We start from the raw sequence: 115,604 nt of genomic DNA, 5'->3' as shown, positions 1-115,604 counted from the left end.
CCCTTCAAATGCTACATTGAAATATAGTTACAGCTCTTTCCTCATGCCCAGTGAGAATTTAATCATTACAAAGTCCCGGGTTTTTTTTTGGAAGAAGCCAGACACAATCAAACCCTCAACAGACCACATGCCCCCAGGTCCCTCTCAGGCTCAGCTTCAGGGAACTCAGCTGTGGAGACTGTTTTCCCAGGCTGGCCCCATGGTGTTTCCTGTGCCACATGCTTCTCTACAGTGTGCCCTGGACACTCCTATCAAGAGGCGGAGTCTGTGCCCCCTCCCCTTGAATCTGGGCAGGTTGGCCACTTGCTTGTAACCAGTGGAGAATGGCAACAGTGACACTATGTGTCTTCCAATGGAAGGTTACCAAAGGTGAAACAGCTCCTGCCTTATTGACTGGAAGCCTGCTCTTGAAGCCTTCAGCCTGACTGACTGGCCCGAGGCTGCCATGTTTGGAGGAAGCCCAGACTGACCTGTGTGGGGAGACGCCCGCCAGGCGCCTGTTCGGACTTCAGCATGTCTGCACCTGAAGGACAGAGCCTGCCTGCTAAACCTTGCCCGAATTCCTGACCCACAGAAAACTGCAGAGGGAATAAAATGACTTGTTGTCTAAGCCAGCTACTAAATTTTGGTCTAATTTGTTGTGTGGTAATAGAAATTGTACACTGACCTTAGACAATGTCTGTCTCCTTGTTGTCATGAGGAACCCAAACAAGGAGGAACCCAAACAACTGCTGGCCCTCCATTCTCACTCGTGCACAGGTCAACCGTGTCTGTGCGCGTGCGCGTGCGTCTGTCTGTGCGTGTGTGCACCCTTCTAGTCTCATTTCTCTTCCCACCCCTAGAGCCTCTCAAAGCGCCTGGCTCACAGCAGTGTCAGTGAATGTTAGCGAAAGTCCCTCCACTTCGGGACCCTCATGTCTGTAGCCACACAGATCTTCCCTGTTCTCCAGCAAGCCACTCTGCCCCTCTAACCTCCCTTCCACTAGAGTATCCTGGAGAGAAACTTCCAGAACAGTAGGTACCTCTGTACTTGCCTGGTGGACAGGATGGTGGGGTAGGTTACAGGTCTTTCTTCTCTGTTGGAAACTGGAAGCGTGCCCATTCCCAAAGGAACTGAAATTTGTGTGGGCTTCCTCTGAGACTGCTGACTGCTGTCGCCATCCCCAGCCTGTTGGAGCAGGTCCCTGATTCTGGGAGTGTGACTCTGCAAGAGGAGCTAGAGTTTTTGAGGACAGGGAGAGTGGGGAGGGCCAGGAAAGAGGTGGTTCCTGGGGTCAAAGCTCGGGGGTGACGATGCAATTTAGAGGTGTTGGCACCCATTCCCAGCCCACAAAGGCTGTGTACTCTTCAGCCTCTGCTTAGCAGCTGGGGCTGGGGGATGAGCAGTAGTGGGAAAGTGACCCACTCTGTTATCCACGGGGCTGAGAATGGAGGGAAGGATGGCAGAAGAATAATGAGTGGCAGGGAATGACTGGCATGTGGGGGACAGTGGAGGTTTGTAGTGAGGACAGGAGGATGGTAGGGGAATGGTGAGGGCAGGGTTGTCAGGGGGCAGATGGGGAGCTGGTCTGCAGGACGGTGAGGGGGCATGGCGGGTGGTGGTAAGGGGTGATGGGGGGCGGGTAGTGGGTAGCAACGACTGGCTTGGGAAAAATTCCAGCATTTTTTAAAGGACCTTAACTTTGATGCGTATAGCTAAATGATGCTATGGATTTTGTCTTATTCCAAAGGTATTAGGGGTGTATGTTTAGGCTGTCTTGTTTTTCTGGGCAAATGTCAGAGATTCTATTGCATTACAGTGGTACCTCGGTTTTTGAACGTAATCTGTTCCGGAAGTCCGTTCCAGTTCTGAAACGTTCGAAAACCGAGGCACGGGTTCCCCATAGAAAGTAACGCAAAATGAATTAATCCGTTCCAGACCTTTAAAATCAAGCCCTAAAACTGCAAATTTAGCATGAATTTTGCTATCTAATGATACCATAGATCCATAAAATTTACGGCATTTGTAAACCGAAATGTTCGTCAACGGAGACAGAAAACCGAGGTACTACTGTATTAGGGTTTAAGATCTTTCGACAACCCAGTGGCAGCTGAACCCTTGTCCAGGGGCAAAACCCCCACAACACACAATTCTGAAAACAACTTCAGTGAGTGTGTGGCTGCCGGCTTCACAGGGGCTCATGGAGCTCAAGCAGAGTGAAGTTAAAGGGGGGGGGGGGGGGGGGCAGCTGCAGGCCTGAGCCTGAGCAGCTTTTTGGGATTTACAAGTGGAACTGGCATGGAGTAGATCCAATTCCTCAGTTGCCCAGTGGACAGTGTGAGTGTATGAATGAGTGAATGAGTGAACAAACAACTCTTTCAAAGATCCATAAATGGATGTTATTTTTGACTGATCCTGGGGCAAAATCAATCTTATTTGTCCTTAATAATGGAGGAAAGAATGGAATCGAGGCTCTGGACAAACGGGGGAATTTTACCTTAATCCTTTTCTACCTTTTGTTTTCTGTTGGGAATCAAGACATGTCACATCTGAGTCAAAGCAGAGGAGGGACAGCCAAGTCCTATTTCCTAGTTCCCCGGGGGAACTTCAGACAGGCCCACGCCTATTCAAATTGTCTCCCCAGAGGGAGGCCCAGGGGCCCGATGTCCTTTCTGGGGAGTGACCTGGAAGTGGCTGCTCAGCAGAGCCTTTGTTCCGGGGCCTGGTGGCAGTTTCTGCATTTGGAGTTGCAGAATGAAGTACCCACCAGAGGAGCAAAACCCCCAAACCAAAGTTAGAGTGTCCGATTTGGGTTCCTTAACCATCTGTGGGGAAATTTTTTAGTTTGCCTCATACTCAAAAAGAAACAGCAGGGGAGGAAAGGCCATTTCCTGTGACAGAGCCATTGGGGGCAGTCACCCCATGTTTCATGAGCCCAGGTGCCTGAGTGGCCACCCAGGCAGGGCCTCACCTCCATGGAGGCCTCAAGGCAACTTCACAGGGAGGTCTCACGTGAACCCTGCCTGCCAGACTCATAAACAGGCTGGTGCCTATTATTACCTCCCAGAATAGGGGAACCACATTACCTAAGAGGCACAGGAACGTGCCCAAGACACCGGAGTCCTGGGCCACAGGGTCAGCAGAGAGCCCCCCTGGGCATCCACTCCAGTCCTCAGTCCCTTTGAGCATGTCCTCAAGGGGTCTTCGTGGGCTTTAGGAAGTACAGTACAGCTGGTGTTTAGCAAACTCTTGCTAGACTATTTAGGTAGCCTGCTAATTACAAAGAAAATAATTACTTAACTCATAGAAACCGGAAGACTGTCATATGAGGTATCAGCACACAGCAGGCTTAGCTCCTCCTGTGAAATGAGCTTTACCACTTGGCTCCACGTTGAGAAATAGTAGAAGGAAAATCAAGCTTGGTAGTTGTGAAAAATCACCTACATTGCAAATCACTCACAGAGATGAGCATCTTAGAACAACTGATCAGCTAAAGGTGTAAGGAGAACCTGAATTTGTGAATCTGATGATTTTTTATCTTCACTACTCAGGCCAGAGAACACAGGAGGTCTGGCAATTACAGGCCTAGTCAGATCCCTTTCAGCCTCCAGATGGGAACCCCTGTCCCACTGCCTTCCCCGGAACTGCTTCATAGACCTTGCTCCTCTAAGAACGGGCTGGACGGGGTTCCTTCACACGGCTACTCACCATTGGCCTCAGCTTTCTCTCAAGGCCTTATGTATACAATGCTCCAGAGTTTGGGAATTCTAGTTGTAGTTGACTTTCTTAATCATAGTTCACATGCTTCAAATAAATAACAAGATACAAATACAACTGGGCTGCCCCAAACACCAGCTGAGCAGAAAGAACGGAGGCAGAGCTGGTTATCATGGCAACTCCCTGGGATGCAAAGTTTGGAATCTACCTGTCTGAACAATTAGTATAACTGTTTTTGATTTTGCCATGTGTCAAGGTCCTTCCTGATGCAATATTTAATATACTTTAGTGGGAGAAGTTGCCAGAACATTTTGGCCCAAGTTAGACCCACGGGGCCCATGGTCTTTGTGCAGGGAGGTGTCACCCTGATCATCATACTCAGAGAGAGGCCTAATGAAAACCCTTCCCTGGCCTGAAGTCCCCTAACAGTATACAGCAAATGCTTGTTCCTCTTCCCTGGGAAACGAACAGGGTTGCACTTGTGGGAGTCCCTCTACTATCTGTGCGCACTTCTCCCAGAAATGCAGCAAACCACAGGTAATTCTACATAGATTCCTGGGAGAAATTTCTTTGTCCAGAAATGGTGTCAGCTTGTTTTTCTATGTTGCCATAGGGAACAGAGAGCTCAGCCTTTGAAATGCAGCGAGGAGAGAGCTGTGATTGGTTCTCCTTGCTGCCCATCACTGCTGCCCTGAAGCTGTAACTGCGGAGGACAGAACGCCCGCCCCCAAAGCGGTTGCCCGGCTTGGGGCAAACTTCCTTGTGCAGCCCACCTCCGATACCCCATAACAGAGGGTCCAGACTGCTCAGGCTGTTGGGAAAGAAAAAGGGGGCGGCGGAGGAAGAGGAGGGAGGAGGAGAAAGGAGAAGGAGCAGGTCTCACCAGCAGAGGGCTCAACCATGGGTTGTCTCTGAATCTATCTATTCATTCTGAACGTTGCTTGATAATTGCTTTGGTAGAGCATAGGAGTCGTAGAAAATCCCTCTGACAGGTCTTTGAAACGTCTACCTAGTTGTTTATTTTAAAAAGCACCCCAAATAGTCTAGCTTAGGGAATTTTTGGCAAAGTCGGATATTGGCAATCTTAAAAAGATCCCTTGCAATACAGTGTGAGAGACCTGGCCGATGGTGTCCCAGGACTGGCTGGAGCAGGCCTGGGGATGGAGGAGGAGGCAGACAAACACGCAGAGGCCTAGGAGCCTGGGGATGGAAGCAGTTGGGCCGCGATCCTTTGAGGTCAGTGTCATTACAACTTTTGGCAGACAGGCAGGCAGGGACACTAAGGCTCGGAGGGGAACCCACCCATAAGGGAAGGGGGAGCTGGTGTGGGGACTCTGGTGTGGAGACTCACGTACAACTCAGAGCCCAGGGGCCCGTGTGCAAGGGCTGGCCTGTCAGCCTGACAGGTTGCTTTGCGAACAGCAGCCACCTCTGGTTCCATTCTGAACTCAACGAGCTGTGCCTTTTTAGTGGCCCAAGCAGGGGTGCCACTGGGGCCTGGCAGAGTCTGGGTAGCAAGGCTCCACTGCTGTGGCTAGAGAACAAGCACCTGTGGGGCTGATGAAACTCCATCAGCCTGGTCAGACTGTCCAGGGTTCTGGAACGTTCTATGGGGAAGCCACCAGAGAAGATGCTGGACTTCCTGCCTTTGGTCACATGAGTCATTGGAGAAATACAAGGAGGACTGGCTTAAGCTGGTCACACTCGTCTCAGCTCTGGTCCAGGAATCTTTATAAATCTTGAGAAGAAAAAAATGAGAAGTCCATTTTGTTTCCTCAGTGTTCCTTGTAAACTCTGGTGGAGATGGCCTCACTCCTCCGTTGGCCTGGAACCTCCGAGACAGCCCTTCCATTGCTCCACGTCTTGCTGGGCCCAGCCAGGTTGGCTGAAATCTTAGACGACATTGATGAACCATTGGTGCCTTGGAGGACAAAGGGCTGAGGCCTCTGGAGAAATGGGTGCCCCTCACCCTGGAGGCTACACATGCCCTAGAAATGGAGGAGAGCTGTGAACTCTGGGAGCTTATGGCAAACTGGCCACCCAGTTCACACTTGACCAAGACCCAACTTTCTGGGTGTAGGGGGAGCCCATGGAGGAAGGAAAGTAAACTCCAACCAAACAAATGTTTGGATGTCCCCCTCTCAATAAAAGAGCAGCGGCCCAGGTGGTTTGAGTCACTTTCAGCCCCGCCTTCCTGCTTGTGTGTTTGAGGGAATGTGTGTAGGAACAAGTGTGTATATGTATGAGTGTGTGTGCATGTTTGGGATGGAGTGTGTTGGTGTGTGAATGTGTGTATAAGTGTGAGAGCATGTGAGTGTGTCTGTAACCAAGGGAGTGTGAATGTGTGAGCACAGTGTCTGGGTGTGAGTGTGTAAGAATGTTGGCTATGTGTGCGTAAGCGTTTGAGTGTGTGAGCGTGAGTGGGAGAGACTGAGAATGCATATTGAATGTGCATATCTGTGTGAGTGTAGGTGGCCTTGTGTAGGTACCTGTTCTTGAGTGTGGGTGACAGTGAGTGTGTCTACGAGTGTGGTGTCTGTGTGTGTGACGGTGGGTGGCTGCCCGGGTGAACCGGGTGACGCCATCGCTCCCGACCGCGAAGAAAACTACACCTTTTGGGCCCCACGCGGCCCGCGTGGCTTTTTGACCCGGAAAGGGGGACGCCGGGGGAGCGCGGCGGCCGGGGGCGGGGACCGCAGCGGGGGCCATATGGAGCGAGTGGGGCGGGGCAAGCGGCAGCCGGGGAGGAACGCGGGGGGCGACCGAAGACACCCCCGCCTGCGCCGCCGCGCCGTTGCTAAGGCCGGCCGGCGGGCGCGGCGCGGGAGGGCCTTAGCAACGGGCCGCGCGGGGAGCGGCGAGGGCGCGCGGGGGCGCGGGCGCACGGGGCTGGCGGCGCCGGCAGCTCCTGCGGCTCCCACGCGCGCGGGCGGGGGCGGGGGCGGGGCGGGCGCGCGCCGGGCGCGCTCCCCGGCCGGCGGGGATTTCCAGCGCGCGAGAGGAAGTGCTGCGAGAGGGAGCGTGAGGGCGCGAGGGAGCGCGGCGCGGCGCGGCCGCCGCGTGCGCGAGCCGGGTTGCAGCCCAGCAGGGACTTTCCAGCCGGCGGCGGCGGCGGCGGCCGCCGGCCCTTCCCCGCCCCCCGATATGGGGCTGCCCGGGGAGCAGGACGCTGCGGACCGCGGCGGAGGACGCGCCCGGCGCCCCTGAGCCGGCGAGCGGCGGCAGACCGCGGGGTAAGGGGCGACGGCGGGCGGGCGGCAGCGGGCGGGCCCGGCGGCTCCATCCCGGCGGCTCCATCCCGTGCCCTCGGCGGCGGGCGGGCCCAGAGCGGGCGGCGCGGGGCCGGAGCGGCGCAGGCCCGGCGGCCGGCGGCCAGTGCCCGGTCTCCGCTGGCCCGTCCGCCCCCCGGACGCCTCAACTTCGGGAAACTTTGTGCTTCAGGCCGGGCCCGGGGCCGCGGGCCGGGGTTCCAGCAGCTTTTCAGGAAACGGGGCGCCAAGGCCTCCTTCGAACGTGACCCCCCCGCCCCCCCCACGGGGCGGCGAGAAACCAGCATCTCCGGCGCGGCGGGGTATTTTTACCGCGTGAGAAGCGGACTGATTCGGTTGTCTTCGTGGACGAGCCTGCTGGCCCTGGGCTGGTTTCGTGTGTTTTGTGTGTGTGTGTGTGTGTGTTTTTAAGCCATTATTTAAAAGTTTATACTGAGTCATTCCTCTGCAGATGAACCTCTGACTAATTCATACAGCTGCAGTGGCCTCGAAGGCAGGCGGACTGGGACCCAGTTTGGGGCAGAACGCACACGTTCCACCTCTGATTAATACGGAAGGTCAGAGTGGGCTCCCCGGGGCAAAAAGCTGGAAGGGCTCGCTGCCACGGTGTTTAAATTTTCATCTCGAGGCGCCAGGCTATTGCTCACGTACGCTGTGCCACGTTTTCACAGTGTCACCCCGTTTGGGGCCATCTATCTAATATTAAGACCTTTACGGAGAATTCTGTGTGGAAAATTCTTTACCTTTAATTTGAAAACATAGCTGCAGAATGGAAATGGATGAAGTGTTGTGGACGTGCTTTGAAATTTAAGAAGCCTTCAGAGAATGATCCCCTGGAGGAAACAATTTTATTTCACGTTTTTCGTACTAAGCTCTGCATCAATTTTCAGAATGGGTTGGGGTGTGTGTGTGTGTGTGTGTGTGATTTACTCATTTATTTTTGTGGAGTCATGAAGGCTGTATTGAGTAGCGTTGTTGCCGCTTCTTAATTTACATTCACAACGTATAACTGAGGAGGAGCCATAATTTTTTTCTAGCATTTGCTGTGAATACACACTGGTGAAGCTTTTGGAAATGTTTACTGTCATCTCGTGTGTCTATAAAATCCTTAAAGAAATGACCAGGTGGACCATCGGCTGGTGCCAAAATCTTCTCATGTCTTTCACATTTTTGAAAATGGCCTGTGAAAAAGACTGCATCATGTGTAGGATGTCGGGCAAAATAGTGTACAGCCACTTGTTTTTCAAATGCAAGGAGATATGTGCCTTTGCACCGTGGTGTGACAAGATCATACGGTAAGAATTAGTCTAAAGATGAAAAATTCTTTGGCCAAAACACAATAAGGCTGATCAGTGTGAAAATGGAAAATATCATACAAGACTGGGAATGACAGGAACCCCAACAGACCTGGGGTTCCAGCATCACTCGTTAAAATCAGACCTAGTGAGGGATAAGGTTTAAGATGTAAGGTGTCTTCCCCAGACGCCATCTGTTCCAGCTGTCACAATGCAGAAGTCAGGAAAGCAGAGAGAGCTGGCAGGGAGAATTCCAGCTTTTTTTTTCTTTTTAAGACATTCATGTGAATTTTTCTGTGAGGGGAAAGAAGAGCAATTATTTTCCTTGGATGCTCTCCATTCATTTTGGAATTAATAAGATGGCCTCACTCCGTGAGAAGGGTGTAAAGACATTCCACAGGAACCAGGCAATAGCAGTGGCCAGTTGTTTCTGTTAAATAATATTCCTTCTCTTGTTCGTGCCTTGAAGAAGCTCCGTTTAACTGAAATATCTTGCTGCTTGCTGTTTTCCCGAGTTGGGGATTTGATTTTGTAAACACCATTGCTAGAATCCCTTTAATTTTTCGCTTTGCAAATAGAGAATGACCTTTCTGAGGTATTGTCAGGGTAGATATGCTAATGAGCTGAAGGATGAGAATGTCCTTTTTTACGTTAAAGCTGTACTTCAAGAAAGATAAAATTGTCATTGTGGTGTTGCAAGTCTGGGCTAGCTCAAGCAAACAAAGGAAATTGCGTTAAATTTGCCCATCTCTGTGTTGTCATCTTCTAGCAAGACGCTCCAAACAGCAAGTGATCTAACCTATCAATATTACGCAATAGCTGAGCTTCCTTGCAATGGTCAGTTTAAGAACTGTTGACTTAGCAGAGGAGACATCTGATGACCAACGCCTTCTGCTCGATTCCATGCAATCGGGACTCCTGGCATGCTTCTTTACAAGTGTTCATAGAGGAAGAAAAATTATTTGGCTTTTGGGGGGGTAGGAGAGTCATAATATTGTCTTAAGGTACAGACAGAAACTGGGAAGAGCTACTGAGTGAGAAGGGAGGAGGTGAGGCTGGTGGATTTGAAGGCGACCGGAGAGAGGCAGCCGAGGCCTGACCGTGGAGATGATGCTTCCACTTGCTCTGAGCAGGAGGGGTGAAGCCGGACGTGCTGCGGGTGGGTGGGAGGGCAGTAGGGAGGCGAGCAGGATAGGTGCCGCTTGTATCGGAACACCAGGCTTTGGGGCCAAAGAAAATGCAGTTTTAAACAAAAGGAAAAAATGTAAGAACACATTTTGTATGCTTGTGTCATGTCTATTATTCCTAATTAACTAAAAAGTACAAAATGGCTTTCTCATTTTCGAGAGCCTTTATTGGCTGGCTGTGTTCTGCACAACACTATCCTAGACATAATGGGTGGTGGGGAACTGAGCAACCTAGGAAGGAGGTGAGGTTGTTGTGTTATCAGTAGAACCCTTTCTGGTGAGGCTGGCAGGTGGTGAGGTGTCATAAATGCAGGTGACTTGCTTTCTGTCAACTCCAGAAATCAGGTTGGAATCTCTTCCTGAATTCTGTATTCCTCGAGATAAGTGGATCATTAACTGGGACTTGGGAGTCTTTTTCTTATTTAATTTAATGTGTTCAGTTAATGTGCCTCGAGTTCCCACAGTGTTCTAGTTACAGTGCCAGGATGAGTGAGAGACCGCACCAGCCTTTAAGCGCGTGGTCTGCAGAAGTCTGGGGCATGTTGGCCCCCTGGCACGGTGAGAGGAGATGCTAGAAACCAATGGGGACTGAAGCTGGTGGCAGGAGGGTGAGGAAAAAGGAAACGTCACTACCCTGCCCTCAGGGAGCTGGCTGCTCAGCTAGGGAGCTGAAGACCCACCAGGAAGAAAGTTGGAAGTCTTTGAAAGGTAAGCTGGAGTGGATTGGTGGATTGTGTAGGAGACTGGAAGTCTGGTGGAAGATCAGAAAAGGGAAAGCTCTTAGATTGTGGGGAAAGGCTTCCAGGAAGCCGGTGATGAGCCCTGGTGTCAGGAAGGCAGGTATCCTGGGACCCTGGGAATGGCAGGAAGAGGCTTTCTCCCCTCCCTGACAGTTTGCTTGCTGCTTTGCTGCTTCTTGCCAGTAGTTACTGGGCCGGTGACGCCGCAGGTCAGTGGGTTTCGATTTGTGACGTTCCTTGTGCCGTCCTCTAGCTTTTCACCAGGAGCTCTGGTGGCTCAGGCAGTCTGCTGCTGTGAAGGGCACAGAGCCATGGGCCCCCACCTGGATGGAGCACGTTGCCATCAATACTTTGTCCTTGTGGGTAGGAAGTCTCAGAAGGTGGTGGTGAGGGAGGGGTGTGAAGGTTAAAACGCTCCTTCCCCAGGGACTCCCCCAAACCTACCGCTCTATCATTCATGCTGAAATGGCCCATATCTCTTTAATTCTCAAGAAATACAAAAGTGACCCTACAATTTCAGTTTATGTTTGACTTTTTTTTAAGGATTTGCTCCATACTATTTTGACTCCATATATTGTTTTAAAATGTTGCTTATTTTGTAACTTCTCATGAGGCCATTCTACCAAGAAAGATATCAGGCCTGTTGTACTGATAATCTGATTTCCTTTCTAATTTAAACACTGGATTCTATGGCAAAACCCAAAAGTATATTTATTGGAAACATGGTTTCTTTAAGTGGAGAGAAAAGCTAAATTGATTAACCGAGTGGCATAATAAAGTCTTTAGGACAACAATAGCATCGAAATGGTAAACCGAGTCTCCAGGTGTTACGGTGATTATGTTGAAGGTTTTCGGACACTGACTTGTACCCTGGAAGGCTAATTAATGCCCTGACGAGGTAGCTTAGACCTGCCCCCTCCTTCTTCCCCTAGGGTCAGGCAGGGGGCACCCCTCCTTTCATGTTTGTGTCCAGAATCTGCAAGTTTGGGGGAGAGGAGGGATGTGACAGATGCCACACACTGGTTCCATGTCGCTTGGCATATGCGGCTGGGGAGGCTTGTCGCTGCCGCCCTTGACTGGGGGCGTCTGGTAGCGCTTAGCTCCCGGGTTTGTTGCCTTGGGGGCTTGTGTGAAGGGAGACTCCTTTTGACATTGTAACTTTCTTGGGTGCTTTTAATGACTTCAAAGGGAAGAACAGAGAAACTAGTTCTCTTGAGTCCTTCCTTGCCGACAATGCCCAGAAGTCACAACTTTATTCTGGAAATTAAATTCCATCCTGTTTGGATTAATAGTAGCCTGATGTTTGAAACGTTATTATAGGGTAAATTAAGTGTTCTGGTTTCAGAAGGCTTTCTTGTGTGAGAAAGGGCATGGCATGACTTACTGCAGAATCTCTCAAACCCTTTAAATTTTATCTTAAAATTTTATTTTACATTGTACTCAGTAATATGTCTGATTTTTTAAAACAAACACACTTTGCCCCCCAGATTTTTGAGTACAGTTGATTCGCCACAAAATGCGTTGTGTTTATCCTTGCCTTCCCAGGACCCCTGAGGGGTCCCCTGGCATCCCACCCCGTGTCCTGGGGACTGTGTAGCCCCCAGCTTGAGCCGTGTGGGCCTGGTGAAAGGTGCCAGCTGTAGACATCCGCGTGGCAGGCCTGCCCTGTCCCAGCAGGAGGAGGGTCTCGGCAGCCGCCGGGCCTCGCCGTGCTGTTCTCCTGCCTGTAAGGGGCTGATGGCACCGCACGGCCGCATGGCCCTCGCAGTGAAGCAGACAGCTGGGCCTTCTGATGGGCCTTTCCATTGTGCAGAGGGCTGAGATGTCATCTTAGACAGTGGACATGCCATATCAGGTCTCAGTAGCAACCGCCGGGATTTTCTAGTGAGTTCCCTCATTTTCTGTGGGAGGCAGCTGAGGCTCGGAGTTTGGGCAAGGAAGTCTGCCAAGTCAGGTACTGGCACGATGGGACTCTTCATTGGCGTGAGTAGACTTTTCCCTGAAGTCTTCATTTCCCAGGATTTGCCCAAGGGCAGCTGCGTGGCCTCTAATTCCAACTTGGGATGATCAGGAATTATTTCATCAACACACGTTTTTCGAGAACTTCGGAGCAGTGCTAGTTGCCAAAGCTTAAAAAGTCAAACAAGATGCTCCATGATCACTGTCTTCCAGGAGCTTCTGTAAGGTGGGTGAGCCAGAAGAATCATGGTTATGGCACAAGCTGGTAGGTGCCATGGCAGTAGCACAGAGGTGCCGTGGGAACGGACGGACTAGCGGGTGTTTTCCAGGGAGGATGAGAGCGAGAGCAAGCGAGTGGGAGCAGGGCTGTCGCCTCGTGTCAGGGGGCCCGTGAGTGCAGCCGTGTGGCTGTTCAGGGGACAGGGACTGGCCGCCTTTGGGTGCCACCTTCGTGTCAGCCTGACTTTTGAGGTCAGAATCTTCCCGTTTTACAGATGAGGGAGTTGAGCGCTGGCAGGGCTCCAGGATTCATGTTTTCGTCCCTGTGCTCAGCGGTCAGTTTAAGCTGAGTTACAGCCCGGTTTGGGGTTTCATACTCTAGACTTTAATTTTGCTTTCAGAGTCTTGGCATTTTCGCTTTGCTGCTGTATAGTGCTTTTTAAAGAAATGGTGTATTTTTCCAGCATGTGTTTTTCATGCAGCCTTTGCTTTCCTCCAACATCTGTTTGCCTACGCGTATACTGACTTTTTTCTCAGCCAGTACTCCATTCCTTCTGTCTGTTTTGGGTTATTTTCCTACGGCAGCAACATTTCACTCAGTATCCTGTAACAAATTCAGTTAATACGTTCCTCAGATGTTGCTTACATCTTGCTGAGTCCCAAACCTGTAATGTGCTTTCTTTCCCCCTTCTCTCTCTTAATTTACATTTAAACTGGTAATGTGGTAATAATGATAGTAGTTAGCCGTTTGTCCTTACAGGCTTTTAAAAGCATTAGCTCGTTAGTGGTGAACAAACCCCTGCGGCCTGGTCCCTGTAGAGAGCCTACTGGTTACAGCCCAGCACAGTCAGATTCCCACCCACTCATCAGGAATTTCATTCGGGCCACTGATTGCTTATGGGAATATAAGTTGAAGGCGAAGAAGCCTTGTCCACAGTTAGCAAGGATGTGATGTTGTTGGCTATTGAGGAGAAGGCTTTTGTGGCTCCTCTGCCAGAACCACCGAAGTCCTGCACGGGAACCAGGAGGGACCAGTGGTGGCTGGACTGAGGCCAGGGGTTTGTTCCGTAGCCACCTGTATGTGCTCCAGGAACGGCTGTGAGTTCTGGGACACAGTGGGACACTGAGGCTGTAAGGTCAGGTTCCTGGAGTGGTAGAGGGTGGATTTCTTTGTTCTTACACAAGTTGGCAGAAGAGGAGAGGGGTGGAGGCAGTGGCATGGGACAGCAAGGGGCTCATCGTGTTTCTGGAGCCTGCCCTGCCCTCTGCAGGCTGAGGGGTGGGTGTCCCAGTGCATCTTGCATGGTCTCTAGAGTTCAGATGACAAGCTTCTTAAGGACAGTGTCCCCCTATCGTATTTTCAGTTTGGCCTCAGGCATGCTCAATAAAAATGAGGTGAATTTCTCTGTGGAAGGAGTGTAGGTTTGAAGTCAGACCTGACTTGAATTCTGGTCCTTCCTTTAGTTAACTGTGACAGTTAAGTTACTTATCCTTTCTGAACCTCAATTTTCTCATCTATGAAAAGGTAATTGTGGGGATTAAAAGTGAGAATGTGAGTGAATGTGAGAACCTAGCATATATCCTAAGTGGTAATTCATCTTGCCTTTCCTGAGAGAGTTCCTGGAGGGAAAAACATGCCCTGTTAGCAAGGCCTGACGGGCTGTCTTGGGAGGATGGCCTGGGCTTGGAAGACTGTAGGGGAAGACAGTAGGTAGGGGTAGAAGCACAGTAATGGGCTGTAAAGAAAGGGTTTGTAACAAAGTTACATGTCTAGAAACGAAAAACCACTAGATAGACCCCTGCTTCTTTTTTTTGTTTTTAATTTATTGGGGTGACAATTGTTAGCAAAATTACATAGATTTCAGGTGTACAGTTCTGTATTACATCATCTATAAATCCCATTGTGTGTTTCCCCTGCTTTTTTAGAAAAGCAGTTTTTGCTTATGATTTGTGATAAATTTAAATTTATATTTTAGTACATCATTTTCTTTCATTATTTAGCAGAATAGTATTCTTCGATTCATTCTTGTGTCTGTTCAAACGTCACTTCGAGTAGGTCTTCCCTGAGTGCCCTAATTAAAATAGCCCATGCTGTCACTGTCCAGTCTCTTACCTTGCTGTTTAAATTCGTAGCAGAAAATTTATGTCCATCACCTTAACCTGTGTACGAGGAGAGTGTCTGGCATATGGTAGGAACTCAAGAATTTTTATGAATGAAGCAATAAATTATAGTCTAACCACATTTTTTTTATTGAGGCAAAATTCACGTAACATACAGTTAATTATTTTAAAATGTATAGTTCAGTGATATTTGGTGTAGTCACTATGTTGTGAAACTACTAGTTCTCTCTAGTTTCAAAACTTTTTCATCACCCCATAAAAAACCCTGTGCTCATTAACTAGTCATTCCCCACTCCCCCTTCTTCCCAACCCCTGGTAACCTCTAATCTGCTTGCTGTCTCTGTAGATTTGCCTGTTCTGGACATTTCATATAAAAAGAATCATACAGTATGTGATCACTTGGCATAATGTTTTTTGAGGTCCATCCAAGTTGTGGCCTCTATCAGTATTTTTTTTTTTTATGGCACAATGATATTCCGTTGAGTGTATATACCACAAGTTGTTTATCCATTCATCCACTGATGGGCATTTGTATTATTTTCACCTGTGGGCTATTAAGAATAATGTGTATGGGTTTCTGTGTAGACATGTGTTTTCATTTTTCTTGGGTAACATACCTAACAGTGGGGCTGCTGGGTCATGTGGTGACTCTGCGTTTCATTATGCCCTCCAGCAATGCACTAGGATTTCAATTTCTGCACGTGTCTGCCAGCATTTATTTTGTCTTTTAGACTAAAGCTATTCTAGTGGGTGTAGAGTGGTATCTCACTGTGGTTTTGTATTTCCTTAATTACCAATGATACTGAACATCTTTTATCTTTTCATTGTATATCTTTTTTGGAACAATGTCCATTCAGATCCTTTGTTTGTCTTTTTGTTGTTGAGTTGTAAGAGTTCTTTATATATTTTGGATATTAAACCCTTATTAGATATATGATTGACAAATATTTTCTCCTATTGTCTTTGTTTTGTTTTGTTTTATAGACTTGACAATGTCCTTTGATGTACAAAAGTTTTTAATTTTGATGACATCAGTTTATCTGGTTTTTTCTTTTGTTGCTGTTGCTTTGGTATCAAATCTGAGAATCCATTGCCAAATCCAAGGTAATGAAAATCTTATGTTTTATAGTTTTAGCTCTTACATTTAGGTCTTTGATCCATTTTGCATTAAGTTTTATCTATGGAGTGAAGTAGGAGTCCCACTTCATTCTATTGCATGTGCTTATCCAGTTGTCCCAACACCATTTGTTGAAGAGACCATTCTTTCCCCACTGGATGGTCTTGATGCTCTTTTTGGAAATCAGTGAGCCAGAGATGTTTGAATTTATTTCTGGACTCTCAGTTTTATTCCATTGGTCCATATGTCCGTCCTCATGCCAGTAGCACACTATTTTGATTACTGTAGCTTTGTAGAAAACTTCAAAGTACATTTGAGAAGTGTGAGTCTTCCAACTTTTTTGTTTTTAGTATTGCTTTGGCAACTTGTGACCCCTTGCAGCTCCATATTAATTTGAGGATCGTTTTTTTCTTTCTGCAAAAACAGTGATTGGAATTTTGACAGCAATCGCATTGAATCTGCTTTGGGGCGTTGCCATCTTAACAATTCTGAGTCTTACAATTCACGACCATGGGATGTCTTTCTATTTATTTACATCTTTAATTTCTTTCAGCAAGATTTTGTTGTTTCAGTGAACAAATCTTTCACCTTCTTGGTTAAATTTATTCCTAGATATTATATTCTTTTGGATGCTATTATAAATGGAATTGTTTCCTTAATTGTTTTTTTCATATTGTTCGTTGCTGGTGTAGAAGACAACTGATTTTTGTGTGTTGATCATATACCCTGTAACTTTGCCAAATTTGGCAATTACTGTAGTAGTTTTACCGTGAGTTCTGTGGGATTTTCTATATATGTAGAATCATGTCAAATTCAAATAGAGATCATTTATCTCTCTTTCCAATTTGGACACCTTGTGTTTCTTTTTCTTGTCTAATTGCTGTGGCTAGGACTTCTACTACACTACTGAATAGCATTAGTGAAAGCAGACATCTTTGTCTTGTTCCTGATCTCAGGGGAAAGCTTTTAGACTTTTACCATTGATTATGAAGTTAGGTGTGGGTTTTTTGTTTTTTTCCCCCAAATAAATGCCCTTTATCATGTTAAGGAAGTTCCCTTCAATTCCTGCTTTGCTAAGTGTTTTACCCCGGAAGGTTGTTGAATTTTGTCATATGCTTTCTGTGTGTATGTTCATAAGATCGTGTGTTTTTTCCCTTCATTTTATTAATGTGGTATATCACATTAATTGATTTTCCTAGGGTGAACCACTGTTGCTTTCCTGGGATAAATCCCATTTTGTTGTGGTGTTTAATCCTTTTAATGTGTTGTTGGGTTTGGCTTGCTACAGATTTGTTGAGCATTTTTGCATCTATGTTCATAAGGAATATTGGTTGGTCTTTAGTTTTCTTGTGGTATGTTTGTCTGGCTTTGGTATCAGGGTGCGAACCACATTTTGACTGTATATCGTGTTTCTTGAGAATTTTGAACCCTGTCCTCCCTTAAGTCAGTAATGTATAGAAAATTCTAGGAGGATTTTGAAGCAGACCGGAGAACTCTTTGGTGATCGTCATACCACTAACTTCCCCACTTCCTAACACGGGCTGTCCCTAAAATGGCCTACAGCTGGGAAAATCCTGGCTGACATTACCACCATAACTCAGTGTCCACCAGTGGAGAATGGAGGAAGGGACTCTATCCCTGATGCCAGAGCAGGAGATTGATGTGCTTCTGTCATGTCCTGAAAGAGCCACAGATTGTTCCATGTAATGACTGTTGAGTAACAACACACCACCCTAAACTCCAGTGACCGGAAACAGTAACTTGTTATTAGATCGCATGTGCTGTGGATTGAGCAGTCAGGGCTCAGCTGGCGAGTCTTCTGCTCCTTGAGGCATTAACTGACGTCACTCACTGCTGTTTATCTGGCCTCTGGTCTGGTCTGGATGGTCCAAGATAGCTGTACGCACATGCTTGGGTGGCCGAAAGGCCAGGCTTAATGGTTACCCCCTGTCTTTGTGGTGTCGAGGCCTCTGCAGACGGCCCTGTGCCAGGACTTGTTCCGCAGCAGCTCAGGACTCCTGGCATGATTGTTCTGGGCGGGAAGGAGAGGCTGACAAACCTGTGTGAGGTGCCTCCTGCTGCTGCTGGGACACCCCTGCTAGTGCTCCTAGATTTAGGGGCGGGAACGTAGAGTCTGCCTCTTAATGAGAGGAGTGTCAAGGGGTTTGTGCCCATTTTAGTCCTTTCATGTACGGTGGGAGATTCCGTAGTGCTGTCAGCAGTATGTGTTGTGTATACTTTTTAAGAGAGGCTGTTGTGGGCTAAGGTGGAAACCCCACCTGTTGTGTGTATCTACTTCCAGTGAAAAAATGCATTCTATGTTCTGCACCAAGATTTCTTGAGTAAACTTTGGAATACAGCCATTTATAAGATGGTAATTGTCTGCAGAAAAGGTACGTTTATTTACTTAGTCAGCAGGCATTGTTGATCATCTGTCAGGAGTCTTCCAAGTATAATTTTGAGTCCATAAATGTCCCCTTCCTGTAAGTTTGTTTTAAAAATTATTTGAAAACGTCACTTTCATTTTGAAGAGGGTTACGGAGTTTGAGCTTACATTTTTCTGTTCTTAAAAAAAAAGCTTCATTGAGAAAATATTAGTATGCCTCCATATCCTAAATTTCCTTTTCTTCACCCAGATCATTCTAGTAAATCTCCTAAAGGCTTATTAAAGTTACGGCTGTTAATATAAAAAAAAAAGTGGGATAATTGGACAGCGCATGCAGAAGTGTGTACGCATTTGCTCGAACAGAAACCTCATTTTCTGTAAACCCTGCCTTCTCAGCCTGGCTCAGCGGATTTTTGAAATACTTTTGGGTGGGAGCAAATGTGATGGGGGGGGGCGTGGATTTAAATAAGGAAACAAAAAATCTGTCGCTTTGGCCCTGGGAGAGCCCCAATCAGTGGCATCGATGAGGGTTGAGAGTGGGGAGCTGTGGCTGTCTGAGCCCTGCCTCACGCAGGGCTGTGGTTCCAGTGACAGCTGCCCCGTGCTATTTCCCACGCACACCTTGCCTTTTTCCGCAAACACCCAGCACTCCTGGGCATCTGACCTTCTGTCCAAGGAGGTGTGAATGAGTGGGTTGGCCACTTTAAGTGTTTTATATGTGGGGCTGACTGACGAATGCATGGAATTTCAGGGTGTCCTGGGAACTTCTGAATTCCCTCCCGTCAGGCCTGAGGTCAGGAAACTCTGGTCTCGATGGCCTGAGGTCTCTTTCAGCTGTAAAGTTATCATTTGCTTTTTTGTCTGGGGATGCCTGTTCCTCACTCTGTCTGTGTTACGAATTCCAGAAGTTTGCTGGCCTTCGGAGTCTCATCAGGGAGAAGATCATCGCGCTCTCCAAGTCCTTGGGGGCTTCTTAATACTACTTGCCTTTCTCATCATCGTTACTTCAGGATTCTCTGTTCCCGAATCCGGTGGCTACGGCCTGGGGGTCAACAGCATGGGGGCTGAAGAAGGGCATTGAGACTTGAGGGCTGGGAGAGGGTGACTGAGGCAGAGGGGTCAGGGTCACCAGGGGGGCAGCGGCACGCCCTTTGCCTGTCTCCTGTCTGTGTTCCGTTTTGTATAAAAAAGGTATTTCCTTGTGTTAAGATGAACTAAGACAGTTTCTCTTGCTTTTCAATTTTGTCTTGGGTTCTTAGGAACTGCGTCAGATTTCAGTCACTTACATTTGGAGTGAAGTGAGTAAGGTATGGTTTACCTGGAAAAACTGTCTGTGAGGCATCTTCATAGCGGTTTCAGTTCTGCATAGAGTAGATAAGGGCCCTTAAAGCTTTGACATTCTGTCCTTCTAAGCAGAACACTCCAAATGTCAACGAAGACTAAATTATAGAGCGCTGGAAAGCGTGGAGTGCCTGCTGGCTGGCCAGGCGCCTGAGAGGTTGGGAGAGGGGCTGGTAGCTTCCGGCCAGTGGGCGCCCTGCGATGGCAGGACAGGACTCAAGTAAGAGTTGGGGACTCTCGGGTAGGCCCCACCAGTCTTTGTGACCTTGGGCAAGTTATTTAACCTCTGAAACTCCTGTCTCCTTTCATGGTAGATGGGGATAATAGTGTCATGATTGTTGTGAAAATAAAATAATGAGCTTTAAAAAGGTGAATTCACCAGAAAAATGAAAAGTGGTATTTAAAGTTAAAGGAATTTGCATTTTTCAGCCCAGAACAGAAGGTGGAGGGTATGTCCACCAAAGTCACCATTTCAGTACGTATTTATCTGCTGTGTGCCTGGTCAACTTTAGGGGCTCACTCTGTGTGTGTGTGTGTGTGTGTGTGTGTGTGTGTGTGTGTTTGTATAAAGGAAAAACACATTTAACTGGCGCCTGACCACACCTGGTTTCGTCCAGTAAACTGCGGTGAAGCACTTCGTGGGTGCTGGTCGTGCTGCTTGCTGGATGTGTGTGTGCCTGATACTAAGGGACACTGTTCTCGGGTTCAGACCGCTCGTTTCCATCTGGATGTCAGGCTTTCTGAGAGGCACATGTTAGCCAGCTCAGGCTGTCATAACAAAACGTCACAGATTGTGTGACTTCAACAGCAGGAATTTGTCCCAGTTCTGGAGGCTGAAAGTCCAAGGTTAAGGTGCCAGCCAGTTCAGTTTCCCTGTGAGGGCTCTTCCTGGCTGCAGGCATCCACCTTTTCACTGCACCCGCACCTGGTCGGGAGAGAGAGAGACAGGAAGCAAGCTCTGGTGTCTCTTGTAAGGGCCCCCACTTACCCCCCAAAGGCCCATCTCCAAATGCCATCACATTGGGAGTTAGAGTTCCAACATGTGAATTTTGAGGGGCACAGTTCATTCATAGCATTCTGCCCTCGACCCCCAACATTCATGTCCTTCTCATGGGCAGAATACATTCATTCCATCCCAGCAGCCCGTCTTAACTTCTGTATCGCCTGTAAAGTCTCAAGTCCAAAGTCTCACCTAAATGTCATCCAAATCAGATGAGATGCGAGGTACGATTCATCTTGAGGCAGAATTCCTCTCCCGCTGAGAACCTGTGAAACCAGGGAGAGTCTGTGGTTCCAGAATGCACCGGTGGGGCAGGCACAGGACAGACACTCCCACTGCATAGGGAGGACGAGGAGAGAGGGACGAAGGGGTGACACGCTGAGTTGTGCTCCACTCAGAAGGCAGACCCCAGGGCCCTCATGGCTGTAGACGCGTCCTCGAGCTCCTCCGGTGTCGTGCTGCCTGCTGGACCTGCTGGCATGGAGAGCCCGCCTCTGTTGGCCGGGGCGTCGTGCCCCCAAGGCTCTGGGCAGTGCTGTCTGGCCTGTTGAAATCAAGGTGATGGCCACCCCTTTTTGAAAGTGAGGGGGCAGCCTGGTGTCTGTATGTCCTGAAAAGCAATGAGACAAAAACAAAAGGGGGTGAATTACAGGACGAGTGAGTTGGCAAGCCAGTGCTCGCTCAGAACAGGACTCATGTGCAGGTTCAACGAGGAAGTTCACGCAGTGAGCCTCTCCAGAGAGCTGCCATGAAGGTGGTGGCTGGGCTGGAACATACATGGGCATGTCTGAGCAGAAGTGGCCCGGGACGTGCTATGGAAGGCCGTGGCTCATTTGGAATTTGGGAAGTAGAGTTCGAGCTTAGGTGGCTTTAGGGGACAGACTGACGTTGTGGAAGGCCTGTTCAGGGGCCTTCTGGTGGTGGGTGTGCTCAGTAGAAGCTGGCAGACATCTGAGGGGGCGCAGAGCTTACCCAGTGGGTGGGGGAGCCGGCTGCGTGACCACTCAAGGCCCTTTCAGGCTCAGGGTCAGCAGCGTGGCTGAAACACGGTTTGGCTGGTGTGTGCAGCTCCCACTCAGCTCGCCCACTCGTCCCCACAGGTAGCCACAGCCTGAGTGTCTGGCCTCTTTCCTCGGAGTCTCCTGCCCAGGGTTGGTTCTGGCCGCAGGCGGGCAGTGGCAGTGGCACCTGATGACGTGTCTGTGTGTGGTTGTCCGTAGAACTTGGCCTTCAGTGTGGGACGTCCAGGGCTGCGCTGGTTTCGAGGGGGGAAATGCTTCTGAGCCACAGAGCCGGGATGGCTGGGGTACTGCCTCCCTGAGGAACTTCACAGCGTTTCCTGGTCATGATGGGGAGCCTCCCATGCCTCTGGTGGTGTGCAGGGACTCGGTGTGGGTCCCGACGGCCTTGTGGCTGCCTTCTCAGAGCACGGCTTTATTAGTGATTTATTGCTTTTCTCGTAACGCCTTCATGTAAGCGTTCTGAATCCTGGCTGCATGTTGGAATTATTAGAAAGAACCATAAAAGCTGGGGACCCCCACTGGAGACCATTCGGATCCGTTAGACCCCAGAAATCAGATGTGATGGATACCTTTAACAAAGTGTTCCCAGGGGATGCTGTGGCTTAGTGGCAGGAGCGCGCGTCTTTCTTCCTCAAAGGATGACTCCTGGTCCAGCAGCAGCACCTGCCCAGGTGCCTCCAGGGCAGGATCAACGGCCGCCCTCACACCTGCTCGCTGCCCAGCTGCATCTCAGCAGGGTTTTCAGATGATGGACAGGCTCACACGGGAGAGGCCCCACGCAGGCCTTGGGCCAGAGAAACGGGGCTCAAGCCCTGCCTCTCTTCCTTCTCAGCTTCGTGAACTTGAACAAGTTCCTTGACCTTCCCGAGCCTCAGGCCCCTGCACAGAAAATGAGGATGAAGATGCAGGCACCCAGCTCCTCGGCCACAATTCTGAAGCCCCAGAGCTTCTGAAAATGGAATGGTTTTGTCACAGGTTTGGTGCCAAAACCTGACCGAACTGATGCGATGCTATTTCTAACCCCTGTTCCATTTAGTGTGAACGTTCCTGGATCTCACTGCAGAGTGAATACATGTATTTCCTTACAGGTGCCGACCCAGACTGTGCTGGGGGCTGTGTCGTGTATGGTCTACACACAATGTTTCCTTTCTGAAACCTCCAGGTTCTGACCTCTGAAACACATGTGGCTTGGGTTTTGGCTAAGGGCTTGTGGAGCTGTGGAGTTAGCTTCTAGGTGGTTCTGGGGAGGGAGTCACTATGTATGTGGGGGTCCTGCGGTCAGCACCCCACACAGGAAGCTGTTAATGCCTTGTAGCGCCTCCATTGGTCCGTCTGGTGCACTGTCTCCGTTGGGTTCCTTTGTTTTCCCAGCACTTCTGGATTTGGTATGGTAGACTTTGTTCTTCAGATAATTCGATGCTTTCTATAAATCAGAAGTCAATTGAGTCTGCGACGGGGCCCCCATCACCCACTCTGTGCATGTATCAGGGCTGGCTGTCGCGGGGAAGTACCACTCTGCGTGTGACATGGTCCCTGCTGGCAGAGAGCTTAGAAATTAGTCCTAGAAAGACAAAATGTGGCAGGTTTTTTCAGAACCTATTTAATAACATTTCAAGCCAAGAGGAGAAGGTGTGTCAGAAGGCAGCTTTTGCTCCTGGCCTGGCCTCCTGCAAGCTTTACAGAGGAGGTGGGGGTTCTTGTTGTCTGTGGAGGACCTGTGGGAGCCATAGTGCTTAGCCTCTTGTTTTTCTTTCCACCCACAGGATGCAGACCTGGGGGGGTCCCCGGGGGGGCAGCTCTGGGTGGTCTCCCAGCCTCTGTCCTGTCACGTGTTAATGTCTGAGACCACTGTGTGTACCCTAGAAACATGCACAGATACTATTTTTTACTTGAAGGAGGTGACCCTATGAAGTTGGCTAAAAAAATTTGGCTAAAAATTCAGAGAAATAGTATGTTTACTTACGTATTTTACTTATGTGCCTTTACAAACACCTCCCCCTTCCCCATTTTACTGGTTTTTCTCTGTGGAGACTTACAGTCTTGGGTCCTTCAGGATTCCTTCGATCCATGACTGACCTTGGCTAGGAAAATAATGGGGCTGTTTTTGGTATGTGGTAGTGGATGACAGTTATCAGTGTCCCCCACACTTTGCATCGTGAGCCCCCCACCCAGTGACAGAAGAGTGGACGCTTGGCTTGGACCCTTTCAGGGTCGACGGCATAGCATTCTGAAGCGGCCCGTCCTTCCCACAGGGGTTTTGTGGTCTGTTTTGTCAGACATTCATAGGAAGTTTGCAGTTTGCTATGTAGTATGTGTGCTAATATTACAATCCTCTAAAAGTCTCTCTGTGCATCCAGAGCGCTCCTCCAGGACGAGAACAGGGCCGAGGATCCCCGCTGCACTCCGAGAAGCCGCGGCAGACTGGATCGGCTGCCCGGCCTGAATCCCGTAACCACTGACTTGTCCTCAGTTTTCTCTCCTTTTGGCGCTTACGGGAGTGTTTGCTCTCCGTGTCTCTTTGGTGTAGATAATTAGGTAATTGGGAACGAAGTTTGATCTTATTATCAAAACATTTGATGTGGACCCGTCCTCACCAGTCCCGTCAGGGGCCCGGGGGAGGCTGAGACTCCGCGCTCGCGGGTGTGAACGCCCTTCTGAGACGGGAGGAGTTAGATCTCAGAGGCTCGGCAGTCTGGTGCGATAGACGAGCAACTCTAGAGAGCAGTGTGCGTAAAAACAATCCTTGCAGGTTGAAGAGCGTGCCTGGATGAGACTGTCACTGCTCTCGGCGTGTGGGCCCTGGTGTGCCGGAAGCCCATGTGAGTGCAGACCCCTAGACTGCAGACAAGCCCTCCTCGGGGCCGCCGACTTCTGTTGGCTCTGGCTGATGAGCAAGGAGGGCTGAGGCGGGCTCTCAGCCACCTTGGCGATTCCCCGAGGTGTGCACGTGTAAGAACAGCCCCACAAGGCCACGCTTCGTGTGTTCTGTGAAGGGCCTTGGTCACCACGGCCTTTGCCTTGGGGACCTTCATCCCGCAGAAATGGAGCGGCTTGGTGCGGAGCTCCCTCGCCTCGAGTGAGGCAGGCCTTCCCCTCTCACATTCGGGCTCAGACGGTGTCCAAGGAAGTGTCAGCATTTCTCGGTGTCGTGGTGCAGGCCCTCATAGGACAGTTTGTGTAAGTACCTGTTTTGCTTTCAGTTTCACTAGAGGGTATAGTTTGTGCCAGTTGTATGTCAGTGAGGATTTTAAGTTTAACAGGATTTGACCCCTATGACCTTGGTTATGTTAATGATAGGAAAAGACCACTTGGTCTAGGATTGTTGTCTCAAGGAGGGAGGACAATTTGGTCCCCCAGGGGACATATGCAATGTCTAGAAACTCACTGGGGAATGCTACTGGTATCTAGTGAGTACAGGCCAGAGCTGTGTAAGCATCTAAAATGCCCAGGATGAGCCCCCACGACAAAGAATTATCTAGCCCAAAACATCACTAGTGCAGAGGCTGAGAAACCCTCGTGTGGTTGTTAAGAGACGTCCTTTTCTTGATTTCCAGGGAATGGATGACTGAAGTCTTCATGGTTTTGTGAGGTGGGTGCTTCCTACAACGTTCAGTTAGCCATTAAATGAGAGCTTAAAGATGAGAAACTGTTTTCAGTAGTACAGTGAGGTTCTACTCGAAATGTGTGTTAAAGTAAGCGAGGGCGCTGAGAGGTCAGGGCTGGACCGAGCCCAGATGTCCCTCGAGCTGGTTTGGATAAACCCTTTGTGAGAAACTAATCTAAGTGGAAACTTTGGTCGGCAGAATGGGAATTTTTGAGTAGGTACCATTAGAAATAAAATAATTTTCCAGCTGTGGTTCCCAAGTTCCCCAAGTTCATGTCTTTCACCCACAGCTCTTTTTGAGCTTAGCTTAGCCCTGTGTGTTTATTCAGCTGCTGAGTCTTCGGTGTGCTCCAGGCGCCAGCCTGAGTGACGGGGACGTGGCGATACAGCGCGGGCAGCTGCCCGTTGTTGTGAAGTCTGTGCTGTGGCAGCACAGGGAAGCCCACGTGCCGACAGCAGCGTGGAGCGGGGCCAGTGGGGCGCTGCACGCAGCGGGGCTGGGGGAGCTCCCGACCAGGACCTGCAGGAGAAAGGCGTTTGTCCATGAGCCCGAGAGGAGCGGCCACACACGACTGAGGCTGCTGGGTGTTTGCACTTAGGTGTCACCTGCCCTGTCCCCAGCACTACGCGCGAGTCCTTCCTGCCCCATCCAGCTGCTGATGCTGGAACCCCGGGAGCAACCCGACCCCCCTCCTCCCTTCCCTTCTGGGCTGTGGCTGCCAGTCCTGCATCCTGATTTTCCCCTTCTCTCTGGTCCCCAACCTGATCCAGGCCTGGGGCCCACCGGTGGGCTAGTTTCTCCACCTCACACTAGGTCACTCCAGGCCCTTCTCCACACAGCTGCTAGAGAGTTCTTTTAGAAACATCGGTCATCTCCACCCTTCACTGAAAAGCCTTCAGTGGCTTCCCTCCACAGTCAGGAAATAAAGCATCCCTCCCCACCAGCCACGCTGACCTCCCTGTGGCCTCTTCCCCAGGAACCTGCCTGTCCTGAGGCTGCATCTGTCCCTGCTGCTCGGCCTGCGCCTGCCTGGCCTGCGTCCCGCCCCTCTCCCCCTCCACTCGGGATTCCTGGTGCCGTTTCCTGCAGGTACCCTCAGACGTCCCAGCAGTGCTGTGTCTGTCTTTAGATGTTGGCCATCTGTAGATGAGAAGTCACTCACCTGCATTTCACTGGGAGGAGGATGGATGATTCACGGGACGCGCCCTGCTTCCCGCAGAGCTGGGGTTTTTGCATAGGGGATTTTTCTGTCAGTTATTTTTTCCTCACCTTTTGGAGTATTAAAAGAGCCAAAGCCGTAGGGTGTGTGTGGTGGGGCAGCAGTGACCACACCTTCTGGGGAGTTCTCTGATCCTTCAGCTGGCTTATATTCTTCCTACCTGTTTCCACAGAGCTCAGAACGATAGCCATGTACTGATTTTCTTAGTGAGCTTTTGAAGTAAAGCACTGCAAGATAGTCGGTCTTTCTTATTACAAAAAAGGAAATGGAAAAGTAGTGCCACGGTTTTGACATAATTACTCCAGCATGCAAATCAGTGCTGGAAGGAAGTCGGGGTAGTGTGCTTATATGCTCTGCTGGTCCTTGAGACGTGTGTGAGATACATGAAGGCTGTTCTGTTGGATGTGAAAGGAATGCAGACTCCAGGTGTTCATCATTGAGCGGTGGTCATTTGGCTCCGGGTTTTTGATGAGCAGGAAGTAGGCACCAAGGGTCCGTTTGGCCTTGTCCCTTATTTGTCACGGGCTGATGGTGGAGAATTCTTAAGTTTCCAAATGGAAAATGAATCTAAAAGAAGACCTGTACTGGTCAGGAGTTAGAGGGGTTCCCAGGGAGCCTCTGAGAGAAGAACACTTAAGATGAAGCTACTTAAGATGATTTGTTGGTGACAGAGAAACTTCTGAATCTGTCTGGCAGGTGGGTCCCAGACATGGAGTCATTTTACAAGTAATAAGCTGAAAATACTGAAGGTGCATCTCCTAATGAGGGAAAATGCGTCCTCAAATGGATGATTGTTGTTTCTAGAAAAATTTGAGGCTTGATCTCAATTTTTCTTTTGGGCTTGTTGATAAGATTGAGGGTTTTTTAAAGCTTACGTGTCTCCTGGAAACGGACTATATACCACATGAGGATTATTTTTAGGTTTTATAATAAAATCTTTTACAGCACAGAATTTTAAAGACCTGTGTAGACAGGAAGAGATCTTTAGCTATTTGTGGTGGAAAATGCTTAAATAAGCAATGTAAAATTCAACTTACTCTACTTGAAAGCGATCGGTTTAAAAGATTCATGGACGGAGCCCTCTGTGCGTGTCGGTATTGTAGAGTCGGTGATGCGGGGATAGAAAACAGTTTTCCTTGCTCTCAGAGAGCATGTGGTCTGAGGAGGGGCAGACTCTTGTCGTGTGGATGGTCAGACAGGCAGAAAATCGCAGAAGATGTGACGGGGGTTAATAATCACGATAGTGCCAGGCAGGTGCCGTGGAGCAGGACGTCAGCGCAGCGTGGGTGGCGTGGTGTTTACACCGGGGTGGCAAACTGCAGGTCTGAAAATGGTGTTTGTGTTTTTAAAGGATTGTAAAAATAAGCAAAGAAGAATATGTAACAGACCACCAGTGGTCCACAGAGCCTAAAATACTTATTATCTGGCCATTTAGAGAACACAGTTTGCTCACTTGTGGCTGAAGGGGTTAGGAAATGCTTTACAAAGACTAAAATTTGAACTGGCATTTTTGCAGGACAAATAACATTTTGATTTGCAGGGCAGCAGGGGTGATGGTGGGGGTGTTTTTGTCGGAGGGCCGAAGGTGAGAGGACTGACAGGAGTGGGGCCCAGGTATGTGTGGGGGGGAGGCACGGATCATGGCTCGTCTTCAATACCAGCCCATCTGAACTCAGTTCTGAAGTGAGTTGTGAACCATCAAAAGCTTTTAAGGAGGAGAATGTCAGTGTCACAATTATAGTTAACTGTGAGAAATTGAAATGTTAGTCTTTTTTCCTGAGGCATGCTCTCCTGTAAAATAGTTCTTTAGAAGTAGCGGTATTGCCCAGCAGGCCCCTGACTGTGGCATTTGGTGGCAGCTGGGTCCGGAATTCCGGGTTGAGGGCTGATGAGTGGTCGCTGTGCTTTTCTTGCTTGTTTGCAGTTTCTGATCAGCAGACATTCCTGAAGTCCTGGTGATCCCGTAAGTGAGGACTTTGAGAGAATCTCAGGAAAGGCAGAAATGTTCTTGCTGAAGTCAGTAATTGTGTTTCAGCTGTTAGACTTCTGCTTGGAGGTCTTCAGTTCTGTGTATGCGTGTCAAGTATCAGACCAGCTACGTTGGCGTGCTTGTGTGCTTTGAGAGATGAGGTGTAGAGAAGTGCCTGGATGCTGGGAGACAGTGTGAATTCCCAAGAACAGAACATCCTTGTTTCCAGAATAAGGAGAAAGCTGGGTGAAGGTGTCCTGGCTCTGTAAGTGTGTCCACTCAGGGACAAATCAAGAAAATGCCGTTTCCCGTTATCCCCCACTGTTAGCATGGAGGTGTGTAGTCTTTGAGTTGTTTTTTCAGTATGGATGCGCCTCGCTGAATCTGTGAGTGTCGAGTGCTGTGCATTATACACTTTGCACCTTGCCGTGCAGTGGAGTTGGGCCTGGGAGTCAAGGGCGCTGCTGAATTGCTGAGTTCCCACGGTTCTCCCTGCAGCCCCCTTGCCGCTGCTCTCTGAGCGCACAAGCGGCGCTCTCCACGGCGCCTGACAGTGTTTCTCAGAGAAGTCAGACCCCTGGTCTTAGGATGGAGCTGATGAGGCCGTCCTTCAGGCCTCTTGATTGGCTTCTCTGCTTGGATGGACTAACGTTGTGAAGAGGATGGTGCTGCGGCCAAAGAGCAGGTAGCTGCCCTTCAGAATCCAGCCCTGGACACAGGCCTAGTGTGCACCCATCGTCCCTGAGGAGTCCTGCCCAGGCCTGGGAGTTCGGGGCCCCGCCCCCGCCCGCGCCCCCTGGGCTGGTCCACCCCCAGCCTTTTCCCCACCATGTCCCCCCACCCCGCCAGTTGCATGGTGTTGGGATGCAGCTGCAGTGGGGCTGTGGGCCTCAGTCTCCCCTTCCCCAGGTCACCTTGTCTGGGAGACTGACCCCACTGGTGTTAGCAAGGACCGCACGGGTCCTATGGACTTCACGTCAGGGGGCATCCACATGATCAGTGTCTGCTTACATTCACCCTCAAGAGCCACGCTGCCCTCTAAGCAGAATTTTAGTGTCCTGGGAAGAGGTGCGGGTGGATGTGCGTGCATGCGTGTGTGTGTGTGTGTGTGTGTGTGTGTTTTAAGAAAAAAAGCCAGTGTGTTCATGATAGAATGTTTACAAACGCAGATACTTCCCATTGCCTCACCACTGTCAGTGTTTGGGTGTATATCATTCATCTCTTTTGGGGGCATAATCTTATGTATTTTACAAAAATGGGAACATAACTTTTAGTTTTTAAAAACATCCCTTTAAAAAGAAAAAAAACTATTTATTGGAAAAGGAATGCCCATTCAGTGGCAGGAGAACTGTTTTAAAAGGCAAATCAAAAGATAAAAGCATAGACACAGCCCTGTCCACTCAGGTCACTGCTGTGTGTGCTCTTCTGAGCCATCTTGGGGCGAATATGTTTTCTTTTAATAAAAATAGAATTGGTCTGTATAACAGACACTGTATAATTTGCTTTTTTATATAGTAGCTTTATTGAGATGGGATTCAGATATTTATCACTTTAAAGTGTACAATTCAGTCATTTTTGGTACATTCAAGGATTTTACAGAGCTCAGCACATTCTAATTTTAGAACATTTTCATCTTCCTGAGAAGAAACCTTGTCCCATTAGATGCCACTTCCCATTTCCCCTCCCCCACCCCTAGGCAGTCATTAATTTATTTTCTGTCTCTATTGATTTGCCATTTCTGAAAGTTTCATACAAATAGAACCATACAGTATGTGGTCTTTTGCGACTGACTTCGTTCCCGTAGCGTAATGGTTTCAAGGTTCATCCCTGGGGTAGCCCGTCTCAGTAATTCCTCTTCACAGGCAGATAGTATTCCCAGTCTGGATAGACCACATGCTGTTTCTCGTTCACCGGTTGATGGGCCTTTGGTTGTTTTCCCTTTGGGGATACTATGTATAATGCTGCTAGGGACAGTTCTGCGCAAGTTTTTGTGAAAACCTAAGTTTTTATACCTGTTGTATATGTAGCTGGATCATTGGTTACTCTGTATTTAACACTTTGAGGGACTGCCAGGCTGGTTTTCAGAGCAGCTGGGACATTTTACATTCCCAGCAGCAGTGTATGAGATTTCCAATTTCTCCACATCTTCACCAACACTTGTGACTTGTCTTTTTTATTTTAGGTGTCCTACCATAGTGGTTGTGAAGTGGTGTCTCATTGTGGTTTTGTTTTGCATTTCCTTGGTGACTAACTCTGTTAAGAGACTTACATGTGCTTATTGACCATTTAGATGTCTTCCTTGGAAAAATGTCTAGTCATATCTTTTGCCCATTTTAAAAGTTGGGTTATTTGTGTTTTTATTGAGTTATAAGAGTTCTTTGCATATTTTGGATACAATTCCTTCATCAGATATATAATCTGTCAATATTTTCACCCATCCTATGGGTGTCTTTTCACTTGCTTGATGGTGTCCTTGGATGCACAAGTTAACTTTGATGAAATCCAGTTTATCTATTGTTTCTTTGGTTGCTTGTGCTTTTGGTGTCATATCTAAAAATCCATTACCTAATCCGAGATCATGAAGATTTAAACTTGTTTTCTTCTGAAAGTTACATAGTTTTAGCTCTTATCTTTAGGTTGTGATTCATTGAGTTAATTTTCGTGTATGGCGTGAGGTAGGGGTCTAGTTTCATTCTTTTGCATGTGGATGTCCAGTTGTCTATTAGTTGAAAAGACTACTTTTTCTCCCATTGAGAGGTCTTTGTATCCTTGTCAAAAATTAACTCACTACCAATGTAAGCGTTTATTTCTGGACTCCAAATTCTATTGTTTTATTATATGTCTGTCCTTATGCCAGTATTAGCGTGATTATTAAGCTTTGTAGTAAGTTTTGGGAAAAACTTGGGAATTGTGAATCCTCCAAATTGGTTCTTTTTCAAGATTGTTTTGTCTATTCTGAGTCCCTTGCATTCCCTTGTGTGTTTTAGGATCAATTTATCAATTTCTGCAAAATATAACTTTCTTTGATGATATTATACTGTCCAATACAGTAGCCACGTGACTATAAGAGCATGAAATATGGCCATTCCAACTGAGATGTGCTGTGTTAGTGTGGGGGAAAGAACACACAATATCTCATTAATAAGTTTTTATGTTTGTTACACATTGAAATGAAAACATTCATACTGGGTTAAATAATTTACAATACATAAGTTTACCTTTTTTTTTTTTTACCTTTTTAATGTGGCTAACAGCAGATTGAAAATTACGTGATTCTCATTTATGTTGGATGGGACTACTTTTTAATAGAATGGCACTATGTTATTTGGTTGATTATGTGATGATTATATGATTGTGTCAAAATTTCTTTATTTACCAAGGTATAATTGACATACATTATATTAGTTTCAGGTGTACATACAACATAATGATTCAATATTTGTATATATTGTGAAATATCACCACAGTAAGTTTAGTTAACGTCTATCACTGTAGTTACAGAGATTTTTTTTTTGTGTGTGTGTGTGATGAGAACTTTTAAGATTCACTTTTCTTTGCAACTTTCAAATATGCAATACAGTATTATTAACTGTAGTAACTATGCTGTACGTTCCGTCCCCAGGACTTATTTATTTTATAACTGGAAGTTTGTATGTTTTGACTCCCTTCATCCATTTCGCTCCATCCCCACCCCCTGCTTCTGGCAACCACCAGTCTGTTCTCTGTGTCTATGAGCTTTCTGTTTTTGATTTTTAGATTCCACCTATAAGTGAGATCATATGGTATTTGTATTTGTCTGACTTACTTCACTTAGCGTAATGCCTTCAAGGTCCATCCATGTTGATGCAAATGGCAGGATTTCCTTCTTTTTTATGGCCAAATAATATTCATCCAGGTTTCGTGATTCAGTTGTCTCTTGCCGCAAGGACACTTCGGTTGCTTCCAGTTTTCTCTGTGTCACAGTGTTGTGACGAGGAACCTGGTAGCAGGCCCTATGGCCTCCTGAGGTGCTGCCCGGACAGAGTTCGTCAGGAGGACTTGGGAGGCTGTGCTGCGCCCTAAGCCGGGGGCTGAAGCTCTCGTCTGGCAGTGTTGATGTGAGTGAATGTTTCCACATGGAGAAAAAATAAAGCTGTAAACAGGTTCAAATATTGATTGAGCCCCCCCACCCCCATGAGTCGGGTTCTGCTCCACAAGTTGGGAACATAGCAGTGAGCGAGTCCACGTTCTAGCCCTCGGAATGTGTACGTCCTCATGGGGGAGAGGGGCAGCCTGCAAACCCTAACCGTGTCCGTCACACTGTGCCTGTAGAAGGACGGGGTGTCCGGCTGTGGGCCCGCCGGGCGGGGTGATGTCCTGACAGTCGGCAGGCAGGGAAGGCCTACTGAGCAGGGGGCACGGGGAGGCCTGGGAGAAGGGCGTCTGAGGGGGTCAGGTCAGGAAGAGCAGCTCGAAGTGGGAAGACGCCAGCCTGCTGCAGGACGGCCAGGAGGCCCGGGTGGCGAGAGCTTGGGGAGCAGTGCTTGCCTTCGGTGTCGTTGGCAGGTGGAGCCGACAGGCTGCTCACAGATGGGGTGTGGGATGTGTGACCTGAGCAAGGACCATTTCACAGTGTTGTGATGAGTAACCTCGTAGCCAGTGCCCTTGGCTACAGGTGGGTCAGACGGGAGGGGACCCCAAGGTTCTGCTGAGTTGCTAATTAGAGACACATCTGGAAATCATGGAAGGTGGGGCTGGAGACCCATCTTTGGAGTTTAGGAAAAGTGATTTGGATGTCGAGCTGGTTGAGTGAAAGGTGACCATTGGGTGGGAACGTGGAGGTCTTGGGGACTTGGGCAAGGGCGGCGTTGGCAGGCGTGGGTGGAAGTTCCCAGGGGAAAATGGGCCGTGTGTATTGACAGCGCCTCGAAAGCATTTGCTCTCACATGGACAGAATGAGAGGGGTGAGGGAGCTGGACGTAGGCCGCTGCTTCCCTGTGCACTAGTGGGAGTGGGCGGAGAGGGGCGGAGGGGTGAGGCGGCCCCATGTCTGGAGTGTAGGGCAGGCTTGTGGAGTCCAGAGGGAAGGCAGGGAGGCAGGCAGGCCTTACTCGGCGTTGGGAAGGGAGCAAATGTTAGATTGCCTCAGTTTCCAGAAACAGAATGACAAGGAGGGAAGGAGTGTTGTAGGCTTTGTTAGGGAGTTAAATGTAAAATGTGCATGAAATTTTAATAGGAAACGTAAGACTTCACACAAGTTACTTTAAAGTGCTTACCCTTGGGGTTCTCGCCCCTGTGCCTTTGGGGGTATTTTGGTGGAAAAGTTTGAGAAGCCACTTCATTATTGTGTTCTGCTGTTACGTTGCTAAATCTCACCCAAATGAGTATTTAACCTTAAAGAGTTTGAGATTCACTTACTCATTTTGTTATCCTTAATCGAGCTTTTGCAGCTGCTCCAAATATCCCTCCATTTGTGCATCTGAATAGTGGCTTGGCAAGCCGCTCCATCCTGCGCTGGGGAGGCTCCATCCTGTGCTGGGGAGGCCGCGGTGTCTGGGCAGAATGGCGGCGCCGGTGGTCCCCACCCCGCCCGCCCCGTCCAGGTAAGGGTGTGGAGGAAGGTGGAGCCCCTGGAGGGCAGCACCCTCCGCGGACCTTCCAGAGAACCGTTTTCCTGTTTTCTCGAAACACTTAAATACACTGTCTTTTCCTTCTGGCCAGCTGGCTTGGGCAAGCTGCGCGTGGTGTGGTTAGCCAGCCTCTCGCAGCACGTAGCAATCAGTAGTGATTAAGTCATTGGGCTTCTTTCCTATTTGTCACACTAACTGAGCCCCCCCCCCCCCCCTTAGTTCAACCTTCTCAGTAGAAAGCACTGTGAATAGTTTGATTCACCCCACAAAGATACTTCATGGAATGGGAACCTGTGAGAAACCAGGTGCGGTTCTTCTTGTTGACAGACGAAGTGGCTGAGACTGGGGGAGCTGGTTTGTAACTGGTGGTTTAACTGCATGGCCGGTCACGTGCCTCTTGCCTCCCAGTTCTCCCACTGCCTCCTGTGGCCCCCGCTCCTCCCCTCACCCCATCCTGAACTGGAAGAGTGGGTCTCTGGCACTCCCCACTCCTAGGGTCGGCTTCCTCGGGTCCCTGGGTGACAGGCGTTCCCAGATCACCCCTCGTGGCCCTTTTTGAGTGACAGCGTAGACACCTGTGCCGTCTGCCCCGTGACAGCTCCTGTTTCCCAGGTGTGACAACGGGAGCGCTCATTGATTACTTGTCGCTCTTCCCCTCCAGGCTGCATTCTAGGGGGGCAAGGACTGGAGACCTGTTTGAAGCCTCAGGTAGCCAGCTGCCGGTGAGGGGATGGCACACCGTGCTCAGAAAGGTTGTAGGCCAAACGCGTATGTGCATCTAGACTTGACAGCCAGAGTGCTGTTGTCCCCTGGCCAATAAAGGGGCTTGTTTGTCGCTCTTTCAGCCAGTGCTTGTCCCGTTGTCACGTAACAGTCCTTTGCAAGTCTTGGGGCCCGAGGTGTTTTGGAGTTTGGAATTTCTGAGGTTTTAGAATGGAATTCGTGAATGTACCTCATATTGTGGGACATCCTAGGCGGCACCTTGTAGGCAAACACTAAGATTTTTGCAGCAAAGGGTATGTGTGACTCTGCACTGAGTGGGGACAGATACCAGGGACAGCCTGCATCGTGGCGGGACACGTGCCCAGTGCGTTCCGAACATGTTTTCAGACCTTTGAGGGTTTCAGAACTGCAGGGAGGGGTCTGGGGCCCTGTTGTAGCGATGGCCTGTCTACGAGGCGTTCCGCCGTGTGCCACAAATGCAGAGGTAGAAAGCGTAGGCACTGGGAAGGCGGCATGGGCACTGGGTTCGGCTGTCACTCTTCGTGTGCAGGGGCCGACTGTTTCAGGTGTGCCACACGGGGAGTGGTTGTCCTGGACATCCGGAGGTCCTTCCCTCGCATCTGGCTGTAGGGTCAAGGAGCAGAGAGCCAGGCTCCAGACAGGGCGCCTGTGCCTCTGTCCCCTCCTCTGGGGTCTCAGGAAGCCTGGCGGCTGTGTGAAGGGCACCTTGGTCCTTGGTGCTGGAACGGCCTCTCAGCCGCCTCACACCGCCTTGTGGGCCGGCTGAGCCTTTTGGCGTTCGATGGATTTAGCATGCATTTCCTGACTTTTGAAATATAAGTGTAGTTTTATTTTCATGTTTTTAAGATGCATTTTGTGATGTAGGTATAAATCTTTAAAAATTTTTACCTGCTTTCTGAAATGGTGCTTACATTTTGAAAAAATGTTTGATTGCCAGGCTGCAGGAAAGCCTGCCATTTTTATTAGAAAATGAAGAGCCGGGACTCACATATCTAAATATGCATATTTCAAGCCTTTAAAGAGGCTGTAGGGTGAAATAGTTTGTTCCTAAAGCAGACGTCAGTCAGCGTTTTTCTAACTTTTTTTGTGGTCTTTCATAAATGATGTAGAATGTATACTAACTCATCTGAGCATGTATATTAAAGATTATTCTTTCAATTTTTGTCCAAGGTACTTGACTTAAGATTTAATGAGCTGTGACCCTGAATTAGACACACGCTTTGTCTTTCGATTTTATAAGTAATAATTACAGTTTTCAAAAAGACTTATGAGAATGGTCTTTTGCAATGTATTTTAAAACTTAAGACTAGAGTTTGTATTATAAAAACTTCCTTTAAGACACATTCTGGGGTTTTATGAGTGAACAATGGTGACAAGGTGGCTTGAAACCACCAGAGTTTCGTGGTTAATATTTGCAAATAGTTTATTTAACAGGGTTTGAAAGGGATTCCTTGTGTCTTATAGTTACCCTTTTGTGAGGATCAACCTATAATGTGAAAAGTATCTGGTGATATTCTCTTTGCTACAGATGTGTTATGTTTATGGAATTGGAAATGTTTGATTTCTTAGAGTGTGGGTGTATTAAGATTACATAGTTCAAATGTTTGCATATGTACTGCATGTATAAACAAACATATCAATCTATTTCCAAGGGTGGCCGTTAGAGTATTAGAGTATATTATTGTCTATTATAGAAAGCTTTTTAAAAGGTCATAATAGAAACGTTTTATGTGTTTCATAGCTTAAACATTTTCTTTCACTGGGATTATTTAAAAAAACAACACTGAATGTAATGTGGGAAAATGTTAAATGGATGCAACCGTATAAGATTTTGCACAGAAGTTTTTAATTCACAGTGAGGCACCATAGGAAGGCTTCATTAACATCTTAGATGGTATCGTCAGTTTGGAGAAACCATTTCACTATGGGGGTGTTTACAAAAACTGAAGCCGTCTCTGCCAGGTTTTGACATGCTTAGCTGTATATATAGGTAGCAAGTGATGGGAGTGTCAAAACCAATTTAAAATTACCTATGTTGTCAATATGCAGATTTTCTTTATTCAGTATTTAAACTGTGACTTTACCAATCTGAGTAATTTGTAATACGGTAACATAAAAAGAATTAGACCTACCAAACCAAAAATGTGTGCATATCTAAAGTAGTTTCTTTTCTTGATTTTGGTTACCTTAACAGAAGTATCTTCACATCTTGTAATTTCTGGTAACTTAATGAGAACACGCTGAACTTTTGGGTCACAATAAATTTTCCCATTATGTAAAATATTTTACACACTGGTTGACTCATTGTGAATAGTGAGTAGACATGATTCCCTTCCTGCGGAAAATAGAAACACTTGATTGTAATGACTTTAGCCAATTACTGAGTTGTGCTGAGGTTACCACAGTGCTTTCTGTTAGTCAGGTTGTTGAAAACTTTGGGGCGGACAGAGCAGTGGGAACGAGTTGGGAGCATTTTTGTTACGATTAGAGGACGTAGTCAGTTTATTTTATACATAGGCTTAGTTTTGTTTTTATGAGTTTTATTAATGAATGTGTTTTCTTTGGCTGTATTGACTTCAATTCTTGTAAATATTTCTGGATGTTAAACACCCAAGTGCTCTGATTTGTTTCATAGTAGTAAGAACTGTGAATGAATACTTTTTGGTGATGGTGGTGGGGCTGATAGTTTCCCTAGTGATATTCCTCCCCCATATTTAAAAGTGCTACATTTGTATATGTGTGTAATGTATGTTTTTACATTAAAATTAAAATCAATGTGTTTCTTGGAAAAGTGTTAAACTCCTGAGTCGTTGGGGGAGAAAAAGTTACCAAAACAATTACAAGTTTTTTGAAAAGTAAGAATCTTATTTAAAAATTATTGGGAAGGGGTACCCCCAAAATAATGCATGTTTTGGGACATAATTTTCCTTTCTTCGTTTATTTCTTTGAGATGGTGAGGTACATCTCATTAAGTGATGTTGACTATCAGATGTCTGGCCTTTGGCTTGATTGTGTCTGCTTTTTAAAAAATGACTGTTGAGATAGTCACATACCATACAGTTCCCCAGGTTATGCATCCAGTTCAGTTGTTTTTAGTACTTTCACAGAGTTGTGTGACCGTTGTGTACGTGGACGTTCATCTGAATGGAATTGTACAATATGTGGTCTTTTGTGTCTGGCTTCTTTCACTCAGCATCACGTTTCTAAGGTTCATTTATGTTGTAGCAGGTGTCAGAAAGGTTGTTCCTTTTTGTTGCCGAATAACATTCCCTTGTATGGATGTACCACATTTTGTGTGTATGTTAGTCCATTGGTAGATCTTTGGGTTGTTTTCCCTTTTTGGCCGTTAGGAATAATGCTGCTGGGAACAGTCGTGTACAGACTTTTGTGTACACAAATGTTCTCGTTTTTCTTAGGTGCATACCTAGGAGTTTGCATCAGCTTTTGACGCTTCTTTGACCTTCTGGTTAGGTTCCGTTTTACGTTTGTACAGAGGCTCTGCAGCTTGTAGCTGGAGCTTCTGTGACCTTTAGTGGTGACCTGGTGACTCCTGTTTCAAGCTTGAAGCCCCTGGACCTCCTGTTGCCTGGAGAAACAGCCAGAATTACAATATCCTTCTTTCCTAAGACCAGATCACATCTGAGGGTCATCACAGGGTCGTATTAAATAAGTACCCTATTAGGTTTTTGGCAGGTGATTAAGATTGTTTATGTCTAAGCCAACTAAATCTTGTATGTTGTGTTTTTCTTCAGTTCTTCTCCCCTCTTCTTGGTGACAGCCTTTGTTCTTTGGCCCCAGCAGCAAGGGAGGGGGGTGGCTGAAGGGTTTGTCTGCATGTGCCCTTCAGGCAGTATACTACTCACTCCTGCGGCTTTTTTCATGGTAATTTTGGTAACAGGGTTGCCTACTTTTGAGGTAATAAACACCTTAAGATAGTAGTGATACTCGTGAGCATTTTGTTAAGTGTGCAAATGAGGCCTCCAGGGATGTTTCCATAATTTGTGTTAAATTCATGTAAATGTACATTAACACTATTAGCTAATTGCCTGAGAGAGATTATGAATTTCATTACTGCCATTTAATTAAGGAGCAGATTCTGCCATGGTCATTCCAATTAATGGTGAGAGTCCTTTAGGTCTCTCGTCATGTATTTAAACTGAATTAAGCTTGGAAAAATTATTGAGAGCTTGGTGGATACTGGCTATATTTTGTAAACATTGTGCCTTACATTTTGAGACGTATATACTTCTGGGAACCTTTCATATGCATCATCTCAGTTAAAAATCAAATGAACTCTGTTAGGTTTATAGGCGAGGTCTTACTCCTTTTCTATAGATAAGAAATCCCGGACTCAGAGCGGACGCGGTTGGGAGAAGTCAGTGTCCGTCCGAGGGAGGCCGAGCGCCCTTTCTGCGCTGCCCGCGCTGTGTGCCGAGAGGGTGCAGGATGTGGGGAGCCAGGCCCTGCCCTCTCCAGGTGATGCCGAGTCCACAGACCAGGCAGCCGCAGCCCAGCGTTGCTTGAGCACCAGTGTTTCACCTGAAAGGTGACTGCTGTTTGAGCCTCTCCGCCTGCCCTCATCTACACCGTGGTGATAATACGCCACCCGCAGGTGAATGGGGACCTGGCTCCATGCCCTGGCCACGCTCATCGCCCTGGTTTTCAGATGGCTGACCCAGAAGGCAGCTTGGTCCTGTAGTGGGTTCCTTCTCATCACCCCCCCCCCCCACCTTCCACTACTGGCCCCAGAGGCCCCACCCCCACCCCGTTTCTCCCCAGCAGTGAGCGCGTCTCAGCGCCTAGGCAGCAGTTGACCCCAGCCCCCTAGGCATTGTCTGTTCTAGAAGGCACAAGGTCTTGGGGTAAGACCCCTGCCAGCTCCTCCAGACCCTCTTGGGAAAGCCCACTCAGGCCCGAGCCCGGATGCTGGTTCCCGGACTTGGGTTCGGGGCCTCTGACAGATCAGGGGAGAGTCGTGTTCGCACACGGTAGCTGCCTGGGCTGGCGGGGGTGAGACTGCCCAAGAGAGCTGGCTTTGATTCCGATTTGAAAGGCAGAGTGGTAGGGACTGCGCAGGCCCCAGGGCGCCCAGAGGCGGCTGACAGAAGTCCTGCTGAGGCTGTGAGGCCACTCCCGTGAGTCTGCAGAGCAGGAACTTCCCTTCCGCTGCCGCTTACCCTCCTCTGATCTCCCGCCTGTGCTGTGAGGCGAGCCAGTCAGTCAGGAGTGTGCAGGACGTGCACCTGCTTGGGTCAGAAACACTGGTTTATTCATATTTCCATAAACTGGACCCATCTTGCTCCCATGAGTCAAGTCCCCAAGGGAACATCGTCCTTTACAGTTGGTGTTAATGAACTTGAGGTGCGTGGCTGAGGTGCAGCCTGTGCGGGAGCGGCCCGGGTTTGAGTCCTGGCTCTCCCGCCTGGGCTGCACCTTGGTGTCTCTGTGCCTCAGTCTCCTCAGCTGTCAGACGGAAAGGATGCTGCGTGCTGCTTTGCAGAGGGGCAGGTGAGTGCTGTGCAGGAGCAGAGGTGGCTGCCCTGTGGGGAGCCCCCCACCCCCCTCCCCGCGAGTGCCAGCGTGCGGGGACGAAAGTGCGTGGGAGACGGGCTACGGCGTGGGACACAGGCCGTCACCTTCCTATAGGTGGTAACTGCTGGGGGTGGCGGCCGGAGCAAGGGCCTTGCCGTTCGGGTGGCAGGGCCCTCAGTGAAGGCTCGCTGGGGGGTTGCTGAGTGTGAGGGCTGAGGGACGTGACGTGGCGGTTCTCAGCGGACGTGCTGCCCGCGGAGCCCCGTGCGCTCCTACTGAGTCGTTGGTTCTGAGCACCGGTTCAGTGTCAGGCTGGGCACTGGACGTGGGGTGGCGCACAGCACGTCGGGTCGACGTTACGTAGGCAGCGGTCCCGCCGCCAGGAGTGGTCACCGCCGTGGCCGGAAGGCTGCGTCACTTCCTGAGAGGCAGTGCGGTGCTGTCGCTGGTGCAGAGCCGTCCTGCCAGCTCAGAGCGGCACCTCCACCTGGTCGCCACGTGTCTGGGCCTGCGCCTCGGCTGTCAGGCTGTCTGTCCGGCTGGCTGTCCGGCGTGGCGGCGGCAGTGCCGCTCACACTTAGCGCGGAGCTGGCACACGCCGCGGCGGACTCACTGGTGCGTCCCAAGGAGCGTGCACACCTCGGCCCTCCTTTCGTCAGCCAGGTGCGTCCTTTAGGTCCTGTTAAGTGGCCTTTCTGCATGAGCTCCACTTCTGCCTCCTGGGGGGCGCTGGCTGTCCTCGTGCTCGGAGTGACCTGTTCCCCACTTGTCCTGCCCGCCGGGGCGCCTGCAGCCGTCAGGACGGTGAGGTCTGCCCCACACAGCCGTTTCGCTTGCCGCCGTGGTTCATGCTCACCGAATGTGTCGGATGAGTGAATGGAAATTAAAGGTCGCTTAGTAAGCATGCTGCTGTCCTAAGTCCCTTTTCTGAATTGGTCAGTAGTTTGGTCTTTCAAGTGCACCGACCACATGATGGTTTTCACTGTGCGTGAAGGTAGCCGGATATTCACAGAGGAACTGGGGGTGCTGCTGTACTTGTGTGTCCTGGTCGTTCCCGAGCGGCTTCTCAGGAGGTTGGGAGCTGGCGTGAGGCAGCAGATGTGAGGATTCTCACAGGGAGCCCTTGCACATCCAACACAGTGTCGTCATGCACGTTTCGCTAAGTTGAGCGTTCTTCCCCAGCACATGCGTGGCCAGGGCCGTCCTCCAGTGAAAACCCACACCAGTCAGCCTTCAGGAAACAGGTTGGAAAGCTAGAAATGCACCCCCCCCCCCCAGGGGTTTGCAACATTTGTTTAAAGGACCTTACAGAATCTTTGTGATTCAAAAGGCAGCTTCCTGTGCCAAGGTCTCTCCAGAGCTCTCGCTTCCCGAGGTTGGGAGCTTTCAGAAAGACTGCAATGCAGCGGTTAGCAGAGCCTCTGTCAATATGGAAACAAGCGTGCTGACTGGCGGAGATCGGGAAGGTAGCGCTCCCGGGCCCTAGCCGGTCGTGAGGAGAACGGAGGGAGTCTCCTGCAGGCTGGGGCCGCGCGGGCAGGACCTGCAGCCGCCGCTCCGTAGCCGGTGCAGTGGGCTCCCCGGGACGGGGCTGGAGCGCCCGCCGCTGTGCACCGTCTCATCCTGTTCTCTGTTCCCACGGGGGCTCATGAGAAGGTAAGGGACTTGAAAAATCGTGCGGAATGTGGATTTTAAGTGTTTACGGATATCCCTAGTAAAGGTGAAGAATTGTGACTGAGTAGATCTCTTTTGAACCTAAGAAATAAAACTTTGGTTTCTTATTAAGACAGTTTGGACATTGGAACAGTTGTCATATTTAGTGTTGGCACCTGCCCTCAAAATAAATTATTGAAAATATTTTTTAAAGAGATCTGTTTTTTCTTTTACTTGCTAAAACATGGTCAAATTCCAGAGACATCGATCTGGATGTAATTTATTCGTTTCCTTAACTTAAGTAATGCCAATTTCCTTAACCTGGCATGGAACATGTTGCTTTACAAAATCTCAGCCATATGGTGGTGGGTGATGAAGTCTGATTTCCTTAGTTCTTATTTGCTTTCAGAGGAGCGTTTCTGTATGTGTGCAGCTCTGTGCTTATCCTGGGGGGAATCCGTCCTACCTCTAAGCTGCTCCTCTGTTTGTCTGAGAGGGAGGCTGAGAGACGGAGCTCAGATTTGTTTTGCTATGAGTCAGTGGCCCCAAACTGTATTAATTGCATTATGGGTGGCAATTTATATGTCCAACGCCAAGAAATGTAATGGCAGGGTTACCATGGCAACTGCATGCACTCTGAAAAGCTTATGAATGGGATCTGAGCCTTCTGGTGTTTTAAGTGAGATGTGCCAGCTGAGAGCCCACATTCACTCTTAGCGTAAATAAATTCAGCTTCCCTTGTGCAGCACATCCTTTCTCTTTCCTTGCCAGAGTTGTCCATTCAGCTCAGTTTTTTTCTCTGGTGACATCTGCCTTGGTCTCTTGGTTCCTGGCAACGGACTGTGGTTGAGAGATGGACTGTGGTTTTCAACTTCAGGTTGGGGAAGTAGCCTGTGTGTGTATACTCGCCCAGCTCCTCGGCCTGTGTGCTGCAGCCCGTGTGGGGTGTGGTCCTGCAGGGCGTTCTGTCCACGTGAAGGGCTTCTTCCCAGTAACACACTCAGGCCTCTGAGACAGCCTGGCCCTCTGGGAGCCAGCCCTGCCCTTGTCTGCTCCAGGATACCATGATGCCTGGGGGGAGAAAGCCGTGTTCAAATGCCAATCTGCGAAAATAACAAGCAAAGGCCTGTTTCTTCATTACTACAGGATTGTTTGCTGTTTGTTAGAAATTTATGTGGCATAGTTTCTTTGAAAACCAGTCCCCCTTGTGCATTTAAATGATATTGATACCTTGGCTGCATGGGACTGAAGTATCTGTTTGTTAATATATTGTAAAAGGCCTGCAGACAGCCTGGCTGCCTTGGGGACCAAAGTCTGAGGCGGCCCTGGGGACGATGGTGGCTTGCAGAGGGAGGGAGTAGCTCTGAAGAGAGGACCTGGCCAGGTTCCAGGAGAACATTCCACACTCGTATAGAATTCATTCTCTTACGTTCAGATCATGCAGTTTACATTTTACCCTTGAAGGTGGGTTGAGCCTTCAGGCTCACCTCAGGGGCACATTGCAGTGACTCTCCCGCAGGCCTCGGGAAGCAGCTTCATCTCATTCGATCCCTGAGGAAACGGAGGCCCAAAGAAGTTACGCCACTGAGTTAAGGGTCCAGAGCCCGTCAGAACCAGATCTAGGGTCAGAGAGGCCCCTGGCCCTGCCTTCTCCTAAGGATGACTTTCCTGACAGAAGGGGCTGCTCCAGGACAATTGTTTTTGCTCAGTTAATTGTTTGTGCTTTACCGTGATCACAGAGACGTCTTTCATAAGCACAGGAATAGAGCTGTCTCATTGATAACTTTAAAAATTCATACCTCCTCTTCCTTCTTCTGTCATTTATTGAACTACTCAGCGTGCTGGAGACTTCCGGGAGGGGAAAGGGCATGCCCTCTGCCCTTCTGGTCGGTGGTGATGAAAGACCAGCGTCCTGTGCACAGAGCTGGTGCCGCCTGAGCGTGCAGACAGTCTACATGCTAGAGATAAAAAACCCAGGGCATCTCCAGAGAAGCTCCGTGTCCCCTGGTCACGGCATAGGGAGTAGGGGTGTTTGTGGGAACCAAAATGATCACCTCTTACATCAAGGTCACTCTATCTTCTAAAACAAAACAGCATAGTACTAGTAGGTGCAGCTCACAAGTTACAACTTATTACAAGTAATAAGAGATTCAGCTTATAACGCTCTAAATACAGATTGATTTTTAGCTAGACGCCAGTTAACCCAGAATTTTGATTTGCCAGTCTTCAAGAAGATGGCGATGTTACAGTAGGACTTACTTGGGGTGACACTATTTTCCTAAATGGCTTCAGTGACATCTCCCATCCTGTGTATTCTCACAGAGGAACTCTGACCAGGGGGTGGGGGTGGGGTCTCTGTCCCTTCCCTGTGAACCTGGGCCAGGTTTGTCAGCCGCCTCACTCCAAAGTATGGCAGAAACGTTACGTGGCTTCCAAGCTAGGTCTTTAAAAGGTACAGTTTTTGCTTGGCTTCTCTGTGGGGTACTTGCTCTGAGAGAAGCCAGACGCCATGCTGTGAAGAGGCCCAACCAGCTCCTTCAGGAAGCCCACATGGCAGGGCCCTCAGGCTCCCCTGCCAGCGGCCACCTGGTGTGTGAGTGAGTGGCCCATGCGTGATCCTGGCTTTCCACTTCTCTCACTTTCTAGCTGAGGTCCCGGACCCTGGAGCAGAGACGTGCTGTCAGCGCTGTCCGCTGTTCAGGTCACAGCCCACAGAACCCGTGAACGTGACAAGTGGTGGCTCATGCCCTGCATTTGGAGGGATTTGTTGTGAATTCTGGTTACTGTAATCCTTAGTGTTTCCGTTCACCAGGGTTTGCGGTGGTGTTTTATTACACTCTAGAGGTAAAAGCATAAGAAATCAATGGATAATGCGCCTTAAAAAATTTTAACCACTTTTGAAGGACAACTTGTGTCCTGTGAGCACCACCCTTACAGGGTAGCGGTCAGTATTTTCAGTGTATTCCCGTTGTGCATCCGGAACATTTCAATCACCTCGAAGTCATCATCGGACTCTTAATCTAATTTACTCAACAGCCGAATAAAAATGGAAGATTAGGGTTCCATTATGTTAACCCGGTGCTGTGAGCCCAGCCCTCCCTTGTAGGCTGTGGTTGCTGAGTGCAGGAATTCAAATTGAAGAGCCACGATGACAGTGTGGCAGTGACTCGGGTTTGCCTGCAGCACTTCTGAAGTGTCTGTCCCGTGCGGGAGTTCCTGTTGAGTCTTTGCTAAGAGGTGAGCTGTACCCTGGGTTTCCATGGAGCGGGCAGGAAGGAGAGGGTTTGAGGGACGGAGACCGGGCTGCAAACAGGAAGGGCCTCTGGGCAGGTGTCCATGTTCTAGGAGAAGGGAGCACCGTGTGCTGAGCACAGGTGGATTCAGCTGCACGACCCGCTGCTGCGTCCTTCCCCCGCCGTATGCCTCCCATGGTGCATTGTTTCATTTCCGTGCAGAAGTTGACATCATGGGCAGAAGCAAGGGCACGGCCCAAAGAGGTGGGGGCTGCTGACGACCTAGACGAGGGGGCAGCACATGTTTTCTGTCAGGGGTCAGACAGGGACTGTTTTAGGCTGTGCCGGGCTGTCCTGTGTCTCCTCTGTGGTAGACAGTGTGTAAACCCATGAGCTGTGTTCCAGTAAAAGGTGTTACAGAACGCTGGGCCGTAGCTTGCCTGCCCCTGGCCTAGACGAGCACATCTGGGTCACCTGCCTGGTCTTCTGTCCTGCCTGTCTCTGCTCAGGTTACGAGGCAGTGAGGGCATTCTCACAGTACTTAGCCCCCCCCATCCCCCAAATCTCCAGGAGGGCACATTTCTCATTGTTGGATCTCAGCTTAGAAATTACAGGAACCCAGTAAATAGCAGAATAACTTGGGGACCCTGAAAAGTGATAGAGCCATCACAGATTTGGGGATGGTGGGCAAAGATGACAGAAGGAATAAGGCCAGTCAGAGGGCAGGCCCAGTAGCACCTGGGCCCCATTGCTCAGTAGGCAGGTGGTAAACTGGGGGAAAACCTGGAATGGTGAGAATGAGACAAGAATGCAATCTTCAGAAGTTTCCCTTTGGCCCTGTATAAAGAGCCCAAGACCACTGTGTTGTTACTCAGGTGAGAGATGATTAAATGATCTTTCTCACGAGAGAAATGCATCAGGAGTCTTCGAAGTAACCTTCCAGGTGGAGAAAGTTGTCTTCTTTTAGATCGTGGGGACACTGATTAATCTTGATCTGAGGAATCATGTGACCTAGAAGCCCTTCCTGAGAGTCTAACTTAACCAGGTCCCCAAAGCAAGTGCCTTAGCACACAGCCGGCCTTAGATCCCTGGGTAGTTTAGATGAGATAAAACCCCAGGGGAAAAACCAGCACATTCTCTGTTCTTACCATTCAAATCCAGATGTAGAAGTTCACTAACTTATGGGAAGTGAATCAGGCGCTGGTATTAAAGCGGGTGATAAACTAAAACTCAATTCAATAGTATAATCTCATTAAAATTGTTCTTTGGCTTAGAATAAAAATTAACTGAAGGAGGACAGTATCTTGACATGTCCAAAAAATGATATTCAATTAAAAATGACACATTTTCACATAGATGAGCCCTTCATATGTTGCAGAGTGTCATTTCACAGGCAAGTTCATTAAGAAGATTAATTTGCAACCGTCTTCAGACCCTCAGATTGGAATAAACTCCCCTTTTACATGCTTCCCTGTCGTGCTCAGCCGTAGGACATCCACATAACGAGGTGGTTCTATTTCCTGAGTTACTCTACTGTTGCGTGATGATGGAGTTGCAGATGGAGTTGAAACGTTTGTAGAGAAAGGGTTAGGATGGGGCTGGAGTTTGCCACCTGCAAGGAGATGCCTCTTCAATACTCTAGACTATTGAAGACATAGATTGTGAAATGTTAAAACCTCAAGTAGTCTTGCTCAGCCCTCTGTTCCACTGACACCCAGCCCCAGGGTGCAGAGGTGAGTGTCAGCCCAGGTCGCAGGGTCCTGTCCCGCGCTCCCGCGGGCGCCTGGCCGGCCCTGGCCTGCCTCTCCCTTTGGCCCAGGGCCGACCTCCCTCCAAGCTCAGCATAGGTCTTGTTGCCCGGAGTATGAGGAGTCTTTCTTAGCTAGCACCGTAAGTCAGCACCCACAGGCTCAAGTATTGCTTCCCTTTTTATTCTGCCTGGGGTTTTGAAAAGGTCTAATAGCACTGCAGAGTTTTGTCATGCCTCATTGTAAGTGGTATGGTTTCTTACAACTTGCAACTGCAAATCTCATAAAGCAAATTTATTTCCTACATTTAGATTTGCTCATCTGAAGTTTTGATTATGATAATTTAAAACAAAGCATCTATTATGGGTTATTACAGCTCTTGTATTACCTTTAATACAGATATTTTTGAAATGTAATTTATGTAGGAAGTGAGTTGGCTACAAAAGTTTAGTTTGTTGCTTGGAAAAGAAATGTGGGAAGAAAAGTGGTTTGTTTGTTTTTAAATTTTACTGGGAAACTGTGTGTTTCTCCAGGGCCCATCAGCTCCAAGTCGTTGTCCTTCATTCTAGTTGTGGAGGGCGCAGCTCACTGGCCCATGTGGGAATCGAACCGGCTACCCTGTTTTTCAGAGCTCACTCGCTAACCAACTGAGCCATTCGGCCACCAAGAAAAGTGTTTTTTTGACAAACACATTTTCTAAGCTCTGGCCAAAACCCCACTCCTTCAATTAATATTATCAAGCACTAATATTTATCAGTATGACATTTATTTTATATATACATACCTTTATATATATATATGCTTATATCCCTGTGGTTGATATACATTAGTGTATGTGTGCATGTATATGTACGTACTAATTAACATCAAGCAGAACTACAGCAGAAAGTTCAATATCCTAGAATTGTTTTGGGATATTTCCCCCTATATAACCTACAAAATAAGATATTGAATTGACGTTCAATACTAAGGCACATTTTAAACACTTGATTTTTCTTACTGCATTTACCTATGTTTATAATATTAAAATCTGTAAATTACAGAAATAATTAATTTCTATTGATTCTTCAGATTGTGGTTTAGACATCTCTCCCTAGGGAGGCCTTCTGTGTACCCACATAGATGGGTGTCATTTGGTGGGTTCACCATGTGTGTGCTTCCCTTCAGTAGTTTTCAGGTCACGTGCTCACACACACACACACACACACACACACACAGTTACTTGTACTGTGTCCCCTTCCCTGCAGACAGTCAGATCTCTAAGGCAGGGCTCCTGTCCTGTCCCCTTTGCCTTGCACAGTGCCTGCCCCAGACTAGGCACGAGAATGCTTTTTGAGTGTGAATAAATGAGCACCAGAGACCAGAGTCTTCCTCTGAGGTGGTTGTGATGACCTGCGTCGACCCTTTATAAGACCGTCTCGAAGTTCTCAAGTGTTTTCTCCCCCCGCGCCGCTTTCTTTTGCCTCCCCCCCCTTCAAGCTGTTGTTTCTCAGTCTAGTTGTGTAGGACACAGCCCCCTGGCCCATCATGCTGGTGTTATGAGCCTTGCGCTCCCCCCCGGCTCAGGCGGTTGGTCGCTGGTCGTCGGTTGTCTGCTCACAGCAGCTCTCCGCAGCTCTCGCTGGCTGCCGGCCGCTCACAGTGGCACACAACAGCCCGCAGCAGCTCATACCACCCCCTGGCTGCTCACAGCAGCCCAGCTCCAGGGAGAGCTGTTGTTCACAATCTTAGCTGTAGAGGGCACAGCTCACTGGCCCATGTGGGAATCGAACCGGTGACCTCAGTGTTAGGAGCACGGCGCTCCAACCACCTGAGCCACCAGGCCAGCCCTCAAGTGTTTTCTGATTCAACCAAGAAATCTTTCTATTACTAACTTACTATTTTTTTCAAATGATTGACTACTTCTATTTTCTCCCTCCTGCAGGGGGTAGGAAAACACTAAGAACAGGTGACTTTTTATGTCCTCAGTGGGTCCTTCCTTAGTTTGCTCTTCCCTCAAGTTCTTTTTCGTGTCAGTGAACGAATAAATCGTGAGGGTTAACAAATTTAAATGGTCTTTCTAATTCAAGTGTCTTTCTAATTCAAGAGATTTTTGAGGACAGTGAGGTAGCTTTGAGAAACTAGTAAAACCTGCCCCAGTACTTCTGACACGTTAATTCATAGGAAATTCGCTTCCATTTTCCTCATGACAGGTACCAGAGTGGGGCAAGGTTGCTGTCATTCAAAAATACTGATCAGGCACTTGTGAGAGTGAACAGAGATGGATGGATCCCGGGGTCAGACAAGCCTAGCTTTGGTCCCAACTGCCCTGGACCCTCTGGGGCTGAGCCACAGGGGCGGTGGGGGCCACAGCGGCGGTGGGGGCCACAGCGGACGGTGCTCGTGCGCTGCCCTTCTGGGAGCTCCTGGCTTGCTGAGTCGATCCGGGGTCTTTAACAGACTGCTGCTACCTACAAATAAAGCTTCATTTTCACATTATTCCAGTAGAAGATTTTATTAATGTGACCATTTTATTCATAGAAAACGTGTTGACAGTAGAATATTTTATGTTCAAAATAGTGATTAATTTTGGGGGAACCCTAAGAAATTTGATGTTGCGTAACAAATGTTTTAAATTCACTGAGTGAACTGCAATGAATCAACTATGTTAAGCAAAAGCCAACATTGCAGAATAGAATTTATTTGAAAGGCCAATTAGATGAACATTTGAGGGTGACCTGGAAAGGTCTCCCACTCCTACAGCTCTTCAGTTAGAACCATGTGATCAGTAGGGGGCCACATAGTGAGCTCTGTGCTAATGGGCCCAGCAGTTTTAGCAATGGGGTCACATCTGATTAGGAAGAGATTTATTCTGCGGGGTTTACGTAGCATGAAGAATACTAAATTCAAAGAGATCCTAGAAAGAATACCCTAGATAGCGTTACTTTTCAACATGACTCTACCAATATGTAAAAATATGTCTGATAGTTTGTATTTTAGGACTAAAGTATGCCGAGGTAAGGGATGTTTGATCATGATTTCAGGTGAATAAGACTTCAGAGAAATCTATTCCAGTGCCAAAAACAAAACTAAGTTTACCATTACATTGTAGATCCAGAATATGGCTTCTTTCACCCAAGAATAGTTTTTAACTATTACCCAGTAGCATGGGGTAGTCATTTCACTCTTAACCTGCTCTTTTCCTCCTTTTTGTTCAGATCCATTTGGCTAATGCTTTTCAAAAGAAAGCTAAATAATTCTAGTCAGTTCTCATATTAAAGTAGCGGAAACTAAGGAAATTACTATGTAAATGATGTGAGAAAATTTATTTTAGCCTCTGCAAGCTCTCAGTGACCCCCTTGAAGTCAGAAATGGCCTTACCTGGTTCAGCGACAGGTGCTGTCTTTGGTGCATCTGGCTGTGAATGTCGTGTGTTAGTCCTGAGGGAAGAAACAAACCCCGGAAGTGTCAGTGCCGAAGGTCAAACAATAAAAGGTGCTTGGCTTTAAAAAGGGACAAATGCATCTGGCAGGCATTTGGAGGTATGTTTCTGTAATTTTGAGGTATGTGTTTTGCTTCTTGATAAAGAATTAGATTATTGCCCAGGATTTGAATTTACAGGTGTCAGAACCATCGAGAGAAACACTGTAGCCAAGTCTCTTTGGAGGGCGCACTAGTCCTTAAAACCCAGGTTTCGGTCCTGGTGATTCTGACGTTGGGCAAATTGCTGAATGTCCTTGTCTTAGTTCCTCAACAGTCCAAGGAGAGGTTTGGACCATTGGGTGACCTTTCGAAGATCATTTGAGATGCAAATGGAAAATCTGATTTTACAGCATACGTCTCTTTTGATTTTGTGACATCCTAAGCCCTGAGCATGGCTTGCTGATGCTGTCACACCTGGTCACAGACAGTTGTTCAGGGCCGTGGGCTCGAGAGGCAGACCACTCTCCCGCTACTGAAGTGTAAGGTTGAGAAGTTGCTGAACCTTTGTGTTCCAGTTTCCTCATCTCTATCACGGAGGGGATGAAGGAGAAAAGGCGTTAGAGAATTGTGCGGAAGAAAGAACTCCAGGAGTGGTCAATAGCTACGACTAATATGTAGTGAGTGCTTCCTGTGTGGTGAATACTTTCTAAGTGCCGACGATACACACCTGAAGAAGACGCATTGCTGTCTTCAGGAAACTCACACACAGTCAAGTGGGAGAGACAGGAGGAAGCAAGGCCAGTACAGGCTTGTAAGTGTCACAGTGGGGACCTTATAGTGTAGACTAGGGTTGGGGGAGCGTCACTTTCACTGGGAAGGGAAGGCTTGTGGAAAGATGCTTAGAGGAGTTTAGCTCCCCAGAAGGCAAGTGTCTGCTAAGAGTGTCTGGCACCTTGTTAGGTGCTGGAGTGTATGTGTGGGGAATACAGAGCTGCATCTAGCGTGATCCCTGCCCTAAAGGTTAGTGAAACACGGGGTTAGTGTAAATAGTAGATGTCAAGATACTTGAATGGAATTCTTGAGGATGACGTGTTTGACAAGACTGGAGGGAGTGGGAGAGAAGGAGCAAAAACGCAGGAGTGCGGCCAGTGGAGCATGTTTGCAGGCCTGCCCTCGGGATGAAGGAAGCGGGAGGGTATGGGATAGACGCCCAAGGCCAGGCCAGATGGGGAGGGAGTGGCTGAGGTTATGTCTTCTAGACTGTTTCTTCATTAAAAATTATAACGTAATTTCATAGTCCTTATTTCTCCACTAAACTTAATACCGTAAAAATTTTAATTAAGCAAAAGTCTTTTTTTGGTTATTTTGAAAACATTTTCCTGCACCTGTGCCTTGAAAAATAAAATGAGCAATGTAGAGAATATGCGTGTAGAGATTGGCTTCTGTGTAGAAGTCCTTTTATTATCACGTAGGTGAGATGGTCCTCTTGCTTGCCCAGTGCTTTCCTACCACATTTATTAGAGAGGAGTGAGTGAGAGCTGGAAATACTTGGGAAATGAGCTGACTAATTTCAGAAGGCTGGTACTCCTACAGAATCAGGAAAGGAGGTTTGTTGGTTGAGTTGCTTTTAATTGAACTATTATGTTCGGAGACACAATCAGTAAATTGACTTGGTAGCAGGTAGCATGGCTGTTTTGGAATACCTTATAATGTAAATATATCATCTGAATTTACAGAATTACTGGACAGTATTGTTTTAGAGTCACAGTATCTTTGTGGCATATACTGACATTTTTATATAGTATTTTCCTATCTACAAAGTGGGTATGTGTAGGAACTCATAAATATAAGACCTTTAGTTGCAAATAGAAGTAATTAGAGCATAACGTGTCACATTGAAGCCTTTTCTGTTTCTGAGATATCTCTGAGAAAACATTTAATTTGCCAGTTCTGATAAACTCGAGTAGTTACGATGCATTGGTGCAATTCTGCTTACCAAGAAACTTGTTCCTGGAATCTTCCATTTCCGTCTTGATGAAATAACAGGGACCAGATTTGCTCTCCACCAGTACTAGGGTGAGGTGACTGAGGCACTTGCTTCAGGTGCAGAATTTAAAGGGGCACCAGAAAACTCAGTAATTGAGGTTAATGACATCTTAATGCAATACTTAAAAAAATCAAATTTTATGGGAAAAAATCCATGATGGAAAAAATCAAGTTTTAAATACAGGATCAGTATTAATGATTTTTCCTTTTGCCTTAGCTCCAATATAGCTTAGCTCAGCACTGTTACTGATACTGTCTTTAATCAAAATGTTAATATTTTGTTTCTCATGGATTTTCTTGCATTAATTTTGATTTTGTCTGTATTGATGACTTTTTTGTCACTCTCTTAAAATTTGTACCTGAGGCAAGTGCCTCACTCACCTCACTCTAGTCTCAAACCTGACTCCTGTCGTAACCAACTTGGAAACCAGACAAAATATATGAAGCAGCAGTTTTCAAACATTGATCAGCAGGAAGGTTAGGACTGTGTTCCCTGAAATAAAGGGAACAAATGAAATGAGCCCTATGACATTCCAGCTTATGCTATGGAACAGTGGTCCACAAATTTTTTCTCTCAAAGACCAGTTAGTAAATATCTTAGCCTTTGCAGACCATAGGTCTGAGTTACAACTATTCAACTCTGCCTTTGTCGGTGGCTGCTTTCCTACCATATAAATGAATGGGTGTAGATGTGTCCCAATAAAATTTTATTTATAAAAATAGGCAGCAGGTTAGATTTGGCCCTCAGACCGTAGTTTGCCAATCCTGGCCTTGAGACAGTTTCAACATTACAGGGCAGGGAGAGAGAAGCCAGACAACAAATTAGCACCACAGAAGGAAAGACGAGTGAACTTTAAAACAGAACGATGGAAACTATCTAAAATACAGCACAAAAAATAAAGAAAACTGAACAAAATAACAGTATTCGTGATCTTTGAGTCAAAAATCACCTGTTCTAAAATATGTGTAAGTGGAGTTCCAGAAGAAGAGGAGGGAATGGAAATAGTATTTGAAGAAATAATGGCTGAAATGTCCAGATTTGATGAAAACTATAAATCACAAGATCAGAAACCTCAAATAGAGTAATCAAAGAAAACCATATCAAGGTACCACATAATCCAATTGTTGAAAAACCAGTAATAAAAAGGAAAAACAATCTTAAAAAGCAGTGAAAAGGAAAGAAGACAGAGGAACAAAGATACAACTGATAGCAGACTTCTGGTCAGAACTTGTGCCAGCCAGAAGACAACAGAGTGATATAAATGAAAGTCAACTCAAAATTTCTAGGCCAATGGAAGTTGACAGTTTATTTCCAGCAGAACTACACTACAAGAAATTTTAAAGGAAGTTGAAGTAGAAGGAAAATGGAAATTTTCCATTTCAGTTTAGATGGAAATTTCCAGTTCAGATGGAAATTTTTCTCAGTAATTAATTGATACAATAACCAGACCAAACCCCCCTCCCCCCAAATCTGTAAGTACAGGTGTTTTAAATAGAATCAATATCCTTGGCCTGATTTACATATAAATAACATTCTATCCAGAAACTACAACATATATGTACTTTATTTTCATGCATACATAGACATTTGTAAAAATTGAACAATACAGGGCTATAGGGCAAATCTCAATATATTTCAAAGCAATGTTATAATAATACAGATTATAATTTCTGACCTCAGTGGAATTGAGCTATAAATCAGTAACAAAAAGATAACTATAAAATCCTTAAAAGTTTAAATATATAAAGAAATATTTTTTAAGTATGGGTGTAAGAAGATAATATAATGGAAGTTAGAAAAAATTTTCAACTGGGTGATAATGGAAATACTATATATCAAAACTTGTAGTGTGCAGCCAAAGCTGTACATGGAGGGAGATTTGTAGCCTTAGAAAAGTACAAAATTAATAGGCTAAGCATTCTAATTAAAAATTAGAAAAATAATAGAAAAAAAACCCAAAGGAAGAAAATAATAGAAATAAGAGCAAATTAATCAAATGGAAAATTTATAGTAGAAAAGATCAACAAAATAAAAAATTGGTTCTTTGTGTAGTCTAATAAAATTGAAGACCTCTGGTGAGACTGATAACATTAAAAAAAAGAGAAGGCACAATTAGTGAAATGAAAGGAAAAGAAACCAGTAAAGATTCAGTAGACTATAAAAATATCTTAAAATGTTACTAGAAATAGCATCATGTTGGTCAATTTGAAAAATTAGATGAAATAAACACATTTCTTGAAGCATACATCTTATTTAAAGTAACTGCAGAAGAAATAGAAAACCTTAATTAGCCCTATAATCATTTTAAAAATTGAATCAGTAATTAAAAATTTTTAGGCACAGATGGCTTCACTGTTAAATTTTACCAGACTTCCAAGGAAGAAATAATTTCACTCTTACCCAAATTATTCCTCAGAATAAGCCAGGGAACATGTCCTAGTTCATTTTTCTTTCTTTTTAGTATATGTGCTGCCGAAGCGAGCACAATTTTTCTTTCTTTTTAATTAAAGTTTATTGGGGTGACAATTATTAGTAAAGTCACATAGATTTCAAGTGTACAATTCTGAAATACATCATCTATATATCACATTGTGTGTTCACCACCCAGAGTCAGTTCTCTTTCCATCACCATATATTGAACCTAGTTCATTTTTGAGATTATCACAACCTTCCTACTAAAACTCAACAGGGGTAGTATAATTAGTGAAGTGTTTTTAACAAATAAGGACAAATAAATTACAGCTACTAATTTTTAGTTCTCTTGCTAAAGAAACAGAGTTAATTTGCCATTGACAAGAACTGTAGTCCAAGTTTGGGTGATAAACTGTTTTGATTTACAAAATATAAATGAAAAATATTGAGGGCATGTGTGTGTTTGTATATTACCTTAATTGACCTGTAGTTTCCTGAGTAGATTAAATGTCATGTTTTTAAATATATGATTGTATCAGGGCTCTTTCCGATATAACTGGACCTTCACTGTCACAGGTAAAAAAGAGGATTGATTGATCACCTAATTGAAGAATATGAAGTAGGGCTGGCTGCAGGTAGGCCAGTTTCTTCCCCAGCGTCCTCCTCCATGTTTGCAGTATTCTCATACAGGCTCTTCACTCCTAGTTGCCAGATCTATGAGCTCATGTTCAAGTTCTTTGGGAAAGAGGAACAGAACAGTCTCTTTAAGTACCAGAGGAAGAAGAAAAGACTTCCTTAATTTTGACTTGGGTGTGCTCAGAGATGAGCTAAGTCTGGCCATGGAGCAGAATGCTCCTATTGGTAGGCCTGACTGACACAGGTCCCCTGTGCCTGGGGGTTGGAGTCAGTGTCCATGGCAGCTGCTGGACTGAGTGGAGAGTTACGCCTGGTGAGAAGTTGGGAGTGCAGTAACCATTGGAAAAGTGAACGAAGGCTTAGTTGCAAAATTAAATCTCCATTGCAGCAATTGACAGATGTAGAATTACATGAATTCTTTGTTCAAAATAATAATAAAATTCTACATAATAAAGAATTCTTAGGCTACCACTACACAGCCATTCATCTAAAATAATTAAAAGGCCTGACAAGTCTTGTTGAAAAAGGTGAACAACAGGAACCCCCCATCCCTTCTTGCGGGAGTGTACATTGTTACAGCTGCTTTGGGAAATAGTTGGCTTCAAGTAGCAAAGGTGAGTACACACTTATTCATTAACCTATCAGTCACGTTCTAGGTATGTACGCCAGAGAAACGTGCCTAAGCGCTTAAGATAGCTGTACCAGAAGGATCTTACTAGTGCTGACACTTGCACCAAGTGCTGATACTTGCGCCAAAGCAGAAACTACCCAGGGGATGTGGGAGTAGATAAGGAAATTGTGGTATATTTACACAGAATATTACTCAGCAATGAAAATAAATGACAGGTACAGCACAATTATGGGGGGAGCAGGACAAAAGACTACATACAGTGTGATTCTGTTTATATAAAATTCAGAAGCTGGCAAAAAAAACTATCAGGGTGCATACCTACATGATAAATCTAAGAAAAGCAAGGAAATAACCATAAGCGTTAGGGTAGTAGTTACTTACAGAGGGAGGACAGGGTTTGGGATGAAACGCAGCATCCATCCTTTTGGGGGTTACAGCAGTAACCTTGGTCTGGATGGCAGTTGAACTAGAGTTTGTGTAATAACCTTATGAAACTGTACATACATATTTCCTATGTGTTTCTGTATATACAAGGTCTGACGATTAAGTTCACGAATTTGTTGCAACGATGTTGGCTAACCTTTTTTGATATCAGAGGGATTATTCGTTATGAATTTGCACCAACTAGACAAACAATTAACCAAGTTTACTATTTGGAAGTGCTGAAACGGCTGCATGAAAAAGTTAGACAACCTGAACTTTTCGCCAACAATTCATGGCTCTTACATCATGACAGTGCATCAGCTCACACGGCACTGTCTGTGAGGGAGTTTTTAGCCAGTAAACAAATACAGTGGTACTACCTCAGTTTTCAAATGTAATCCGTTCTGGAAGACCATTCGAGTTCTGAAATGTTCGAAAACTGAGGCACAATTTCCCCATAGAAAGTAATGCAAAATGGATTAATCCATTCCAGACCTTTAAAATCAACACCTAAAACTACAAATTTAGCATGAATTTTACTATCTAATGATACCATAGATCCATAAAATTTACAGTGTTCATAAACCGAAATGTTCATCAACGGAGACTTTCGAAAACCGAGGTACTACTGTAACTGTATTGGAAGACCCTCCCTACTCACCTGATCTAGCCCCCGATAACTCCTTTTTTTTACCTGAAGATAAAGGAAATATTGAAAGGAAGACATTTTGATGACATTCATGGCAATAAGGGGTAATACAATGACAGCTCTGATGGCCATTCCAGAAAAAGAGTTCCAAAATTGGTTTGAAGGGTGGATTAGGTGCTGGTGTCAGTGCTTAGCTTCCCAAGGGGAGTACTTCGAAGGTGACCGTAGTGATATTCAGCAATGAGGTATGTAGTACTTCTTTTTAGGATGAGTTTACGAACTTGTCTGACCTCGTATGTAATACTTCACGATAAAAGTGATTTTAAAATAAAAATGCTCTGAATATATTCAGACTTTGTAATTTATGTCCAACTCAAAAATGTGGAAAATTCAAAGCACATGTTTATATAGAGTGGTTAAAAATGTTTTATCTTAAACTTCTTACTTGATCATTTTTTTCGAAATTTACATTTTTTGAGGTTCTGGTCAAGATGGTGGAGTTGGTAAATGCTGTGTGAGCTTGCCTTTTCCCACAGCCACCTCAAAATTGCAAATAAACTATAGCACAACCATCACTGAAAATTGCCTGGAGTCTAGATGAACAAAGTCCAATAACTAAGGACATACAGAAGAAGCCATGTGGAGACTGGTAGGAGGGGCAGAAACAAGAAACAGGCTGGTCCCACAGTCACGTGTGGCTGTTGAAAATTGGGAGGGTTATCTCAGCTGCACAGGTACCCCCTGAGGACCATGGGGTCCCAGCCCCACACTAGGCTTCCCAGCCCAGAGTACCAGTGCTGGGAAGAGAAGCCCACACAACATATGGCTGTGAAAACCAGCAGTCATTCTGTGAATCTGGGTGAGATGGAACGCTGCTGGAAACCCAAGTGTCCTCATAAAGGGCCCATGCACAGACTCACTCACTGGCAGGCACTTACCCTGGGCTCCAGTGGAGGGACAGCAGCTTGGGAGGCACCAGAGACATACATGGAGAAACTGACTTTTGTGGCTTCAGGACGAGGGCTGAAGGGACAGCTGCCATTGTCCCTGGGTTGAACCCTCCCCCTGCATGGCCAGGTCAAATCTGCATCAGGTTGGTGAGTTCCACTTGCTCCACCCCGGTGACTCCCTGAGACCGAGCTCCACCCAACTGGTACCCGCCAGGGGCTCTTTCGGCAACAGACAGCCAGCCTTGACCCGCGCTGCAGTCTTTCTTGAAACACCTCAAAGATCCTCAGGCCCCAGGCAGGTTGTTACCGGCCTCAGTTTGTCCTGTGCCTTTTGTAGAGAGCTTTCCGAGGCCAGGTACTGGAGGCAGCCAGCCTCCGTTCACAGCGTGGCCTTTCCCAAATGCCTCCAGGTCCAGCATGGGCAGCTACTAACCTTGGATTGCTTTGTAACTCTTACCAGATAGTCCTGGCCTGGTCACAGGCAGCAGCTGACCTTGGCCTGCACCAGAAACCCTCCCAAGGGGCTCCAGAACCAGCACACCTGGTAGCCAGCTTCAGACCACAACAGAGCACCACCTGATACCCATAGTGGCCCCCTAGAGGGTGGTCTCGGCAGGCACCAGAGTTTGTTAGGCTGAATCCTGCTTCATGGAGTCGGCCACCACACAGCAGCTCGTATGCTATAGTTATGACCAGTCCTTACAGCCAGTCAGCCTGAGGGTCAATCACACCCGCCAATGTGCCAACAACAATAAAGGCTCAACTACAACAGGAGGGCAAACAGCCCTCACAAGGGACACCTGGAACACCCAGCTCAGGTGACCAGGGAGACTGCACTGCAGGGCCCCAAAGGACACCTAATACATAAGGCCACTCTCCCAAGACTGGGATGCATAGCAGATCTACCTCTTACATAGAAATGAAGCACAGGGAGGCAGCCAAAATGAAGAGACAAAGAAATGTGTCCCAAATGAAAGATCAGAACAGAGGTCCAGCAAAAGAACAAAACAAAATGGAGACAAGCAATCTACCAGATGCAGAGTTCAAAACATGTCTATAAGGATGCTCAAGGAACTCAGAACTTCAACAGAGAGATAGGAAACATAAAAATGGAGATAGAAAACGAACCAGTCAGGAATGAATACAATAACTGAAATGAAGAATATGCTAGAGGTAATCACAGTAGATTAGATGAAGCAGAGGATCACGTCAGCAATTTAAAAGATAAGGTAGCAGAAAACACCTAATCAGAACAGCAAAAAGGAAAAAGAATGCCATAAAAGGAGAGTTTAAGTGGCCTCTGGACAACATCAAGCGTACCAATATTCACATATAGGGGTACCAGAAGGAGAAGAGAGAACAAGGAATTGAAAACCTATTTGAAGAAATAATGATGGAAAATTTCCCTAACCTGGTTAAGGAAATAGATTTACAAGCCCTGGAAGCACAGAGAGTCCCAAACAAGATGAACCCAAAGAGGCCCACACTAAGGTACATGGTAATTAAAGTGACAGAGGTTAAAGACAAAAAGAATTTTAAAAGCAGCAAGAGAAAGGCAGTTACTTACAAGGGAAATCCCATAAGACTGTGAGCTGGTTTCTCAACAGAAACTTTGCAGGAAATATTCAAGGTGATGAAAAGCAAGGATGTGCAACCAAAACTACCCAGGAAGGCTGTCATTTAAAAATCAAAGGACAGATACAACACATAACATCCTACTACACAATGAATGGGTTAACAGTGAGATCAGGAAAGAAATTAAAAGATACCTTGAGACAAATGAAAATGACAACACAATGACCCAAAATCTATGGACACAATGAAAGCAGTCCTAAGAGGGAAATTCATAGCAATACAGTCCTACTTCAAGAAACAAGAAAAATCTTATACAATCTAATCTTATACCTAAAGGAACTAGAAAAATAAAAACAACAGTAAACAAAGCCCAAAGTGAGTAGAAGGAAGGAAATAAAGATCAGAGCGGAAATAAATAAGATAGAGTCTAAAAAAAACATACAAAAATCAATGAAACCAAGAGCTGGTTCTTTGAAAAGGTAAACAAAACTGGTAAACCTTTAACCAGACTCATCAAGGAAAAAGAGAGGACCCAAATAAATAAAATCAGAGGTGAAAGAGGAAAAGTGACAGCTGACACCACAGAAATACAGAATTATAAGAAAATACTATGAATAATTGTATGCCAATAAGTTGGGCAATCTGGAAGAAATGGATAAATTCTGAGAAACATACACTCTCCTAAGACTGGATCAAGAAGAAACAGAAAATCTGATTAGACCAATTACTATTAAAGAAATCGAATCATTCCAGACATACAGAAGCTGAGGGAATTTTCTAATACACGGCCTGCACTACAAGAAATACTAAAGGAGGCTATTCGACCACCATCAACAGGGACAATTTGTGGCAACCAAAACATAAAAAGGGGGAGAGTAAAGGCCTGAACCAGAATATGGGACTGGAGAAAGTAAGCGTGCTGAAGAAAATGGAATACTCTAAATATCAAACTTTCTTTTACATAAACTTAAGGGTAACCACTCAAAAAAAATCCAGAATTGAAATATATACTGTAATAAAAGAAGAAACAGAGGGAAACATCATAGAATACCACCACACAGAAATAATAGACAACAACAAAAAGGCAAAGAAACAATGGAGACACAACATTACCAGAAAACTAAAGATAGAATGACAGGAAATCCTCACATATCAATAATCACCCTAAATGTAAATGGACTGAACTCACCAATAAAAAGGCACAGAGTAGCAGATTGGATCAAAAAACTAAACCCAACCATATGCTGTCTCCAAGAGACACATCTCAGCTACAAGGACAAGCATAGACTCAAAGTGAAAGGGTGGAAATTGACACTCCAAGCAAATGGTACCCAGAGAAAATCAGGTGTAGCCATAATGATACCAGATGAAACAGACTTCAAGGTGAAAAAGATAACAAGAGACAAAGATGGACATTTCATAGTGGTAAAGGGGACTATACAACAAGAAGACATAACAGTCATCAATATTTATGCCCCCAATCAGGGAGCACCGAAATATACCAAGCAGCTACTAACAGAACTAAAGGGAGAAATTGACCAAAACACAATTATACTAGGGGACTTAAATACATCATTGACAGCTATGGATAGATCATCCAAACAGAAAATAAATAACGAAATAGCAGCCCTAAATGACACATTAGATGAAATGGACATAATTGACATATATAGAGCACTTCATCCTAAAACATCAGACTATACATTCTTTTCTAGTGTACATGGAACATTCTCAAGGATAGACCATATATTGGGACATAAAATCAGCCTCAGCAAATTTAAGAAGATTGAAATCATACCAAGCATATTCTCTGATCACAAGGCTTTGAAATTGGATATCAACTGCAAAAAGAAAGCAGGAAAAAATCACAAATACATGGAGATTAAACAACATACTTTTAAAGAACGACTGGGTCAAAGAAGAAATTAGAGGAGAGATCAAAAGATACATAGAAACAAATGACAATGAAAATACATCCTACCAAAATTTTTGGGATGCAGCGAAAGCAGTTTTAAGAGGGAAATTTATATCATCACAGACCTATCTCAAGAAACAAGAAAAATCCCAAATAAATAACCTCATGTTACACCTTAAAGAACTAGAAAAAGAAGAACAAGTGAAACCCAAGGTCAGCAGAAGAAAGGAAATAACAAAAATCAGAGCAGAACTAAATGAAATAGAGAACAAAAAGACAATAGAAAAAATTAATGTGACAAAGAGCTGGTTCTTTGAAAAGATTAACAAAATTGACAAACCCTTGGCTAGACTCACTAAGATAAAAAGAGAGAAGACACTAATTAACAAAATCAGAAATGAAAAAGGGGAAGTTATCACGGACACCACAGAAATACAAAGGATCATCCAAGAATACTATGAAGGACTATATGCCACCAAATTCAATAACCTAGAAGAAATGGACAAGTTCTTAGAAACATATAGCCTTCCAAGGCTGAACCATGAAGAACTGGAAAATCTAAACAGACCGATCACCAGTAATGAAATTGAATCAGTCATCCAAAACCTTCCCAAAAGCAAAAGTCCGGGACCAGATGGCTTCACTAGTGAATTCTACCAAACCTTCAAAGAGGATCTAATACCAATCCTGCTCAAACTCTTCCAAAAAATTGAAGAAGAGACAGTACTCCCTAACTCATTTTATGAGGCCAACATTACCCTGATACCAAAACCTGGTAAGGACAACACAAAAAAGAAAACTACAGACCAGTATCTCTGATGAATACAGATGCAAAAATCCTAAACAAAATTCTAGCAAATCGAATACAACATTGCATTAAAAAGATTATTCATCATGACCATGTGGGGTTCATCCCCGGGGCACAAGGATGGTTCAACATCCACAAATCCATCAATGTGATAGATACATCACATAAACAAAATAAAGGACAAAAATCATATGATTATATCAATTGATGCAGAAAAAGCATTTGACAAGATACAACATCCATTTATGATTAAAACACTTAGTAAAATAGGTATAGAAGGAAAATAACATAATAAAGGCCATATATGACAAGCCCTCAGCTAATCTCATAATTAATGGTGAAAAACTGAAGCCCTTTGCTCTACGTTCGGGAATACAACAGGGCTGTCCCCTATCACCTCTGCTTTTCAACATAGTGTTGAAAGTCCTTGCCAGAGCAATGAGGCAGGAGAAAGAAATAAAAGGCATCCAAATTGGGAATGAAGAAGTTAAATTATCACTCTTTGCAGATGACATGATGCTATATATAGAAAACCTTAAAGACTCCACCAAAAAGCTATTAGAAACAATCAACGAATACAGTAAAGTTGCTGGCTACAAAATCAACATACAAAAGTCCATTGCATTCCTATATACTAACAATGAAATCTCAGAAAAAGAAATACAAAAAACAATTCCTTTTGCAATTGCAGCAAAAAGAATAAAATACCTAGGAATAAACTTAACCAAGGATGTGAAAGACCTATATGCTGAAAACTATAAGACATTTTTGAAAGAAATTGAAGAAGACACAAATAAATGGAAAGACATTCCGTGCTCATGGATTGGAAGAATCAACATAGTTAAAGTGGCCATATTACCCAAAGCAGTATACAGATTTAATGCAATCCCCATCAAAATCCCAATGGCATTTTTTAAAGAAATAGAACAAAAAATCATCAGATTGGTTTGGAACCGCAAAAGACCCCAAATAGCCAAAGCAATCTTAAGAAAAAAGAACAATACTGGAGGTATCATTCCCTGACTTTAGCTTGTACTACAGGGCTACAATAATCAAAACAGCATGGTATTGGCCGAAAAACAGACACATAGACCAATGGAATAGAATTGAGAACCCAGAAATAAAACCACATAAATATGGACAGATAGTTTTTGACAAAGAAGCTAAAAACATTCAATGGAGGAAAGACAACCTCTTCAATAAATGGTGCTGGGAGAATTGGATAGCCACGTGCAAAAGAATGAAACTGGACTGTTATCTGTCACCATGTACCAAAGTTAATTCAAAATGGATCAAAGACTTAAGCATAAGACCTGAAATAATAAACTGCATAGAAGAAAACATAGGTACTAAACTTATGGACCTTGGGTTCAAAGAGCATTTTATGAATTTGACTCCAAAAGCAATGGAAGTAAAAGCTAAAATAAACGAATGGGACTATATGAAACTTAAAAGCTTCTGCACAGCAAAAGAAACCATCGACAAAATAAAGAGGCAACCAACTGAATGGGAGAAGATTTTTGCAAACAGTGCCTCCGATAAGGGGCTAATATCCAAAATATACAAGGAACTCATGAAACTCAACAACTGAAAAACAAACAACCCAATTGAAAAATGGGCAGAGGACTTGAAGAGACATTTCTCCAAAGAGGACATACAAATGGCAAATAGACATATGAAAAAATGCTCAGTATCACTAATCATCAGAGAAATGCAAATAAAGACCACAATGAGATATCACCTCACCCCAGTCAGAATGGCTATCATCAAGACAAATAGTAAGTGTTGGAGAGGCTGTGGAAAAAAAGGAACCCTCATACACTGTTGGTGGGAATGCAGACTGGTGCAGCTGTTATAGAAGGCAGTGTGGAGGTTCCTCAAAAAATTACGAATAGAATTGCCATATGACCCAGCAATCCCTCTCCTGGGTATCTACCCAAAAAATCTGAAAACACTTATCTATAAAGACACGTGTGCTCCAATGTTCATTGCAGCTTTGTTTACGGTGGCCAAGACATGGAAACAACCAAAATGTCCTTTGATAGATGAATGGATAAAGAAGTTGTGGTATATATACACAATGGAATACTATTCGGCGGTAAGAAAAGATGATATAGGAACATTTGTGACAACATGGATGGGTCTTGAGAGTCTGATGCTAAGCAAAATAAGTCAGACAGAAAAAGCAGAGAACCATATGATTTTACTGATATGTAGTATATAAACCAAAAACAACAAAAGAACAAGACAAACAAATGAGAAACAAAAACTCATAGACACAGACAATAGTTTAGTGGGTACCAGAGCATAAGGCTGGTGGGGGGTGGGAGATGAGGGTAAGGGGGATCAAATATATGGTGATGGAAGGAGAACTGACTCTGGGTGGTGAACACACAATGGGATTTATAGATGATGTAATACAGAATTGTACATCTGAAAACTATGTAATTTTACTAACAATTGTCACCCCATGTAAATTAAAAAAAAGAAAAAAAAGAAATCGAATCAGTAGTCAAAAAATTCCCCCCAAAAAAACAAAAAGTCCTAAACCAGATGGTTTCACAGGTGAATTTTACCAAACATTTGAAGAATTAACACTTATCCTTCTCAAACTATTCCAAAAAATTGAAGAAGAGGGAAGGTTCTGAAGCTCATTTTATAAGGCCACTATTACCCCTGATTCCAAAACCCAAAACATTAAAAAAAATATGTATATATAGGCCAATATCCCAAATGAACATAGGTGCCGAAATCCTCAACAAAATACTAGCAAACCACATTCAGCAATACATTAAAAAGATTATACACAGTCAAGTGGGGTTTATTCCTGGAATGGAAGGGTTCAATATCCACAAATCAATTAATGTGATTCACTACATAGTCAAAATGAAGGATAAAAGTCATATCCTATCAATAGATGCAGAAAAAGCATTTGACAAAATACAGTATCCATTTATGATAAAAACTATCAGCAAAGTGGGAATAGAGGGAACATACCTCAACATAATAAAGGTCATACATGACAAACCCACAGCTAATATCATACTCAATGGGGAAAAGCTATAAGTGTTCTCCTTAAGATCAAGAACAAGACAAGGATGCCCACTTTCAGCATATTTTTCAACATAGTATTGGAAGTCCTAGCCATAGCAATCAGACAAGAAAACTAAAGGCATGCAAATTGCAAAGGAAGAAGTAAAACTGTCATTATTTTCGGGTGACATCATACTATACAGATAGAACCCTAAAGATTCCACCAAAAAACTGTTAAAACTGATAAATGAATTCGGTAAATTGGCAGGATACAAAATTAATATTCAGAAATCAGTTGCATGTTTATACACCAATAACAAACTATCTGAAAGAGAAATTAAGAAAACAGTCCCATTTCCAATTGCATCAAAAAAAATACCTAGGAATAAATTTAACCAAGGAGATTAAAAAAACAACAACAACAACAAAAAACCCTGTACTTGGAAAATTATAAGACATTGAAGAAAGAAATTGAAGAAGCTATAAATAAATGGAAGTATATACTGTGCTCACGGATAGAAAGAATTAACATCGTTAAAATGTCCAAACTACTCAAAGCAGAAAAAGCATTTGACATAGATTCAATGTAATTCCTATCAAAACACCAATGGCATTTTTCACAGAACTAAAACAAATAATCTTAAAATTTATATGGAACCACAAAAAACCCAAATAGCCACAGCAATCTTGAAAAAGAAAATAAAGTTGGCGGTATTATGCTACCTGACATTAAACTATACTACAAGGAATAGACGTTTCTCCAAAGAGAACATACACATGGCCAATATACATATGAAAAGATGCTCAATGTCACTAATCATCAGAGAAATGCACATTAAAGCCACAATGAGATATCACTTCACACCTATCAGAATGGCTATCATCAATAAATCAACCAATGATAAGTGTTGGCGAGGATGTGGAGAAAAGGGAACCCTCATGAACTGCTGGTGGGATTGCAAATTGGTGCAGCCACTATGGAAAACAGTATGGAGGTTCCTCAAAATATTAAAAATAGAACTACCTTATGACCCAGCAATTCCACTTCTGGGTATTTACCTGAAGAAATCTAAAACACTAATTCGAAAAGATATATGCAACCCCATGTTCATTGCAGCATTGTTTACAGTGGCCCAGATGTGGAGGCAGCCTAAGTGCCCATCAATAGATAATGGATAAAGAAGAGTGTACATATGTACAATGGAATATTACTCAGCCATAAAAAAGAGTGTAATCTTACCATGTGTGACAACATGGATGGATCTGGAGGGTATTATGCTGAGTGAAGTAAGCCACACAGAGAAAGACAAATGCCATATGATTTCTCTTTTATGTGGAATCTAGAGAACAAAATAAATGAACAAACAAAACACAAACAGGCTTATAGATATAGAGAATATACTGATGGTTGCCAGGTGGGAAGAGTTTTGGGGGGCAGGGTGAAAAAGGTGAAGGGATTAAGAAGTATAAATTGGCAGTTACAGAATAGTCACAGGGATGTAAAGTACAGCATAGGGAACATAGTCAATATTGTAATAACTGTGTGGTGCCAGTTGGGTACTAATCAGGATGGGGTGGCCGGTTAGCTCAGTTGGTTAGAGCGTGGTGCTAATAACACCAAGGTTGCTGGTTCGATCCCCACATGGGGCACTGTGAGCTGCGCCCTCTTTGGAAAAAAAAAAGTTAAATATCAAGACTAATCAGGGGGATCACTGCATAAATTCTATAAATGTCTAACTACACTGTACACCTGAAATTAATGTAAAATAATATTGAATATCAACTGTAATTGAAAAATACAATAAACCTACAATAGCAAAAAGTAAAGAAACTTACATTTTTGAGATTCAATTTTCAAAAGCTTTCCAAATTTTCCAGATGCGAGTTGACCCAGTATTATTCTTACTTCCTAGGTCAGGGACTCCACTACATTATTTGAAGAAGGATAAGGTTGACACTGCCTCCTCGCTGCTTTCTTTATTGAAGTCTCCTCCTTGATCAAGCTTAGTTGTATCTTACAGCGTGACACATAGGTATGTCACTAGAAATTTTGTAATAGATTTCTTTCTTTTGCCGTTATTTCACTTTGCATAAAAATAAAATAATTAAATTCAAAAACATCATGAACTTACTCATTGTTGACCTTAGCAGTTTTATCTCTGACAGATGTATTTCAGTATCTTTTGCATACGTGGCATTGTATTTTGGTGTGTGTCTGATCTCATTTTTATTTTTTTTGAAACCAGCATTAAACTTTGAGTATAATGGACATTATTATTCTGTACAATGACCCAGTAATGATTCATGGGTTTGAAAACTAGGGGTAATGGCATACACCTCCTTGGGCCGACCCTCTGCAAACTCTGAGGCCAACCCTTCCCTAGAAGGATGCCCATGGCTGAGGGTGGAGGCCTGCCCAGGCTGAGCAGGGCATCTATTCACATCTTAAACTGTTTGCTCCTTACCTGTCTTTCTCTAGGAGTTCGAAAAGAAAATACTGTGTTTTAATCTCTAATTTGTGATTGAATTGCATTTTATATTTGAAATTAAGAACTCTTTAATATGTTAGAACATTAAAATGAATATAAAATGGGTTTGAAATGTTTACATCCAGAGTGAAATTTACTGCATAACTATTTTTGATAACTTCATGAGTATCAGTAAAACCCTGCTATTTAAATTTTCATTCATAATCACGGTACCATTCAGTTTTCCCCAATAGTCTCATTTTTTCAGTTTGTTTGAAAGAGGCTCCAAACAATTGCAGTTAGCTGATATGTCATTTAAGTCTCTTAATCAGTCGATCGCTCCTCCCTATCCCTTTTCCCCTTGCATTTTCTTTCTCGAAAGTCCAGGCAATTGTTCTGAAGTCAGAGGTTTGCCCGTTTTGACTTGTGCCCTTTCCATTGGACATGTTCTGTTCCCTGTGAAATGGTAGTAGATCTAGTGGTCTGGTCCCATTCCGGCTCCGCTCTGTGTGCCCCTAGCAGGAAGCACACTGGTGCTCGTGGCGTCAGGGCCGGTGGTGCTCGGTGCCTGGGCTCACCATCATTCGAGGCTGCCAAGTGATGCTGTTATGAACTGTTCCTTTACTCTGCTGGGATGAACTGAGATACTTCTGCAGAGAGAAACTGCCCCGCATTAATTATTTGATTGTCCTAAGGGACAGTGCACATAGGAGAGGCAGCACAAATGCCTCATTCTTTCTCGTCATCCGTTCTGTTCCATAGCCATTCCGTAAGTGACCGGTGATTATTTTAAGGATCATTATCAACTTAAGCATGTAAACATATTTGATATGTTTTAATTCGTTGCAGTTATTACTATGATATAGCACATGCTAAAATTGTGCCACTTTTGGCCAGTGGAGCCTCTGAGGCCCCCTTCGTCCTTTGAAGTGATCCCCCGTCTTCCTTCCCTTGCTTTCTGGTGTGTCTCACATTCATGATGTCTCCCATTCATGTACTTTGTTTGCACCAAACCTGGCATTGGCTAGTTCTCTTAAGCAGCTTGGATTCCCTTTTGTAGAAATTATCTTGAGACCACAGTCTGGGCACTAGGGGAGCTTGTCGCACAGGGCTGGTTATTGTTCCCAGGCTTTCTTGGTGGACAGCCTGGAAATACACCTTTTAAGTGCAAATACATCCTAGAGTTCATACTGATGTTTTTATTTCAAATTTAGGATCATACAGTTTTTAATTTTATGTGATGCTAAAAATCTTGATTCTACCCCCCGCCCCCGTTCAAACTGTTGTTTCTCAGTCTAGTTGTGTAGGACACAGCCCCCTGGCCCATGCTGGTGTTATGAGCCTTGTGCTCGCCCCGCCCCCACCCCTGGCTGAGGCACTCGGTCGCCAGTCGTTGGTCAGACGCTCACGCTGGCCACCGGCCGCTCCTGGCAGCCCACAGCAGCCCACACTGACCTCCGGCTGCTAACGGCAGCCCAGCTCCAGGGAGAGCTGTTGTCCCCAATGTTAGCTGGAGAGGGCGCAGCTCACTGGCCCATGTGGGAATTGAACCTGTGGCCTTCGTCGTTAGCAGCACAGCACTTCAACTGCCTGAGTCACTGGGCCAAAAGTCTTGGTTCTTAATATTAGCATCATTACTTACTTGTTTTAACGTATAAAATATATGTGATAGTTTTAGAATAACAGTACTGATATGAGTATTACCAACCATATGATTACTGAAAATAGTGGAAGGTTTTCTGTAGTTCTTTTTGTTCTTGGAGTACATCCCTAGGAATGTTTTGCCAAATTATTAAGATTTAAAGTCACTTGACTCAATTCCTCAGTATGCCACCAACTTGTTACACATTTAGATTCATTTATTTTATTTTAAAGAATAGCTTCTTTTTAAATTTTGTTGCAAGTTTATTAAACATTTTCATGGTTCCCAGTCAAAATAAAAATTTTCAGAACTCTAGTTTTCATTCCCTGTTTCTTCCCTCCTCCATAGGTAACTGTTTTTAGTTGTCGCTTTATCTTTCTAGTGTGGGTGTGTGTGTAAACACAATCCTCTTTCTTAGAAAATGCTACCATACGATACCAGCTTTTCTCCATCGTGTTTTTTAACGTAACAGCGCATCATGAGGTTCACACCAGGGAATGCATAGCATTTTATCAGGTTGGGTATATTATAGAAAAAAACTAATTTTTAAAAAAATTTGGGGGTGCGGTCTGATGCCTCAATTGGTTAGAGTGCAGGCTCTTAACAACAAGGTGGCCGGTTCGATTCCCACATGGGCCAGTGAGCTGCGCCTCCACAGCTAGATTGAAGACAACGACTTGACATGGAGCTGATGGGTCCTGGAAAAAAGACAACACACTGTTCCCCAATATTCCCCAATAAAAACAAAATATTTGGGCTTTAATCAGTGTGTCTCCCTCACATAAATAGCATCGATTTTGCTCTTTGTCCAGTTACAGGCTCTCAGTAATTCTGGCGTCTCACAGGCACATTGCTTGTCTAGGCCGGGATTTCCTTACATGTCAAATGAGAGACTTGGCCTGGAAGCTCACGATGCGTGATTTTAGGTGGAGAGACTGCAGATGAGTAAAATACACCTGAGAGCAGCTCTCAGGCAACAGAATGTGCACCTTGTAGCAAACAGGTGGAGGTGGTCGGGACCAGTAGATGGCAGTGATGAAATTGACAAGTCTGAATTCGTGACAGGAAGTCAGAATCGGGACAGTTCTGCGTGGGCAGCTGGCTAGGTGGTGTGTCACTCCCTGAGCTGGGAGCAGGTTGTTTGGGGGTAGGTGAGGGTAGGTGGGGGTGGGTCAGCTAGGTGTGGGAAGCACTGAAGGTGACAAGTTCCATGTTGGCCGTGCTGAGGACGAGGCCCCTGTGCAGTAGGACAAACCACATCAGGCTGTGTGGGCGCTCAGACAGTGGGGTGCTCGAGCTAGAGGCGTGTTTGTGCCGATCTGGTGTGTGAGGCCTTGGGAGGGCACGCGAGGACCCAGCAGGTGTGTGGAGAAAAGAAGAGATGAACAGCTGCTGCCTTTAAACCACAGGTGGAAATGGGGGGTGTACGGAAGAGACTGGGAAGGCGCAGAGGTGAGTGCCAGTGGTTTTTGAAATCGCCTGCTGCATTCTACAGGGTCATTTAAACGTTGTAATCCACTCCTTCACAGGGCCACGCATTACGCTTTTCACTCATTTTCAAGTGCACTTGGTGCTCCAGGAGCTCGAACGTGATCACACACCTGCCGTGCCTGCCCCTCCCACAGCCCAGGGGCCTCAGGGCAGCACCCACCTGGAAAGGTGCTGCCTGCTCCTGGTTGTCCAGTGGGCCGAGCTCTCTGGGCCCTCGGCGTTGCTTCCCGCTCCTGTCCACATGGCCCTGGACCAGGCGAGGCTCAGCATCTTTGCCCCAGTTGGGGTTGAGTGAATGCTTTACAAACTCCTAAGTCGTAGGAACCAAGCAGTATTGGCAGTGCTGGGCCTCAGGTAGCTATTGTTTTCCTAAAGGATTTAAGCTGTGGTTTAATAGGCTCTTTTCCAGCTGTCGGCCTGCATCTGTCTGTCTGTCTGTCTTTTTCTCCCTCCTCAGTGGGGCTTTTGATATGTGATTATGATCTGCCTGTTCATTTGGATAAGCATCTAGTCTCCTGTCGTGGCCAGTAAGCCACAGGCCCTGTCCCTTGGAGGAGCATTTGGCATCAGGTGTCATGGAGAGTCAGCACGATGTCTGCATAAATATGGATCGCCAGGAAACTTACCAACAGACACCTGCCTGCTGACGGGTTTCTTCCTCCTCCCTTTATTGCCATCACTTGGATGAGATTTTTGATTTCCCGGCTGGGCTTGATGTTGAGCTCGTTTTTCTGTATTCCTGTGGCGTTTCGTACTTTCTTTCTGGCAGGAGCCATTTTCTTTGTTTATCTGATGCTTCCCTTTTTTGGTTTTCCCCGGGCTTTCCAGTTCTTGGAACACCCTTTGTCAGCAGATGTACTTTTGTTTCCAGTTTCTAATCTCCAAGTAAAATGTAGCTCAACTTAAACCACAGAAGTCGGGAACATAGAATAAGTGATTAGAGCCCTGGCAGCGCAAAGGAAAGTGAGAGGCGCGCGGGCCGCCCTTTGCAGTGTCTCTAAGCACAGACGCGCCTCAGTTGTGAGAGGGGCTTCCTGAGCGGCTGACAAACGAAATGTTAGGAAGCGAGTTTCTCACACAGGGGTTTTTGTCATTTGGGTAAAAATGTGGCCTCGAGACACAATAAGTTCATGCCTAAACATGTAGCAAACAGTAAATAATGTGATAATGGAGTAACAAGTCTACTCAAAGGAAACTGCAGAATCAGAGTTCTGAACTAAGAATGCCAGGCGCTGTGGCAGGCAGGCCCGGCCTTGGCGTGGGCCCAGGACACCAGCCCCAGGCCGCAGCCCCCGGGGTCTGTGGTGTGGGCTCCTGCTCAGCGCCTCCGAGAGCACCCACACTTGCCCTTTGTGTAGTTTCCTTAGTGCTCCGCCCTGTAGGGTGTCTGCTGTTACTGCGCAGCAGGACATTGTTCCTGATGTGTATGGACGTGAACGTCCTTCCCACACCTGGTGTGAGAACAGCCTGGGAGGTGAGGCGTTGGCCGCGGCCCAGGTTCCCATCGCCTGTGTGGCCCCATGTGCTAACCAGAGGCACGTGGCCCCAGCCTCTGGGTGTTGTAACCTCCGAGCTGCTTCCCAAATCCGCTGCGAACGTCAGGCCCAAGTCCCGACAGTGCTTCCGCTGCCACCTCCTTCGTGCCTTTGACGGAGCTTGTGTAACTTGTCCTCCATCGACACAATAATTATTATCAGTACGACAGAATTTCATTAACCTGTAATTGTCACATCTAAACTTCAGGATTAAGGTAAACTAATTTTATACCCAGGCATAAGCAAGTGAAAATGTATTTGTATTTAAATCAAGAAATCTAGTCAAGTTTTCCACAGTCCCCATTTTGGAAGGTTCCGAAGAGGTGACCTGGCTTATTGACCGCCGCTTCCGGCAGTCGGGCCACGTGTGGAGCACACATGGGGTTTCTGGCCCCTGCACACACAGAGTCACAGAGTGGGAATGACCATCACAGATATGTTAGAAAAACTTAGCATTTAACTTTGTATGTTTGTTTTAGAGAATTATAATAAGAACCAAGGAACCTCCTTTTTAATAGAAGTTTTTAAGTTTGGGGGCCTTTGAACGTGGCGTTAGCTTTTGTGACTGTGCTTAGAGTAGATGCCGTTGTTCCAGCCTGGGTGTAAGAAACGGCTGGCTCACTGTGGTCCGTGTTTGATGTTGGCAGTCGCCCCATGGCTACTTATTTCTCTGCATTTAATTTAAAACATTATTTCCTGGAGCTTAGTCTTTTGTTGCTTTCCGATGTCTTTATTTCTCTCCACTGTCAATTTTCTGTTAAAACACATCAAGATATCAAATTCTTTGGATCTCAGTATGGACAGAATTGTATCAGGTTGCAGTGTTCTAACCATTTTGTAATGTTGTTACTGCTATTATTTTCTGCTGGGGTTGGTGAGGAGTGGTTATCAGACTATGTGTGATGAAGTGAGATTAGGGGATCTAAGCTCCTCAGACCTTTTATTTTTCTTATTAAAATTTTTTTTTTACATTTTTTATTAAAAAACTCCATCACTTAAACCATTTGAAATGTACATCAGCGGTTTCTAGTATATTCACAATGTTAGACAGCTATCACCACTATCTGATTCCAGGACATTTTCATCGTCCCCAAAAGAAACTCCATACCCACTAAGACACATCCGTTATTCTCTCTTTGGCAACAGCTAATCTGCTTTCTGTCTCTGTGGATTTGCCTGTTCTGGACATTCCATGTTAATAGAGTCACACAATACGTGGGCTTTTCCCCCTGACTTTTATCATGTAGCATAATGTCCATTCACGTTGTAGCACATTCGTGTCAGTACTTCATTCCTTTCTATGGCTGAATAGTGGTCCGTGGTGTGGACAGAGCACATTTTGTTCATCCAGTCATCCCTTGATGGCATTTGGGCTGTTCATACTTTTTGTTTACTATGAATAATGGCTATGAACATTCCTGTACAAGTGTTTATATAAACATGTTTTCAGTTCTCTTGGGTGTATACGTGGGCGTAGAATTGCTGGGTCATGTGGTAACTCTGTGTTTAACTTTTCAAGGAACTGCCAGGCAGTTTTCCACAGTGCTGCCCTATTTCATGTTTCTACTAACAGTGCATTAGAGTTCCTATTTTTCCACATCCTCACCAAAACTTGTTATTTTACCGTTGTTTTTGGGGTTTTTTTGGTTTGTTTTTTTATAGCCATGCTGGTGGGTATGAAATGATAACTCGTGGTTTCCATTTCCATTTCCCTGATGACTGGTGATGTTGAACATCTTTTCATGAGCTTGTTTGTTGTCTATTTCTGTACCTTCTTTGGAGAAACGTTTACTCAGATCCTTTGCCCATTTTTAAATTGTGTTGTTTGTCTTGTTCAGTTGTAGGAGTTCTTTATATATTCTATGTACTAGTTCCTTATCAGATATGTGATTTGCAGATATTTTCTCCCATTTTGTGGTCTTTTCACATTCTTTATAATGTTCTTTTATGTATAAAAGTTTTCAAATTTGGTGAAGTCCAATGGATCTGTTTTTTTGTTTTTTTTTTCTTTTCTTGATTCTGCTTTTGGTGTCACAGCTAAGAATCCCTTGCCAAATTCAAGGTCGTGAAGATTTACCCGTGTTTCTGAGTTTTGTGGTGTTAGCTCTTATATTTTAGTGCTCGATCCATTTTTAGTTTGTGTATATGGAGTGAGGTAAAGGTCCAAGTTCATTCTTCGGCCTTTGGTTACCCACTTGTGCCAGGGACTATTTTTTCCCCACTAAATGGTCTTGCCATCCTCGTCAAAAACCACTTAGCCATGGATGTATGGGCTTATGTCTGGACTGTCAGTTCTATACCATTGGTCTATATGTGTGTCCTTATGCTGGTACTAAACTGTTTTGATTACTGTAGTTTTGTAGTAGTAAGTTTGAGAAGTGTGTCTTCCCACTTTGTGTTTCTTTTTCAATGTTGTTTTGGCTCCTTGGAGTCCCTTGTAAGTCCTATGAATTTGAAGGTCAGATTTTTCATTTCTGTAAAAGAAAGGCCATTGGAATTTTGGTAGGAATTGTATTGAATCTGTAGATTGCTTTGGTGGTGTATTAGTCAGAGTTCTCCAGAGAAACAGAACTGTGTGTGTGTGTGTGTGTGTGTGTGTGTGTGTGTGTGTAAAGAGCTATTTGTTATAAGGAATTGGCTCTCACACAATTATGGAGGCAGGCAAGCCCGGAGATTTGCAGGTTGTGTTGGCAAGCTGGAGACTCAGGAGAGCCCATAGCTTAGTTCCTGTGCAGAGCCCAGCAGGCTTGAGATCCAGGAAGAGCTGATGTTTCAGTTCAAGTCCAAAGGCAGGAAAAGGTGATGTGTCAGTTTGAAGGCAGTCAGACAGAAAGCATCCTCCTTGCTTGGGGGAGGCTCAGCCTTTCTGTTCTATCCAGGCCTTTGATTGGATGAGGTCTACCCTCACTGGGGAGGGCAGTCTGCTTTGCTGTCTACCAATTTAAATGCTAATCTCATCCTACACCCTCACAGAATCACCTAGAATAATGTTTGACAAAATCACTAGGCACCTGTGGCCCAGTCAAGTTGGCACACAAAATTAACCATCATAAGTAGTATTGCTTTCATAACAACATTAAGTCTTCCAATCCGACATAGATTTGTTGTGGAACAAACAAATGTCTTGTCATTTAATAGTGTCTTCTTTGATTTCTTTCAGCAACTGGTTTGTAGTTTTCAGTGAACAAATCTTTCAGCTCCTTGGTTAAATTTATTCCTAGGTATTTTATGCTTTTAGATGCTATTGTAAATGGAATTTCTTTTTAAATTGTTTATTGCTGAGATACAGAAGCCCAACTGATGTTTCTGTGTTGATCTTATACCCTGCAACTTTGATGACTTCATGTATTAGCTGTAGTTGTTTTTCTTATGAATTCTTTGGGATGTTCTACACATAGGATCATGTCATCTGTGAATAGAGACAGTTTTACTTCTTCCTTTCTAATTTGGATGGCTTGTTTGTGTGTGTGCCTGATTGCTCTGGCTAGAACTTCCAGTGTAGTGTTGAGTATCGGTGGTGAGAGTGCATGCTTTCCTTCTGCCTGGTCTCAGAGGGAAAGCCTTGTCTTTCACCATTAAGTGTGGGCTTTTCATGGGTATCCTTAGCATGTCGAGGCGGTTCCTTTTATTCGATGTTTTCTGGGGGTTTTTAGGATGAAGGGTGTTTGATTTCGTCAGACGCTTTTTCTATATCAGTTTAGGTGATCATGTGTTGTTGTTTTTTTCCCTCTTGTTGTGTTACTTTGATACACTACATTGATTTTTTTTTTAACCATCCTTGCCTTTCTGGGATAAATCCTACTTGGTCATGTGTAATACCCTTAATATGCTGTTGATTCGGTTTTCTAGTATTTTGTTGAAGGATAGTTTTGTTGAAGGACAGTTTTGCTGAATATAGGATACTTAGTTCATTTTTTAATCTCAGCCCTTTGAACATGTCATCCCATTGTCTTCTGTCCTCCACGGTTTCTGATGAGATATCAACTATTAATCTTATTGAGGAAATTCTTGTATGTGAAGAGTTGCTTCTCACTTGCTGCTTTCAAAATTCTGTCTTTGACTTTCATCAATTCAATTATAATTTGGATTAGTGTGGGTGTCTTGAATTTTACCCTCCATGGAATTTGTTGAGCTTCCTGGATGTGCAAATTAATATTTTTCACCAAATATGGGAAGTTTTTGTCCATTATTTCTTCAGATATTCTTTTCACCCCTTTCTCTCCCTCCTCTCCTTTCTTGGACTCCCATAATATATATGTTGGTATGATTGATGGTGAGCCTCTGTTCATTTTCATTTTTATTTTTCCCTTCATTACTTAGATTGGATAAACTCAGTTCACTTATCTTCAAATCTCAACTGACCAATCTTCAAGTTCTCTAATTCTTTCTTTTGCCTGCTCAGTCCTGCTGTTGAGCCCCTCTAGTAAATATTTCATTTCAGTTATTGTGCTTTTTAACTCCAGAATGTCTGTTTGATTCCTTTTTAGAAATTGTCTTTATTGATACTCCCCTATTTCATGAGACATAATTTTGATGGTTTCTTCTAGTTCTTTGGACACAGTTTCCTTTATCTCTTTGAACACATGTCTAATAGCTGATTTAAAGTCTTTATAAGTCAAATGCCTAGGTTTTCTTCTGGATGTTTTCTATTACTTGCGCTTTTTCCTATACTTCCTTGTTTCTTTGCATGCCTTAGAATTATTTTTGAAAATGGAACGTTTTTTAATATTATAATGTGGCCAGTCTGGAAAAGAGACTCTCTCCCCTCTTCAGGATTTGTTGTTGCTACTTGTTACAGTTGTTTGTGTAATGACCTTTTTGAGCTAATTTTGTAAAGTTTATATGCGTTATTTTGTGTGGTCGCTGAAGTCCTTTCCATTCGCATAGTGGTCAGCTAGTGATTGGACAGAGATTTCCTTAGGGGCCTGGAATCAAAGTCTTCTCCCAGTCTTTCAGCTGGGGTCTGTGTGAGTGTTGGTATGCCTTCCACTCAGCCAGGCAGCTGACAGCTCTGCCTCAGCCTTCACTTGCTGCTTATGCAGAGCCTAAAGGTCAGCCAGAGGCGAGAGCTTTGGGCCTTCTCAGGTCTTTCCTGAGTGTACACAGGCCCTGGGCATTTGTGGGCTCTTCTAGATTCCCAGGAATGCATTGGAACTTTTCAAAGCCCTTGTTTCCCAGCTTTTCCTGTCAACCTTCTGGTTAGTCTGTTTGCCTCAAGTCTGATTGAGTGCCCCAGGCTGCAGTGACTAATACATTTGCCTGGGAGTGTTTTCAGCAACCCCGCTCCAGCAGCCACCTCAGCACTGGGAGAATTCGGAGTTTGGTGAGTGAGGTACAGGCAGGCCCTTTGAGCTTACCTTGTAAGGAGCACCCAGATAGGTCAAAACAAACCACCGAAAAGAGTTCTTTGTAATGAGGCCTTCTCTGCTCCCCACACTCCCCCCAACCAAGTACATGTGCCGGATTGCAGGCTTTCTTCCAGGTGCTACCTCTCGGGGGATGGGACCACGTCCATGCCACTGAGCTCATGGTTTCTACCAGGATTAGAGAATTTATCGTACTTGAGTGTTCCTCTGATTGCTGCAAGCTTTAGGTTAGTTTCCCACATTCCAAAAACATTGTTTCTGACAGGTTTTGCCAGTTTTTTTCTTGCTTTATTGAAGGATGGACTTTTGGAGTTCCTTACTCAGCCATTTTTACTGACATCAGTCACTAGTCTGTTCCTAACATGGTGACCCATTTTGAGTTTCCGTAATTACATTCACCCCACCTGATTTCAGAAAGATTTCAAGATAGCTTACAAAGGTAAATTATGAAAATACAGTAAATTATTATTGGTAATATTTGTTGTGTGCCTGTTGGTTGGAGGGCATTCCAGTGAAAACCTTGCCCTTCCTTGTTGCTATTGAAAACTGGGTCCTACAGACAGAAATGTTGTTTCCCTTGGTGATCCTGAGGTTTTTGCCCTCCCTGTTACAGCGGTGGGGCCCCAGGGAAACCGAAGCACATTCACCTCAGTGGTTCCTCCTTCACGTGACTGTGCGTGTGGTCTTAAGGTGATACACCACCTTAGTGTTTAACTTGGGGAGTGCTCACTATTGTCTGTCTAGTTTGATTGTGAAAATGCTGCCTCCAGTGGTTATTTTCCTGAGTCCTCAGGACACAATAGGTAGGTAGAGGTCTTATTTGAAGACTTAAAGACATTGTTCCTCTTGCCTCATTGTTTTAGGGGTTGACTAGGTGGTTCTTACACTTCAAAGGAGAGCTGACTTCCCGTGGTGACAGTTGATGGTGGGTGCAGATTGGGATTGTCCGTAAACCTGAGTGGCTCATCACCCACCGGCCCGACACCTGCCAGCTGTCTAGCCCCTGCTTCTCCGTGGGCCACTGAGGCCCACAGGCCATCTCACAGCTACGAAGGTCACGGGCCTGCCTGCGGGGCCCTGCTCGCTGGGGTTCATCTCCGTAAGCTTTTGTTTAGGAAGAATATTTTCCTTGAGCACTTTGACTGTTTGACATCGTGGCTCATTTGCTAGTTTTATTTGAGCAGAATATCCTTCTTCTGCAAATGGCTCTGTGGTAGAATTAGAACTGCTTTCTGGTTTGGTTCCATAGGTACTGGTTGTTCCTTTCTCATCAGTGTCACCCATAAGCTAATTGGAATATTTTTAAAAGGCCAAGACATGGATAATTTGACTATATTACTATTAAGAACTTCTCTTCATTAAAAGACATATAAAGTCAGGCCACAAACTGGGGCGAAGACATACACATACGCCCAGTAAAGAAGGAGCAGTCAGAACACATGAATACCCCACACACCAACGTGGTAGAAGACAGTAGCCCAGTTAAAGATGGCAAGGAGACGTATCACGGAAGGAAGCCCAGTGACCCATGAGCTTATGGGAACACGCTACACCTGTGTAATTATCAGAGTACGGAAGAGAGAGCCCGTGTGCTTCTGGCGTTACCCAGGGCCAGGGAGCACGTGGCTCGCAGGACTTGATGCGGGCCTGCTTTGGGGAGCAGTTTGGCCCAGGGGCCACGCGTGCCACCTGCACACCAGCAGCCGCTCCGTGCTCTGGAGGTCGAGTCGGCAGCCTCTCTGTGAAGCGCACGGTGGTAACATGCTGGGCTTTGTGCACCACATGTGGCCTTGTCACCTAGTTGCTTTTGTTTCATTTGTGTGTCTGTTTAACCCCTTAAAATCTAAAAAGCATTCTTAGCTCAAGGATGGTCACAGCAGGTCATTCAGAAGAGCAGAAACTGGGAAGTGATGAGACAGTGGTAAGTACATCACAGAATATTATACAGCAGTGAAAATGAATGAACTATATCAACGGCACGCAACAAAGAGATGGATATTTATAACGGGTGACCGGGACTACATATGGTATGATGTCATTTTTATGCAGTTAAAAACAGGCAAAAGAAGAAAAATATATAGGATAGCAAGAGAATTCTAAATACAAAGTTCAGGCTGCATTATGCTTTTGGAGAGAGGCAGGCAGATGTCTGAGAAAGGAGCACAGAGGGAAATTTCAACTGTTAAGTGGGTGGTGTGTTCCGGAGGTCATTTTTTTGTTGTTATAGTCTTACCTTGCATGTAAATTACACATGATCTTTTGTATGTGTCACCTAATACATTTTCTGAAAGGCAAGGAAGGATACCAGCGAGGGAGGTCTTAGCAGCCACCTGCCTGTCCTCCCTGAAGCAGTGCTTTCGGAACCAGAGCCTTGCAGAGTTCATCACCTGGGAGGGCAGGAGGCAGGTGCCTAAGCAGCTGTCGTGAAGTGACCTCCAGCGTAGCCTTACACAGCTGTGATGGGAACGCGCAGGAGTGGAGCCTGCCTTGTTCTGGAACAGTAGTGAGCCCACTGTGCCTTCCCCACAGAATGGCCTTGGAACCTATGTCAGAAACCAGCTGACCATAAATGCAGGGGGTTATTTCTGGCTCTCCGTTGTTTCACTGATCTGTGCGTCTGTGTCTGTCCTCGTGCCAGTACCATTGTCCTTGCTGATTTGTGCTAAGTTTGGAAATCACGATGTGGGAGTCCTCTAACTTTGTTATTTTTCAAGATTGTTGTGTCCATTCTGGGTCCCTTGCATTTCTCAATGAATTTTAGGGTCAGCTGATTTCGGGGGGTGCGGAAAAAAGAAGGCTGGGATTTTCCTAGGGGTTGGGACGAGCCTGTAGCCCAGCTCGGGGAGTGTTAACCTCTTAGCAATGTCAAGTCTTTCAGGCCACAAACAGGGCTGTCTTTCCATTTGCTCGGCTCTGTAATGTCTTTCACAATGTTGTACGATTTCTGGCACACACATCTTGCCTTCATTTGGTTACATTTATTCCTAGACGCTGTATTCTTTTTGATGTTGTTATAAATGGACTGTTTTCTTAATTTCATTTTTAGATTGTCTGTTGCTAGTGTATAGAAATACGGTTGACTTTGATATATTGATCTTGTAGGCTGCAACTTGGCTGAACAAGTTTATTCAACTAGTTTTCAGTTGATTCCTTAATATGTTTTATATGCAAGATTCTATCTTCTGAAAATAGAAATAGTTTTACTTCTTCCTTTCCAATCTGGATGCCTCTTATTTCTTTGTCTTGCTTAATTGCTGAGCGGAGCATTTTGAAGACAGGCCGAGCCGTCTAAGATGAGGAAACAGGCGATTGTCAGCTTCCCGTCCTGCTGGCAGGAGGACGTAGCTTCTGTGCGCAGTGCTGCAGTTAGCAGGGGGTCGTAGCGACAGCCTGGGGACGCCTGACAGAGCTTGAGAACGAGGGATCGCATGCCTTCCACGTGACAAGGACAGGAGAGGCTCGGAGTGGGAGTGCTGTGCCCACACAGAGCGGTCAGTGCCAGGCGCCCGCCTGCCCGCCCCCGCCCAGAACCCCCACTGCCAGACCCCCCTCCGCAGCCACCTAACAGTGCTGTCTGCCGCTCCCCTCGTCCTCTGAGGATTGGAATTATGCCACAGTCAGTCAGGAAGCCTTGATCTCCCTCAAACAGGTGACATCTTCCTCCTTTGGGGACGCACAGCCCTTCGCAGCTTCCCGGTGGTGGTTTGCATGTCTGCTGCTTGTTTCCATCTCCCTCCCAGCTCCCTCAGAGCTATCTAAGGGCGGGAACAATCTCCGTCCCTCCTCTGTCCCTTGATGTGTGACGCACAGAGCTGCTTATGCTGTAGGTGCCCAGTGCACTTGTTGAAATAAAATAGTTGGTTTGGCAAACCTTTGCCGAGTCACCCACCTGAAGAAGGTTCTCCCACACGTGGAGAAGGATGATGGGTGTGCCCTCGAGTGTTCCCGGGCTGCATCTGCTGCCCAGCCCACAGGCGGTGACGTCCACGGGAAGTGGCGACCATGGGAGAACCCTGATGTTTCCACCGCAATGTGGCCAGCAGACTCTCGGAGAAAAAACTGCCAGGGCTGAAGTAAAGTGGGAAGCATCAGTGTTTGATGAAACAGGCTGTTGTCCTCTACAGTAATTCTTAGTTTACTAACCATCGGAAGAAGTGTACAGTGTACAGTAACCTTTTGGAAGGCAGTTTGGCGATGGGGATAATATCTACGACCCCACAGGTCTGTGGCTCTGTGCTTGCCTAAGTGGACAGAAATACATGTTCAGGAATGTTGTCCCAATTGTCCATGGCAGCAAAACATCCAGACTGGCCTAACGTCCCCTGAGGAGAACTGGTCACATAAATGTGGGAAGGCATGCACTGGGGTACTGTGTGGCCCCTCAGAATTATACGGGGTCCTTGCATGCTGCTACGGAGAAGTGTGCAGGATAAGTCATTGGTGACAAAAGAAAGATATAGGTTAGTTTGCATGTGCGGTGCAGTTTGTGTGCAAGAAAAAAAATATATTTTCTCATGTGGGATTTGCCATTTTGGGACATGTGTGCCCTTGCACAGAACACCAGGCTGGAGCATCAGCCTCTGGAACCTGATTCTTTTCCCTTTACACCCATGTCTTAGTTTGTTGTTTTCTTGGAGAACATGTACTGTTATAATATAAATGAAAATCTCATCACGCCCTCTTGCATCAGGCAGGTCCACAGTATCAGGCATGTGCAGTTTCAGTTTTAGAGTCTTACATTTTAAAGTATGTGACTGTATATATCACAAGGTAACCAAACCCAAATAGAACCATTTGGAACAGTTACTTTATAGTATTCTTTGTTTAGATTTTAAGTTGAGATATAATTCACGTACCGTGAAATTCACCCCTTTAAAGTGGATAGTCCAGTGGTTTTTAGAGTAATTGCAGAGCTGTGCCGTCATCCCCATTATCCAGTTCCGGAACCTCTTGATCACCCCAGCAAGAAACCCCAGGTCCATTAGTGACACTCGCCTCCCCCAGCCCCTGGCAACCTTGGAGCGGCTTTCTATCGCTGGATTTGCGTGTTCTGGACATTTCATTCTCTCTGTTAACTCAGCGAATGTGTATTGAGTACCTTCTACACATCAGGCACTATTCTAGGTACCTGGGGTTTGTCAGTCAACAAAACAGATCAAAATCCATGTCATCAGGCGCTTACATTCTACTGAAGAAAGAGACAGTAAACACGAATCACGCCGTCCTGGAAGGCAGGAGTGCCGTGGGGAAAGCGCACACAGGGCCCAGGGGGTTGCGTACATGGGGCTGGCTAGGGTGGACGTCCTTGAGAAGGTGGGGACGTGCATTCCAGGAGCTGGGCCCCTCGAGCACCTGCGGAAAAAGTGCCCCACGTGGAGAGCGGGAGAGGACAGCAGGTTGGCTCCTGGTCCCCGCTTTCCTGACAGGCAGCAATCGTGGGGGTACCTTCCTACTTCGCGTCTTAATGAGCAGGATTTTGACCACCATGTCTGTGAGCACAGGGCTGCTGGCCTTTTGAGGTCATTTTGAAAACCCTTTTGGTTTCACAAATTGACAGATTTCACTGGAGGCTCCCACACTGCCACAGTAATGTTCTATTTTGTTAAAACTAACCCAAGTGTGGCTTGAGCACCAGTTAATTTATCTGTCAGATGAGCTGCTGGCATTCACGCCCAAACATCCCTGGGCATGAAACATTCATTCTTTCAGCCTCAGAAAGGACTGAGTGCAGCGTGAGGACCACGGCCCACCGGGAACAGCAGACGCATTGTGCACGGCCATGCTGACCGGAGAAGAGGGGTGAGGGGAGGGTCCTCAGGACCTCGTGAGTGGAAAGCGTTGGGCTCTTCTTGTAAGAGCAGGAATCGATGGACCGAGGAAGGCCACAGTGTAGTTTGGAAGACACTTCCTGTGTAGGTCACCAGAGGTGCGCCACACACCCAGGCTGGGGTCTTTGCGGTTCATGTCAGGAGCTGCACACTTTGTCCCTTGATGGGAACCTGCATGTGGGTACCAGCCATCTGCACACTTGTCACCATGTGCGGTGGGAGAGCCTGTCCAGATGGCACAGGACGCCCATCCAGTCCCTCTGTCCCCGAGCACGGGAGTGCCCGTACATCCACAGTGGGTGTACAGTGCAAGGACTTGAAATGAGATGGGGGCAGGCGGACGGCAAGCGCCCATCTGTCACCCAGCCTGGGGCACTGTGGGCGCACTCTTGTGGGGTGACACAGTGAAGAGTAGGGCCAGGAGTTCGCACACCATCAGACAGTAGGTGCTGCTGTCAGAATGAGATGCCATCCCAGTGTGACAAGCCGCCCCAACTCACGTCCTCGAGACAGTCATCGGCAGTGAGACAACAAGGAAATAAAATTGGTGGAGAATGGCTTTTGCTTGGGCCAAACATCAGAATGAGGCCTAGAAGTTGGAGTCACGGCAAATGAAGTAGCATCTGTGTGTTAAAGGACCTTGCAAATACAATGTGCACCTTTTAGGAAGTTTTTCGAATAGCAGTGTGAACAGTAGTGTCTGGGTGAAGTAGAGAGAAGGGGTACATTTGGTGTCCTGGTCCCATCACATGCTGAAGTCAGGATGTTCCTTAAAACTGCAAAGAGACGCAGCTCTCAGGCACTTTTGCTTTTCCAATGCTGTGTTTGTTATTTCCTCGTTCCGGATAACGTGATAGCCCTCTACTTATTTTCTGTTCTTTTTTCCCAACAGAAATTCTCTTTCTTAAAATGGAGTCAAGTAAAAAGATGGACCCTTCCAGCTCACTGCAGACCAACCCACCACTGAAGCTGCACCCTGACCGTAGCGCCGGGACTTCAGTTTTCGTCCCTGAACAAGGAGGTTACAAAGAAAGGTTCGTGAAGACCGTGGAGGACAAGTACAAGTGCGAGAAGTGCCGCCTGGCGCTGTGCAACCCCAAGCAGACCGAGTGTGGGCACCGCTTCTGTGAGACCTGCATGGCGGCCGTGCTGAGGTAGGCGTCGGCCACCCGGTCTGCGTTCACTGTGCGTGTCGGCTTCTCCAGCCTCGCTCTTCCACCCACTTCTTCACTCATTTCTCTAACATACAAGCTCTAGAGAGTTCAGAGCTCTGAGGAAACCCAGTAAATTCTCAGAGGCCAGCGTGGGAATCATTTAGGGAAACCCAGTAGGACACGTACCTGAGTTTAAGGGGCCCCTGACCTGTGGCCTAGACCCCCCCAGCCCCATCCGCAGACTCCTGTCTTCTCCCACAAGCATCTCCTGTAAAGTCTCCTGCTCCCGCCGCCTTCCTGATAGCGCTGGCCACTCCAGTTCCCGCCCCCCCCACCGCGCCCCCGCCCTCATCCGTGTTGCTAAGTGTTATCAAGGAGCCCACAGTTCCGTGGAGACACCCATCGGCAGATAGCGGAGTGCTCTGGTGTGCAGGGCAGAGGGGGCAGCGTCAGCAGGAGGGGCCGGACACGTCCCCAGCCTGAGTGAGCTGACCCTGCACGTGTGAGTGGAACACGCGCCGAGCCCCTGGGAGCCCTGGACAGCTGAGTACTGATGCCGTTCTAGAATCACAGGCGGTTAGCACGGCAGGCCGGAGTCTTAGGGCAGAAGTAACACTGGCCAAGAAAACTGCTTCGTTCACCCTGCAGGTATTTTCTGGGAGTGGTGCTGGGCACGGGGGTTACGGCAGGACGCGCTCAGACTCGGGCCCCATCAGGGCACATGGGCCTGAGAAGGCTGCCGCCCCCTCGGGACTCCGCTGAGCGCGGCCACCGGCCTCCCTCCCCACCGCCCTCCTCCGGGTGCTCCCAGCTGTGCTCCTTCCTGAGCACTGACCCCAGACAGTGAACTCAGCTTCCCTGCTTGTGAGGAAAGTAATTCTTTACGTCGAGCTTGGTGGTGGCCGTGACTCGGGCACCGGATCTCTGGCCTGCGGGCTGGGGGGCGCACCCAGGGACTGGTCCCCCTGTGCTTCCGCCCCTTTTCTGCTCCTGGCTCTCCGCCTGCTCCCTGCTTTGCAGGTGTCAGGGGAGCCCACCCAGATGCTGCTCAGCCCTGGCTCTAAGGACGGGCAGATTCACACGATTGAAACAGTTCCGCACAAGCTCCGTATTAGTGTAGTCTGAACGAAGCAGCTTTTCTTATAAACTGCATCCCTTTCGTGCCGTCACCCCTCAGGTCTCCCACCTGCCTTTCCAGGCCTGTGGAGCCTGCGGCCCCAGCCCTGCTGCCTCCTCCTTGAAGCCTCCGCTGGTCCTCCTGGAGCCCCGAGGCAGGGCTGTGGCAGTAGGCAGGGCTCATGCTTAGGTTTTATTTTTAATCTCTAGGAGGTGGTTTCCAGGCCCAGGATGGGGTGAGAAGTCCAAAAAAGGCAGCTTGGGAGCCGTGGCTCATGTCCTGAGTATAGGGACAAGAATGGCAGAGGAGATGGGTGGCTCCTTTAAATTCCCGTGCTGTGTAGGTCTGTGGGATTGCACTGGCCTTTCAACACCGTGAAGAAAAAGAGCTGCGGAGAAAGCAGCAGGTCCTAAAGAGCTGGCTGCTTGCACTGCAGAGTGCGCCGCAGACAGCTAGTTTTGGTTTCTGAAATAAAATTTCACTTTTAATTGAAAGGGGCTTTCCAAATGGGACTGATCTAGCTGTTCTACTTACAGACTTCCTTACGGAAAACGACTGTTAGAAATGCTTTTGCCCTTTTCTTCGTATTTAAACCAAACTCCCTGGCACCCTGAAGCAAGCTCTGATTGCCGCCCGGAGCTCCCGCAGCTGCTCGGCCGGCAGGGGATCAGCGTGTCCAGGGCCGTCCGCTCTAACGTGTCGTGTGTTTCCCCTCAGCTCCTCAAGCCCCAAATGTACTGCGTGTCAAGAAAGCATCATCAAAGATAAGGTATTCTGGGTGTTTAATAAATTGTTTTGTGCAATGTTTTCAGCTGGGCAGTTTGCCTCCAGGGCTCCAGCGCTCCGTTGTTGTCTCAGAGTGTGACAGTTGGTACAGCAGGGTCGGGTCATGGGACCGTGTCACCTAAGCACGTGGACAGACAGGGCAGGCCTGCTCGGTGGCTGCCCAGCTGTGGGAGCTCAACGCGGAGCTTCACCCTCTGAGTCTCTCCTCACCTGTCACAGGTGTCCCCCCCCCCCAGGAGTAAAGGGGCCAGTGCACGCACAGTGCAGACGGGTGCTCGGGCCTCTGTCCCGGACTTACAAACACGTGCTCGTCTGAGGGCTTCCTTTGGGTTTGCCCTCACCCTGTCCCCCACGCAGCGTCTCAGTCATTGGACACGTGTAGATTTCAGCCCCTTTCCTCCCCCGTGTGATTGTGTGTACAGTGAAAGCTCGTGGGTATCACTGCAGAGCACGGGGGGCCACCCAGGTCGCCCACCAGCTCCCCAACTGGGGCCCCGACCCCTTCTCATGGTGTCTCTGTGGTCATCCACACGCTGCCAGACCTGCCGGCACACTTTTAGTCTGAAATGACTCGTTCTTAAAGTACTTAAAATATCAATAAAAATGTGTAATTCTGATATTTTGATTAATGAACCTAACAGTTTTTTAACTGTAGATCATTAAACTGTACAGTAAAATTCTTGCTCTGGGGTTTTCCTGTCTGACACACTGCAGGTTGGGCCCGTTGTCAGGGCAGCCAGGCGAGTGCAGGGATTGGAGGGTTGCTGGGGACGAGGTGCCCCTGGCCGGCCAGGGCAAGGGTGTCGGGTGGACCTGCTCTGGACAGTTAGACGGGATTGGCCAAATGGCAACAGACTTTTCCTTTCTGAGTCTTTACCTGCTGCTGAAGACTTGGGTTAGTAACAGGGAAGAGATTGTTTTGTTTTTAAGAAAAACAAGTCATTCAGCTCTACGGGGTATCTTAACATGCTAACTGACCTGCTAACTCAATAATGTGTATCTAACCAATGTGATTGCGAGAGAAGGTCGGAACAACTGACACTGAAACAAGGTGATTTTTCAGTGTCCCTGTTTCAGTCTTCAGAATTACTATCCCTGTTTCTCAATGGCGTGGATACAGTGTTTCCCCGAAGATAAGACCTAGCCGGACCGTCAGCTGTAAGGCGTCTTTTGGAGCAAGAATTAATATTAATTATAGTAAAATAAGACTGGGTCGTATATAATATAATGTAATGCCAGGTTTTTTTTTTTTGCTCCAAAAGATGCATTAGAGCTGATGGTCCGGCTAGGTCTTATTTTCGGGGAAACACGGTAGCTGAAGGTAAAATTACTAGTTTTATTGAAGAATCATCAGTGAGACTTACTAAAGTCGTGGGTCCTCCTGGGAAAGTTGAGCCCTGGGAGACTGAGATCCACCCCTCACCTCAATAGGTCACTGGCGATGGGTGCTGCTGTGGGACCTCAGGGTCCTCCTCTGTGTGTGGGACAGTTGCAGTAAACTGCTCTTTTTCCGCTCTAAAGTTCTGTGTTTTTATTATTCTGATGTTTTCAATCTGTGTTTTCTATCTGTAAAGTTAAACTCAAATGAGTTAAGAAAGTTAATGAGAAAAAAGGAAGATTATTTCTTACTGGTTAAAAATACCTGTTTTGTTGACTTTAGTATCTTAAATTATGACCTTTTTCAAAAAGTCATTTTATAAAGGATTAAGTTTGACTCCAGATTAGTTTATTTTTGACTCTTAACAGCTGTTGACGTTATTTCTTTGCCAGTGAAGTTGAGAAAGGCATGTTGAGATCCCTGCCTGTGTTTCCCCTGTTACATATTTACACATGGGAGTTTCTTAGAAATGCCTGAGGACGAGGACAGTGTAGATTGTGTTGTTAGAAGGAGTGCGCGTCATTGTTTCCTAAAGGGAAAACAAAATTAAAGGAAGGTTTTCATTTTCACAGGAAAACATTTTCATTATTGGACTAACTTCAGTCTTTGTAATATAAATTTAAAAGAGTTTTAAAAAAACCAAACCAGCCGGCTGATGCCTCCTTTTTGGTGAAAAGTGAATTGTGAGTGACATAACCTTAGGAGAAGGAATGAAAATAAATGTTTTACAAGCTGTCTGCAAGATACAGTCTTTTACAGTAGTTTCTCTAGCAAGCGATCTGAAAAGGCATCGAGCTGTAGCCGGTTCTGCCTTTGTCTCTTGGTAGGAGGTATTCTCCCTTGGCCACCTGTGCTGTGCTGGCTCCCGGAAGGCCAGGGTCTCAGTGTGCACTTGGTCCCCAGGTGCCCCACCTTGAGACTGTGTCAGTGTGAATCTGAGACGTCTGGATGCTCTGAAGTGGCCTCTAATCATTCAGTAGAACTTGTTTTGTTTGGGCTTATCTAATAGGAGACAGTAGTTGCAGTTGTTATTTACATTGTGTCTCTTAGTGGGCAGCTCCTTTATTCTACTTACAGAAATTAGAAGCTAAGATGGCCCTTAGTGTTTGCTGAGGTCCACTTAAAAGAGGCTCTCATGACTTTTGTCCAAAGTCGCAGCATGTGGAGATTAAGAAATACTAAGCCTCAAAAATGACTGTCTTTCTGTCACAGGTGTTTAAGGACAATTGCTGCAAGAGAGAGATTCTGGCTCTTCAGATATATTGTAGGAATGAAAGTCGAGGCTGTGCCGACCAGTTGACACTGGGACACTTGCTGGTAAGTGCTGCAGTGACATGAGTCACTGGTCTGTACAATGTGGCACCTGAAGACCGTGCTTACATTAATCCTGCAAAACACAACCAAATTTGAAAGCCATCGCAGCCACTTGGGCATGAAATGTTGTTTTTATGACATCATTAGCGGAATTGTCAAATGGTTTTTAAACACCCCCAGCCTATTCCGAATAGAAAGAAATCTGATGTGAATTTTAATTTTGGAAGGCCCACTGAAACCTTTTCTTTTTTTCACCCTGAAATTGCACGTAACTGCCTATATTTCTTTGATTAGTATCATTTTATCCTGAAAGGATATTTGAATTAGAATAAAATAAAATTCTTAGCAGATAACCATTAATTTATCCAGGAAGAAAAGTTGCGTTTAATTCTTCAAAAGCACTATAGTTTGAGTAAACACTAAATAGAGTGAAATTCAGTGTCTCTCGATACATCTGTCACTCTTCTCTGTGAAAAACTGGTCGTATAGCTGCAGATAGAAACATTTCTGTAGGATTTTAATTGTGTAGAGGCTAAAATCTGGTATTTCAGATTGAATTGTTTTGCCGATGAAGAACTTTGAATTGTTGGTCTTACAGGTGCACTTGAAGAATGATTGCCAGTTTGAAGAACTGCCGTGTGTTCGTGCTGACTGCAAAGAAAGAGTCTTGAGAAAAGACCTGCGTGATCACGTGGAGAAGGCCTGTAAATACCGCGAGGCCACATGCAGTCACTGCAAAAGTCAAGTTCCAATGATCACGTTGCAGGTGCAGTATTGTCTTGTGTCACCTGCCTTCTGCTCAATCCAGGTGTTGTTTGTCCTTTTAAATGACTCTTCTAACAGGAACAAAGAGAAAAGACAGGAATAAATAGCAATTTTCATTTGACTGTTAAAGAGTTAAGCTTTATATGTTTTACCCATTTTGGTTTATGTAGTTAGCATTTTCCATTGCCTTGATGGGTGCCAAAAAAACGAAGACAAATTATTCAAAAAAAGGTAGTGTTTGTCCCTTGTACCGGGGAATGGCATCAAAATGTCATTGGATGAGTTCATTTTTTTACAGCTCTGTGATTACCATCACCACAACAGAGTATTAGTTTATCCTGCAGTGTTAAAGTGCAGCTGTCTGTCTGTCAGGGAGAGATGAGAATGTAACATTTTTTCCATACCTCAATTATTTTGGCGCAGTTCGATATTGTACGCATGTTAGAATCAGATCACTTATCTATAAATTAAAGAGAGAGATGTTGAGGGTAGAGGACAAACTTTAAAAACAATCAATGGTATAATATTAAATAATATTGAGTGTCAACTGTAATTGAAAAAAAAATCAATGGTTTGGTAATCCTCAAAAATGTGTCCATTTGTTGAACAAATATTTACTGAGTACCTCCTGTGTGCTGGGATCGGAGGGTTTAATGGTGAAGGTCACCTTCCAGTGGAAAAGATGATAATAGGCGGACATAATGTGGGCCAGTGATTTGTACCATGAAGAGTAAGCATCAGGGCAGGGCGTGATGAGGCGGCCTCTGAGGCGGTGAGCCACCGACGCGGAGGGAACAGCGACTGAACATTCAGACTGAGATAGAACTAACTTGGCAGGTGGGTTTTAGGAGCCGTGAGAGGCCAGTGTGTTCCATGCGTGGAACACAGGCTGGATGCACAGGGGGTGACAGGCAGACTCGAGGGTCGGGGTGATGTCAGAGTTCCTGGGGCGCTGCTCTGGCAGGTGTCACTGGTAGACAGGGTTCGGGGGCGTGGAGGCGAGGCACAGTGTTGGCCTAGACAGGGAGAGGGAGGGATACGGGTACATTTCGAAGGTAAAAGCTGTGGGATTAGCTGGTGGCTCGAGTGTGGAGTGTGAGTTAAGGATGGCACGCGGTGTCTGTAACTAGCACAGCTGAGTGAGCCGGAGTGTCCTCCCGAGGTGGGGCTCCATGGAGGGCAACAGGCCGGGGGAGAGCGGGTGGTTTGGGCTGCACATAGGTGTCAGTAGGTGGTCCTCGCAGCCATGGACTGGAGCGAGTGGAAAGGAGAGCCAGTCAGAGAACAGAGGCCTGGGCGCACGAATGCTGACAGATTGCTAAGAAGGGCCCTCCAGCAGAGGGGCCGATGTGGGGAGGGGAGAGGGGTGTCCCAGGGCAGGGAGCTGGAGGGCCGGCTGGGGCAGCTGTGCCAAGACGCTGCACACAAGGCCTGGGAGTTGCCCTCTGGACGTGGCAGGATGACGACTGGTGGGGTCACCGGATGGGAGGGGACTCGGGAAGTGCAGCCAGGGCTTGAGGGCCGAATTCCATATCCTAGAGCACTTACTGACTAAATCTAGGAGAGGTTTTTTACTTTTCAGTATGAAATTCGATAGACTCCTTATCATCTCCATGCTTACCTTACTTTATATGATTTCCTATGCCTGTGACTTCTTCCGTTGCGAAATCTTTCTCCTGAATGATTCTAGATGTGTTCAGTTATTAAGAACTTTGAAGAACTGTGCTTCCCTCTGAGGAAGAGCAGTAGCGTTTGTCATAGTTGAATAATTCCTTCAGACCTTAACGTTAGTATGTTGCTGTCAAAGTTACACTTTGCTTCTTGCAAAAATCAGTTGCCTTTATTTGCAGAATAGAATCCAGGAATTAATTTTCACTTAAGAAAGACTTGTAGAGCGTGTCTACATATAAGTAATTGGCTCTGAACTCCAGACGAGGCTGTGAAGAGACCAGTTTTCAATAACAGCACAGCATATGGATCCACGAGACTTGCGTTGAGTGCCTGTCGGGCACCAGCCACTGAGCTAGTTGCTGGGGACGCACAAGACGTGAAGTACAGTCTCTCCCCTCATCTCACTACCTGGTGAGGGAGCCATTGTATGTGGGAAGCGCTGTAGCTGTGGGGGAAAGAAGCACCATGAGGAAGGGCCAGCTCACTTAGCCCAGTGTGGTCACAGAGATCTTTGGCGCACAGGTGGCATTTGATTTGATCTGGGTCTTCAGTTTGTCAGCTGCGGAAGAGGCAGAGAGACACAAAATGATAATCAGGAAGTTTGGGCCCTGAGCTTTGCAAATAAATGTTCCTTATAAAGCTTATTACGCTCTAGTGAAGGAAACTTTTCAAACTATTTTAATGATGTTGACATCAGAATGTACCTTAAGGCGTATGTTATTCTCTGTCAGGCCTGTAATAATTATTTAAGGCACGTCACTGCTTGTGCATGCTCCCCGGATTCTCAGTCCTTTACACTAGCAGGTCAGTTGCACGTTTACTTCCTTGCACACCAAAGAAGATTCTATGACTTGGCCTGGTCCTCCTGGCCCATCAGTGGCATGACTTGATTCCCAAGTCTTGCCCTTTGATCTCTAATACACTTAGTCCCATCCTTTCAGGCCTTAAGTTTATTTTTAGAAAGAGCAGTCGTCTAACTTAACTTAGGCAGACATGAAACCCCAGGTCACCCTGACTTTCCTGCATTTCCTATGTTTTGTGTTGTCAGTACATCAAATGCTGATAAGATACAGATTGATAAAGTGTTGAAATTTTGGACCATTGCACTTCATGTGATAATTTCTTTTTTATGTTTTAACTGTGGTATTGACATTGTATCAGCTGTTTTCAAGTTGGTCAGCATAATTTAAAGTGTCAGGAAAAATCTCTTTCACATTTAGTCTAGAAATTATTATTGGTCTCTTTAAACAATTTTGTTAATTTGTGAGAAGTCAGAATTGCAAAGATCTCATTTTACGGGAAAATGTACACATTGTACTGGGAGTCTGCGTAGTACAGCCACTTGGAAAACAAGTTGGTAGTATTTTGTAGGTTGCGCATTCATGTGCTCAGTTAATTAGCAGCTCCTCTCCTGGACATGTGAAGAACTGTCACACGTACACACCACGACATACAGTCACATGTAACCAGAATGGCACAAATCTGGAAACGTCCGACATCCATCAGCTGTGGTGGACCCAGTGGACTGTGTGATACGGCAGGGACAGTTGTGTGGCAGTGTGGTTACACGTGGTGAAAGGAGGGCCTGCAGCCTGCACAGCACGTGGTTAGCCTGAAGCTATTGGGGCAGGTCTCAGGCGGCTCCCAGGGTAGGAGTCTGTTAGTAAAAGTCAAAAGCAATCAAAACAAAACAGTATTTTGTCTGGCACAAGTATATGTGTCATGAAACTTTTTAAGCAAAAGGAGTAGAGACACAAAATTCAGGTTTGTGGTTTCGGTGGGTCCTCCTTGGGGGAGAGTGGAGATGAGGTCGGAGGGGAGCACACGGGTAGATGGAAGTTATGAGCTACTTCTGGTCCCTGATGGGTGTTCACTCTGTCGTTCTACTTTATGGCTCCCGTGTGTCTCGTCTGTGTATGTATCAAAGTTAACATTTCATTTTATAGACAGGACTAGTTTTATTTATATACAAAGAGTTCTTACATAGCAATAGATCAGCAGTTTTTAAAATGAGTATACTGTTTTCCGGTGGCTGCTGGAACGAGGTACCACAAAGTTGGTGGCTTAAAACAACAGAAATTTATTATCTCCCAGTTTTGGAGGCTAGAAATCGAAAACTGAGGTGTCGTCAGGGCTGTGCTCCCTCAGAAGGCTTCAGACAAGAGCGTTTCTTAGCTCTCCCAGCTCCTGGTGGATGGCGCTCACTCCCTGTCGTGGCGCTCCCCGTGGTGGCGCTCCCCGTGGTGGCGCTCCCCGTGGTGGCGCTCCCCGTGGTGGCGCTCCCTGTGGTGGCGCTCATGGGCTCGCAGCTGTATTGCCCCAGTCTGCTTCCATGTTCGTGGGCCTGTCTTCCTGCTGAGTGTCCTCTCTTACAGGGACCCGTCATTAGATGTGGGTCCCGCCCTAATCTGCTGTAGCCTCATCGTAACTAACTACATCTGCAAGCCCCTATTTCCAGATAAGGTCTCACATTGTGAGATGTGAAGTGTGTGTGTGTGTGTGTGTGTGTGTGTGTATTGTGTGGAGGGGAGTCACTGTTCAACACACTACAGAGGGCAAAAGCCATGAAAAGGCAACTCATAGGAAATATAAATAATAAACATAAAACATATGCTGAACCACCACTATTAAAGAATTGCAAATGGCACCCATTGCCTTCTTCACCCATCACTGTCTGATAGGATTGACGGGCGTAGAAGCACACATACAGTTAGGAGGGGGGTGCGTGGGGTCATGGGAGGGCCGTCTGGCAATATCTATCAAAATCCCATTTGAAATACCTGTACTTTTGGTACCCAACAAAGCCTGCTTCGAGAAGTTTATTGTTCAGATATCCTTGCGCAGATCTGCAGAGATACACGTAGAGCGAGATTGACTGGCCTGGCCCTGCTGCCCCCAGCCTCACCTCCCACCATTGCCAGCTCTGTCCTCCCCAGATCACAACCCCCGCCCCTCGCTTCACCCTCAGAGCTCCCCTCCTGAGCCCTGGTGCCCCTTACTCCCTCCAGGGTGATTGTCTGTCTGTCCGCGTTCCTAGCAGTCTCGTTGGCTGGCCCCAGCACCTGTGCGCGCCCAACCTGAGCGTTACAACAGGATCAAGGGCAGGTTCAGGGAGGAGGTGGAGCACCTGTGGAGCACGAGCTGGCAGGACTGAGTCATCCCTCCCAGGCTGTGAGGGAGGTCTGCCCACTCCTGCCTGGGACAGACAGGACAGAGGTGAAGTCGCTTGTCCCCGGTTTCTCATTGAAGGAGACAGAAAGCCTTGACCCTGGCACCTGGGAACTCTGGGATTCTGAGCGTACCAAGCAGAATGGAAAGCGGTGTCCGTCTGGGGAGGCCTGCTGGTCAGACTCAGTGCAGTCGAGCTCCTTCGAAGGAGGCCTGAACAGCCGGGGACTGGCCCTCAGTGGGCCTCCCTGTGCTGCAGACCCACTGTGCACTGATAGACAGGAACTTAAAAATACGCCCAAGAAAGCTGAGTGCGGTGCCAGCTGCCGGCCTCCTCAGAGGAGAGGAGCGTCCTCGCATAGGCCGCCATTGACCTGGGCTCCCACGCCTGCTGTCAGACGGAGACACCAGCGAGTGTTTCCCCCGGTATTCAAGTTAGCCTAACTGGGCATCCAGAGAGAATCTGAAAACCACATGAGAATCGGAAGTGCCCTGGGGCCACAGAAGATGCATTGCCACGTTTTCTTCTGTTTAGCGATGCTTCCTCAAGCCTGTCCTCCCTCAGCCGTGTTGTCAGCAGCTACACCTGTGGCTCCGCCTGCAGCCGTCTCTCCCCAGTGGCACTTGGTCGCATGTCTGAGTGCTCTCCAGGGCCCCGGTGTTTGCTGTGCTTGCCCTACGGTGCTTGCGGACAGGTGCCCGTGGTACTGAGCTGAACAGTCACCCTCATCCAGGCCCTGTGAAGTTCAATTTGTGCCATCCAGAGAAGGGCTAAACCAGAATTGATCCGCTTTTTCCACACTGAAGATAATCTAGATAAGATCTCAGGGCAGTCACTGAAATACTCAGTAGATCACACTGTTTTCAGGTATTTGAGATGCATCATTTCCAGGCTCCAAACAGAGGCCAAAGGAAACTGGTTCTCTCCAACCAGCAAAGGCTGGACACCGGCCCGAGCCCCAGCCCCCCACACACCACCTGTGCTGTGAGTGAGGGCCGAGCTGGCCTGAGCTCGCGTGTCCAGGCAGCACCGGCACAGAGGGCTGCTGCTAAAAGGGGGCTGCTGCTAAGATACCATCTCCGGTGGACGCCACTTTCACTAGTCACCTGAACTTGTCAGATTTGAGTAGATCTTCTGAGATGCCTTATTTTTCAGTACTCAAGCTTTTAATGTAAGGACTCATCCAGATGTAACGTCAGTGTCGTGACTCGGGGGCAGTAACTGAGCAGAGAGCTTCCTTTGTGTCCACTTGGGGAACCTGGGGTCGGGTAGGATCTTAAGGAAGACGAGTTGTATGTGTCAAAGTTGACAACACTTTCTTTTTCTCCTCCAGAAACACGAAGACACTGAGTGTCCCTGCGTGGTGGTGTCCTGCCCTCATAAGTGCAGTGTCCAGACGCTTCTGAGGAGCGAGGTGAGGGCGTGGCCGGGGCCTGGTCAGGAGTTGGCGGTGTCTTCAGGACTAGCGTGCCATAGACGCCACTTTTCCCTCACTAGCTGAAATTGAAGGTTTTCGTAGATCACGATAGTGATGTGTATAGTAGAAAAACAACGAAAAACTTCATGCTATTTTTGGGAGTCAGAAATTTCAGAAGCAAACATTAAAAGCTACAAGGTGGTAAACTTAAGAATTGAGAAAATGGAATCACTTAACAATGCAAGCAAAAGTGACCCTTTTTACGTTCTAAAAAAGCTCTTTTTAAATCTGTAAAACAGGAATTAACTATAAGATTATCTCAAGAAAATTAATTCAGAGATACTCCAGAACCCTTCTGGTCACAGATGGCGTGTGGGATTGGCAGGTGGGCACAGGGGCTGCCAGAGAGCTACCTGAGTGGCCTCCCTCAAAGGCCATGCATCTCACACCCTCCCCCGGCACGTTTTCTCTAAGGCAGGTAAATTTTGCATTAACTTCATTTGATCAGGATATATCCAGATGGAAAAATTCCGAGGATTCTTAATGTTTTTACATCAGATCCTGACCTGGAGCCCCTCTGGTTGCTGTTTCGGGCGCCATCTGGGACTCCCATAGGCTCGGTGGTTGCATGCGACCCCTGCTCCCCCGACTGGACCTCTCTCTTGTCCTGGGTGCTCTGATCTAAGGAGCCTGCTCACCTCAGCCTTTTTCAACAGCCTGGAATTTTACCACTGGATATTGGGCAGAGGATCGGTCCCTCATGTCCCCACTGAGTGAGCCTAGGGCTAGCGACACAGGGTGCCGAGAGGACCCCAAGAGCCACTCTCCCTCGAGGTGTGTTCTCCCAGAAGTTGACTATGCCGGGCGAGGGCAGGCTCACCTGGTGACAGTGGTTCCTGGGCCTGAACGTGCCTCTGGGCACAGCCCCGAAAGACATTAGCTAATTTCTGCCTGGAAAGGCCCTCCGTTAAAGTGCGTCACTGTGCAGTCTGTACACTCGCCTAAACCTTTACTTACTCAGGGCTGTCTGAAGCAGGGACAGAAGCTGCTGCCATTTTGCCTCTACGGTATTTTTATTTTAAAGATCTTTAAACCTGCATTTATCTTGGGTTTCTGGTGAAAGGTGTTACTGGTCTGTAAATTGTTCTTATCCCTGTGCCATAGCACCTGTAAGCTCTGTAAGGCTCTGGGAGCAATGACGATGAAGCGAATTAGGAACAAGTGCGAGCCTGAGTTTATAGCAGGGCGCTGAAAGTCACATCAGACCACTGTGTCCCGGTTTTAACATTAGAAGTGTTGGCTGATTAGATCCACGATTGTGTTGATGGCCCTGGAGGAACATGTTTTAACAGTTTTTAATTGACGTTACTGCACACCCGGCCTCGGCCGTGTTTCTGTGCCAGTCACCTGAAATGTACCTTTTCAGCACTTCCCTCCAGGTGCAGGTCTGAGCTTCCAGTCCGGGCTCAGAGGAACAGCAGGTGTGCTGGGTGGCGAGAGGTGTGGCCACGTGGCCACCCTGGCTCAGGGACCTTCCCAGAGCTTGGCCTTGGCAGCAGTCGGGTGGGTCCCCCCACCCACCCTGTCAACACTGGCTCTGCTCTGTAGCGGTCGCAGCAGTCCACCCTCCTCTCTGTCCTAAATTCTGACCTAAAGGGAAAGGCCTGTCTTTGTCCTGGTAGAACAAGGAGAAGTTGTGGGAACCAGCTGCACCGCCACAATGACACACCCGTGAGCCTCTGGGGTGCGTGTGCACTGACACACAGGAAAAACGTTCCCAGGGCCGCCGCGCCCACACACCCGCTTTCCTAATTCAGGGTCTAATTGTCCCTATAAAGATCTGTCCCTAGAGTTTCCTGATGAGAATTTCTTCAATAAAAGAAGAAACTAACTTTAAATTGTATCAGCCTGAAGCATAACACTGTGTCTTCCAAATGCGGGCGGTTCATCCCCTTTCTTCCTGAGGGGGCGTCCTAAGTGGTTTTTATTTGATGGTTTGCCAACATGTAAGCTGCACAAAGGGGTTTTTCCTTGCGAGATGAGTTGTCCTCTCCCAATTCCTCCTCATTTTCTCCCATCAGTTAGAGGTGACAGTATTAAGATTCATGTTGTTAGAATGACCTTAGAGGCCTTTGAAGCTGCGTGAACTTCTGGCCATGCAGAGGGAAAACAGTCTTTTAGAAGAAGGAAGCTCATCTCCAGTTATCTTGAGTATTGAGTGTAACGGTACATTGTGTAAGCTTGCGTGGGAAATATATTTACTTTTGTGTACTGTATATTAGGTGTGTGACCCAGTTGCATCCCGAATGCTTTCTATTTTTTGTGTTTCATGCAATTTTTGTTTATAGTGTTTAAATGTACATTTCAGTTTATGTTTTCTTCCTTTCTTTTTTTAATTCTGGCACTGCAGACAGCATGTCACATTTTGAACAATTTGTTCTAAAGAAACTGCAAGTTTAAGAAATGTTACAGTAAATGTATTTCTGTATATTGGTGTATATATGTGTATACACGTGATGGTACTGTATATTTACTGCATGAGTCTAGGAAGCAGATGAGATGTACACACCTGTAGCTGTAAACACCATTCGTAATAGTACAACCCAGATGCTATCTGTGCCCTTAATATGTTTGAACATTTTCATGCAAACGTTTGTGCCACAACTCACGTCTCTTTCCCGTTGCAGTTGAGTGCACACTTGTCAGAGTGTGTCAATGCCCCCAGCACCTGTAGTTTTAAGCGCTATGGCTGCGTTTTTCAGGTCAGTATCCGACATTTGTCCTTCCCAGTCACTGACATTCTGCCATGAGAGAAAGTTATATTAACATTGTAACATGCAAGTTCTGGACTTTTAGTCTTCGTCATGGAACCGAGTTACCCTGTTGCATGGGTGACGAAAGCCGCATGCAGCAGACACGGGGGCTCGCGTTCCCTTCCGGTGGTGGTTTGAAACTTCAGATAGACACCTGTGCTGAGAAGGAAGTCGGCACGTTATAGGAGAACGACTACAGCGGAAACCAGCTAGAGAGAGAGACACACAGTCAGAACTGACGCTTGGTGGGTTATGGAAGCTTCAGCTGTTACTCGAGTATAAGTCAAACAAGCCAGACATGGTTCTAGCGGTGTGTGCGCATCAGCACGCAGCTGTGAGGGTCACACACGTGTGTGTCCATGAATACATTTCACATACAAGCCACACCTTCCACGAGAACATTGTGGAGAGGACGTCCCCATCACTGCCACACCTGTGCTGTGAGAGACCTGTTTCTGGCTTTTTGTGTATTTTTTTAAACACGTCTGAGATGGCTAGTGAATTTGAACTGAGTTTTCATTTAAATGTATGTCTTGCTCTTAAAACTATCAAAAGACAGTATATATTACAGTGAAAGTATTTCATATTTAATTTTAATGGATTATCAGGACATTATTATGAAATCCGTAAAGAGATACTGGCATCTCAGTATTTTCTTGAAAGTAAAAAGCCTACGAAGGAGAATGACTGTAGCTCCCTTTGCTCCAGTCTCTTAAGGAGACTGAGCCCTCACCACTGTTATGTCGTATGTAGTATCATTCATTCTGTGTTTGTATATGTATATGTTGATACATAGCAACTCTTATATCAGCATATATATATGAATATTCTATGTACAGAGTATATGTTTTGGAGATCATGAAAATGCTTCCTGTGGCTTCTGAATTTTCCAGTATCAAAACAAATTATATTTTCATACCAATTATTTCCTTAAATACGTGAAGTACTATTTCCTGTGCTTGTTACTGACTCTCAGATGGTCTACATCTTATGTACTCTGTAGATTGTTTATGTTTTGTATGTAACTTTCCAAATATACTTCGAATAGTGAGGAAGAATACATTTTCTCATCCAGCGTATTTCTCTAGTAAGTTAATATTTTAGTGAATTATTTAGAATCCTACTCTGATTATATACGTGCACTAGAGTACTGTAACAGTAGCTAGCTGTTACTGCAGGTTTCTAAACATTTTCCACTTATATTTTCAATGAAAAAATATATAAAAACAAAAATGATGTCCAAAATTTAATTTCTTGCTATATTACAAGTGTGAAACGTAGACAAGAAAGCACTTAACAAGAGGCAGGAGGAATGAAGCGCATTAACTTGAGACTAGAATTGAGTGTCTGAGCTGCTGTGCTTTTGCCAGCCTCCTGAGCCACACGCAGTAGAGTGGGGGCCGCGGAGCAGGACCTTGTGAGACTTGGAGAGCCCCTGTCCACTTTACCTGGACTGGTCTGCCCTCTTCCTGTGTAGTACTGGCTTTAGGTCACCTGTTTGTCCCCTGTGCTCTGGGATGCCATTGGCTTAACGCGCTGCGTCTTTGTTCTCGCAGGGGACAAACCAGCAGATAAAGGCCCATGAGGCCAGCTCCGCAGTACAGCACGTCAACCTGCTCAAAGAGTGGAGCAACTCTCTAGAGAAAAAGGTATGACATACCATTTTCTGCTCTTGGTGCTTTTTCATCATGTCTTCAAATTACTCAAAGAAGGAAACCTTTTCTGTAGTTACTATGTTTCCCCAAAAATAAGACCAGGTCTTATATTAATTCTTGCTCTAAAAGACGCATTAGGGCTTATGTTCAGGGGATGTCATCCTGAAAAACCATGCTGGGGCTTTTTTTCCGGTTAGGTCTTATTTTGGGGGAAATACAGTATTAATGGTTTGGAGTAAAAGAAGCAGCATCAAAGAAGAGATTGTCAAAAAAGTAAATTCTCTTTGCGTGATCTTGTGCTTATAAATGAGGGTGTTCGTTTTCGTTTGTTCTATTAACTCTGCGGTGCTTTTTGAAAAAATAAATCACAGTGTGGTTATCTTAGCATTGAACTAGAACAGGGATCATCAAATTTCCAAACCTCCCCCACTCATCTTTTTGTAAATAAAGTTTTCCTGGGACGCAGCCAGGCTGGTTCATTCCCGCGCTGCCCATGCCTGCTTTCTGCGCCACGGCAGCTGAGTTTGCATTGAGACGGATACTGTGTGGAGTGCACGGCCCAGAGTAGTTCTCTGGCTCTTTACGGGAACAGTTTGCCCACCCCCGAACGGGAAGGTTACCGCGTTCATTAAATGCCCCACTGTTCTTTGTCTTTTCTAAGAGATAAGAAAGGAAAGACATCCGTGTCACTGGTGTCCCTGTTGGTTTCTGAGCTGACACTGTGTGGGACCTGGGCACTGAGCAGGCCTGCTTCCCAGACGGAGTGGTCCTCCTCCGGCTTCTCTTCCCTCCGGAGGCCTGGCCGCGGGCTGGTTCGTGGTCGCAGCGTAAAGGCAAAAAGCTCTGAGGCTGATAGAGGAGTTATTATAGGCGCTCTCATCGTGGCTTATTTACAGAAATAAAAACTTAACTCCATACCCAACAAACGCCTACTGAGAACTTGCAGTGGGGGTGGGGGCACTGAGCTGCGTGAGCGCGTTGGTGGGGATTGGTGCCTGTTCTGTAAAGACGCGATTCAGTTCTCATAGATTTACTCAGCTGGGACCCGGGTTATTTGGTTCATCTGTAACAGAAAACAAATGTTTGAGTTGGTCCAGAAAGACTGATCACGGTCAATCTATAGGAAAACCGTTTTGTGAAATCAGGACTTAAAAACACCCTTACACATCGTGTATCTTAGAAAAGCTTAATGCAAAGGGAGATGTAGTGTGCTCCCCGAAACAGGCAGGGGTGCAGGTATCTCAGGAGGGCGAGGGGTCCCTGTTGCCATCTGCTGTGTGGTTATGCTGCGTTGCTCGGAAACATACCTGCCAGGTAGACTGTCTCATGCCTGACGTCCTCCTGACTAACAAGTGGCAGCTGGGATCTGTGGGCACAGGGCTTGGGTTCTTTGATCAACACATAAATAAAGTAATTTTAAATAAGGGAAGCCCCTAAATAGTGTAATAGGGTATGATGTGTGTTCATGAATGTGAGATACTTATGCTCATCAAGTAGCTTGATTTGTTGCAGAAAAAATTGTCGTTTCTGGAGCTATTATTGAAATTTTTATCAAGCAGGTTGGCATGTGTGCATGGTCTCTCTTTTGGGGTGTGAGAATAGAGAGCCTAAGAATTGTGTCCATGGTGGACAGATGGGAATGAGTGGGTTGTAACTTCAGAAGAGGCAGGGACAGGACTGAGTGGCACAAGGTCCCGTGTGCATTAGTGCGAGGTGGCACGTGCAGACATCTGTGGGCATTTGAGACATTATATTGTAGGAAGGAAAGTCCAATTGTACTGAGCAAAAAGCCTGGGGACATTGTGAGTTTTGTATTCCTTAGTAGTTACGTGTTTGTTCTAAAATAAAACAGACTGTGATTGTGTCCAAAGGTGCTGCTGCCTGAGCAGCTGGAGCGAAGAAAGCAAATCTGTCTTTAGGCTGGTTATTCTTAAGGGACAACGTCAGGAATCAGGTCTTAACCACTCCCGGGTGTGTCCTGAGATGCCCTTGGTTCATCACCTCGGTGACGTCACCACAGTCCTCAGGTGACATCTTCATCCAGCATGAACACACAGTGACTCCTAGATGGCAGCTGCACCCACACACGGACACACATCTGTGGGTAGAGGGAGCCTTCCCGAGGGCCCAGTGCCCATGCAGAAGCTTGTGAGAGGAAGCCTTGTAGGAATTGCCCTTGAACTCCTCACCCCTGGCTCTTAGACCAGTGTAAATTGGTTCTTGGGAGCTAATTACTTAGCAGAAAGGGAGTCTGAAAAAGTCAGGGCTTGTACCTGCTCCAACAGCAGGCCGTCCCTCAGACGGACGCAGCACTGCAGGTGAGTGTGTGAGCTTTTGGGAGGTCTTCTGGGGGGCAGATCTGGCACACTCTGCAGCTCTGTCCTGCCCTAAGGGTTGACTGAAGTACGTGTGTGATTTTTATTCCCACCAGGCTTTCTCATTATGTTGGGAGAGCTTCTCAAAGTGCAGGGGAAGACCATTGGCGGATGTGAAATAATTTAGTGGGTTGCAACTAGCATTTGTTAAAGTAAATTAGAATAAAATAGAAAATATCAGGGTGCATTGTAAGTGATCAGAGCAAGTACGGTTTTGTGACACTTGCTTTTTGGGTACACGTGCGCTCGCATGACAAATGGGGTAAGATGTAAGAATGTGTTTCCTACTGTGTTTCCTGGTCAAAGAGCCTCTCTGGTAAGAGGTTTACTAGTTTTCAGCAGAAACTTTAAAAAGCATCCCCTTCATTTGGAAATTCAGTCTGTGGCTGCACTTGCCTCACTGTGTTTAGTTAGTGGGAGAGATTCGGAGAAAAGCACTTGGTGGGCCCACTGTTAAATGATCAGGACTGCCATCACCTGTGTGAGGGGGTTTCCTTTTCTTTTTCTGGAACTCCTTCCAGGGAACTAATAGAAGGACTATGTTGTGAAATTTGAAATACTATCATAATTGTTATTAATTAAAGCCACTTTTTGTTTGCCTAATTGAAGAATTTCTTTTTTAGGTTTCCTTGCTGCAGAATGAAAGTGTAGAAAAAAACAAGAGCATACAAAGTTTGCACAATCAGATATGTAGCTTTGAAATTGAAATTGAGAGACAAAAGGAAATGCTTCGAAATAATGAATCCAAAATACTTCATTTACAGGTAAGAAGTTCACAGCTATGGCTGGGTCAGAGGGTAGAGCAGGAACACGCCTGTGTCTCCTTCAGGACGTCCCCGAGACACGTTTGAGCAGGAGCCCTGACCTTTGTCAGGGGCGGCATGTTTTTCTTGCTTTAGTGCAGGCTGGGGACAGGCGCCTGGGTGGCTCCGCCCTGGGCAGCTGCAGGCCTGCCCTTTCCTCCTCACCTTTACCCTGGACAGCAGGCCCCACCCGTCTGCACCTTTGATTCACTGTTGGTGAAATAAGACTTCAAACCGTAATTTTTAAAATTAGCTGTTTTTATCATTATTTAAGATTTCATATTGTTCATAAGTAGTTATGTATAAAGTTTCACTTCCTGAAGTGAAGTGAAGCCAAACAATCTTGTTCTGAGTTTCCTAGTGACGCACATACATACTTGATTTCACCATCATGCTGCAGAGGTGTCTGCAGACAAACACCTAAACCTGGGCAGCTGTGGGGAGGGGCGGCTTTGTGAGCAGGTACGATTCAGAGGTGGCGCCTCGTGTCTGCTGTCCACACAGGCCTTTCGTAGGTATTTTCAGGGCATTATTTGTTATACTGTCATTTGTCATCGTAACCCCACATGTGTCACACACACCCACAGAAGAATCACTGCTCTGTCGCCAAAATGGTTTTTAGTGCTTGTACTTAACGGTGTGGTGTGTTTCCTAAATGACCTGCAGGAGAAAATGTCCCTTGTAGCCCAGAGTGACGGCGTCTCCGATGGTGCCTGTCTCTCCTTTTAACATTGGACACTGGTCTTAGTCCTTGAATTACATAGGGATTTATTAAATTAATCTTATTTGTATTAAACTCTGTGGTTGTCCAAAGATGAGGAAAAACACAATGAAACATTAGATCGTATTAGAAAAGCTACGAGTCACTACTGTTGAACAAGCCAAAAATGTACCACATCGTGTAAAACAGCAGTGAGCGTCCTGCGGGAAGTGCCCGGCATGTTGCTGAGGCTGCGGAGACATTGGTCAGACCTCCAGACACAGGCCTGTCCCCACCACGTGGCCCTGCTCACCTGCACCACCCCCTCCCGTTCCTCCCGGGTGCAGTTCCAGCCGTGGAAATGTAGCTGCATGTGTCACCTGAGGCTCGAGAAGCGCATGGAAAGGCCAGGGGAATCACCACTTGTTAACACCAACAGCAGAAGAAAGGAGGGATAAATAGTGGGTCCCCTGAGAACAAAAACATTCGAATATGTGTCCTGAGGTCAGAGATGCAGCAGCCGGAACCTTGGACACCTCACCGCACTGGCCTCCTCTCCTCCACCTCACCCTCTTCAGTGTGAGCAGCTTGAATTAGTTTGCTTTTTTATGGCGCTTAATCGTTCCATGGTGTGTGATTTATATATAAAACTCTTGTGATTAAGTAAGAGATCTAAGAAAGAAAGGGGGACCCAAGTTGCTAGAGCCCTGAGTGGTGAGGCCGACAGCGAGAGCAGTTGGCCCCCAGTAACGAGTGGGGCTCACCACTTCCCTCTCCACAGGAAGGAGAGAGAAGGGACATAGGTCATATTTAAAGAAAGGGCCTCAAATCATCGAGAGGCACAACTCACGATTTCCTTATGTGCAGGAACGAGACAGAGACTAGGACCTGTGAGGGTGGTTAACCTGTTCCCCAGGGCGCTTGGCATAGAATTGCAACCAGCTGGGTGATTTTATGGAAGATGAACTGTAGTTTAACCTTTGACAACACTGAGGGGTGGCCAGCATTTGGCTGGTAAAGAGAAAAATTCTGGACTCATCTTTCAGTGAAAGATTGAAAGCCCCTGTGGCCTAGATGCCTGCCCACGCTCGCTGTGACACACTTTCTCTCCAGACCCTTCTCCACCTCTTGAACCCAGCCTGGCTCAGACACGCACCTCTCATTATTTCGTTTCTCATATTAAAACCCTTCCAAATGCCCAGACAAGAATTTGTCGTAAGTGCTGCACTGTGGCCCAGAAAACCTTGTCTGACTGTTTCACCTTTCTGACTTGGCCACCCTCTCCGCAGCACAGTGAAATGGGACTTTTTCTCCCCAACCCCCTTTCCTGAGTCAGGCCCCAGGTGTCAGTGTAAATGCCACCTCCTCCAGGAAGCCTGCCCACCCCCGCCCTCCTCGGTGCTCCCCCAGCCTTGTGCATTGGACCACCTGGGCGAAAACAGCCATGTCGCTGTCTGTCATCTTCCTGGTTCGATTTCTCCAGCAGACCCTATTCCTGAAGACAGCGGAGTACATATGAGTGAGTGAGGGCAGACAGGGAAGCCGTCAGACAGTTACAGGAAGTGGGAGTTAAGAGGGTTTGCCTTTGCCGGTCCAGGAGGGTAGTTTCTTAATGTTCTCCTTTCTAAAGAACCTATTTTTCTTAATGTTAGCTCAATGCCCGTGTCCCATTGTTAGTAGGAACCAGATGGACTGGTGGCGATTGCAGTCGGTGGCTCTGCAGGACTGACGCGCAGCCGTGCTCTGTCCCCATGTCCCTGTAGCTTGACCTATGAGCGCCACCTACATCATCTCATTAGGACAATGTTTGGTCTCCAGGTCCCACTGACCAAATGATACAGAGTGACAGAAAGAGAAACAGTGATTTAAGCCCTAAAGTGCGCAGTACAGGAGACAGAGAAATCAATGCTCTGAAAGCAGGTCTTTCAAGTAGAATTATTTACGTAGTGTGCAACCTGTGCCCTTCAGCTCAGCTCCTGGATGCTTTTTTCTAATAAAACCCCACACGTGCACTTAAGATTCACTTTTATGGAAACACTCGTGTGGCTGAGTATAGACTGCTCTTCAGGAATGCTGCTCTTTGCTGTGTTTTGCAGAGAAAGCTTGATTTGAATGAGCATTCTGCCTTGAAACTACCGTTTATACAAATGGAAGGTCTATTTAAAAATAGCACGTTTTCCCTTGTGTGCGTGTGAGTGCCCTCTGCCCCTGCACCCTCACGCTGATTCCGTGTCCCTGCCTGTGGTCAGGGCCTTGCTGTCGGCTCAGTAGCCCTTATTGTTTGAGGTGACCACGCACCTTCATGCCATGGCACCTTCATGCCATGGTCACCAGTCTTGGGAAGGAGACAGCTCAGTGTCATCTTTTTTCTTTCTTTGTTTTTTACCTTGGGGGCATGAGGCTTTAGAAGTGACGGGTGGCTTTGTCTTGGACTCACTCCTGGGTCCTCCAAGTCACCAAAAGCCGTCTCTCAGCACAGTCGCTGAGTATTTCAGGTTTCATTAACTTTCCTTTCGTCCTCACCAGTATCCACATTAGCTGAGCTGATCATTTTAGCAGGGAGAGCGCCTGACAACAATGACACACATTCATTAGAGACGCTTTGGGGGTTTGGATGTTCATTAACTTCCATAGTATTGTCCCTGGAAAATAAACGTTGTGAACTAATTAACTAGGCCTCTAGCCATAAGTGTTTAAAAATAAAGTGACATCACACAGGGGTGTTCTTTAGAGAAATCATCTTTGCTTTTTAAATGTTATCTCCTATCAGACTTTCCTGGAAAGAAGAAGACGATTAGCACTGTGCTTTTACTCAAAAAAAGTAACCCCGACCTACCATGTTTGTTCTTTCGTGGTTCTGAACACCCAGCAAAGGTGCTGAAACCTAACTGTTTAAAAATAGGCTTCCAAAAGGAGAAGTGCACTGGGCAGGCCCCCCGGGGCTTCCCCGAGCAGGCGCCTGAGCTGCCTGAGCTGCAGCGCAGCCGTCACTCCACAGCCTCACCCGGGACTAAACTGCCCGGCTTCCTGGAGCTCTGTTTCAAAAATGCAAATTCTATGTAGAAGTGAAAACCCTTTAGGTCCCAGCCCCTCCAGCCTTGGGCCAGACAGCCAAGTAGGAGGCCCACATTGTTTGACCCCTGCTGATGACGCGAACCTTTGGGAACGAAGGCTTTCAGATAGCGCTGACAGGTGACCCCAACATCCTGAACTTGAGACCCTAGGAAAGAGTGATACAGGGGCTGCCGGCCCTATAGTTAGTGGGGTGAGGGCTCTCTGTGCCTCGGTCCTCTCCTCTGGGAAGTCGGGGTCCTTGGTACCTGTATCCCCTGAGATCCATGAGGGCATCACACAAGATGCCCGTGTGAGAGCACGCGAGGGCTGCCGGGCTGGCTCGCCGGACGCTGAGGTGACTGACTGCTCTGTTGCTAAGTAGCCGGTATTTGATGGTGATGGCTCAGCGTTTTCAGAGTTCTAACTGTGTTTTGCCTTTTGATCCTTTGATTTGGAAGCGAGTGATAGACAGCCAAGCCGAGAAACTGAAAGAGCTGGACAAAGAGATCCGCCCCTTCCGGCAGAACTGGGAGGAGGCAGACAGCATGAAGAGCAGCGTGGAGTCTCTCCAGAACCGGGTGACGGAGCTGGAAAGTGTGGACAAAAGCGCAGGGCAGGCAGCTCGGAACACAGGTGAGGGCGGACGGGACCTGGGCGGTGACGTGGCTTAGACCACTCCCGGGACCCCAGGGTGGGGCTGTGGCCTGAGCTCCTGTGGTAGGTAGCACACTGGGCAGTCTGTCTAGTCACAGGTCAGCCGTGTGCAGAGGTGACCTTCCTGCTGACAGCGACGGTTCCCACCAAGACCTGTCCCCCCCACGTGAGGCCAGCATGGTAGAGAGTGGGCGCAGGGTGGACACCAGGTAGAGGGCAGGGCCTGCTGGTTGGGGTGCCCCCAGCCATGCTTGTGACGGCCCAGGGAGCGGGAGGTGACACACAGGCAAGGCCCAGGTGTCTGGTACCTAGAAGCGTTCTGAGCCTGCAGTTCTGGGGAATGAACGAGTACTCTGCAGGTTTGCATGGAAAGGATGCATGGTGACAGGACCAAGGATTGTCCTGGTCTGCATGGGGTTGGGTGTGGCCGGCAAGGATGTGGAGTGGAAAGAGCAGCAGCTGACACTCAGACGGGGCACAGATGAGCCCGAGCTGGAGCGCGGACGGCGGCCATCCCTGTCCCTGTGGGGCTCGGGGGTGATGTAGGTCGGCTCCCGTCGCAGACCCTGCAGTGGAGGGCCCGCAGGTGTCATCCCAGCAGCCGGTGGCCCTGTGTATTGGGGGATGCGTGTGTGTGGGGTTCAGTGCGGGGACCTGGGGCCTGTGGCAGGACGGACGTCTCCGTGGCATTTGTCCTCCTCCAGCCAGTAGCCACAGTGACTTCTTGGTGTTTGGTTCAAAGGCCGGTGGGGGTGGCTTCGGGGCCTTTCTGACCCTGCTGACCGCTCCATCTCCACCCACCCGAGCTAGGCCTGCTGGAGTCCCAGCTGAGCCGGCATGACCAGATGCTCAGCGTGCACGACATCCGCCTGGCAGACATGGACCTGCGCTTCCAGGTCCTGGAGACCGCCAGCTACAACGGGGTACTCATTTGGAAGATCCGCGACTACAAGCGGCGGAAGCAGGAGGCCGTCATGGGGAAGACGCTGTCCCTGTACAGCCAGCCCTTCTACACCGGCTACTTCGGCTATAAGATGTGTGCCCGGGTCTACCTGAACGGCGATGGCATGGGCAAGGGGACGCACTTGTCACTGTTTTTTGTCATCATGCGTGGAGAATATGACGCTCTGCTTCCGTGGCCCTTCAAGCAGAAAGTGACGCTCATGCTGATGGATCAGGGGTCCTCTCGGCGGCACTTAGGAGACGCGTTTAAGCCAGACCCCAACAGCAGCAGCTTCAAGAAACCCACCGGGGAGATGAATATCGCCTCCGGCTGCCCAGTCTTTGTGGCCCAAACTGTGCTAGAAAATGGGACGTATATTAAAGATGATACCATTTTTATTAAAGTCATAGTGGATACTTCGGACCTGCCTGACCCCTGACCAGTCACTGGGGAGGTGGATTGAGCAGAAGGCAACTCCTCTCGGGGGTTTGAACCGCTGTCTCCACCGAGGTCCTCGCGCTCAGAAAAGGACCTTGTGGAGCGGAGGAAGTGGCAGAAGGCGGCCGCAGGCCGTTGGGAGGAGACGTGTGAGGACGTTCCCTAATAGACTAGAAACACTTCACTGAAGAATTATTTATCCTTCAACGAGATAAATACTGCTGTCAGAGAAGGTTTTCATTTTCATTTTTAAAGGTTTAATTAATTAAGATGAAAAACATATATGCTAAAGAACCATGATTTTTCTTCCTTAAACTTGAACACCAAAAAGAAACACACACGCGCACACACACACACACACACACACACACACACACACACACGCACACACATATGGGGATAGCTGGACATGTCGGCATGTTAAGTAAAAGAAGAATTTATGAAATAATGCAATTCTGATATATTCATTCTAAAATTCAAGAGTGCAATCTTGTTTCAAATATAGTATATTGTCTATTTTTAAGGCCTCATCTGGTCTCTGTTTTAATAATTTGTTTGTCAGAAGACCCTGAAGTACACCTAGGTCTTTTTTGAAAGTCTCTAAATTCAGAATCATTTTTTAATTTGAAGTTCTAAGATAATTGTTACTGCAAACATTTTATTTTAAAACGTTGATAGACTTATATTTCTTGGAAGAAAATGTAAAATATCAAACACTGGTTATCACTTGTGATAGGAAAGAGAATATCCAATCTGTTGTTATTTCTCGTTAGAAATGTAAACCTTCAATATCTGTCGTAGTTAATGACACTACTGCAAAATTACTATGAAAGGAAAATTGCTCATGGATGCTGTGCATCATTTTCAGATTTATAATTGTTTTCACCCTAAACTAGGGCATTAGTTGAACTTTGGAGTTCTAAACAAAATCCTGTAGGTTTTTAACATTCTGCCCCATGTGTTCAGACAAGCTGTCGATTGCTGACAACACCGACCGTCAGTGTCCAGTGTCCGGGGGTGGGCAGGTGACTTGTGCTGGAGGAGGCCACAGCAGACGTCTCTTCATTCTGTCATGTTGCTGCATTCTGTGAACGATCTCTGAAAGCGACATCTGCGCATGAGATGGTGGCATAGTGTACATGTGCCTTAGACGTGACATGCTGCTTCTCGACCCGAGCTTTGTGTTCACTGTAATTCTAGGACGTGGTAGTGTAACCAGACTGCTCTCTCGACCACTAGCTCTGTCTGTCGGGCTCTCAGACAGCCCCGCACCTGCTAAGGGAGCAGGCTCCATCCTCAGCTTCTGGGGCCTCCACCGCTTAATTGTCACAGACTCCAAATCTCTAGGCCCCCAAAGCCAGCCGCTTGGTCCCACCCACCGAGGCAGGAGTGGAGCAGAAGCTGCACCTGTCCGTGTCCCCACCCGGGCCCGGGGAGCCCACACCACTCAAAGCAGAACCCTCTGAGCATTCCAGAGACCGCCGCTCTGGGGCTGCCGGGCTGACCCACAGGCCCCGCCACTCCCTGGGGAAGGGTGGTGTTGGGGCCCGTAGGCCCAGCCTGCGCCTGCCCAGCGGCCTTTTCTCAACTCACTGTTTACCTTCTCTCAATGGTCCAACTGTGATTCGCAGCCGGAGCCCTGCGTGCTGTGCCCCTCTGCTATGCACCGTGCTTCCTGGGTGCTCTAACCACTGATGGGTGCTACACGTGATGGGTGCTTCTTAGGCACGGCCAGTGCGCGCCCCACCGCCTCTGCCACTCATCCACAAGACGCGCCCACACTCGGCCAGCTGGGCTGCGCCCCTCGGACTGCCTGCTGGGCTCCCCTGTGGGCGTGGGGACGGCTGGGTTGGTGCCTGGTGGCCCACCGTGTCTCTGGTGCTGCCATCTGCCCTGGGTGTGCCTTCACCCCAGTGCCTGCTGGAAGTACCCTCCTCTCACACGCCGTCCCCAGCTTCCATAAGTGACCTCTTGGGTTCCAAGCACCTGCCAGGCCCTTCGGCAGGGACAGTGCTCAGCTGTCTCCACCTCCTCTCCTTTCTCCACTCCCAGCGTGGCCTGGAGGGCGCAGCAGTCATCTGTCTGCCCACTCAGGAGTCGTATGTCCCCACTCAGAGGAAGGACTTCCTGCAGGTGCTGTGGGACCACTGTTCCCTCGGAGGTGTCCCGACCTCCTCCAGACCTCCCCCTGGGCTCCCCCCTGCACACCCGGAGGAGGGAGGCTGTCCCTGCCTGGCCTCAGGTGGCTTCCTGGGGGCAGGGCTTACCGACAGGGGCATCCCTGCAACTTCCTCCCCCTTCACTAAAAGTACGGACAATATTAACAGATTTAGGATAAGCAACATCTTGGTGTGGTTAAAAAAAAAAAGAAAAGAAAAAGAAAACTTCTTTCCCGTCCTTCCCAGATTAAAGTCCTGTTGGGGTGGCCGCCTGGGAGCACCCGTCCCTTGGTGGGGGCTTGTCCAGACCTGGTTCTGGTGGGAGATGACTGGCCCTCCTGCCTCGCCCGAGGAGCCCGTAGGACGCAGCTTCAGTAGCGGGCACCGTCCCCTGGGCTGAGGCTGTGACATGGTGGTAGCATCATCCTATGGCCTGAACAGAGTTGGTGGCACTCAGGTCGTACACCGTGTGGCCGTTGGGTGCACTTGGCCCCCTGGATGCCTGGGGTGGGGGCCTGCTGGACGCCCTCTGGGGCTCCCCGGCCTGACCGCCTGTCCTGGAGCCCACGCTCCCCTCCTGCCTCATGGGGTCCTGGTGACAAGTGAAGGGTGTCGGGTGCAGTGTCATTGGGTGCACTTTTCACATTGACTAAAAGTGACAAAACTCCCCCAGGACAGAACTGTTCCCATACTTTAAAGAAACCGACACTGAGTCTCGTGTGAGTTCAGCCAGCTGGCCGTCCTGTCAGCTCATCCCAGCGTGAAGATGAGGCCCCCTGCGCAGCGGGTCCTGGGGGGCGGGGGCACGCGGGTGGTCACCGCACTGCAGACCACTTGTGTGGCCTTTGTTACAAGCAGGGTTTTCCATGTCCAGGGTTCGTAGGTAACAGGTGACAGTAGGGTGTGTGTAGGTTGCTCTCAGACCTGTCAGAGAGAGGGTGGCGCTGGCCCCTGAAAGTGTCTGTGCGTCACTGCAGGTGCACAGGGGGAGCTGTGTGATGGTCGCAGTCATGGCCCCAATTCCCAGCCTGTTCCCAGCGCCCGTCGCCCCTTGACGCCCCTTGATGCTGGAAGCTGGTTGAATGGGAAGCTTGTGGCCAAGCCGCTCCTGCCCACCCCCCACAGGCCTTCCCTGCCCTGTGACCCCAGAGTGGTGGCCAGAGATGCCTGCCCTCTCTGCTGGCCGCCACTGGGCCCTTCATGTGCGGCAATTCCGGTGATCTCTCGGGCACAACTGATGCCCCGAGGCTTCCCTTAGGCCACTATGGGCCACCCTGTGAGGATGGGGATGGCCACCTCTCCTCCAGGGTCCTCAGCCGCCTGGGTTTGGGGCCACATGTCCCCCCTGAGGCCTGCTGTTGTCAACGGTAGCACCGCCTTCACCCGCAGTGTCGTGGTGGTGGTCCTCCATGACCGGCCTGGCATTGTGCAAGCCGGTGGGCAACGTCCGGCAGAGGACAGGGTGGACTGACCCTTAAACACAGCTGGGTCCCGAGGTGGGTTATTTCAGCCCAAGGGGGTGGGGAGAGAGGCAGGACCCCAACTCATACCCGGGGCGGGGGGTGGCGTGGCGCCTCCAGGGCCCACAGCTCTGTCCGTCCCTGTGCACTGAGCAAGTGGCCCGGGCCTGTCATTCTGTGCCCACCACAGACGTGTCTGGCCTCAGCACCTCCGCTGCCCTCCCGGTTGGTCCGGAGCTCAGACTCCTTGTGGGACCTCCTGCCCAGACCTCAGCCTCCACAGCGTGTCCCTCCCCTTGGGGCACTCAGTCTGGGAAAGGCTGGGGCAAGCCCTGAGGCCCTCTTTTCCTTCCAGACGCGAGCTGGGTAAGTCCCAGGGGCTCCTTTGCTTTGTGAGCGTTTGTGATGAGTGAGGGATCTGTCACCCAAGCCCACTTCTCAGCCCAAGACGGTGGTTCTGTCTTCCGTTTGCAAATCTCGATAGTTGTGTTTTCTCCAAAGTAGAAAGTGTCCACTGGGGTCCAGGTGAGATGAGGCTCCATGTCAGCAGGTGTCCTGGTCATCATGCCTGTCTGTCCAGGCAGTGCTCGTTGTCACCAGGGAGCCAGGGCCAGCGGCGGGCAGGGAGGCGAGACCCAGAAGCATCCTGGGGCGTTCTCCTTGGCCGCAGGCGACCAGGCGGGCAGGCTGTCGGTGCGCTTTGCGGAGGCCGAGCAGTGCTTACATTTCATTCCGCTGCTGCTGCTGTGTCTAGTCTGTCTTGTGAACTCTCGAGAAGACAAAGGTTCAAGTCCAGGATGGCTGTCCACTCCTGCAGTTCTGCTGGGTGGTTTTCATAACCCAGTCCCCTTAGGCAAGTAAGATAAACCCTTCAACAGCAAACTCAATGACTTAATTGGTAAACACAAAAGCGGCATTATTTCAAGGATTTCTATAAGAATTCTCTCTAGGATAACATCTGTGATAAAGGAAGTATGTAAATCCACATAGATGATGGTGTAACATTTTTAGAATCGCATTCTTTCTCTGACGGCACCCCTCTCCGTTCAGTCCTGTTACCCAAAAACAAAGACCAAAGAAGGCTAGTCTCTCACTTGACTCTGTATTTTTAATCTGCCTGTTTTAAAAACCGCCATGTGTGGGAGCCGCTCGCTGAGGACCCATCTTGACAGTCCAAGTGATTGTGACCAGTGATTCACGTCCTGTATTTTTCTGCTCTTCTAAGAAACAACAACAAAAAGACAGTGTAAGTTATTGCTCAGCAATAATCGTGTTGTTAATATGTTAACAACATGTCTCATTTTCTGACAGCATTACCATGTTTTATATTTTTGTTTACTGTATATTGTGTGCGGTTTTATTTGGTATTTATTTGTGTTTTGAGGTCTTGCAATGTTTTTGTGTTTCTGATGCTAATGATTACAGTTTGTAAGAGTGTAGAATGCAAACCTGAAATGCTAAACTGTCTCATTAGAGGAAAATAAACCTGACTAAGGAGCCTGTCTGTCTGTCCATCACACTCTCTCGGGTGTGGGGCGTGGCCTGGGTGTGGGTGAGGGGGCCTCACTACTGCTGGGGACCCCCGGGCTCTTCCGTCAGAAGTGACCTGGGCCCATGCAACGACCCGGGTGATCGCTCAGAAGGGCCCCCACCTGCCGGAAGGCTCTGCAGTCACCGTGTTGAAATTCCTCATTTTTGAGAAAGGGGTCCTGCGTGCTCACTGTGCCCTGGACCCTGCCAGATGTGTAGCCAGCCCGTCCCCTGGCACCGCTCTGACCTGGAGTCCTGGGAGCCCGTGCCCTGGCAGCCCCGCTCTCGACCCTGTGGCTTGGTCCAGAGCAAGCAAGGTGGCCCTCACGTCCCAGAGGCCAAGTGACGCCACGGACCTGGGCTCCTGTGCCAGTTGCACCACTGTCGGCTGTGGGACTTTGGGCTCTTTGAGCCTCAGTTTCCTCATCGGCCAAATGGAAGGACGCAATGAGGTGGTTATTAAGACTCCATCCCAGTGCTGACATAACGAATGGTCGGGGGTGCCCCTGGCAGCCACTCCTGGTGGGAGTGTTAGAGCGTCCTGGCCAACACTGCCCCTCCCCAGCTCAGTGCCAGTGTGGACAGCCTCCCATTTCCCAGGTGGTCGTGGGGTCCCACACAGTAGCAGGAAGCCCTGTGTCTCCCTTGAGCTTCCTCCAAATCATCAGGTGTGGGGGCCACTTCCTAGCACTGGTACGGAGGCCCAGGAAGCCCCTGGATCACGACGCTAACCCACTTCTGAGTCACGGCCGTGCGCTGCTCCCTCCCAAGGT

At 46.9% G+C, this 115,604-nt stretch overlaps 1 protein-coding gene across 3 annotated transcripts; it reads left to right on the top strand.

Moving 5' to 3' along the window:
- Nucleotides 1-6,662: 6,662 nt before the first annotated feature.
- TRAF3 (TNF receptor associated factor 3) lies at nucleotides 6,663-114,798 on the top strand. 3 transcript variants are annotated; one of them, XM_074326891.1, is made up of 12 exons: nucleotides 6,663-6,930; nucleotides 67,060-67,179; nucleotides 84,369-84,630; nucleotides 86,465-86,516; nucleotides 89,124-89,228; nucleotides 89,824-89,991; nucleotides 96,164-96,244; nucleotides 98,935-99,009; nucleotides 100,617-100,709; nucleotides 103,714-103,854; nucleotides 108,106-108,280; nucleotides 109,112-114,798. In XM_074326891.1, exons 3-12 carry the CDS (start codon nucleotides 84,386-84,388, stop codon nucleotides 109,681-109,683), a joined length of 1,707 nt encoding a protein of 568 aa, XP_074182992.1. In that variant the 5' UTR covers nucleotides 6,663-6,930; nucleotides 67,060-67,179; nucleotides 84,369-84,385; the 3' UTR covers nucleotides 109,684-114,798. The 3 variants fall into 3 exon arrangements, with proteins under 3 accessions (XP_074182992.1, XP_074182993.1, XP_074182994.1); XM_074326892.1 differs by lacking the exon at nucleotides 67,060-67,179; XM_074326893.1 differs by lacking the exons at nucleotides 67,060-67,179; nucleotides 98,935-99,009 and having other exon boundaries at nucleotides 6,664-6,930.
- Nucleotides 114,799-115,604: the final 806 nt, after the last annotated feature.

The sequence above is a fragment of the Rhinolophus sinicus genome, linkage group LG03 (assembly GCF_036562045.2).
Source record: "Rhinolophus sinicus isolate RSC01 linkage group LG03, ASM3656204v1, whole genome shotgun sequence".
NCBI lineage: Eukaryota > Metazoa > Chordata > Mammalia > Chiroptera > Rhinolophidae > Rhinolophus > Rhinolophus sinicus.
Note: the sequence above shows the minus strand (reverse complement) of the source record. Positions and strands in the feature narration are given on the sequence as shown.

Bases quoted from the DNA above. Each gene is read 5' to 3' on its own strand.
- TRAF3 (XM_074326892.1), top strand. From the start codon at position 84,386: ATGGAGTCAAGTAAAAAGATGGACCCTTCCAGCTCACTGCAGACCAAC. The intron at 86,517-89,123 runs GTATTCTGGGTG...TTTCTGTCACAG, and splicing joins AAAGCATCATCAAAGATAAG to GTGTTTAAGGACAATTGCTG. The intron at 89,229-89,823 runs GTAAGTGCTGCA...TTGGTCTTACAG, and splicing joins TGACACTGGGACACTTGCTG to GTGCACTTGAAGAATGATTG.